At 39.0% G+C, this 144179-nt stretch overlaps 4 protein-coding genes across 12 annotated transcripts in view; 1 reads left to right on the top strand and 3 right to left on the bottom strand.

Annotated features, from left to right (window-relative positions):
• Window positions 1-49366, bottom strand: part of mgat3b (beta-1,4-mannosyl-glycoprotein 4-beta-N-acetylglucosaminyltransferase b) — a 68599-nt gene extending 19233 nt beyond the window's left edge. For 3 of the 6 annotated variants that reach the window (XM_036137352.1, XM_036137351.1, XM_012849541.3), the window contains exon 1: window positions 48632-49365. Coding sequence is in view for 2 of the 6 variants with exons in the window: in XM_036137351.1 (XP_035993244.1) it covers window positions 48632-48635 (4 nt within the window). In the remaining 4 variants the exon portion in view is untranslated. Of the gene's footprint in view, window positions 1-39697; window positions 39713-45113; window positions 45227-48631 lie in introns of those variants that run through there. The other 3 variants (XM_021308971.2, XM_036137354.1, XM_036137353.1) reach the window with 3 other exon arrangements.
• Window positions 49367-62731: 13365 nt separating this feature from the next.
• tab1 (TGF-beta activated kinase 1/MAP3K7 binding protein 1) lies at window positions 62732-88643 on the bottom strand. 2 transcript variants are annotated; one of them, XM_036137355.1, is made up of 11 exons: window positions 88549-88643; window positions 87021-87151; window positions 85051-85204; window positions 84856-84951; window positions 84468-84576; window positions 80338-80454; window positions 77076-77187; window positions 74907-75051; window positions 74496-74709; window positions 66835-66988; window positions 62732-63382 (listed from the first exon to the last, which is right to left on the bottom strand). In XM_036137355.1, the coding sequence occupies exons 1-11, from the start codon at window positions 88579-88581 to the stop codon at window positions 63157-63159; spliced, it is 1491 nt and encodes a 496-aa protein (XP_035993248.1). In that variant the 5' UTR covers window positions 88582-88643; the 3' UTR covers window positions 62732-63156. The 2 variants fall into 2 exon arrangements, with proteins under 2 accessions (XP_035993248.1, XP_035993249.1); XM_036137356.1 differs by having other exon boundaries at window positions 62732-63379.
• A 2324-nt stretch (window positions 88644-90967) lies between these two features.
• Window positions 90968-130928, bottom strand: LOC110366643 (synaptogyrin-1-like). 3 transcript variants are annotated; one of them, XM_036137357.1, is made up of 4 exons: window positions 130503-130921; window positions 105215-105452; window positions 100119-100264; window positions 90968-94777 (listed from the first exon to the last, which is right to left on the bottom strand). In XM_036137357.1, exons 1-4 carry the CDS (start codon window positions 130602-130604, stop codon window positions 94562-94564), a joined length of 702 nt encoding a protein of 233 aa, XP_035993250.1. In that variant the 5' UTR covers window positions 130605-130921; the 3' UTR covers window positions 90968-94561. The 3 variants fall into 3 exon arrangements, with proteins under 3 accessions (XP_035993250.1, XP_035993251.1, XP_035993252.1); XM_036137359.1 differs by lacking the exon at window positions 90968-94777 and adding an exon at window positions 95877-98633 and having other exon boundaries at window positions 130503-130928; XM_036137358.1 differs by lacking the exon at window positions 100119-100264 and having other exon boundaries at window positions 130503-130924.
• Window positions 130929-131599: 671 nt separating this feature from the next.
• Window positions 131600-143293, top strand: ift27 (intraflagellar transport 27 homolog (Chlamydomonas)). The gene is made up of 7 exons (XM_012849542.3): window positions 131600-131752; window positions 132701-132780; window positions 138552-138611; window positions 140527-140586; window positions 140794-140911; window positions 142764-142873; window positions 143016-143293. The coding sequence occupies exons 1-7, from the start codon at window positions 131719-131721 to the stop codon at window positions 143118-143120; spliced, it is 567 nt and encodes a 188-aa protein (XP_012704996.1). The 5' UTR covers window positions 131600-131718; the 3' UTR covers window positions 143121-143293.
• Window positions 143294-144179: the final 886 nt, after the last annotated feature.

Here is a 144179-nt window from a genome sequence, read left to right as displayed (position 1 = left end):
TTGAAATAGACCATACTATATCGAACATCACAAATGGTTGATAACAAGTAGAAGGATGGAACAAACACTCTTAGGCCTAGTCCACACATGGCAGGGTTTAAAAAAAGACAAGAAATATCTTCCCTATACCATTTAAAAAAATAATACCATACACACGGGACGTTTTTTTTGTAAAGTTTTCATCCACAGCAACCCACAGAAATAGGCCACTGAGCTTCTTTTTTTTTTCTTTTTAAATACATCAGACACATAGGGGGCAGTGTACGGCAAAACTAAAACCACGTCAGCAAATCAGAGTCCTTCAAAACAACCCACGACTTCCTTTTAGGAATAAATCATTGCGCCGGGAGGTTCGTTCTTGTGGACAGATAAAGAAGTTGAGGAACATATTAGAATATAAAGTTAATAAAACTCAAGACCATGTCAATTGGTAATCGTATCAAACTGGCGGCGTTGTGGCTCCGTAGTGGGAGGGAAAGCTGGTGCAATGCAGCTGATTCCTCTTTCTCCTCCGCCCCTCACTGTATTACAGAATTTGGGCTTGTAAAAAAAAAATGCAAACAAAAGATGTCTGAAGCAATTTAAAAATCAGCCCCTCCCTGACGAAATTCATTTTTAGCTCCACCGTACGGCCAAGTGTATAGACAATGGTCGCACGTGTGTGACGCAGAACAGCAATATTCGTCGCAGATCGTGATGTGGCGGACATTGATGAGTTTTTTTTCCATGCACACACGCAGGCTCAAAACTGGAGCGTTTATAAATCTTCACTTTGGCCGGAGTTTTTAGGATCATTCGTTTTAAGGGATGTATAACGCCATTTATGTGTGGCTGAAAGGCATAACCGCATAAAAAATGTCTTGTTTTTCCCCAGATTTCCTGCTACGTGTGGACTAGGCCTTACTTATTCAAGAGATTTTATTATGCATGAAAAGGTCCATGGGATTTGGAAAAGGAAACATAATTCTTTTTTCAATCAACTTTTTGCTCAAGGATTATGAAATAATTGGATTTTTGGCTTCAACCGAAGAAACAATCCAAGGTTAAGGGATGAGGACACGACACAGCTCATGAAGCCGTGGGTGGTGACTGTGAGCATGAGATTTTTAAGAAAAAGAATTGATTTTCATCCTTTGAATGTCCTTGATAAGTGCAAAATGTCTGCTAACGTAAATGGTGCTAGATCTGGTAATTAAATGGAATTAAATGCTGAAAGGACTTTGTCTTCCCAGTTTTTGACCCAAGAGAATAACACATTATCTATCAATATTTTGACTTTTCTCTTGTTTGGGATTTGCTTACAGTGACATTTTAGGGACCAATGGGGGAAAGATAACTTTAGACAAACTAGCTACGGGGTGTGACAGATGGTGTCATAATATTTATTATTAATATACATTATTTTAGTGCTGTTAAACTCTCAAGTAAAACAAAAACTCAGTTTATATGTGGAAAAATGAGAACTTTATCTGCATGACTCGCTAATAAAATGTATTCAGATGACAAACTAGCCAAAGAAAAATACCTACCAAAACCCATGTGCATCAAACCATGCTGTTCAGAACTGGAGCAGAAATTTTGGCTTTTTTGAATTGTTGATTTTGTCACAAGCTTTCATTTGACACTGTGGCAAATTACAGGCAGAGAGCGTATGTTCACCAAATAATGCTTTTAAATCCAAGTAGGGTGCTGGTTTGCTAGGTCACCAAGCCTGTACTTCTCAAATAAGGTTTCTCCTGACTTCTTTACTATGAGCAGACAAATCTTTTTTTATAAATCTTTCCCTCACGAACTCATTTTAAAGTTGAAGACTTTTCTATCACTACTTACTTCTTGGGCGGTCATCATGTCATGTTTTGCTCCCCGATTTCTATACCTTGCGTTAACACTCTTCTGCAGCTTCTTGACCCACGGTTCTATCCTCAATTGAGAAGGAAAAGGTCAATTAAAAATCTTGTCCTTAAGTTGTGTTTCCTTTTGCTGTTCCTGTTAAAGCTAAAGTTGGTTACTGGGTAAAACGGTCGTTCCATCCTGAAAGTAGTCAATACATTGTGTATTCAGAAAAAGGAGATTAAAAAAAATGTATCTCTGTGGGAGCTGCAGGCCTGTAAAAACTCAACCACTACCATTCGCACCGAAGGGCAAGGATTTGTCAGAGTTTTGGTCCTGCTCTCAACCCCCTCTGTCCCTCAAGGTCTGGGTGTATCGTCTTATCTATTGGTTGTCCCACATGCCAATCATTCTGACATCCTCACGTAATGCCAGTGTGCGTGCACGATGCTTTTTAGTTTCTACTTGCTGCGTGCACATGCACACTTCTAGTGTTTATGTATCCGGCTGGCTTAGCGGTTAGCTTCGGTGTTAGCCGTTTGTTGTAGCTCCCCTGCTCTCACTGTATGCTTTGAACATGGCTGATAGTTGCAAGAAGAAAACTGAGATCAAGTTTATGAGAAGAAGAGTAAGGCCTCAGTAGAAAGAAATAAGACCAGAGTCTTGCTCTCGCGCTCCCACTGAGGAGCGCAAGAGCAAGGTAAGACGGTCTTGTGCATGCGCAGTTATTCAAAATGGGACTTGGGGGGGGGGGGGAAACGCCCACTCTACCTTCAACCACCAACTCGCTGAATATTTTAGGTAAATAAATAATATAAAAACACCTTGTTTGAGAAAAAAAAAAAAAACTTTTCCAGTGCTCTGGATGCTGTCACCTTTAGGCCCTTAACAATGTTTATAAGTTCTAAACTCTAAGACCGCCTCAGGGGCCGCAAAGACTCAGCTGAACTCTACCTTTTTCCTCCGCCGAGGCTGATTCAGTCATTCTTTTTGTTCACTTCTTCTTTGCTTCCTTTTTATTTCAGCTTACTCTCACGGATTCTCAGCTGAATCACTCACACCAAAGGTTCAAACAGGCAGACGAGGCATATTCACATCCCAATCTCTCCCTCAGCTCAACAGAATATTTGCTTTTCTTGTTATCAGTTTCCTTTGCTCTGCCTCTACAGTGCCCCGTTCCTGTGGAGAGGGTGGCTCTCACTGAGATGACCCCCCCCCCCCCTCCTTCCCCGCCCCCAATTACATCCTACCACTAACTGAAGGTCACTGCAGAGATTTTATTGCTGATAGATGCTTTTCAAAAATCTGACAGGCCATGATTTATTACAGAGCCTGCTATTTTTAGAAGCAATGATGGGATGTCAGAGGATGTTGGAGTCTTTAGTTGGAGTTCATTCTGGGTTAGTAGATTTTATGATTTGGAACATGTAATTCCATCATGCTGGTGTCATTACTTAATTTTCAATAGACAATGCTGCACAAATGGATGAAGAAACGGAATTACATATCAAGAAAAAACGTCACAATTAGTATTTTTTTTATGTTTTGTTGTTATTAGGCTTTTATATTAAACCGTTGAGTCCTGTTTATGTGGTTGCTGTAACTGATGGTAAAAGTGTAATATCATTGCTGCAACACAAGATCCGATACTTTTTATTTTATTTTAACGCACACACTGACTTTGAACATTTAACAGGTACTCCATGCTATGCTAATTAAGTTTTATTTTTCTGTATTTTTCTTAATAAACTGAAAAAACATTCAAACATATTTTTTAATTGCTGGATAAAATCAGTTGCCTACCGTGTCCGCGAATAAAAGCTACTTTTAGATCATCATTTTCATGATAATTACACAACAAGCAACTGCTTCTTTACAGCTTCTTAACACTAGTCAAACCAGTGATATTTGTGCTTCAAGAACAACATGATAGGACTGCAGAATTAAAGGCGTCTGATGATCACCTGAGCAATATACACAAAATGCGTTGGCCTTTTTTCCCCACTCTATATCCAGATCAGCTCTGTTTTTGATCACCATTCTGGTCTAATTTGAAGCATTCAATACCTTCAATAGGAGCAAGGTTGCTGTGTGTTATCTTCGCCATTAGTTTACCTGCATTAGATTCAGCTGATCAACACATTTCCCAGTTAAGATGGACACCATAGGATGAAAAAGAGGTGCTGCTCCGTGTGCAGTAGGAACACTTTTTTTTCTCCCATCCCGACTAGCTCTTTCCTCCCAGGGCTGCAATAGCTCAGGGCTGAGCTGGATCAGAAGTATAAGAGGACTGCTTAGAAGTGATCAGCTATGACCCAGTAGTCCACGTTGTTACCTTTCGGCTGACTGCGAGTCGGAAAGAACACCTGCAGAACTCTTGTTGAAAATATGAAGCAGGCTTAAGATCCGATGACGAATTTCTGTAAATAATATTTAGATTTATTCACCACGGTTTCTGCACAAGAAATAGGATCATTTACACTTATATCTAGAAAATATATAAAGCCATGCAACTTTAGTAGATTTTATTCCAACTAAACCTGCAGTGTTACAAGAAATAACATGCCCCAGACCTCAAATATTCCGCTGTGTCGTCTTTCTTATAAATAACTACATTAAACAGCTCTCCAAATAATTTTTACAGCCTTCCTGTTGAGTGTGGTCATTACATCTACATTTAAAACTGGGTAACTTCTCTTCTTCTTCTGTTACCAGCTGGACACACCTCTTCCTCAAGTCCACAAAATTCCCTTAAGTGGGGTGCAAATTGGTTTCCTGTGGCACATGACTCCTTTCAGTACAAAAGATGTTATATTAGACAACCAAAACTGCAAAAGTATGAAAAAGCAAAGAAGACAAATGGCCAGCACCGACGTCTCTCACCTGGCTTCAGTTTAAAACACTTTACAGATATTTCTTTTTCCACGTTTGTCATACAGAGAACCTAATTGCCTACTTGTGTCCGAGCAGTTTTGCATCATTATCAAAAAGATTTGTCGGATGTTGGAAATCAGGCAAATGTGAATGAACAGAGACGTTTTCGCTGATAAAGATGCCTGATAACGTTTCCCCAACATCCCAATGGCAGCGGTGGTGAAACATCAAATTGCCCTCAGTTTTCTATAGCACAAAATGTTTCAGTGAAGCTCCACTTACAAGCACTTCTCTCTTCATTGCATTTTTTTTTTTTTTTGCCATAATTGATTCACTCCCACTCACTTCCCCTGTTAGAAATGTAAAGACCAAACTGCCGCACTAAAAGGTACTTCAGGTTTGCTCGCCCTCGGATTCGTCAACGTGTGGTGGACCAAGCTGCTCCTTTTTTTTACGAGGAAAATCTGAGGTAATGTCCACACTGTAATTTATCAGATCATCTTTACACCAAAGATGTGCTTGTTTGTTGCAATCTTTTCCACCAAAACTGGCTTTATTTTCAAGTTTGGGTAAAAACAACAATTGTCTGTTTGTTTGTTTTTTACTTTTTTCTTAGTTAGGTTATTAGTTTTGTTTGTATACCTAAGAGCATAGCAAATAGGTTAAATAGGCCAGACCTTTTAGAGCTTCACCTATTTGAAATATCTAGGTATTTACTGTATACAAGGGAGGAAATGATAAGGCAGCAGACATCATCAGGCTTTTCAAGGATACCCCGTGAAAACGCCGCGACAGGCTTTGTGAAATGCACACCTGATTACGAAAACACTTCGTCACAAATTGCTGACACATCAACCAAAACTGCTTTTTTTTATTTATTTTTTTTATTCAGTTGCATGGGAGACTGTACATGCAGGCAGCGGATTAACTAAAGTAGGTCAGCCCGCGCAAAAAAAAATAAAATGAAGGCTCCAATCGGCTCTCATGCTATCATTGTTATTATGAAAACAGGAAGATTGAAGTGATTAGAAATATTCCATTTTGGCCTTTGCTTGAGCTTCATGATCTTTGCATTAGTCTGCGGTCACGTTGGTAATTGCTAAACATGCTGAATCAGGCCTGACGGACCCGGAGAATGGCGCCATTGTGTCCGTTATTTACCAGCGTTGTGCATAACAGGGACCCGGGCGCTGAACGGGGGCTACGCCGGTTGAAAAAGCGTCCGTTCACAGTCATGAACTAACAAGAAAACATCCAATTTTCACAGCGGCTCACAGCCGCTCTGGCTGTGCTGTGCAACATGGTAGATAAGCATTTGTGGTGATGAGGGAAAGTTCTGCAGGAGCAGCTAAGCAGCAAATAAGCTTGGCGCCGAAGAACAGCAGCACACGTTTGCCTGAACCTAACTGCTATGCCTGGACAACAGCTTTTAATTACAGATCAAAAGCAGCGCTAAAGGAGGAACGGAGAGGTTAATGAATAAACAAAGCACTAGAGAAACAGACTTTTGAGAAGAATCATTACTGCAAAAAAAACTGCAAATATACAGTCAGAAGCGTTAAATTCAAAAGAAAAGAGCAAAGAATGCTTAAAAGGAGCGAGAAATGTGGGTGAGGGTATCAAAATTGCAGCTGAATAAAGATGGAGCCACAGGCTGTTTGCCTGAGACCACAAGGAGAAAAAGAGTGATGTACGACAGAAAATTCAGCAGCAAGATTAAAAAACTCCAGAATTTCTGTCAGCTTATTCCAGGCACTGCACCCTGCTGGGCCCGAACACCAGGGAATATCTTTCATTAAATGACAAGAGGGTGCGCTGATGTAGCCACACTGATCTTAAAAATATCTTTATAAACAAATAAATCACACACCTTTTTGTGACTGGCTGAGAATTCAATTAAATTAAATTCAATTCAATTTTATTTATATAGCGCCAAATCATGAAACATGTCATCTCAAGGCACTTTACAAAATCAAGTTCAATCATATTATACAGATTGGGTCAGATTATACAGATTGGTCAAAAATGTCCTATATAAGGAAACCAGTTGATTGCATCAAAGTCCCGACAAGCAGCATCTAATTACAGAATTACAGAATTAATCTGTAATTCAATTTGAATTTGACTACAGTAAATGCAGCGTTTTTTTTTTGTTTTTTTTTTTTAAAAAAGGACCTCATAAAAGGTGTCAATACCACAGTAACTGTGAAAGTATGGGGCATGAACTGGGCCAAGAACAATCCTGGTAGTTCATTATTAGTATTATTATTAATATTATTAATATTATTATTATTATTATTATTAGTAGTAGTAGTAGTATTAGTAGTAGTAGTGAGTGGAACTACTGCATAGTCTTCCAGTGTTTCAATCTGGACTGGCTTCCGTTTCACACATTCAACAAAGCAGTGTTTCCATGGCGAGGCACAACAACAGCCGAGGGCACCTGGCTGTAGCGTGGCTCTACGTGCAGCCTAGCGAGAGTCAAGTCTGGCTAGCCTCCATACAGGAAACAGTGGGGGAGGAGTGCAATTCCTCTAAAAATTGGGAGCGAAAAACAGGTGCCGCTATAAATCAGATACAGGATGTGTCTGAGTATCGATGACGGCGTATCAAAGCTTGATGCAGCATAACTTCTCTGAGCCCGCTGAAAGACGAGAAGGTAAGAGAAACATAAGGATGGGTAAGTGCTGTAAAATTTTGTTAATCTTGGTTCTTATTTTATTTTCTTATTTCATACTTGATTTCCAGTTTTAACCTATTTTTACACAAGAAATCTGTCAGGGAAATAAGCTTTATTTTCAAGACAGACCTGTCTTACATAACCGGTAAACTAATTGAACTAACAGTTAAAACAGATATAATGTAATGCAGAGTAGATTCCTTAGGGTTTAGTGAGCGTTATTGTCTGAGATGAGAAATTCAATTTGCAACAGATCCTCCAGAAATACAGTACAATAAAGGACTCCACTTCTTTCCAACATCCCATTAAATACATAACCGGTCTTGGATGGAGGGTGAGAAGACTTCCTAAAATAGACTGCCACATTCTTCATTTTTTTTTTTTTTTTCAGTGTCCACTTGCAGACTCATGCTTATAAAAAATAGATACAACTGAGTAACTTTACTCCAATACGTATGTTCAACGTATGTAGAATGTTAAACTTCCTGTTATCTGCTAATGTCTAATTTTTTGTTGTGGGAGCCTGAGAGAACTGTCATGAACCCATAGAAATAGAGTTTCTTATTTGACACTATTTGACAGTTCCTATTTGGACATGTTTGTGCTTCGTCTGGATTCCTTAGTAATAAAACTTTTTCTCAGTAACTACTTCCACGTCAAGGAGCGTTAACGGTCTGAACACTGAGCAAAGCGGGTCAAGTGAAAAAATAACAGATGCCGATGTCCGTTTCAGCATTTTTTTTTTATTTAATTGTTTTGAAAACTTTATTGAACTACCTGTGTCATGTTTTATAAAATATTTTATACATTTCCTTGCATATTAACAGTACTCTATATTAACTTTTTTCCTGACAGTTTTTTAAAATTGTGTTATTTGAATGTCTAATAGTTTGTTAGCTTTTTTTTGTCATAGGTTTGCTTTTATTCAGTAATTTCAGTTTAATGTGTGTTTGAAAAGTGTAATATGAATAAAGCTGAGCTAAATTCAATAGAACTGAACTAAATGTCTTCAGTGACTATATGTGCATGTATAACAATATTCTGATGTTAAACTTATAAGAAATAAGGTCCTAGTTTTACTGTGATGTTTATTTCATGTGGATATTAGGCATCCTTTCCATAATTCTGTTCCAATTTAATAAGTAGTGTCGATTTTACATCTCCTTCAACTACAGGGATATATCAAAATCTAAAATATCTCTAAAACAGCACATAGTAACTTGAGTTTTTTTAAGTTTTTTTGTGTGTGTGTTTTCTTTGCTTGCAGCCTTGCTCTTTCGGGCTGACTGACTGTTTCAGTGTTTGTTGAACTTGTGACTGGAACACTACCAAGTCTACGCAAGTAAACCCACAAGTGCCAATATATTTAAAGTTACTGGCAATACCTGGCACCTCCTGAATTAAAGATATTATTCACTAAGCAGGAGAATGTGCCAATAAAGCTCAGACAGGATGTAGTGCAAGCACTGAGTTTTCATGGAGACAGGATGCGGTTCAGATTTGCAAGCGCGGTTCGGTTACTTCATACTTATAGCATATTTCTGCTTATGTTGATCGAAAAATGCCTTTAAATAGTAAATAGATCTTAATTCTAGAGGTACCAAAGTGGAAAAAAGAAAGATGAGAAATAATAATGAGCAACAGTGTTGACAGTATCTTTGATATTTTCATTTAGGCAAACATTTACACCTGCTAATTTGATTCAATATAACTCAGAAGACAGTCCTGCTTCAGGCCACAGAAATGTAGTAAAAATTCTTCAGAACAAAAGCCTTGAGGTGGGGTACAAGCTAAGAGAAAGTAGAAAAACCCAACTAAGTTAATTGAGTTCCACTCCTGTGATTACAAATTGAATCTGAGCAAAGCAACTCTAAAGGGATTCTGGCACCGGCACTAACGTCTCCAATAAAGATTTATGTAAAAACAGCGAAGGGTGCAAGAAAGAAGAAGGAAAAAAAGTGAGGGATACGTGGCAACAGATGGCCCTTTTGTTTCAATAAGGTAAGAAAGAGATGCAGACAGAGATGTGCATAACATCTCCAATTCCCCACAGAAAAGCAGAAATTCTCTAAATTTTCACTAGCCATCAACACTTTGTGGCTCTGCAGCTTTTTGGTATTATGCAGTAAAAAGCCATTCCAACACCTGGCTCACTCACTGCCATCCTTCCTGTATCTTCAGATGTGCATCTGAATACTTAAAAATTTATTAATTTATATTCTTTAAACAATCTAGTAATCAAAATTCTTGATTTAAAAAAGTTCCCGTTTTGTGTTTCAAGGCTAAATATGTTTGAGGAAAAATGAACATGTGAGCACAATCTGCAGTCTACACTGATTTACAAACATTTCGGCTTACATTTTCAAAACGAGTAGGATTAAAGGATATAAACTTCCAAGACATGTGGGAATAGGTTATATAGCTTTAAAGTCTTCCCAATAATTTGTTGTGATACAAGAAATAGGTGAGGATACAAAAGCTATTATCAAATTTAACTTATTCTATCCTATTCTTCTATCTTATATTATAAAATTATCCTTGCAGTAGGTCAACAGCCTTTTAAACAGATTTTTCCTCCACCCCCAGCCCCAGGATAAGCATCGTTTGTTTATTTAAAATGCCTCAATGTTTGAGAGCGACATTAAAGTTCCAGCCTGGGCGAAAAACCTCCCGGTATAAAAAAGCTAACACGCTAGTTATTATTAGCTCGACACAGTGGTCTGTTGTCAGAAGACTTAAACAAAACAAAAGGTGTGCCACAGGGCTCCACTTTAGGTCCAACGCTATTTTCTATTGCTGTAAACAGTGTTGGTGAAACCGTTACTGATGCTTGTACACATTTTTATACTGATGACACTGTGGTTTACTGTCACGCAAAAACTGTTACTGCTGTGCTTCAGTGCCAGCAGTCTGCTTTTCACTATATTCCATCTGACTTGCTTTGTTTGAGAATAGTCCTAAATGCTGATAAGACAAAGCTCTTGATGTTTGCTACTTAAAAGAAAGTTCCACAAAATAAACAAAAAAAAACTCAATGAAAGGTACACCAAGTGTGCCTGTAAGAGTTGAGACTTACAATATAGTGCCATAGGAATTAAAAACAAGCTTTCATTTAACTCACACATTAAATATTTTGTAAACAAGTTAAGGGTCATACTAGCTGTTGTTGTTTTTTCTGAAATAGATCTAGCGTTTTTGTTAGTGCAAGGAAGCATCTTTCTTAATGATATTCCTGTCATTTTCTGGCCTCTGCTGTCTCTCACCCTCCTGCTGCATGGCAATTAGTTCATTCCATGCACCTGTGATCATCTGACAGCAGCTCAATCAAGTCAACATCCTGCACCTGTTTCCATGCCGTTATATACTGAGGCTCCACAGAAAAAACGATGCCAGATTTTTTTCAAAGCCTAACTGTGAGTAAATTTCTGGACACGACCCATAACTGGCTGTTCTGTCTGCACCGGGACACGATTTTTCTCCTAATAAACCTTTTAAATGAAAACATGTTTATCTGAGCATAACAGTTCCTGTCTGTTAGATAATTATGATGTTGTGTAGAACATCCATCTGCCCTCTCTCATCTCATATGCTAGATGCTGTCTATCATGGAGCATTATGGTTTATAACAGGGTATGAATCTGTCACTCATCACTGGACTTGTATTCTCAGGTCAAATGGCCATAATTTTTTTTTTTTTTTTTTTACAGATTAATAATGGCCATCATTATTAATCTGTAGATTCTTGCATTGTTATATATAGCAGGATCTAAAACTATCCACATTGATTCCTCTGGGACAATTAGAAATTTTTCCAATGAACCTTGCTCTTGTTTTACATATTGCATTATCTTATTTAACCTGAATAGAAATGTTTAATTCTTTGTATTGTTACTGCGTTTGTAATGTTTATTTTCTTCTTTTTAATCAGACCCAGTTAAATGAGATCTTGGATCTCTATGACTTGTGCATATATAAATGTTAAATTATATTTAATAAAAAATACTTAAAACTCATCAAGCTAAACTGAATAATTCCACTCTAAGCAGACCTTCTTTAAAACACAGCTTGTGAACAGTAAAACCTTTACTATCAGCGTAGAAAAAAAGTATTTTAAGTTACATTTTCTGCATCTAAAACCTTTTTTATTTCTTATTTGCAATGAAAAAAAAAACAGATACATAGATCAACACAGATTGTAAGGATGTTTTGTGCTAGACAGGAAGTTGCACACCCGTTTAATTCTATTACTGTCTATCAAATTTATAGACAACAAGGTATAAATAGCGCTGGTAAAGAGTAAAGTAACTACAAAAGTGCCATAGAAACTGGTCACCTGTTTTTATATGGGATATATTATTTTTGGCCAGGGTGGGTCTATGTGTAGGGGTGGAACTAGAGTTCAGGAAAAAATAGGTTATCTGCCAGTTGAGCCTCCAGTGAGATTTTTATTGCTTATTTGCACATGCTGCTAACAGGGAGTGGGCCCTGCCTTTTCTTTTGCACTCTACAAAATATGGCTGTATACCATGGCTACCAATGATGCTTACATATCATGCAAAATCCACTTTTTTAGCTCTTAAATACAATGCAATGGCGGAACAGGGGTGCATGGTGGGTCTTAAGACCCTCCTGAAAATATCTATGCCCCCCCCCCCCCCCCCCCCCTCCCAAGCCCACCATTGTTGATGATTATTGATTCATATTTTGTGGTTGGTTGTTCATCTGCTGCAAAGCCAGATCAAATCCCATCTTTCATGCCTGCTTTGTGTGCTCTCGTGTTTATCAAACTGGCCCTGGATCTGCGCCACATGTTTGGCAGAAAAGAAAACATTCCCATGGACCTGTGGCTTCTTTATTGCACAGTGTGATTAGTTGGATTACAAACTGTGCAATACTCTGGCTCTAGCCAGGTTCTAGCTACAAGCCACTGGTAAGAGTGAACAAAGTGGACCACTTTATTTTACCTACCCAAGAAAAAGAAGGCTGGGAAAAAATGGTTAGTTGCGCACCTGCGGCACTGCAGCTGCGCAACTTTCGCAACTGCGCACACGTGGATGGACTGGCAGCCCATGGAAGTATGTCTGCCGCATTTGTTACTTGAACAGGGCTGCATTAAAGGGCACAGTCCATTTCAGAGCAGCTGCGGAGCGATAAGCAGAGCCTGGTGCCTGTGTGCGCACATGTGGGAGAGGTGGCATAACTCAGGTTGAAGTCAGAATGGGCTGATTGTAAATTATGGCTAATGACGTAGACAAGACGGAGGCACCCTTTTGTGGTAGAGAAGGGTTGGGTTGTTTAAAGGCGCAGTGATAAAAAGAAATGAACCATAGCAATGTATCACAAAACCAAATAACTATCACAGACTAATTAATTGCTTTATTTTTCCTGAACAATATGTGTAATATTATATCAACAAATTAAACAAAGGTTTTATTCAAAATAAAACATAGATACCATTTTATTTATACAGTATTAGTAACTGAAATCTTAATACTGAAAAAACGACAAAAGATGAGGGTCCAAGGAAGGTCCAGGATTATGCTATATTTTCCACTCTGGTAAAGAGGTTTTCTGTGGTTCGTTTCAGCTTAGTTTGAGCTTCTTGTTTCATATTTGTTGAATCATTGAAAGCAGTATATTGCTATTATTTGCTGTCAAATTTCATTGCACCCTCCTGTAAAAACTCCGGACCCCCTTTGTGGTGTTGGAGAGACAGTACCAAAACCAGTTGCTCTCAGATGAGCCTCAGAACATGAGCAAAAATTGGTAATGGGGTGGGTGGGGGGGGACTAAAAAGTATGATGTCTCCTTTAAGTTGGTATCTAATTTTCTAATACTAGGACTAGCAATTCACAGTTTTTAAAGGAAATCTAGCTGAATTGTTGTTCACTAATTTCAAATTCTTTTAGAAAGATTAATCAAGAAAAAACAACAACCAACGCAGAGAGCAGAAAGCAGATGCAAAAAGGTTATCAGATGAGCAACTTATGTAGTTAAAACAAAGTAGTCCTTGGACTATGGTTAAGTTGCAAAAAGGACTATATTCTCAGTTCTCTGTGGCATAAAGTTCCTTGTCTTCCAGAATATCTAAAAAAAAATACATATAGCCTGCATGGAAGCTGCACAGTGCAGCCCCTCAGATGGAAAGATGAAATAACTTGATTTTCTTCCCTGTGTTGCTTATGTTCGATAACATTTTGCTAAACACAGTTGGCATTTACGAATGAAAACACAGACTTTCTATGATCAGTCCACCCATTTTTCTACCTCTTTCAATGGTCGCCAGCTACCTGTAATTAAGCTGCTGATGTCTTTGAAAACTTTTCAGTGGCCGAATGCAGCTCTGAAAACCCGCATAAATGGATCACATTAGAACCCACTTCAAAAGTAGACGTGTTAATTAATAGTCATGCTCAGGAGTTTGACTTTTCTTGTAGCTCCGCAATTATAAGTGTGATTGATTGACTTTCAAATGCATTTGTTTTATGTTTCTGTTATAGTTTTCGCCAACGAATGACATATAAATGCAACATGGATTGAACGAGTTCAGCTGTCGATTGGAAAAGTCATGCTGTGCAAGATTGGACTGGCCAGCTGACTCCAAAACCCCTGCTCTTTTTTTTTTTTTTTTTTTTACACACACACCACAACCATATACGTCACCTCACTTGACCCTGAAGAACACATTCTGCCCTACACTACACTGCACACACACACAGACACTTACCAAAGACCTCCTAGCTCTCCTGCTCTGTGTGTTACTCCCAGCTCTGTTCCGAGTCTTAGGGCGACTTTTCAGGCAGTATGACAGATTGATCTGCCATCGCTGCTGCTCGTGTGAGGGCGACAGAGTCCAATCAAGAGTGGCAGACTTCTCAGACCAGGGAGTTTTACACATTTGTAACAAGTCCAATTGCCAATGGCAAACACAGGGTCCCTTTTTGCACTGCAAGGCTAACTTATCTGAGTTAGGCACAGTTCAGGAAGTTCCGTGACACTGCACGTGCTTGCAAAGTGTGCAAGTGGGAGGAAAACCGTCTTACAAGCAAGTTTCAGCTGCACGTTATTACACGTTTGCTAGAAGAACCTGTAAAGTCTTTTTTTTTATATATTTGGTGTTGTGGTCCAACACAAAGCTTTTTCAACACACCCTCCCCTGCACAGAATAGACTTGCCATTTCCGCAAGGCCGTTCTAGACACAAAGAAAAGGAAGCAAAAACTTCTGCAGCCACAATAATAAAGATGCAGGAGAAAAAAACCATCATCTGAACTCCTTGCTCTCCCAGTGGAATACAATCCTTTTCTGAGACTCTTCCAAGAATAGAAATAGAGATCACTTAAACGGCATAGATGCAAGAATAAGCCAAGTACCGCAAACCTTCAAAAGATCCCATTATCTCTTCTTTTGTCCTGTTATAAACATAGGCACACAAACGGTTGATTTTAAACTGATTGGCAGGTTTGAAGAAACACAGCCTGACAGGTGACCTGCTTTGAGTAAAACTAATGAGTATTACCAGACCTTGTTCCGTGTAGACCCCGTCTACAGGTTGATCGTCTCACAAACAACCGCAAATTTGAATAAACGCACACATCTTTAAGTCTCAGAAACCTGGAAATATTTTTGAAAGCCGCTATACACATACCATGATGTCACGTCTACTCTTGACAAGCATCTAAATAGCTATAGACATCCTGGGACGTGTTTTATAATTATCAATCTTTTGAATAGAAATATTTTTGCGTTTTTGAGTTTTACTGACATGCTCTTAAAGGTTACATTTAAGGCTTTTTAGTGCGTTCCTTTCCATAATTAAATTATTCAGTTCTGGTCGATATGAAGTGGAACTTTGTACAGATTTGTCTAACTTCTCTTGTTGTGCCTCAAACGCAGGTCAAAATTTCTGATCACATAGTTGGTTGTGACTACAATGGGTGAAGAAACTATATAAAAAAACCCCCAGATAACGGTTTCAGTAAGAAAAATTAATTCTGCTGCCCTTGACCAGACTGCTGTTACAAAATATTAAAAAAAAGGAAGTTCTTGTGAAAATTTTCTCTTGTGTTTCTGCAGAAATGCGATAACAAGGAAACTAGAAATGCACAGTGTGCTGTACTCAGAATTACCTCACAGTGCAGAACTGTAATGTAATATTGAGAGACAAAGATATCACAGTCTGTTCTGTCTGCAGGTTCTCTGTTGAAGTCACATTCCTAGATTAGAGCCTCTTTTTTTCACAGAAAAAGCAAATCAGTCAGAGGACAGAGTGGGAGACATGACTGTTGAGGTTTCTTCTTTCTTGGTCAGAGTTTCAGGGGGGCTTTGACTGTCACTAACCCAGTTCCATGTCAATAGGAAAAGTTTTGTATTTCTTCCAATTTTATAGAAACTATTATATGTCTCGTTAATTCTTGGAAGCACCGTTCTGAGTTTTCTATGTGCGTTAGTCTAAGCTGATACCCCTAAAGGCTCAGTCTCATGTAGAGGAGTCTTGCACAACCCCATCAGTCCACCAGATCACTTTACGTTCAGGTATATTACTTGTTCCCAGAATTAGAAATTCAGAGAATGATGAAGTGCCATTCCCACTTTTCTGGAACCAGCTCCCCCTTTGGAAGACACAAGCTTTGCATATCAAACTAAGATCAAAGCTTATCCGGTTAAAGATTGATTCAATGACTAATTCAATCTATTTCTGTATTTATAAATTACTAGATTGGCACATGCTTCCATATGCTTTTTCTCTGGTTTACATTTTTTTTTTTTTACTAAATTGTTCTACATAAGCAAATCAACATTTTTTGGTTATTCCTAACCTTTTGTTCCCCATTTCCAATCTTACATCCTGTTTCATTTAACTTTAATGCCCACATTTTGGTCTGTGAAGCACTTAGTTTCACTTGTGTTTAAGAGCTCATAAAGTTGAGTAGAGTTAAATGATAAAGTTTTGTCAACAAAAAACAACAGCCAGTGTGTGTGATCTGCACTGCTATCAAGCCCAGCCGTTTATGCATTTACAACCTATGCTGCTGACGGATACAAGGTCCATAAAAATAAGGTGTACAAAGGTAGTAGGTGGTGAAACAAAAACTCACTTTGTGAATATTGAACACTTGTTCAGCTATGGTTATGTATAAAAGAATGTATTTTGTGGTGTTAAAACCCATCAAATTTACAAATAGCGTATTTATATTAAATAAATGAAATATCCAATTGCTCATGTTAAATTAATAAACCAGTAAGTGAGCCAGACTCCAAACTTCTTAAGCTTTATTCTGCATTCAGACCAAACACAATTTGAGTATCAGGGGCATCTGGTTTACATGCAAAGTATATGGTGAATGCGCATCTAGCGACGTTGAAAGGCCCTGCGGTGCGTTTCATCCGTCAGGTGCGGCGCGTTTTGAGATTTCAAGCATCTGAGTTTCCAAAGCAGCACATACTAGAATTGGAAAATCAAAACTTTTGCAGCTGAACGCAAAGCGTCAACCAGTCAGTGAGACCCGGGACGAACGGGCCACGAAAAGCCGGGAAGTCGACAATGGAGGACCTATTATCCTATTATCTATGATCAGTCCAGTTATCACTACAGAGACCGTAAAGGGCCATGCCTGCAGGAGGATTAGTGAGGAAGTTGGGATCTCGGGTAAGTTCTGAAAACTTTTACCACGGTTAATATTTCCCCGCATTTGAGGAAAAGAACAGGGTAGCTCCTTCCAAAGTGGGACCGATGGGTCTGTCCACACTTTGCTCAGAGCATCAAAAACGCTCTGCACAAGTGCCCAAGTGTCCAAGTTGAAGCGTTGGACGCCTTTTTGACGCTCAAGTCACGTTATGACTGCTGAAATACAGAGTGGAGCAGGTGCAGGTGTAACATATTCACCACTGTTGCAGATCAAAAGCTCTCTACAATATTTAGTCAAACCTGCTTCTGCTCTTTTTCCCTGATGTGTGCTGCGGTCTCCTCTGTCGCACTACTGTCATATTTAACGTTTATTTAGAGTCACGTATTACTGTAGCTGACTCAAGTTGACCTTTTTTCTATTCGTTCTGCCATGTTCTCGTTACCCTCTGGCGGCTTTTGTGTTCCTGCAAAAAGTTATGAGGGCAAAAAAAAGCAGAAACATACTCTTAATCAAATGAACTCAGCTATTTAATTAATCTACTTTCTACAAACCAATCTGAATAATGCAAAAAGCACTCATACGCTAACCTGACAACAGCCAGCTGCATGTATCGCTCCGCCTAGCTCCACTCACATACATCTGGGACACGGCTGATTGAAAGTGATTTCCCCAACCAAATTTTTGGTCTGGCCAATCAGGACGCAGGGCGGGTGTTTCATGGATGTGACGTAGTGGAGAAGCCACCGTGAGATTCCAACAACAATGGCGGCTCGCATCGAGGAAGCCAGCGTTAGCATTGATGCTGCTATTTCTTCCGTGTTGTCCAATCTATCTGATATTGTTTCATTAAAAGAACATCAGAGAACGCCTCTGAAGGCTTTTGTTGGTGGAAACCATGTTTTCGCCCTTCTCCCGACCGGATTTGGCAAGTTTTGTTTTCCGGGGCGCGTCCGCGTACGCGGTTAGCGCGAACCATATTGGGAGGCCTATTAGTCCTCAACGCGGTCGGCCCGGGATGGACTCCGACCCGCGGCGCTTTGCCGCCTGTCTTCCCCCCTCTTCCTGTCAGCTCACTGTCAATAAAACGCGTGCCACTACAGTGTTTCCCGCAGGAAGTTGCTTATGCGAGGCGGACCGACTCGCGGGGGGGGGTGGATGACTTTTTCTCCGCGGACCGACTCGCGGAGCGGAGGGGGGGGGGGGAGGGGGGGGGGGGTGGTGGACGACACGTTTTCCGCCTCGCCAAGATAGCGCTGCGGGAAACCCTGCACTAGAGCCGCAAACACATAAAAAAAAAAAAAAAAAAAATTTTTCCGGCGTCGGTCTCATCAGCGTCACGGGTTAGCTTCGGTGTGACTGGTTGAAATAGCACGTCGATAAAGATGACAGACAAGTGGCTTATCCAATCACATGCAAGGAGTTTTGATAAGGCCCAGCCTTCAGTAAAGGCAATGCCTATGGCGGTGTCCCAGATGTATGTGAGTGGAGCTAGGCGGAGCGATACATGCAGCTGGCTGTTGTCAGGTTACTCATACGCCACTAACTGGAGGAAAGAAGTTGCTGATTATACCCTGACAAACGTTACGTTTCTTGCAACAAAAGATGTCCCTATGTAAGAAACAACACTGCTACGTACATAGACATACATGTATTACTTTTCTCAAAAACATACATATTTTTTACAGTTTTAACTAGTGTTGCACCGATACCGATACCAGTATCGGCCAGGGCCCCGATCCAGCACTAAAATGGTGGTATCGGTATCGGTGAGTACCATCTCTCCCTTCTCTCTCCTGACACTCACTAGTTCTACTGGATTCACTTTGTATTAGTCTTTTTTCCTGCTTTAATAAGGTAGCAGCTTGACAAAGCCATGATAGCAATTATTTTACATCCAAGTAGTATGCTGTTCTTCATATATACACACACACACATAAATTTCAAAGTAAAGGTATCGGTATGGTATCGGTATCGGCGGATACTGCACAGCCAGGTATCGGGTATCGATATCGGGGCAAAAAAAATGGCATCGGCGCAACACTAGTTTTAACAACTAAAATTTTGTAAAAGCAAACTATTTAAGTCATTTATCACATCTGAAACCATCTCTTTTAACCAACAGTACTGCTGCATCCATCAAAATGAAAATAGTGTGTAAATAAAATGATAAGTAAGTAACAGCTTTGTTGTTTTTGCCAGCAACAAATTTCGTACCTTTCTCAAGAACTTGCGCTGTTGTAAGGTGTACACTAGCAACGGTGAAAGAAAGCAGTGAAAGACACGATCTGTGAACCAGGATTCACTGGTTCAAACTCATGACAATTGTAATAGATAGTTGAAATGAGAGACAGTGCATCCTTTGAGCTCGGGTTTACCCTTTACGGTCTATAAATAGATTTTTACTGACTTAAGATTATGGAACACAGTGTATGCTGAGTTTGATTTGATATAAAACGCCTCTTTTGACTTTGAAATACAGGGACAATTATGCATTTTAAGGGATGGTTGTCCAACCTAGTTGAGGTTGGGCAGCTATACACCAACATTCAGTTTTTAGTTTTGTCATCACATCTTTTTTGTCGGTCCATTATTAGTCAAAGACAGCACAAAGCAAATATCAGAATTTTCAGAAGCCCAGCATCAGTCACTAGGTTCTCTGAAGATTTACACTGAACTCTTGTTTCCCTGCTAGGGGAGTCCACCTCAACCATTTAGCAAACTCAGGAAATTCACTAAAATCTCAAGTGTCCTCATCTGGGCCAATCTGTCTTTGTTTACAGGCTAAAGCGGAGAGGCTGCGGATTCAGAAGAAAAAGAAAACTGACAGAAAAAAAGGTAGCATGCTATGAAGCACGTCTAGACATCCTGAGAATCTAAACAACCCAAAGCCATTTCCTGCACTCCACTCTATGTCTACGCTTCACAGAGGCAAACACACACTAACAAACCTGCCGACGTTTGTAACATCCCCTAGTCGTTTAATTCTCTCTTCCTGTGTCTTTACCCATGTTTTCATCCCCATCTCTTCAGCGATATTTTGAAAATACAACAAAAACGCAATCCCACTATATTATTTTGGTGTCACAAAGGACAAGAAGCAGAACATTATTATTAATGAAAACTAATTATTATTAATAAAAACTAATTTCAGTAGTGTGTTTTTACTTACTGTTATTAAGAAAGTGAAAAACAGTTTAACTCATAGAACTGCAATGGTTGATGCTGGAACAAAAGTTGCTCCCACTGTCTCATATCTGTCTTAAATATAATAATAGACCACCAAAAGGTAATGTAAGTCTACACGAATAGGCTTAAAATGTTTGCACTGTGATGACAGCGAGAAAATAGGTTAGATGGCATATATGAGTTTGCTTGAAAAGAACCAGAACATGAACCTTGTTATGCCCTCCTTTAACCGCAACCAACAGCATCGCTGGTGTTTACACTCATTTGCCCGTTCTGCCACTGGGGTCAAATGTAGGTTACACAAAGACAGATTCTGTAGTTTTCTGCAAGCAATCATAATGCCAGTTGCACTTACCTTTGCTGTTACCGAGCCAGTGGACAGATTGTTCCATATCAATGGGTACCCAAATGGTTTCCTGGTATATGTTTGCATACTGAGGCTATCAACTGAACCACAATAAAACTGAAAGCGCCCTGTTGTGTTTTGCATTACACACACACACACACACACACTCACACACACACACACACACACACACACACACACACACACACACACACACACACACACACACACACACACACAAAAAGAAACATTAAGTGTGTTTGAGACATTTGGAAAGTTTGCATCAGAACTGGAGCATTTTTAGATGGCATACTGTCAGGTAACTCAGACTGTTGCAATATTCTAGTTTTCTAATAAACCAAATTCAGGATTTTAACTAGCTGTATGCAATGACAACAAAATCTCTAATAAAAAAATCTAAATAAAGCGATAAGAGCACTTAAAATAAATAACTGTCTTGTCATTTGGCTCTGCAGCTACTGTTTTGAATAGGCGTGTCACAGCAATTTGCTGAGTCACTTCAAGTTTCCCCTGTGCTCTTGACAACAAAAGGCAAAGGCAATGATTTTAAAAGCAAATAATCAGACCTTCATGCCGTAATGTTGGAACCAAACAAATTGGTGATTGGAGGTGGTTATAAATCAAAGTACCATAAGAAAATGATTGCTGCATCTCACGTAATGTGAAAGTGGTTTAAACCCTATAACAAGAAATGTAAGACTTTCTGTCATCCATCTCACTTTGAGCTGCAGCAGTTGGATCAGCCCTCCAGAGAAGGAACTGAACGAACAATTTCACCATGGTAAAAAATACATCTAAAACAATAACTTTATAAAGTATTTTATTAGGTTATTAATTGTCTTGTGTCACTATTAATCATCTTGTTTGTTCCATGGCTGCTGCAACATGGAACAAACACACCACATATAAGGTGCTGCAGGATTTACCCATGTGCTGCTCAAATTTGCAGTAATGACCCAATAATAATGTTAGGATATTTCACGATATGCTATGCAGACACTTTGTCTGCACTGCTGAAGATTCACTCATCTGAACATGCTGCATGCTTGCAGTTACACCATCAGGAGGGCAGCCAGAGGGCTTTTGTTATTAATTCAGCAAACACGCATTGGACCACTTGGGGGACTCACAGGCTGCACAGAGCAATGTACTTTCGTCAGCATTGTTAGGTGACCATTAACATGAAGTATATGAGTCCTTCTGGTTGCTCCCTTATTCAGTGAGTTACTACAACTTGCACACAAACTTGGCAGAGTATATACACCGGACGCCCTTCCTGACGCAACCTGGATACAAACCCGCTTCCCTCATCTCAAAGATGCAGACTTAGTCCGCTACACCACAGAGTGACCATCAACATCAACTACAGGAAGAAAAAATAATAATCCAGAGACATCACAGCAAAAGTAACTTATTCTGTCCTGATCAGAGCTACACAATATGTTGAATTACAATCATCAATATCAATGTGTAATAGCGCATCGAGGAACAAATGTGCTGTTTGAAAATTTTAATGGCTCAGTTATCGATGGCAACATAATACAATAGTAAATAAAACAATCAGAGATGTAGGTTATATCATCATCGCAAGTTTCCGCAATAACATTACAATTTATATTGAAATGTTATTGTGCAGCCCGCGCTCTGACACTGAAACGCACTAATTTTTTTAAAACCTTCCTCCCAATAAACAAGTGCTTTACATATCAGGAGGCACAGCAGCAACAATCACACTTTACGGACATGGCAATGATTGCGATTTCTTAATAACTAATCAGTTTGAGTAATAATTACAGTTTTATCATTACAATAATTGAGATGCCCTTGAAGTCATCACTTACACAACTTGATTTCCTACATTTCCCTTCAACAGTGACCAAAGCCTTCAAAACAACCTTTGCTTAACTGTACTCACAATTTACAGGTTAAAATAGGCTGCACTATGATATCTAATTTAATCCAGGCAAAATATGTCTGCGGGGAACTGTTTGTAAGAGCGTATATCTTTGTATCTTGCAACACCCCCTTGCCTTCTTCAATGACAAACTGCAGAATGAAATTTTCCAAATCAACAAGTATACTTTACTACCTCAAAGACAGATCAGTATTTTTCTTAGTAAATAGATGCGTAAGTTTGTTACACAAACTAATGCATCTGTTACATCTACTACATTATATCTATTTCATTACATAAATGAAGAGTCCCTTTAACCGTTTCTACATAATCCACAAATGATTCTTGATGATATAAATAAAGCACAGGTAGCAAATTAGGTTGAAATCAGGTTGACTTATTTCGCTACAAATTTAACTTGTTTAATTTGTGTGTGTAGTGCCCTTATAGTTATTTTTTTTTTTGAAAACTTGCAAGTAGTTACAGCACTGTGTCAGTGAAACTGATGCTCTCTGCATGCCGCGCTGACACAAAACCAGGCTGACCGGGCATATGTGGAAGATTTCCTCCCCTCAAAACTGACACATTAGCAAATGAGCATTGCTCCCATCAGGCCACGGTGGCCGTCTGTGAGGGAATATGTGTGAGGAGAGATAGCCCGCAGGCAGCTAATTATATAACACAACCAGTAATGATGTGGGTAGTGGTTACATCTGGGGCCTATAACTGGAGACACTGCAGCGCTTCTATATTTACCAATAAAGACGCTTCACATTCGGGATTTTAATGTGTAGGGCAAGCCCCCCGGTGTGGGAGGGGTTTATGACAGGAGATCCTTCCCGATATTCCTTTTTATTTATCCATTTCTTTTTATTTCACAAATAAAAGTGATGTATAGTCCTTCGATGTGTTGACCCAGAACTGTTTTCTGAACTACACGTTTATATAGTTAGTTTTTCTTAGGTGAGAGTACGACGTGTCATACTCTGAGCGTGTCTGTCCAGGCCTCTCCATATGGTCAGCAGCCGCATGATGAACAGCACGGGAGAACTTGACGTCCTTGATTTTGTAAGAGAGAAACCACTTTTCTGATATGACGAGATGTTGCCTTCAATCAGCATGTTTCTGACCGCTAATGATAAAAACACCGGAAACAGGGCGTGACAAACACAAATGACAAGAGAATCAACAAATGAGGGGACCTTACTAAAGTTAGAGTTAATACTAAGAAATAATTTGCAGTCAATTCAAGTTTCACCTGTGTTTTTAACAACAAAAGGCAAAGGTGATCATTTAAAAAGCAGATAATCGGACCTTCATGCCATGTCTGATGTAATGTTGAGATTACAGAACCAAGTTGGTGATTGCAGGTGGTCATAAATCAAACTACAATAAGAAAATGATGGCTGCATCTCACATAATGTGAAAGTGGTTTAAACCGTGCAACAAGAAATCTAAGACTTTTTGTCATCCATCTGACTTGAGCTGAATTCACGCTCAATAACTACCTTGTTCAGAGGTTTCCAACATGTCAGCAGAGTAAGGTCCAGCAGATTTGACGTATGCAGTAAGTACACGGAGGAAGCACAATTGTATTTAACTGCAGTAAACCATGCAAATGTACAGGAAAAAAACAAACAAGTACCGCCACAGGTAAAGGATGCTGACGCAGATGCGGTGCAGTATGAAATTGCCTTTCAGCAGTTGGATCAGCCCTCCAGAGAAGGAACTGAATGAACAACTTGACCATGGTAAAAAATACTACTAATCTTCATTTGCTAATAGACCTATGACACTATTGCATATCTTTCTTGCTTTTCGATGATTAAATAAATGCTTAGGAAAAATTGTGTGGCATGGCTGCTGCAACGTGGAACAAACATAACACATATAAGGTGCTACAGAATTTACCCATGTGCTGCTCAAATTTGCAGTAATGACCCAATAATACTGTTAGGATATTTCAAGCTATGCTATGCAGACACTTTGTCTGCACTGCTGAAGATTGACTTCAGTTGCAGTTTCACAAATGAGGGGACCTTACTAAAGTTAGAGTTAATACTAAGAAATAAACAGAGAACCCTTTGTTGAGCCTTACAGCATATAACTACGTAGATGAAAGTTTCTACAAACTGTTCCTGTTTTCTATAAAAAAAAGAAAAAAAAAAAGACAAGAACAAGTTAACAGTTTTTGACACAAGGAGTTATGACTACAACTAAACTTGACCCTATTGTTCCAGTCTTGTGGAGCAAAGAGGCCTTGAAAATGTTTGTCCTTTTAAGGGGGCTCGGCCAGAAAAGTTTGAGAACAACTGCTTTAACCCATCACCCAGATCCATCCCAGCAGATGTTTTATGTATGGGGTGGATCCAACAAAGCAATAATGTCTATGTAAACCCCAAGGCAATTGTGTTAAATCTGTCCAATTATCGGCCATGGGTCATTTATAAATGGAAACTAACAAACACACACACACGCGACCAAAGAGGAACCACATTGGGTGACAATAGTCCTTTCTTCTTGTGAGGTGGGCTGAAAGAGTTCATCAATAACGACTGCTGTAGATTTACAGGCACTTTGAACAGCGTCGGAGTACTTTACAAACCTGATAGATTAAGCTGGCAGCCTGGAGTCAGGACTCCACATTTCAGCGCCTCTCAACCTCGCTTCTCTTTCCAATTTCCTGTTCTTAGAATTGCTTACAATGTAGGTTTTTGGCATCAGCCACAGAATAAGCTTCATTTCCTGGATCATTTCTGTTTCAGACTTTATGAAATGCGGGATAAAAAAAGGCTTAGCCCCATATCATTGAAAAGGGAACACCAAATATCTTTAACCTCAGGGAGATTTGGTAGAAAGTACTTAAAGGTGCAGCGAGGTGACCAAAGAGGAACCAAGCAGACTTTGGAGAAAAGTAAAATGGTATGAATAGAGGTGGGCACTGTAGTACAGAGTGTGTGAATCTGCAAGGCAATGTAGGGTTACTCTTTGATTAAGAAAGGTAAAAGAGTAATTCTTTTGCAGTTTTTGACTCAACTCATGAAGATGTCTTTCAGTGACCCCGTTTTAATTTAAGGAGAAGTAGATTTTCAATTAAAGGGACACGGATCGATTTGAAGCGAAGCGTCAAACTAAATTCCCGAAACAGGAAACATGGTCAAGCTATCTGTCTGGTTAAAGTGCTTATGCACAAATGCATGGTTGAATGCCGGGGGGGAAAAAAAATAAATAAATAAGATTTAGATTCACACAAAGCCTCCCTCTTCTTCGGTGAAATGCTGCATTGTGCTCCTGAAACAGTAAGGGCTTTTCTCCAAATTAAGCCGTCATCAGGGAGTAAAGGAGCAAAGTGTGGACATTCCAATACGTATGCAGGCACATTCACATGAGCAAACACAAATCCAGTTAATGTTTCACACAAGTGCTGTGTAGCCGAAATATAACTCAACAATGATTCCTTTTAAAACCAAAAAGGGCACTAAATGTCCCAGTAGCATTTTAGTAATTTTTAACTAGCTATAAAATAGTAGATTAACCATATCCTCCTGACTCAAAGCCCTTTCATTTTACAAGTCAATCTCTGTGACTGGGTACTAAACATATTCAACTGTTTAGTACCCAGTCACAAACTGACGCACCAACCGGGGGAAATGTAGGGCAATGTGTGGGAAGTTGAAATCTAATTGCTGATTCCAGACATTTGCCTTTAAAACAAGGCTTGGAATTGAATCAAACGGTCCACATGTAACATCTGGCAAAAAGAAAAACAACAAAGCGACTGAAATCAGTTTGGAGCCACACAAATGGTCTTTCACAACATTAGCAGCCTTTTTTTTTAATGAAACAGAAATATACCAGGAGTTAAAAGAGTATAGTTAAACCCAACTTTATTCTTATAGGATTTGAAGGGTTTTTTCATATATATATTTTTTATTTGACCAACATGTTTCTTTTGACTGGAAGCAACATTGACATTTTGGAGTGGCCCCACCAGGATGCAGACTTAGATCTAATAGAGAATGTGTGATGGAAAGGAGCCCATCTAACCTCAAAGACCTGGACTTGGTCTCCATCTCAAAGGGTGGATCGTCAAAATACTGACAGGAACATGCAGAACGTGTTTTAGCAACTATAAGAAGGGTTTGCTAGCTGTAATGCCAGTACAGGTTATGCCAGTAATTACTGCAAAGGGTTTAAATAATGTTTTCTCATCTTTTAAAATAGGCCTGTTTTTAATAAAATGATTTGATGAGTGAAACAAATTTTAAATCTAAATCTGTATGAATAATTTTGGGCCAGACTATAACAATTGGACTTTACAGAGGATTAATGGGTCCCATGCTGCCAAACGCCCAAGGGGTTTATTTGTGATGAAATAAAACTTTCGGCAGCCTTTCTTACACAAACCCACAACAATGAAAATCACTAATGACACGTTGGCAATAATTGCATGAGACGTACAGAGACACAGCAGGACAGTTCCCTGACAGAGACGGGGGCATAAATAGGAAAGGAAGTGGCGGGGGTGACACAGATGTGTGTGGGAATTACAATAGGTGAGCAGACTGTTGATTGGAGGCACGACCTTGTGATTACAAGAGCCCTGACAAGATACTTGTTTTACTAACACTTGCTTGTGTGAGCAAATTCTCAAAAGACAGCAAAGACAGGAAGTGAAAGCGTTCCCACGTCCAATAATCCTTCTGGTTTGAGAGTACAGGGATTGTTTTTTATTTCCTTCAGATGATCCGACTGTCAGATATTAAACTCTTGCTGTACTGCCCAAGCAGAAGAAAAGCAGCAAATAGCTGATTTGCTTTGACTGATTATCATAATCAGAGCCAAAAGACTGAGTCCTATACAGTAAGTTGCCACATACAGCGCTGTACTTCAGCCTTGCCTCCTGGGCTCGCCATAACAACGAGCCATTTGTCAAGGGAAATGAGGGCAGAATGATTTTGTATGTAATTTATTGGTTTTGACACTGTTAGAGGGGACATTTTTTTTTCCAGGCTATCTTTTCCCACAAGCTGATTTATATTCAAATGGTGTTTAGCTGTGGGCCGTATATCCACCAAGAGCGCTATACAATACCAGAGGGTAAAGAGGGGGCTTTTGTTATGTGTGTGACACTGAAATTCAATTACCAAAGAGTGTATGTGTGGCCACTGGCTGACATAATATTAATTTCTGTAGCCGAGGCTTTAGTATCTTATACAGGAAGTTCTCATGTCAGTTGAAATGAGATATGGCCAAGATATAGCCCTCAACCTAAACTGACAGGCCCAGCAAGGAGAAGGAGAAACAGCCGAGGGGCTCGTGGCAGCTCTAGAGGAGCTGTAGAGACCCTCAGCTCAGGTGGGACAATCATTGGTCATGTCCTCCACAAATCTGACCTCAGTGGCCAGAAGAAAACCTACACTGAAAGAAAACTGGAAAGAGTCCCATTTACAGTTTGCCACAAGTCTGAGTGAAGACTCGGCAAGCGAGAAATGAGGCTCTCTGGTCGGGTTAGACCAAAACTGACGTTTTTGCCTTTTAAGCAAAAAGACACAGAATTTGTTTCGTTTTTTTCTTTCTGTTTTGATTTACTAATGAATGAAACTGGGAACGCTAACAGCAACATGTTAACAATGGGCCATGTTTTCATTTGATCTTCATGCTGTTGAAGATTAAGACATCGTAACTACCAACGTGTCAGTGAAAAGGGGTCTGCTGAAGATTGTTTTCAACAGAACCATCTCAAACCGCATCGACACTGACGAGAAAACAAGACTTTCCATCAAATCTACCACAGTGCCTTCCATTATGCATGTTGCGTCTCCACATGGGTGCACTCTATGTATGAGGATTTGTCTGCAGAATTATCTCTAAAACAGTGCTGCTGCTGGAAAACAATGAGGCCCATTCAAGCCAGTGACTTGTGGGTAAAAAAAAAAAAAATGCTGTGTCACTCAGAACGAGGCAGGCTCAAGGAATTTGAGTCAGACGCAGACTCATCCTCAGTCACGCCCTCTTCTAAATAATCCTAACGTTTATATATCACTGCAGGCTATTCTAACACAGGCATGCCACAAGTAGTTGCAAAATTAAGCACTATATAAATGAACAAGTCCTAACAAATTCTATGAAAGACAAGACGGATTCACATTAACTCCAATGCATGCAAGTGGATTGGTGTAATTTGTAAATTCTGAAAGGTGAGGGTAGGTATGGTCAATAAAAAGACCCTCATGAGGTAAAGGTTCAAGGCTGAAACTTCATATAATACAGCACCCTGAACAACTATTAGCATGGATTAATAAAAAGAGCAGACTTTTTATTTTACAGGGATTGCGTGTGTGTTCTACATATATGTGTGTGTGTGTGTGTGTGTGTGTGTGTGTGTGTGTCTGTTTTTCACTGTGAAAGTAAATGTGTTCAAATTAAAAATGAAGAAGTGTTTTTCAGAACGTCACAGCGTCAGATTATGTAGCTGCAGCAAAAACAATTTTCTTTTAAGGCTTTTTGCTCATATTTACCAGGAACACTAATAAGTGCAGAATGTGCAATATTTCCCAAAGGTTGGAAGCTAAACGGCACCATGTTCAATTTAAGACCAAAGCGGTTGCGGGGAAACATTCAAAGCTGCAGGATTTCTCCCACCGTTGATTGCTCCGAAAATTGGCTCCGACAATAATGATCCACAAAAGGCTTCACTGAACTAAATGTACCTTGGCTGATTTGATTTTATTTAATTCTTGGGCCTGTAACCAAATGCCTGTAACATATCAGCTTCAACTGCGCTTCATGTTTGCCGGTAATTAACAAATGTGTATATGCTAAAAAACTGTGGCAACTTTAAACACTCCCGAACAAAAAACATTAGCGCATTAAGCCAAAAAGAAAAAAGAAAACATTGCCAGAATCAATTAAAACGTCATTTTGTGACATTTAAATTGCTTTGTAGAGCATGCATTTTTTGATAAATAATAATGACTAGATTCATGTTTTAAGAGTTTGCACATTACACACTCGTAAAACGAGAAATACACAATTTGTATGTATATATATACACACACAATTAACACATGACCATGCTGGGTGTACAATTTCATCAAACTATAAATGTCTCTGCGGTTTCTTATATCAGTCGACAATATCAGACAATGGACCCTTTCCTTTGGAAATATCTCATTTTACTTATGACACCAGTTTTAAAGGTGTACCTTTACTTAATGACCGGTTTATAAGGTAAGAAACAGCCCACTGATCTAGCTGCACCCCGTCTCTTGTGCAACCTCGTTGTTGCAGAGACACACCAAGCCCCGAACTCGCACGATCTTTATCTCTCAAGATTTCCTCACAACCTGACAGCACCTCTACGAAATGGTAGCAGCAGCTCAGTGACAGCAACTCAGATCGGCAAGTTGCCGTTAATCTACGTACATTTAAGATATCAGGCCAGCAATACTGGTGTCTTCTTACACAATCTTAGATGTAGTGAACAATGCATGAGCAGCTGGGCTGGGGCCTCAAGCAGAAACACAATATGATCATTATTTGACAATGAAGCAGGAAGAACAGGAAGCTGTGCTGCTCTTAAAAGGATGTATTGTTATGCAGGAAACGCAAGAATAAGCAGAACAATGACTGCACAATGCCTAAAGTGTCACTTTCTGGTCTATAGTGGCAGCAAAAGTCTAAAAATGTCAAAATTTCTGCAATATATTGATTAAATGATAAATTCTGACTTTAAGACTGTGCCTCTAATTTTGAATCCTAGTCTTCGTGTTGATTCTGTAATCTATGTATTTTTCTAATTGTACTTGGCTTCAAGGAGTAAAAAGAATAAAAGCCATTTACTCTTCATTTTGTTCTCCACCTGTGTCCCTTGGACATTCATCTCTTTTGCGAGAGGTATTATCTGAGCCTAAGAGTGTCACAATTGGCAACATTGTTGATTCTAATCAATCTTTATATTTTGTGTGCAGTTTGTCTAAATAAATTTGTAACCAGTTAAATGGCGGATTAGCGATCAAAAGAGTTAACGGGTTAGTGAGTTTGAGAAGTGTGAGTATTATATTTGATATATATATTATATATATATATATATATATATATATATATATCAACCACATAATAAAAACAAACTTTTCAAGGGATTTCAACATAAGTGAATGAATAAAAGAAGACAATTTTTAATGGTGGAGCATTAATGAAATGCATTTCGGATCACTGTCAATGTCACAAAAAAAGGACAGAGAACTTTCTATTTACATCAAAATACGGACTTTGAAGAAAAACAATTAAAAGAAAATGTCCCTGAAAATTAAACAGCCTTACCAAATGTTGTGCAATTTGTATAAAGACAGCCAAAACTATGCAAAGATAAACTAAATGTAAAATGTCACGGGACCCAGGAGGGTTAAGGAGTTTATGGCAAAGTTTAGAGTAAAAAAAGCCAAATATTAAAATGTTTTCTTTAGTTCATTATGAATCACTTGATAAGTTAAATACCTGGAGCATACTTTTTCTCCTTTCAAAAACCTGGTGAATGGTAGGTCTTGAGAGAAGGTCCAGGATTTGTGAAGTACAGTGATGCACTCAGAGTGGCAGCACTTCTCACTAAAGTGAGTTAGTGTAGCAGAAGCATAGACTTAAAGCACTTTAAATTGTGCAATGTCAAATCAGATCACCAAGATACTTCTTTAAACTTAAAACGGAAATAATTTACTTTCTGTTGCGGTACAGTCTGCATACCGGTTCAGTGCATGCATCAGTTCAAGTTTACAATTAAAAATTTGCTACATAGTGATTCAAAATCTCTCTATATTAACCTCCTAAGAAGCATAGGCTTTTTGATACCTAAAAAATAACCTGTTTCTCTTCATGCATATCACTTTCTTGAAAATTAATTGAGAATTACAACTAATCAAATGTATATGTCTGAAGAGGAGCAAATTTTGTCAGCCTTTTTTTTCAGGTGTCTAAAATTCTATGTTTGGACCAAAATTCTCCCGTCTTAAGAAAAAAAAAATCTGCATTTACTTAGTATTTAAGTCAAAAAAATAAAGGCAGAAAAAACAATAACCTAACAACATCACAGTGATTACATAAGTTACAAAATTAAAACTTTATTTTGCTTTAAAAATCTATAACAGCTTTAAAGAAATTTGTAGGTCCTGTCAAATTTCCATATACCCTAAGGGTGATACTAAGCAGATCAATTTAATTGCTTGGCAATAAGCTACTTTTCCACCTGACTTTAATGACATCCCTGTTGCAGAGTAAACAGAGTACTTAATAGCTGCTGTTTTACTCTCAAGAAAGGTGTGAACTGTTTAGATGACTGATTACACAATGTACCATCTGTTTTGTTTTTGTCTTGTAGCAGTAGACAAGCTGACAATGCTGTAATACCCCAGTTAACTCTTTGTTAGGACTCTTTAAGACAATGGTTCCCAACCCTGGTCCTCAGGGACCCCTGTCCTGCATATTTCAGGTGTCTCCTTGCAGCCACACATGAATTAATGGATGACTCAGAGGCTTCTGTAGCACTTTTAGACGTGCAGAAAAGGTCATCCAATCATTTGAATCAAGTTAGTTGGAACAGAGACATGTGTAAAACCTTCTGGACAGGGGTCCCTGAGGACCAGGGCTGGGAACCACTGCTTTCAGGGACTGTAAGGTATGCAAATTCAAAGCAAGACTAACACATGCTACATGCTCTGGGAAACCCGAGAGATTATTTCTTGTTCTCGGGTTGGCAAGAACAAGAAAAAAGTTTGTTTGGCTCTGTCTTTTCATACTTCACGAGAAGCTCAGCTGCCAAACTCCTAGAAAGTCCCCCCCACAGACAACAACACAACGGCACACAGAGCAGGAAAAGAGGGGGACAAAACGAACCTTGTTGTTATTTGCAACTGCTGAGAGACGGAGCCGAGCACAGGGCAGGCGAAGAGGAGCAACGTATAGATAAAAACATCTCACAATAGATAAGGGAAATGAAGTGACATGTTCAGCCGCTTAAAACCACCAGAGTTAATAAGGGCAGCAGTATTTAGATCAACAAATGCGTGAGACATTTCTGCTTTTCCTCCTTTAAACACACCTATCCAAATCATGACAAATCACACAGTAACAAAATAACGTCATTTGCTGGGGTAGTGAGGACTAATTTCTCGCTTGTCGTGCAGTATGTTGCAGCTTTAATAGCTCCTGTGGTTGCTCTCACTCACTGACACATACACATGCATTCATGTTACACAAGTGTCAATTTAAACCAAAAAGGAAACATTAATTGAAATTAACTTAGTTCCAGAATTTTTGCAAAAGTTTCCCCTCTCTACCCAGATGTTGAAATGACCAACCGTGTTGTGCATGGGAGAAGAGGAAAAGCATCTACTGCTGCGACTGCACAGCTCTTTTGTTTAGAGTTGCCATGTCTTCTGAGATAAAACATCTCTAAATATTGGAGTTAGCCGGTGTTCTCTCGCTAATGCATCAATGACGACGGAGACTCAACAAAGCAGCCAGGTGTGCGGGAGTGCACCGACTCTGATCACTCTGCCATGAACTGACTAATCAAGCCTGTACAGGCAACTGCAGTAAATGGAGGAAAACTCATTTTATATGTCAGGCATGTATGAGAAAGAACAAAAAAAAACTTTAAAACCTGTGCAAAGCTCCTTTAAAAAACACAAAACATTAACAATGGATAAGAAACAATGTAGAACATTTAAAATATAACAATAAAAAATAAATACTTAATTGTTTGTGCACTTCAATATATCGGTCGGCCTTTAGTAAAAGTAAATGTTAAATGTCTCTTTTTTCCTTGGCAAGAACAATAGTTTTATAAAACCTCAACTGTGTTTTAATGAATATATTCAGTGTTGAATTATCTAGTTTTGATTTGATCAGTCTAAGTTCAGTTTTAGTTTTGCACTGATACAAAGCTAAAGAGCATATGCTAACTTAACCGTCATTAGCAGCTACTTGCTAATGATGTTTTTTGGGGTTTTTTGGTAGCAGAAAAGGCAGTGTACAACAATTTAAAGGAGGGAGAGGCTTCTCTTTTGAAAAGCCACATGCTGGCAGCAACTGGATGGAGTTTTGAAAGACAGATTTCACTATAAATAGTGTTGTCGTACGGCAAGCTGTCGTGCCACAGGGTCCCTAAGGCACCGGCATTTTTTGCCAGTCACAATGCCACATAATTTCTTCCCATTTTTTTTTTCGGTTAACTTCTAAGGTTTGCCATTCGTATCTCAAATTCCAGAACAAGCTCTGTGCCTCCGGTCTCTCCATGTGCATAACATCGGCAGTGGAATGCAAAGCACGGAGCCGTTGTTGAGGGTTTCCTCCTGGCTCCAGCCCTGCCGGTGGGCAGGCGTTTGGGGATATGCGAAGAATAAACAGTGTAATCTAGCGGGAGGAATTCCAAGGAGATTCGGCAAAGAGACCCGGCAAACAAAACACAAACACACAATTTCAAAGCCCAATACAGTAAGATCAGGTGGCCGTGTCTTTCTGGAAGAGCCACAGCGTAGTAAGCAGCCTTAAAGAGGGGCTTTCCTGGGAAAACTGGCAGACGATTTTTTTGGGCGGATTTGCGGCCTCCCGAGGCAGCATGCTTGTGTTTGTTTGCTCAGTAAGCGCTGGGCTACTTTCCCAGATGATATTCTGTGCTGCAGGATAATCCTGATGAAAATGTCCATCCTTCCTTTCCCTCTTAAAACCCATACTTTATTACTCTATCTGTAAAACCATCCTCAAGTACGCAGTTTCTCTTCCTCGTGCACCTTTCGTTCACGCCACTTTCTTTATTCCCTTTGCAACGGTCAGTGACAGCCTACTCACTGACGTCTATCTCTCAACAGCAGATAAAAAAGATAGTCAATATGATGCTTTGTTACTCAGAATGAATCATAATCTTGTCCTCCCAACTTTACTTTGTCTCTCATCTGCAGCGTCTACTTTGGCCTTCAGAAAGTTGTTCCCTGTTTCTGTTTCTTCTGTTTTTCTTCCTTGTCTTGCACAAACAGTAGCTCAAGTCATACAGTGTTAAAAATACCAGGTTAAAAAAAGCTGGTAAATGAAATTTCTCCTCTTGACGAGAACATTTTCAGTTTAAAGCGGAAGAAGAAAAAAAAATCACATAACAATCAGTACAAAGTCAGTGTTCCTTAAAGTAAAACTGACCCAAATCTCACAATTGCCACCTTTAACAGTAACGTTTTCTTTAAAAGCAGGATCATATCCAGCTGGAATATTTGCAGACAGTGTCTAGTATTTGTTGGGTTTAAACACTTTACATTAAAGGTAAAAAGGAGCTGTGATGGTAAGGTTATGAATTCACCACGGGAGCATTTGCCAGTAAAGAGACCATGAGGATCCAAATACCTGCAACCACCTTAGTGTCTCATTGTGCAGAGGGCCAATTTGTACATTAATATTCTAACTCTCCATCATTTAAAAGTAGAATACTTAACCAAAATCTTTAATTTGCCAAATAATTAATCATTATCAAAATGTGAAGTCGTTCAGATTATTCTACATGATCCCAATATCATGAACCTTTTAAGAGTTTAACCTCTCTCGAACATGCTGGATTTGACTTTTTGCAAATCTGAAGTAAGATTACTGTCTACCTCCTCTAGAAAGTACACGGATAAAGTGAGCTTTACATTTACTAATGTTAACAGGAATAATTGCAAATAATTGTATCGAACACAATTGCTATTTGCCAGTCCCTTGAATTCATCAGTCTTTTAAAAATAAAAATGGAATCCTCCCAACTTTACTTTGTCTCTCATCTTCACTTTTCAATCCTGCTCCTAATTTAATACAACTTACAGACAAATCAAAAATTATTCAGAACCAATGCAGACTTAGCTTTAAAGTCATCATTCAATTCTACCAATGTGTCTCCTTTCACTGTAAATAATATTAATGTTTTGGTGTGACCCCAACAGTTTATCTGTAGATAGAGATTAGGGTGATGGCAAGGAGGCCTTCCAACCTCAAAGACTTTGCTCACATCTCCAAAGACACGACATGTCGAAATACCAGAGTCATTATGAGCTTAACATAAATGAATGTGTTTGACATTACAACACAATTTTATGAAACATCTAGAGCTCGCATTTGGGAACTGGATTTTTCCGTCGGGGCCTTTAGAGATTGGGTGGTGCAAACAACTAATGTTTACAAAACTGCTCCCTTTGCACACAGCCTCCAAGGCTGAGGGGTTCTGCTGAACTAACGGCTGAGACGTCAACCGGTTCTCACTGCCGGTTGGAACTTGTTTCTTACTAAACTATATCTGACTGAAAGTTTGGGAATAATCCATGAACAAAACAAAGGCCAGTGCACTGTTGACCATCCTCTGGGGTCTACCTGTCACTGTTCCACTGCCACACGAGTGTTAGTGTCACATGCTTCATACCTTTATAGGCCGTGGGCCAGAATCTGTAGGATGACTTTTCGTATGAACTGTCAGGGGGCAACTTTCTTTCACCGGGATAAGTTACTACACATAGCAGTGATCTCAAAACACCAATGTTCCCACGTTTTCACTTGCACATTAATAAGCTATTGCTGATAAAAAAATCTAAACTGTTGCGCTCCGGTCCAAGAGGTCACGTGATTCGATTTGTGCAGCTCAGCCAATCAGATCGCTGTATTATCAGCTAAGCGAGTTCAACTAGATCATCATGGCTGCGCCCGTAAAGGTATCGATCTCCAGCTGTCAATGGGCGAGAGGCGGGGTACAACCTGGACAGGTCACCAGTTCATCACGGGGCAGAAATAGTCCAGTCTTTTGCCCAATTTACTGTGATATCACCAAGACCTGCTGCACAGGTGTCGTCCTAAATTGCTCCCTGACAGTTCATACGAAAGTTGTTGAGGAGACATCCTACAGATTCTGGCCCACGGACTATTAGTGCCTAACAATGTCGGAGTACTTCATGGACGTGCCTCCTTCATTATCCGCTTAATATGTTTAAGCAAGACAGGTGGCAGCCACGTAGAAAACGGTGCCCTAATTTGTCAGCCAACGGATATATTGGACTGCCTCTAGCACTTTGATAAGACAAAGAGACTTGAAATTAGGGGATTATGGGTCTATATCTGCACATTCATCCTCGCTGAGATAAGACGACAAATTAAATTCTGGTAATACCCAGAGTATGTTTTAGTGGTTGCAGATAAGGACAGACAATCCTCCTATGCAGGGCGCACGGATGTCGCCTAAACTTTCTTCATAAGCTTTTTTATTTTTGGAAAACACAAAAACCATCTGCGACCCCTCCTTCCCCCCCACCGACAGATCTGCATATTCATCTCTGACCCTGCCGTGACTTCAGCTGCATTTCTAACTGGCTCCAGACACCTCCTATAAATTCTGCAACAGCGATGCATTCCAGCATTGCGGCCTCTATGAACACACATGCTGGGTCAGGAGCGGGTCAGAAGCATTTCCACTCGTCTTAGGGTCCCCCCAAGGTGTCCCACCAGTTCCATGATTGCAACAAGATACCGAGGAGGGGCCTGAAAACGTAAAAGGAGACGTGGATCCTGAAAGACAGGCGGCTTCTGTTTTGGCCCTTTGGTCAAGACGGTTTGGCTGTGTGACAACAGCATACGACACTGTGCGCAAGTGTTAAGGGGGAGGAGAGGAGAAGAGGTGGGGGGGTGGGCGGGGTGGAGAGAAAGAAAACCACTCTCAGTTAAGAAAACATTCTTAAAAATAGTAAGAAACATGGATGGACAAAAAAACGAGGTGGAACATAAAAAACGCTACAAAGCTCTTTGCTCCTGTGCTTTGACAGCAGCGCCGTGTCGAGTGCTCTCCATGCACACACAGACAGGCCACGCTGAGTTTTACCTACCATACTGAAAAGCCATATTTACTCATCACCAAGATAGGCTCTCACAAACCCTTCCGCAGAAAGCGTCTGTAGGCGAGAGACCGCAGGGTGGTTATGCAGTAGCCTTGTTCAACCAAACCTGCGGGCGTTATGGATCAAGGGTGGCGCTGGTGTGTGTTTTTTATTTATGCCAATCAAACAGAAAAACCGGTTAGTTTCTTTGCTCAGCTGGAAATCGTGCCTCGGAAAGATCGCACCTTCAATTTTTTTCTTGCGTAACCCGAGAGCCAGCTGGGGAACGTGTCATTTTGTCGCTTAAAGGGATAGTTCAGAATTCTGTATGGTTGCCTAGGTACTGGGTTCAAACAAACCATCCAACCACGTGACACCCCCCCCCCCCCTCCCGCCACACACACACAAGAATACGCAGGTATAGACAATGGATGGATGGATCAGTTATGCCAGTAGATAGCACTACGATCATTTAATTTGATATACATCCAGACTATTTGCTCTTCCTAGAGAGGACCATACCTGTCTTAAGTAACTCCAATCTGAAACTGTCGCCACATTTGCATTGGCCGGCTGTTTGGAAAGAAGCCGATAATTCTCTACAAAGGAAATCGATACGAGGAGGCAGCGTGCCACAAACAATTTTCCTGTGTGAAACAGCTACTAAGAATGGAACGTGTAAAGTGCTTCCAATCAGAGCAACTGCCTAACAGGAAAGTAAAGCAGAGCAAAAAAAAAAAAAAAATGTATATATATATATATATATATATATATATATATATATATATATATATATATATAAAATTGCGTTGATTTAAACTGCTATAATAGTTTTTGCCTTTCGTACCATTTTCCATTCATGACAGTTACTGCGATCGGAAATGCCTCTGTACTCTCAGAATGCTTTTCAGACAGGGAAATTATTGCTGATGCCTTGTCACTCTTTTGTTAATGAATACCAGCTTATCTGTTAATTACTATCAATTGCAAAGGCCACAACAGCTTAAAGGTGGAAAACAGTACCTGCATAAACTGCCGTGCTGTCAACGTTTTAGGAACGGGATTGTTTAAAAAAATGCTAGACGCTTGCTTTGGCCACGGCTCTCTCATCAGGCTACCTTCATCTTCCGGAAGCAACTGAGCAGGATTTTTAACACTAAACTAATACGTCTCCACAGTAAATGTTTGATGATGCCTCCTATATTCAGATTTTTCACAACTGCACAACGTAGACTTCAGGTAGGCATTTTAAACTGTTAAGATTATTACATTACCTCAATATCCCCACTTAAAGGTGCTTTAACATTACAGATCTTTGTTCTTACATTGTTTTAAACAACAGGAGGTGTTTGTAAATGCTCTCGCGGTCCCGACTACCTCTACTCGGCACTCGCCGCGCAGTGTTGCAAATAGGAAATGCATTAATACCCGGCACACAGCTTTCTAAACTGTATTTAAAAATAGATCCTGCCAATATTAAATTACAGCAATGTTTTTATGAATGAATTTGGAAACAACGTTTTCACCTGCAAACAGTGGCCTGTGTGTGAGGCTTTACACACACATAACTTAGAAACACAGCTGTGATGACATTTCAGTGTAATCTCTGACTTAATCAGGTATATCTCATTGATGTTCCAGGCCTCTTTTGCCACAGATTTTGACCAGGGGAACAGTTCAAATATAAAAATGACAATAAATTAAATAAAACTATTACTAGAAACACCCAAATTCATTCAGGAACCTCATGTTTCCCAGTGCCTATATTTTTAGTAATGTTTAACTGCTGGGGTTTTGGCCTGAATTAGGCAGACTAAAAGCCAAACTAACCACACATTTTAAAACATGACGCTTAAAATTTCTCAACTGCGTTTCCCCATCCCCTGCCAAACTGGTTCTTTTGTTTGCCGCTGCCGAGGGTCTGCTCTAGTTGCTGTTAAGAACTAGCACCATTTTAAAAAAAACCCACTGACAAGGAATTTAGCTGTTTTCAGTTCCACATGAATGGAAAAACCCCGCCTATGCTAACTAACGTTAACGTTGTCTACACAGATGTAAAGATCACGCAGGTCATGAGCCAAACTGCACACCAGGACGTCTTTGAAAACGAGATTATAAGCACGCATTGTGTGCCATTTTCCAAATATCTCATTGCCGAAGTTGCCAGCTTCAGGATTTAGGTTTGTACAATTGCTGAAAACAACAACAGCTGTGAATATTTAAAGTATATCTCACATGACACCTGTTATATTATCTCTGAATACCCCCCCCCCCCCCCGTTCAGTGACATGCCTTCCAACGAACCAAGCTCCCTCAGCCTCAGGAAGAAGTGTGCGTTTAGAGAGACAGCAGAACACACCAGTCCTACCTTTTAATGTGATATTTTTATCTCCACGGCGTGTCGGGTGACAGCAGGTAAGTGACTGGAGAACTATGAGCTCTTCACGCGTGACGTCTGTGACGCACTCTGACCGACTTAATGAGGGCTCTGAACACTCGCCGCCGAGACAGGAGATAGGCTGGAAAAAGGCTCCGTCTTCTTAGGCGCATTGCATACTTCCCGGTTCTGCATTTGAACACGACAACGGGATTTGCATAATGTGTGGGCAGAGGACGATTGTAATGCATGTATGTGAAGGAGATTCAACATGCGTTTATGTGACGTGTAGGCAGAAGAAAGAAGGAACGTAATGGGAACATTATACTGAAGTCAGACAAGAAAAACGCGTGCTTGTCAGTCTCTCACCAAGAAGGGTGCCATGAAGGAGAATAGCAGCGTGTAGTAGACCTATGAGTGTGTGCCCGCGGAGGCCTGAACAGAGGTTGAGCACCGCCTGATTCCCAAAGCAGCAGCTGCTGCATTCTCTGTATTCAGCTCAACATAACCTGTTAGCATGTATCCGTCTGAGCATCCTGAAGCCTGGGATGACCCCTCCAGAGAAAGTAAGAGATTACTCACAAATGCCGCCAATGATTTGCACCACTTCTTCTGCTGCAAGATGCAGTAAAACATCAAACACCGACGACGCACAGCAGAAAGACGAGAAGGTTTCAGCATGGATCCTCAAACTTGATTTGAAAGAGCAGGCTTCACAAAACATCTGAAGGCATTTTGCCCACATTATAAATGTTACAACCTCTCTGAAAACCGATGTTCAGAGTTTACACTAGAAAATCTGACTCAACTGTGTCAGCTATACTACAAAAAGCCACAGACAACCAATGCCGTGCCTCAGTTTCCTGCGAAAGGTGTTCATTTCCACCGCTTGTCTTAAGCTGCAATCGGCAACTTTTACATATCAGTTAAAACTGTCTGTAGCTATGTTTACATGCACAAAATTTCATGATCGCATTAAACCATATTTGGTTTAAATAATCGGATTGCACCGTTTTTATGGGCACACAATCAATTCATCTGATCATAATGTGCGTGTGTATGCACCTGGCTTTATTCAGAATAAAATCACTCTGACATGAGCAGCTATTAAATTCCCCTAAAAAGAAACCACAGAAGAAGAAATACTTCTGTCTTTGCTAAACTCCAAAAATAGTGATCAAAGCGGTATTATATGAGTTCATTTGTCTTCCGAGTGCCCCGGCTGGACTTGCACGATGTTCTGATTACGGTTTAAACTCACTTTTTAGCTCTTATTTTTTTTCAAACAGAAAGGTTTTATCGGGAGCCCTGACAGTTTTGCTTCCCGGTATATTTCGACCACTCAACAACACAGAAATACATCACGTTTACGTCGGGCACACACGGCACTCGGGTCAGTTTGCCACATTCGGAATAACTTGAGCCTGACAAGTGTTTACATGCACGTTGATCAGATTATCAATCGGCATAAACCACTCCTCTCAGTCGGATAACAATTTCATTCCGACTGACCTAATCCGATTGTCATATTCCGATTGGCTTGTTTATATGGAGCTTTTTATTCCGATCGGCTGTTGATTACGATTACTTTTGTCCGTGTAAACATAGCTAGCATGTCCTGACAGTAAAATATGAGACAGCTAATATGTGGGGCGAAAAAAAAAAAGCTTCTTGAGCTCCTCCCAGTGGTCCTACTGCCATTTGCAGATATACACTGCTCCCGGGCAAAAACATCCAATCAGAGCCAGGAGGAATGTCTGGTTCTGATTGGTTGTCACTGTCAATCGCTCTTGTGTATGAGCTGCTCACATTCCCATCCCCACACAGCACTACAGTCATTCAAGCTCAAGATTTCCTTGGACTGCAGCTGTGTGGAGAATTGGAGGAGAAACAACTTGCTTTAGAGAAAAACTGACAATTTCTGGAGTGGCACCTGCTCAGGAAACAAACAGGAGAACTTTAGCAAACAGGAGAAAGAGAACATTTATTGTTTCTCCAAGTCGGTAGATGAAGAAAAATCTGTCAAAAGGTTCGGTACCAAACTCTAAAACCTGGAAGCAGAATCAGGCGTTGTGTTGTTTCATCATAGTGTTCTGACCTGGTTAGAAAATTCAAGGTTCAATTCAAGTCGAATGTCTGGAAAGAATCAGAAAATCTGGGTCTGGAAAAGTCTGGGGGTTTAGAAATTAAAAAGATATGCAGGAGCTTCATATAACTGATCATAGATCCAAAAGAACTGGAACCAGAGGACCAATGAGGAGCAGCGCGGCAGGTTCTGCTGTGGGGGAGGAGCTGTGGAGGGAGGGCAGCAGTGCAGCAGAGGGAAGGTGCGCTTGTAAAAATGTTCACGCTAAGTCCACAGTTTTCCCAAAACTCCCTACTGAAGCGTCAATGCTTCAAGTTGTTTTTATATTACACTTTATATGTAATGAACTGAACTAATATTAATCCAAATGAAGTTGTGATGATATAGATAATATGGGTTTCATACAGTTACACAAACAGACTCTCCTGCAATTTGCCTTCATTCACTGGCGTTTCCACTACAGGATATCAGATGTCTGCCTCCATCTGCCTATAAAAACAAGCCAAGTCGTGCTCGTTTCCTGCAGACCTTCACAAAAATACAATACGCAACCTGGGAAATGATTCTATTTTGAAGACATTGACACATTCAAGCATTTTCCAATCTGAAGTTAGACGATTTTAAAGAACGGGGTAAAAAAATAAGAAGACCTTTGACTGTCCGGCCAAATCGAAGCAAATATGTGACCATGCCTTTTAATGCTTATCTTTTTTTTGTTTTTGTTGTACCAGCATAACAGAAAGCTAATCTCATCGTACCCTAGATCACCTCTGGCAATATCACCCAGAGAGCTTCTCCATGTGCCAGAAAAGCCATTTGGGTCAGAATGCAACCTGAGTCACGGGCCCTGAAAAGAAGGTCCAACATAATGCAAGAGCTGTGTGAAAGCATGAAAAGGGCAGAGAATGACTGAGTGGGAAAGGTGTGACATTACTGACACAACTAAGATTCATATAACTGATGGCTGATGAAATAACAGGGGGCTTTCAGGACTCAATCACCATTTTACGGATCGTTTACACGTTTAGTCCTAAGGCGAAATGTTCTGACATTTTGAGAAGTGAAGGTTGTCTCATTAAGAAGCAGATCTTCACCTTTCAAGACACAACGACACCGATCATCTCGCCTCTGTGGTGGGAAAAACAGACTTCAAGGCCAATGTCTTTGTTATCCGCTGGCCTGGGAATAGTGATGCAGGACGAACAAGCTGGCAGTTTGCATTTCATTGGCTTTAAGTAATAGTTTGACATTTTTCGGGACTGAACTTATTAGCTTTCTAGTCAAACTGACAAGGATTAACTGTATCAAGACAAAAACTGTCATCATATAAAGATCTGTGCTAAAAACAAGGTTTATCTGTCTGTCACAATTTAGATCTAATAGGATCTCTTGCAATGTCACTATTAGAAAGAGAGACTGACGTCATTCTGGGATCGGAGCTATTTGGAAGAGGTCACCGATTCATCCACCAATCCAGAATCTAGCCTATCCGACCCTTTGCCCAAAAATAACACAAAATCTTTAAATAAAAGCACAGTGGATTCATATATATTTAAATTCATAAATGTGGATTGGATCAGAAACCCCCAAAAAAATTGAATCAATAATCCTTAAAATCGGACTTGTATAAAATAAATCAGTGTTACATGATGAACACATTCTGCCATCAGAATTTCATTTTGTGCAATATCAGCAAATAGTTCAGTGAGGCTGACCCTTAATGTCGCAGATGTCGGCATCTGATTTAGATGTCAGTGGCGGACAAACTGAAGTACGCAGAGTCAGAAAGTGTTGCAATGGGCATTGAGAGCGGGAAAAGTAAGGAGATGGATTCTTTCTCCAATTTTTCTAGCTGTAATATGAAGTATGGTTTTCTCTCAAGTGCCTTTGTCACGCAACAATGTCTTCTTTTCATCCACTTAATGGACCCCTGTCTGCTCTGTAGATTCTTACCACGCAGGTGTATTTACCAGCTATGCCAATACATCAAAATAAAAGTGTAGCTGAATGAGTGCAAGGGACAGAGGATGAAATTCTACGAGTCTGATCTTAATCAAATGTGACAAAGAAAGCGAGCTTCAGCTATATGGCTGGGATTACCGAGTCTATACTTTTTTTTTTGTATGCAAACAGCTAAAAAGCCTCCTTCTGTCCTTCCCTTAAGGTCTCTCAGTCTCTTTTTGCATCCGATTATTCAAGCTATCCTACATATTAATTTGCATTCCATTTTCATACAAGTCCCAAATCAAATTTGTCCCTTCTTACGTGCTACACCTCAGTTCCGAGAAGCAGCATTTTTTTGTTACTACGTGGACCCACAGCTTTCCAGCCGGTCACATCTGTATCACTGTGAGGAGATAAGGCCAGCATCACTGCGAGATGAGATCTTTGTTGATGTGGGTATCTCAAACAAGAGGCTCGGCGATATCTGTCCAACTGTTTGGAGCTACAGGGAGGTGAGATTTCCACCGTGGCCATTTATTTCTTCTACCTTGTACCTTTTCTTCTGGTTTTTTTTTTTTTTTTTTTTGTTACTCGTTGTGCAATCATGGTCAGATAACCGGCCCCGTTTCAGTATCATTGCACCAAAACCACTTTTCCTTTTCATTAAATACACCACCAACAGGAATTCCCATCATATTATGTCAATGAACACATCAACCAACATGCGTTAGTGCAAGAATAGGGACTCATTTTCTATTGGATCTCAATCAAAGACATTAGGCCGAATCTGAATCAGCAGTTTGGTGTTAGTCAGCCAAAGACTCCTCTGTACTCCTCTAGTTTGCTACTATCCCTACTTTTTGACATAAAAGCAGCTAATATGCTGAAAAAGAAGCATCAAGAAGACTAAGAAGTGGAAGAACAATGACGTTTCCACATAAATTGAGTATAGATTTTGAGCAACGTCTTGCTATTTAAAAAAAACAAAAAAAAAAAAACATGGGAGCATATGGAACTTGCTCGTTAGTGAAGCCTTAAGACACACACTTATGTCTGGGAGCTGCCAAGTTTTACGGTCCCTGATACTGTCGTACAGCTCAGCCAGTTGTACAGTTATTGGCAACCAATTAGTTTTGCTGGAGAGGAGAGGAACTAATAAGAGAAAGCAGAAGTGAAACACATGCATGCTCCACAGAAACATTTGTCGAGCGTTATTCTTGCACAGCAAAAAAACCTTTCATCTGACTTCCTACAACCGCCGTTCCCCACATTTCCACATTTAGAAGCATAAGGATTCCAGCTAACTATCCAGCAGAGACCAGCTTATTCAACCTCACATATATACGTGCACTCCTCTGCAGGCCTTGAGATCAATACCTGACCCCCTTTGGCGCTGGCCGGGGAGCTGGAGCAAGCTCTCACGGGAAATTAGAAATGGATTCAGCATGGAGTGGTGGCAGTAGCGCCTGGGTTGTGTTTCAGTTGACTATCTGCAAGATGAAAATAGAATCTGTCAGCTTGGCTTGCAGCCGGCACATACAGGAGACGACCGCCAGGGGCAGAGAGTTTCAAACGTTTTGGGAGGTGATGTGTGGCGTGGTTTTCCTCTGGGAAGGAGGATTAAGCACAGAGAGATAAATAATGTTCACTCATCTGTTTTTTTTTTTTTTCAGTGTTTAAAAAACAAAACGAGAATCAAACTACAAACCCTGTTTCAATACTAATGCACCAAACCACTTACAATTGTGTTTAAGACAGGGCTGTTTCTATGATTGATACTCTATCCCCAATTTATGTGTTGCATTAGGGGTGGGCTTTAAATTCTATCTTGATATACTGCGGTAATGTTGTGATAATGATAAAAAATTATGATAAAGACTGTAACTGTCTTTCAATTATTGCTCAATAAGCACAAATACTTTCCTTAAAAACATTTCAAAATGCAACATATATTAAAACAAAATTCAAAATGTGTTTCATCAGGACTCTAGGTACTTAAAAGAAGTGCCATTTTTATTGCCAAACTGCATACAGTACCAGCATTTAACTTGATTTTTGAATTATTTGGTATCTCTTGATGCTCTCAATATACCAACAGTCGAGGAAATAGCAAACAACCCTGACAATACTGGCCGTTTTGGGGATTTTCAGACACCACTAGTTGGAATTTATCATCAAGAAAAATCCAAATTCTTATCATAAGAAAGCTTTCATGATAACGATACGATAAAGGCCCAGCCCTATGTTGTACGGATGTTTTTTTTTACGCTGTGTATGACTCTGGCGTTGTTCTCACTGTAGGTCTTTATGTTCAATTTGGATTTTTTGCTGGAATCTGACTTTTTTTCCCCGTGGTCATTCACAAACTAATTTAATGCAACCTCCATCAGACTTCTGTCTGAATGGTTCAAGACCCTAAAGCGACCTGCATGCGCAGATACCAGAAGGAGAGAACAGTCGTCACAAAGCAATGCACTGTTTACGGAAGTGACGACGGAGGTAACTGTTACTAGAAGTGTTCAATAAACCTTTGTTTAAAAAAAACACACATAATAGTGGATACTGGCGTCTCTTTGTTATTATGAAGTTGTTGAGCAATGGCAGCCAACAATGATACTATATCGTAACAAGACGAAGAAAGATAAGGAAAAAAAAAGGCACAGTGAATAACAATGGCCGTTAGTCGAGTCGGGACTGCTACTGCTATGGAGAAGTCTGTGTGGATGTGTAGTGAGAGGCAGGAGAGTTATAAAAAAAAAAGACGGACGAAATGCGACATGACCACTGCGGACGGTTTGAAAACGATTAAGACACATGTCCGATTTAGTAACATATATGGAAGTGGCACAAATTGGATTTTTTTTCTTGGGGGGTGACTGGTGAAACAATCTGAATTGAGCAAGTCACACTGAAATCAGTGTGTGGATCAGGAGAGGATGTCAAACCCATGATGAGCGTGTACTGGTTGCAACTTTGGGGGGGAGGGGGGATCACCTGGTGGCCTGGAGGACCTCACCAGTTGCTTTCTTTGTTTAAAGGTATATAGCCACGTTATATGCCAAAGACCAACATCCAGTTGATCATGATAAAATAACGCTGTATACTCCAGGAGTCCATCCTGATAATGTTTTGATTATCAGGATCACTTGAGCACTTTTCGAGCTCATAGAACCCCAGCAATGGGCGCGGTGAGCAGATATAAACAGATGTGGCGCCATCTATCGCCAGTACCGCAGAACTATCAGAAAGCCAGATGCTGACTAATAAATCAGAAATATTTATAGCCTGACCCTCTGCAATGCCTCGCAGTAAAGAGACAGCTCGGTGTGACCGAAGACCAACCATTAACTTATTAATTAAATAGACCCATCTACAGCAACTCTAAGAGCCTCACATCAGAACATCAAGGAGAAATAAAATTCCCGTTCATAAACGGAAACAAGAACGGAAGAACCAATGAATCAATCGATCTATTTATAATGTTGTTTGTACTTGAGACTGTAGACGCTAAGAAGAGCATTGCTATTACTATTATCACAGTATTCATAAGGACGTTTATTCACATCAATCAACTCTGCAGTCACATCTGAGCGATCAGCAGCTTTAGCGCTTCAGTGAACACCAACGTTCATACTGTATTCACCGTACTATTCCAGCCTTTGCACTCTTGGAATCTTTTTTTTTCCCCAAGATCTTGGACCTTTCTTCATCGTTTCCACAGTTCGCTGGGAGATGCTAATAGCCATTAGCTTCCTCCTGCACATGTGCAGTGTCGTACTTCCGTTGTTATTATAAAGAAACACGGAGGGTTTTATCTACTAACAAACTGAGCAAAAACAAAGCGTAAAACACCCAAACAACAACTAATACGCCAGCAGGATGTGATACTCTTTCATAAAAACTTTGGATGCAACCAGAGTGAGTTACTGACTTATTAATTAAAAAGTGAAATAACATGGCTATGCACCTTTAAGCCAACTCCAACCAATAATGTAGTTAAAGCATCACGCTTAGTTTTGCAAACCTTGATTATTACTTGAGTGAAAAAAACTCCATCTATGTACCCTGTTAAGCACCTGTACCCAGTCTTATGGTGCATTTGTTGGGTATCAGAAATCAGAGCACTCGTAGAGCGCTACACATTATCAACCTGGCTGGCCAGGTTAGTTGCAAGTTGGAAAACTAGAGGAATTTGGCAATTGTTCTGCTGCTAATTAACAATATTAATAGCAATGTATGCCTTCAAACGTTATAGAAACAGCTTCACAGATAGAGAATAACCGTGGCGCCACTGTTTGAATGAGCTACACTGCCGGAGGCGTTAATGAATAGTTTATGCGTGGAAGTTTTTTTTTTTTTTTTAGAAACAAAAGGCAAAACTGAACTTTGAAATGGGTTTACTTTGTGAGATGCAACTTTCTAAGTAAGAATTTCCACCTTTTATGAGTGCGGCTGGTGGGTCATTTATAAAGTTTCTGACCTCCAGAGGGCCCCCTGCTGGCCTGGAGGCCGCAAGGCAGCTGCTTAGTTCGCTTATGATTCAAACCAGCTTTGCATCTGCAATAAAAAAAAACTAAACCAAGCGGATGATGACAGATCAGAAAAATGGGCGCCGTAAACCCTGCAAGCTCAAGCCCAATGAGCAGTAAATGCTTGTTGTTGGTCAACCCCACCAGGTTAAATTTGAGCGGCCAGACCCCATCAGCGTGATAAAGGCATGTATGCACCCTGCATGTATGCGTGCAGTCTGATAGTGAAACGGCAGGGGTCTTCACGTCACAAGCAGTCCTGATCCACTTCCACACACACACCCTGTCTGTACACTCTTATAAAAAAGGAGAAAAAACACACAAAAAAAAACAAAAACAAAAAACAAGCAGAGCATCTCCTCTTACCCATCTGTGCCCCTGTCGGATGCCTTTCAGAGCTTCATGGTGGAGACGAGCAGCGCTGATCTGACTCAAGCCTTTCGGTTTTGCTGCAGGAGCCGCTTTGCCATCGCATCGGTGATGCTGCTGGAAGGCTCGGAAGTAACAACCCGGGGTTCCTGCTCAGCGGCTGCGATCCTCTTTTCCCTTTTGCTTTCCCCCCCAACCTTTCTGCTCCTCTCAGGGGTTTTATCCGCGGCTGGAGCGTCCTGAGCTGGACGGTGCTGTCGACCGCTCTCTGCTGCTGCTGGTGCACAGCCTCTTTATTTCTACCTCCGACGCTTATTCCGCCAAACCCAGAGCTATATATACATATGCATATATAACATAAAACCAGACTGCGCTCTGATGAGCAGAACCCCGCGTCAAACAGCGTAAAAAAAAAGGGGGGGATGAAGATAAGAAGTGATGGTTGGTGGTGGGGGGTCACCGCTGTCTGCCGCTCTCCGTCCGCCGTTTTCTGTCGTGTTTACGCTCCGCTGTCGCCTCCTCCCTTCTGCCGTCCTCCGCGCTGTCCCCCGCACCCGCCGTGACGCCTGTTCCGATCCCAGGAAACTAAAAGAAAGCCACCACCCCCCTACTCGCCTCTTTTTTTTTTTTTTTTACAGGTTTTTCATCACTCTTGTCACACCAGGCTGAAAGAAGGAGGAGGAGGTGGAGAAGAGTGCTTGAAGGGGTGTGCGAGAGGGGGTGGGGTGGTGGGGGACAAGTGGAAGAAAACGGAGAGAACGAGAAGGAGGAGCCCTACGATCGGAGAGCTCCTCCCTGTTTTATGCTGCTTTATCAGCGGGGAGAGGGGGGGGGGCGCAAATCATGAGACATCTACATTTTGAAATATGAGAGAGAGAGAGAGAGAGGGGGGGGGGGGGGGGGGGGGGGCTGTGTTGAAATGTCTCAATTCCTCAAAGATGCTTTGACACGGGTCAGCTGCATGCATCCAACGGCACACACATTTATTTTTTCTGCAGAAAACAAATAAAAAAAAAACAAAAAAAAAAAAACTAGTGAGATGAAAACCGCAGTGATCGATCCACACAAGAAAAAATAACAAATAATAACGAAAAAATACGCAGCGGTTTAAGACATTGCAGCTGCAGGTTTCGGTTTGTATGCGAGAGAGAGAGAGAGAGACGCACACACTCTGACCTGAGGGGGGCGCCAAGAAAATAGCTTTGACTACCAGAAAAAAAAATACATAACTTATAATACATATGTTTTTAGAAAGTAATAGGAACACCGCAAATATATTTTTATTGTTTAAAAAAAAAAAAAAAAACATTTTGTCTACCACAGAACACCAGAACCCTTTGCAATAAGAACTTGAAAAGTTCCTGTAGCTGTGAGTTATTCTTTTCATGAAGTGAAACCCATACCTTAGATTCATTACATAGTAATGTAGAAACTTGCGAGTTAAAGATTTCCCACATACAATTGCAATATCACAAAAAAATTAATACAGAAATGTCAGCCTGCTGAAAAGTATGCCCTTGATACTTATGAGCTCATTTTGTATCAATTACTGCATCAGTCCAGTGTGGCATGGCAGTGGCTTCTCATGCTGAGGCGTTGAAGAAACCCAGCTTGCTATTAGCAGTCTCCAGCTCATTGTTATGGCGTCTGTCACCTGTCATCTTCTCCTTACCAACAGGTTCTGTATAAGGGTCCCGCTTTTAAACACAGCCAGAACATTGGTGCGTCGGGTGAGGGCAGGTAGCAGGTCCTGCTGGAAAACGAAATTGGGAAGCACGAAGCGCTCTAAAATGTCATGGTAGACAACTGTGCTGCTGACGTCTGTCCTGAGAAGACGCTGTCGGCCAACACGCGCTGATATGACCCCCAGGCTCCTGGGTCAGGATTTCAAAACGTGTCGCACGTTTTCATTCATCTGAACAGAGCGCTCGGGATCACAGAGAAGCCCAGGTAGGTAGAAACCCAGGTGAGACGTCTAATGTCTTTGGTCCAGGAGGAACCATAACACCAAGAATGCAAAATTTGTAGCTCATGTCCTGGATATGTCCAAGCTGTACTCCGTTGCTTTTTGAATTTTTCAAAACAATCAAAGGAGCTTTGTTTCAAGATATTAACAATGCTGTGCTTTTATTCCTCTTTTTTTTGGGCACCTTTTAAGAACACGCTTTTTGCTCGACTCAGCCGTGGCTTCTCTCTGGGTCCTCCAGCTTCCTCCCGCAGTCCAACAACATGCCTGTCAGGTGACCTGGTTGTCCTTTGTGTGAGTGTGTGCAAGCATGGCTGTTTCACCTGCGCACCTCTGCGGTGCTCTGGGATGAGCTGGCAAACTATCCAGGTTGCACCACTGAGCTATATAATACACTGGAGTGCTGATTTTGCCGAAAAACTGAAGTCACTGGCCGCCATCTTGCTACTCCCTACTCTCCCAGAATCCCATAGGATTTGGTTGCAACAACAAGCAGTTTTCTGACTGTGTGAAAACGTTTCACAGGTAATTCTACAGTCAGTGGATGTACTAACACTATCAACTACTAGGAAATTAGGTGCTGAAATATTTTACATGTTATTCATATTAAATATATATATATATATATATATATATGAATATGTACATATGTATATATATGTATACACATATGTAAATATATGTTTTTGTATATTGTTATTTATATATTTATAAATGTTAAACATATATATTTAAATGAATAAAATGCAAAATATTTCAGCACATGACTTTCTCAGTACTTGATATTTTTAGAACATAACATAAAAGTATATGGCATTTGACATTTTTAAAGTTTTAAGCCCCTCCTGAACATGAGAAAATCCTCGTTATTCGATGCTGTAGCGCACATATTCCCTAGTTACTGGGGGGAAATAGGGAGTACCAATATGGCGGCTGGTGGCTTCAAAGCGACTCGTTCAAACAGACGGTGATTAGCACTCCAGTGTATTATATAGCTCAGTGGGTTGCACCCTACCTCTCTAGCCATATAACCTCTGGAGATAGGCACTAGCCCCCCTGTAACCCTGCAAAGATAAGTGGTTATAGATAATCATCCCATAATCATCACAATGACATAAAATCTACTTTTAAATGGAGTGATATGTAAAAAAATATTCCATCATTATTCAACTATCACTGCCCTTTTTTATAATCTTTTGCAAACTGATCTCCAGACTCTCTGGAAGCCTGTCTTTGCAGATTAGCAACCTTCTGATTCATTATTATTCCAATCTACGGATGTGAAAACACAAAGATTTTCATCTTTAGTTCTTTTGCTTTAAAGTCTATTTTCAGTATTACATGATAAAGTACCCGCAAAACAACATTCAGATGGGTAATACATCTAAATTAAAAATAAAGAGAAAATGCTTCAAGCAGCACAAATGGTTGCAACTCTAGTAGAAAACAATAGTATTAAAATGCTCAAACGCCACACATAATGAGCTGAACTTATTAGTAAACTGAATGGAAATATAAGGACTAGTAGAAGAAAGTCCCACAAAATGCTAGACATTTAAACACCCGGAGGTTTTAAATGAAAATAAGCATTTATTCATGACAGAATAAGTTAAATACTCAGTAAAACCGTGATAACTCCAAGCCCCTGGAGTTGTAATGGTTTTTTTATGTTGCTTTTATCTTGGTGGTATACTTTGTTTTTCCACAATTTTTTTTTTTTGCATTGTTTCCATTTTAGTTTAATAAATAAATGCGGTGTGTAGTTTTGTACACTTGAGGTTAAAATAATAAGATTTTAAAGACTGACTCTGACTGTATTCATTTTAAAACATTGATAAGCCTCTGGTCAAATCAGTGGATGTGAGGAACTTTGGATAGATAAAGTTTGGAGCTACTTTTAGAGCAAATAAAATGTCTTTCTGCATAATTCATACCCCTTAAATGTTTTTTTTTTTTTTTTGACATTTTGTCACATTACTATCATATATATTCAGGTCAGATGAAACTAAAATTAAACTTTTTGGGCTATACATACAAAATAGACATATCTCAAAGTATCTGCGGTAATGGTGCATTTAAAAAGTATCAACCCAGGGAGTCTGAACATAAAAGCAAGCCACCTATTTTAATTTTCTATTTTTGCTACAAAATAGGGGAAATCATGTGTTGATTTTTCTTTCTCTTTATAATTATGTGCTGCTATGTGTTGGTTTATCACATCACACTAAGCTCTGTTTTACCTAATAGTCTTTTGCGCTGCTCGGAGGAGGTTGTTATGTGAAATGAAGTGGACAAGTTGAAGTAAAGTACACTTTTGCAAGGCCCTGTACGTAAATAAAGATAATTTGAAAAGGGATCAAATATTGTCTACTTAGAAATATTAATAAAACTCAAAATTTTCATGCATGCATGAGTAACTTTCACATGTTGCTCCAGTTTCACCGTTGACCAGTTCAGGAACATTCAGCCAGATGCACAGTGAACGGCCTTCTTCCAGCTCCATGTTTATGGAAACTCGCTTTTCACGCAACATCATTTTTTTTTTTAAACACTGACCAACATTTGCCCAGAGGCAGCTGTTGGAGGAACTAACTCTTCACATTTGAAGGCCTTAATCCCAGGAAAAGCACAGTAGGGCTTTTTGTCCGGGTCACGTGTTGCCGTTCATTCTAATGACTGCAACTGTTGCGATTATAATTCACCGTGTTACGTTGGTGGAGACCGTTCGCTCGAGTGGCGAGGGTGGCCACTCGGAGGGGCTTATGACTCACTGCGTTTCAGTGAGACTCAGCAGCATCAGTGTGGCTCACGACACCTCCGCTTGTTACAGTTAATCCAGCAGGTCGCTGCGCCTCCTGGAGCGTAACATCCCTCGTATCAGTCTGGGATCCTCATCCTCAAAGCCTGCATTTGTTCTCCCTCTGAGCAACCGGTAACCATTAGAGGGAGGTGTGGCAGCCCACATCTCACGCTGCTTCTCCTCTTTATCAAATATTGATGACAGCTTGTCAGTGTCACCCACTTGGATGGTGCGTCTCACTTTTTTTTCCCTCTCCTTATTCTCTGTCAACTGGAGGCTGCAACAGCGTTGGAATACAGCCAGCCGTAACACCAATCCCAAAGTCGGTGAAACTCAGTTCATTTAAAGTCTTTACCACCCAGAGAGAGCTGTCAAGAACATATTTGTCCACTGGAAATTTGTAATTTGAAATCAAAATCAGCATATTCATAAATTCTATTAGGGGGGCGAGGAAGGAGACAGCCATCAGTTTTCATCACCCAGAAACACAAAACGCTTCTGACCTTCTTCTTCTTCTCTGTATGCGATGTTCAGAGGATTAGCCTTGTCAGTCTGCATTCAAGATACAAGTTTCTTTGATCCCAGTACAGAAATACTAAAACTAAAGAGTTTACTGAGCTACAAAGTACTAAAATACGACAAGGCTGGACAGAGCTCGTGAATTTGTGACCGAGCGTCAGGGTGTATGCGTTTGGAGAAAAAGAAAATGTAAACCCTACTTGTGCTGAAGAAAAAGGAAATACCTATCTCCAATTTGAAATATGAAAAAAAAAATAGTGTGGGATAACAAAAATCATTTTGATTCTTATTCGCCGTTTTGCTGAAACTTAGAGAGCGGTTGGTATACTATAGACAAGCGTGTAGGTGGATCTATTATGACCCTTTGGATAGATGAAGTAAGACCATTTTCATTACCAGCAGATCTGCAAGGGTACTCAAAGATTATTGCTGACTGGCATCTGCTGTTTTTAATTCAGGAAACCTGCGGCTGCTGACAATTTGAATACATGGCTACTAAAGCATATGCCGTATTCACCAAAAAGCAATCCAAAATAAATAGAATCCCTCAGATCCCTTACCAAACATTAAAGAGCTCATTGTTGGAGGCAGGGAGCTCAGTCCGTCACAATGATTTAGCTGAATTGGTCAATATGATTATATCAAACAAGATAAGCAACATTAAAACAAATATGGATACGCACACACAAACCATTAATATATCTTGCACTTTTGCGGAGTATCTTTATTTAGAAATATGCCAAAAAAAACAGAACACATACGTAATCAGTCAGAATCTGACTTCTCACTGATGAGTACACATCAACGTGCTGCTGCTACGTTTTTTTTTCCCTGTCACTGTAACTAGATTTCCTTTCAAAGCTGAAGGGGATTTGAAACACTCCAGTCCTTAGTAAGAGCAAGAAGCAAAAGAAGCCTTTAAAAGATTTCCCAACCGGAAATGGTAAAAGACACGACGCCACAACGCACGCACTCAAACATATAGAAGCATCAGCTGCAGGGTTTTAATAAATGAGTTCAGTATATTTACCACATCCTTCTATGCTTTAATCCCAGGCAAATCCCCGTCAATGGCGTCCTTATCCTTCTGTTTCCAGGAAAGGCGAACAACCATCTGATTACAGAAGTGTAAACAATAAGGCGTATGTGTCAACCGCGTGCTGAACAAATCTGGTTATACTCAAGTGCGTGAGACCTAGATCGATATTGCACTTCAGTACCTTCGTTTACAACTCGGAACACGCCCACAGAGAGGCATGTCCCCTAGGCAGCTGGTAACTTTTTACCAGGAAATAACTACAGCGATGATAATAATAATTAATAAAAAAAGTTTGAGCACATTTTTGAGTTCACTTCACTTGCAGCCGGTCCGTTTTTACAATCCATTTTAAGATTCTTTAGTTTTTCAGCCTTTAACTGGCCTTGCCCCGCTCGGCACCTCTGAGCTTTTACAGCACTGCCTGCCGCCTCGTTCACCTTAGGTCAGCTGACCTTTTGCTCTTATCAGCATCGAGAAGCGAACACACATCTAGAGGGGACCAGGTCTTCTCACTAGCTGGTCCTAGACCTAGACTCTGGATTGCATAAGGCAGGCTTCATCCCTGGCAATGCTTGAATCTCTTTTAAGACACATCTCTTCTCTCTGGGTTTTGATACTTACTGTAACTGGGTGTTGGTTTTATGTTGATCAATTGTTTTGACATTAATTACATGTTTGTGTATTTTCTCATTATATATTTTGTCTGTACAGCACTTACAAATATCACAGTTTTTAAGTGATTTATAAACTAAGGTTAGATAGGTTGTTATGCTGATCTAAAGCTTCAGCTTATGTTTGTGCTGAAATTAGGGAAGAGAGCCAGAAGTGGATGTTTGAAACTTTGTCAGGAGAAGAAAATTAAGATTATACTAACTCTTGTATTTTATGTATCTACGAAGTTTATTCAAAAGCAGCTTTCAACAACTTTTTTTTTTTTTTAAGGATAACGTAATGAAATGTTTGCATATGATAACAGGTGAAAAATCCCCTGTCTCGCTTGAATAAACACAAACATACACAGAAATGTATGTTTGCGCAGGTTTTGCATTAAGAGATTACATATATGACTGATGTTTCCCAGCACTTTGCATTTCCAGTTCCTTTCAGTGGGTGGCTGGTTGTTTATGGATAGCAGAATAACCTGTTCCCTGCACGACTACCAATGTCACACCTAAACAAACATTTTACCGGTATCCCATATTTAACTATAAATATTTCTATTATATATATATATATTATGTTCAAAAGGTTTACATTTCTAAGAAAATGGAGATAACAAATTAAGTCGGAATTAACACAGGTTTATTCCAGTCAGACATCTAGGCAGCACATTATGATCATTTATTAAATAAAGTCTGTGAAAACCTTCTCAATGTGTTTTATTTATAGATAAAAAAACAATCCTTGTAGGAATTCAGATTTTTTTCCCCCTCCAACATCCATGATATTATCTCAGTACAATTTAACATTTTTCCTTAATCCCAAAGGTAAATTGAATGTTGTAATTTAAACTATCTAGGTTTCTAAAAAAAAAAGATTACCTGCAGGTGGTGATGGCTGTGACTAAGGATATTCTGCGAAAACTGAGCTGAACATTTCCGAGAAATCTTTTTTCCTCAACAGTGAAAGAATTACACCCTTCCCCCCTTATAAACCATTGTCACATACCTGTAACTTTGAAATCGGTGCATTCCACGTGTGATTCATAGGCATTTTACAACATGGATCCCTGCTTTTGTGCATCACAGGGACTATTTTTTAAGTTCTTTTGCATTTTAAAAATGCTGAAAGGGCCGTAAGATCCTCTAGCTGTGGGCTCACTGAATCCCCTTGCTGTAATATGTATGAAATAGGGTTTAAGATTTCCTCGTTGACATATGGCCGCTAACTCAAAACATATGTTGGCAGACTTCATCAGAAAAGCCCCCTGTAGAGAGAGGGCTGCAATAAAATGTGAGAGGTACCGACCAATCTAAACATGATGCACACGACAATGATAAGGAGAAACCTGGCAAAAGCCCCCCCCCCCCACCACGCATTGCCAGCCAAACAAGAACAAATCAAATACTCAACATTTAAATAGACAGGTAACAAAAAGAGGGTATGTTTACTTTAGGGCTTCTGATAATTTCACAAATGCAAGCAAAGCATTCAAACAAAACTATAAACAGTCCCTTACAAATAGAACAGTCCCTTAGAAGTACTTCCTGTTGTATTTGGATGGAATGAACAATTATAACAGTACTTCAGTGAAATGCAACTAGTTTTCCAGTCTGATAGAGAAAGGTCAAATGTCACATAAGGTGCTGAATGACACTTTGATGGTTCTGGGAAACACCTACGTAAAAAAAAAAAAAATCTGGAAACTTTCCAGGTTTGCTTTCGAGAATCTAAATTTGCAGTTAGTCCCTAGAGACCTGTCTATGGAAACCAAAATGAGGGCTGACTGGTGGTGCAGCTTTCATCACTCTTGCCCTGCAGTAACAAAGTCCTGGGTTCTAATCCTAGCCTGGGGGACTTTCCCCAAGGAGTTTGCATGCTCTCTGTGTGAATAAGGCTTTCTCCCACTGTCCAAAATCTCAGATGTAAAGTTAATTAGCTTCTTCAAAGTGCCCTTAGGAGGTAAATGGATAGCCGATGGATGGATAGATAGAAATCCAAACTGGACTTGTGTCAAATATGGTTTGAATTTTTTTTAGTTGAGATAAAAGATATCAACTTTTAACTTTATGTTCTGTTTTTTCTCTTCATAAGTACATCTGGCCTGGGTGGCATTCTGTTTAGTTGTGACGTCATCCTGTGGGGGCCATTACCTTCTCTAACAGAAAAAATTCCTAAATCAGCGCTTCTGTGTTCTTTTTGTGTCTTTGCTCCATCTTCTCAGACCCCCATTCATTCAAGACAGCTGATCGTTTACTTAGAAAACGTTTGATCAATCTGTCTGATTTGATTGAATTGACTTTGAAAAGCGCCTTGAGATGACGCGTGTTGTGAATTGGGGTTAGATATGAAAAAAGTTTGATATAAACTAAAATTCTGTGCTGTATTCCTGACATACTAACTGTGACACCAACCCATATTTTGTTTCTGCCTAGGGCAGAAATGATTCAGAAGAACGTTTTAAGGAATTTGAACACCTCAATTACTAATAATCCTCTAGGCCATTTATCTTCCAAGGCTTAATTAAATTCTGTCCAACTTCTAACCGCAATGCATTCCAGCTAGATGGTTATTTGTGTTGCACATTGCTGGAATCTCCGCTAATGATAGCCTACGTTGGTGACATGTGGATGCCAAGTGCAATTATCAGCTATCGAGAAATGGGAGGCGATAGGGCTACGCTCCATCAAAATTGCTACAAAAAGTGTGTAGATAGTAAATATAAATCACAAAATAAAAATTATGTCATTTGTTCTCTCACACACATGTCTGACTTTTGATTTTTGAACATTCTCATTTAATATTTATTTATTTTCTGCTAATTTTATCGTTTCAATACTGTGGGACACCAGACAAATGAGTGGGTATGAATGCCATAACACTTTTGGCTTCAGTGTGAATAACTGGTCAAGACGTTAATCGGAGTGGCTCTTTCTCAGGGTACTATGTGACAGCGAGTACTTTAAGTTGTGTCCAAAAAAAATAAATAACGCCAGCAAGCAGTATTTAGTTCAAGTGGCTCACATAGTCGAAGATAAAAGCACATCAACAGATGGACACCACGAGCGAGATGGGTTTATCTGTAGCTGCGCTTCTATCTTGATTTTAATGCGACCTCCTGTGAATATTGCCAGTTTAACAGCAGTTTGTGGTTTTTTTTTTGCTGCTGTTTTTAATCATTCAATGACAGAGGGCGTGTAATTAATGCAACTTCACAAACTAATACAAATGCAAGCAGTTGGAGCTAATAATTCATTATTCAAACACAACAGGTGTAGTCATTTCACTTTGATTGCAATAGGTTCATCAGCAGAGGTAGACTACCCCTGCACAGTATAAAATACACATATTAACCAGTTTTAATATACATTTGTAACAGCTTAATAATGAATAAATAAATGCACAATCAATTGCACTGCTTTCCAGTAAATTGCAGGGTCAAACATGAACAGCTTGGTACAGAGGGCTCTACCACTTTCGATTGGCCAAGCAGCTGAGCGCACTGACAGCATTTTTAACATGATGATGATGATCACAGACATGCAGATAGGTTCCATAGGTTCCAGACGATGATCTTTACTTTAAATCCAAAATGCTACTTTCCATAACCTACTTTGGGACAAGATGGAGAATTTGAGGAAAGCAAGTTGAAAAACACCCTAAAAGAGACAGAGTATTGCTCTCTCGACATATCTGGACAAGAGTTGCCACAGAGGCATATACTGCGATGACATGCCATTTTCTTGGGGAGGATTGGAAAATGCTGTCTCACATTCTCACAACAATGCATTTTGATGAGAGGCAAACAGCTGCAAATATTTTCTGTGGCTTGAGGATGTTCCTGCAAAGTTTGATATTCCACCAGTGAAAGACAAAGCTGCCAGCCATGATAATGGTGCGAATGTTTATAGCAGCAGGGAAGATTTTGGCAGAGAAGCATCAGGGTAATGTGCAGGCCACGGCCTAAACTCGGTTGTGTAAAATGCTTTGAAGAGCAACCAGACTATCTCCAAGGGTGTGGTTGTTAAACATAAAAAAAATAAATAAAAAAAAGTGAGCTGGCTTGCACAAAGCTGAAGGATAAACAGCCGCAAAAGGGCACGTCAGACATGCTTGTACAAGATATAAGTACTTGTTGGAACAGTACTTTCCACATGCTGTTCAGGCTGCTGGTGGAAAGATGGGCAAGAACCGCTGCATTATCCAGCCGGCATTGACTCAGAGGCAAACACGTACTTAATCCTTGAAGCCTGAGCGGTAAAATGTTATTGAGCTAAGCAAGGCTCTTGAGGCCTTTAAAGAAGCAACGGTGTTTCTGAGTGGACAGGACTCTACGCTGCTCTCTCTAAACCTCCACAGCTTCTGAAAAACCTTGAAAAGTTCAGACCCAAGCATTTTAGGACTGCACCTGCCCAGTCACACGAAACTGGTGAGCCAGATCACAAGTGTCAGCCTAAAACCCTAAACACCATCTTTACTCCTGCTTTGGACCCCAGCTTTAGAAAACTGAAGTTCTTGCCCCATGATGAAAAGACAGATGAGCAATCTGTCTTTTCATCACAGCTATATATGATGGTACTTAATGTCAAAAAGGAAATGAGGCCCTTGATGCAGCACAAGACAAGCCAGTAAAACATCAGATGAGTGCTTCCTCATTTATCCACTGTTCTCTTCTGACTCCTGTACAAGTAGGAGAGGAAAAAGGGGCAGCACTTGATCCAAACTGTCCTTAAGGAGGGATTGATGTAATTTGGAGAGCATGTCTTGGAGTGAGAGTCCACTGCTATGGTGGGAAGCAAATGCAGAATGCTATTCAATGCTGTCAAACTTAGTATAGTCCTTCCTTCGTATTCTAGTGAAATTTACTCAATCAAAACGTCTGCCTTCTGCAACAGGAAACATTGCATCCAAGTGCGGGGCAAGCCTCAGTTCCGAGGAGGTTGACATGCTCACTTTGCGCCAATCCAACCTTGGACTCCTTTTAAAGACGCACACATTAAAACACACACACACACACACACACACACACACACACACACACACACACAGTAGTGTGCTGAGACATTTAGGAAGGTGAGTGGGTTGTGTCAGCTATAACAACCTTCAATACCTGTTGGCAGTAAAAAAGAAAAATATTTCGTTCTGCTATAGAAAATAGAATAAAAGTGTAATAGTTTATCATACTTGAATATTAAAAGGTGAGGGGGGGGGGGTAAAGCATGATTTATTATATCTAAGGTTGCTTTTTACCTTTATCAAAAGTTGATGTGAAATTTTAGTTTATGTTATTGCACATTAAAAAGACAAGTTTTGTCATATTGTAGACTTGAAACTGAAAAGGGGGCTTTCAAATTGAGTTCCTTTTAAAAAAAGGAACTAAATTTGTTTACTTGCATTGTTTTCTTGTATTTAAATTACTTAGAAAATAAGATTTAGTAGTAAAATAAATTATCTTATCAGATTATTGGCCATGAATACTTGATCTCTAAAAGAATCGTGAGCTGCAGCCTTAGTTCTGCCACTAAAGTAGTTTTCTCACAAATCTTACCATTCTTTAGTCCCAGATGATGCACACAGCTCTTTATGTTGTGAAGATGTATCTATTATGGCTAAGCCATTTTAGACAGAAGGTGGGAAAACTATTTAAAATCTGTCGCCGTTGTTTTGAATTTGCCATATGTGAATGTGTGAAGCTAGAAGTCCAGTGCAGCACTCTATGAAAAGCAACTGGAAGCTTTCCTCCTTGGTGGCACCAACCGTCGGGGTTTAGTAGTTATAGAGGGTCAAAAAGGCCACAGCTCTATAAATAAAATACAACCTTAAATAATTAAATGTACTGATAGAAACTGGAAAATTGAAAAGTAATTTATTACGTAAATAAATTGAGCATTTTATATTTCAACAACTAATTTTATAAAAAAGAAAAGAAAAACACAAAAAAATACTTTAAGATCCCACCGAGGACGTCAGGTTTTTTTTTTTTTTTTTTAATCAGGCATTGCCATCAAAATCAGCGTGAAGCCAACACTTACCTGGTCACATTGGTCTGAGGTGAATTTGCAGTTACGGCTAGCCAATCGGGCTTTGTTACCACTGCAGGTCTTAATGCTCAATTCCGTTTTTTTCTGAAATTTTATTTTATTGCAAGGTCTTTCCCATTACTTGTAAAATGGTGCCTACATCTGAGTCTAATAAGAACTGTATGTGACTCCAAACTGACATGCATGTGAAAAAGAACAATATTAATAACTTTGAGCAGCACGCTTTGACCAAGTAAACATAAAAGAAATATGTTTTATGCTTTAAAGTGTCCGAGAGAAGCCACTTAATTTGTCAACAGATGCTGAAGGGGAAGTACGGCGATAAAAAAAGAGCAAAACTCTGGCATTTTACAAAGATTTGGCTGCACAGTGGTCTATTGGATGCAGCCGGAATGGAGGGGCAGGTTGTACACAAATGTTACACGGCCATGCGCTACGTCCCTCATTCACACAGTTTCGATATGAGCTGCCTAATTTGACTTGAGAAGAATGTTCTTTGGATTTATTAATGAGGTCTAACATCTCACTGTGGCAGCAGGCAGCTGCCATCACTCTTGCTGATGCTAAACGCCATCACTTCCAGTCACTGCTGGCACAAATGTCGATGGCAAGTGACAAAAAAGAAGCATCAAATCCACCTTGGTGGTTCCCACTGGAGTCTCATTCAAAAAGTTCAGATACGAATTGTATCCAGGACCACATATGGAAGTGGCTCAAATGTGAAAAGACACCCTCCAAATATCAGATGTGGGCCACATTTGCCTGAACTAGGAACGGGCTTCAGTGACAGCTTAACCAGCCATGAAACAATTACAGAAGTAAATGCTATGATTTTAACATACAAGTTAAAATTTTACTTTGTACTTTTAATTATCTTTGGACTTAATAAGGTTGCATAGATGAATCAATATGGAAAAATTTATACCAATAAATACAATGTTATTTCAGTTCTTAGATTTAAAAAAAAAAATGCTTTTTTTTTTTTAAATGGAGGCACTTCTAAGCTTCCGTATTGTCAGAATAAATTGATTATGTTGAGAAAATGTGCTTAGAGAAAACCACAAACCAGTTCTTAAATTATCTGAAGATAGAATATATTTTGACAGCAAATAAAAAAAGTACTTTCATATTCATTCATTCACTCATTACAGTTTAAGGCCTTGAAGAACATTATCGCCCAGGTCCTGGATTTGCATTCACCAAAAACTTCAACAACCTGTATCACAGTTACTGAATCGTGACGGCTTGTGTTTTAAAGAAAAGCAAACATTAACTTGGTGTGGGGTGACACCACTTCCTCATAGTTTCATTGCAAAATAATAGGAAGCTCAGTCCCTTCCAAGTTATTTCCACAAACCTGCATAAGGTCATTTAGTTTCTTTTGCAGTACATCATTGGGTTATTGTTCATTATTCCACATGTAAAAACAAATAATAATAGTAAACTGTTCTCATAGTTCCTGCCCCTCTTGTAGCCAAAACCTGCAGACCTTTCTCCTCACTGCGGTCCCAGGCCTCCCAGAGGGCCTCGGCTGTCGCTGTTGTCTGCTCCCCACAGTCGGTAAAACTGACTGAAGTCCACGTAGGGGGGGACCCTGCCCGTCTCATCGGGCTGCGCTGCCTGGCTCCCCCTCTGACGAAAGAGGCTTCCATCTCCTGAGCTGGAGCTGGAGCTCTGTGTCTGGGTGTTGGTGGACTGCAGCGTGGCTGTGGGGCTCTGACTGCTGGGAACAGAGGAAGAGGAGGTGGAGGAGGGGGAGAAAGTTGGGTGGTGGGGAAGAGTGGAGGAGGTAGAGGAGGAGACAGGTATAAGGATCGGAACAGACGAGGAGAAAGTGGGAGCGCCGTCACAGGGAGAGAGGTCCGTGTCACGAGCGGAGAGACAAAACAGAGAAGTGGAGAGAGGGAGGGGAGGCGGAGGCCGGGGAGTGGTGGAGAGAGATAAGTCAGAGGTGGAGAGCGGGAGAGGAGGGGGAGGAGGAGGAGGTTGGGGGAGAGGGAGTTCAATTATGGGCTGAAGGATGTCAACAGAGGCTTGGCACGCAGTCAGGTTCAACATGCTAAAGGAGCGGACAAACCAAAGGCAAAGACGGTGAAGGAGGCAGGAAGGATAACGACAAGCCAGGGCAAGTAAAAAAAAAAAAAAAAAAAAACAGAAAGAAAGAGAAACATAGATGTGAGTCAGCAAGAGAGAGAGACTGGAAGTCAAAGAGGAGGAGGAGGACCTGCATAGCGATCTACCAAGGCAAAAAAAGACGAGGTGCCCAGACAGAAACCCAAAGGCAGTGGCGATATGGAAATGCTGGTTATTTCCAGGTTCTATCAACTATAAAAAGAGACTATCCAGTAACGAGGTTATGGTAACTTTAACGTATGTTTACTAAGGCTTTAAAACATTTGTGCTGTCAGGTAATATATGTAAAATTCTATTAAATGAAGTTACAACAGATAGTCCTATGTATAAATGATTTAATCTAGAAAAGGTCCATCAATAAAAACACTCATATGTACACACACCCTGACATAAAGCCTCGTATGTGTTCTCTACTGTATCACGAGCTCAAACGGGAACAGTCAAGCCTGAAAGAGCTGGTTGAAGTTTTTTTTTTTTTTTAAAAATTACTGTTGAGCTTTCATGACTCAAACACTTCATTTGAAGTAGAAAGTTGCGCATGTGCTCCTTGTTTATGTAGTAACTTTGCCAGACGAACCATGTGTGTGCTTGCCTGTGCCGAGGCCCCCCGATGCATAGCGGTCTGTCATGACACACAGTTTCAATTTAAACCCAAAGCAACCGCCACAGAAAGGGGAAAATGAAGCGATTATAAAACTGAAGCTTAAACGGCCATGTTGTTGGGAGTGGGGGAAAATTACTATTTGTAAGAGCCACATTATACAGGAGAAGAACAGCTGTTTGGAGAAACTGCTGATAGACTCAGTGGATGATCTACAGACTAATTTAGCATGGAGACAGCGTATTAGGACCAACATGGGCTAAAATGGCATACCACGCAAATCTTGTTTTTAATTATGGTGATTCACTAGTACAAGGGTTCTGTTAAGCAGCTGCTACCTGCTTGACTCCTCCTGAGAACCCCCTCCCTCCCTTCCCAACCCTATGGCTTCGACCACTGTTGTAAGCAGCTAACAGACACATTTCTTTCTCTAAAAACCTCAAGTTAATGGCTAAAGTTATATATGAGATATTTGCAAAATATCTCAAGCACTACATTAAATTAAATGGGGCTCTAATATGAAAAAAAAACTGTGATAAATTTGCATATCTTGCCACAGGCTTTGATTGAATTCCCTACTGGTTTTCGTCTTGGCCAAAATATATTAATCTTGACCAGATTCAAATATTTAGCTTGAAACCATTCTACAGTAACTCGGGTTGAATGTTCAGAGCTGATGTCCAGGAACAATATAGATCTATACCTCAATATTAGGCCTAGCAGGTTCTCATTCAGGTTTGCCCTCCATGTAGCTGCATCCATCTAGCCGTCCTCTCTCACCAGCCTCCCTGTCCCTGCTGAAGAACAGCTTGTCCACAGCATGATGCTTGCTGTAGAGCAGGGGTGTCAAACTCATTTTGGTTTAGGGGCCGCATACAGCTTAATCTGATTTCAAGAGGGCCACACGTGTAAACTCATTGCAAGATTAAATAGAACTAATAAAAGTGGACTTATTGTTGATTTTTATAGTAAATGAATTTCAGTTTTACACAATATATTATGAATGACCTCAGCGTTTTTAAGAAAAGTATGTACGATTTCAACAATACTTTTACTCAAGTTAAACATTTACTTAAGTGCATTATGCATAAGAACTGATCACAGTGATTGTACAATGTTGAAAAACATTTATTCACATTTTTTTGGAACTTAAAAACACTGTCCTGCATGACAAAATACATCAAACAGATAAAAATTAAGAAATAATTTAAAATCAATATTCCACATCTGAAGCTCAGTGCTACCATCTGCTGATTAAAACACAGCGTGGACAATATAGGAACTGCAGATTTTCAATTAAACAAAGTACATGTTTTTTTCAATAATTGTTTTATTATTCTTTTCCTTTTATCTCCTCTTTCTTTCACCTTTTCTTTATCCTTCTTGTTCTTCCTTTCCTCTCCTACTTTTCCATTGTAGTGTCCATATAATTTGAGATAATCCCTGCATGAATCATAATAAAACTATTCACATTAATAAATCAAGCAGAGCACTATGGCAAAAGCAGTACTGCTCCACTTGTGAACGTGAAATCTGATGATTTCACGGCCCGCGGGCCGTATGTTTGACACCCCTGCTGTAGAGCAAACCTCTATTTACTTTCAAAAGATGGATAGAGCGGTGCACTGTGAGATGTTCGCCGCTTCCATTGTGTTTATAATCCTCTTTGTAATCTTCAAAACACACAACTAAGGCCTTGAAGAATATCTGTATTTGCACTAATATTGAATTAAACAAATCTAGTCACAATTATTTGTCGCTTTCTGTTGGTTGTTCACAATAAGATCGATTAAAAACACATTGAAATGTGTGGTTGTAGGATGACAAACGTGTAAAGGTCAAGGGGTATGAATACCTTTTCAGTGCACTGCACCACTTCATTTCCCAAAAATCGACCCTCTATCAGAACTGAACAAAAAGGCCTGCGAGTGATTCAATTACATCTAAAACACAATGTGTTTGGTATATGCTGAGTGCACGAGTCTTATTAAATATTAAAATGCCCTTTTTCAGCTGTAATTGAGCAAATTCTCCCATTTAGTAAGGAGCAGTTAAATGCTACACAGAGCAACTCACACCACAACTCTGGGGAAGCGAAAACTTTGCCTGAATGTAAATAAACATAGCCATGAAGGGACGCAGGGGAGTGAAAACCAAGCGCACCTAAAAATAAATATAGCAGGGAAAGAATGAGGAAGTCTACTTCTGCTTATTCAAAATAGACTAAAAATAAACTCGGCAACATGGGAGAGGAGTGTGAAGGCAAAATAAAACACACTTTGGCTATCGAGCCAATAGTCGTAGAACAAAGAAAGGAAAATAAAGGTTGAGAACAGAAAACACAACAGTGGCGAGCCAAAAAGGAGGGAAAAAATGGTTAAGCTAAAGCAAAGCAGGAGAAAAACAGAAAGTCAGCAGGGGCAGGAAAAACCTAAGCTTACCCGGGTGTGGGGGTGCCTTCTTCTAATGTGGAGGCGGTGTTAGTCCCGTTGGTTAGGGTACCTTGAGATGGCATCACCAGCGAGAGGGTCACGCTGGTTTTACTGGTGCTCTGGCTGTTAGAATACGGTACTGAAACTGGATAGATACGACCACCTGAAAGAAGTGCAGAGGTAGGTTTTAAGCACCTAGACAGAACACCACAGTCATATTTTCACCCCTTCTAAGAGCATTGAAGGGCTATTTACACATGAAAATTGGAAAGGCGAAGCACATATTTTTATGTTTTCACAAAAACATATCGATGGACAAACGGTATTGAGCAGAGTGTAATTACGGTGTGAGAATCTGCTTCTTGGTAATGCAAAAAAAACATTATTTTGACTTTTCTTTTTATTATTCGGGGCTGCACATATCAAAGTCTGTGATTTCATGTTCTCAAAGCCCAAAGCTAAACATCTAGACCAAATGTAAGAACCAGAGCAGGCAAAGGGACACCCTACTGTCACCTCATGTCATCTGCACCCTGGGAAATGCTGCACTGAAACACCAGCCATTATGACGCCCAATCCAGGCCTCAATCAGTGGACAACTCTCAAGCACTTAATAGGGCTGCAGTGCAGGATACTCAATAACATTCTTCATACATAATGCAACACTTACCGACTTAGGTTAGGAATGTTTTGATTCATTTTACTGTAATCATTATCCTAAATGTTAGGTAGGACCCTACATTTATGAAGCGTATGTGTTCAAGTGTTAAAACAACAATCAGAAATTAAGCTTATTGGAAAAACGTGGATGGAGCCTAAAAACTCTGATGGCACCAAAACAAACAAAAAAAAAGTGTGAGTGCAATAGCTGTGTCAAAAAACAGCAGTGAATATAAGAAGCTGAAAGTCTTAACTTTTTCAGGGTTTTGATTATTAGGATGCAATTAAGTCATGTTTCCGACGCAGAGAGAAACTATTTTTCAATAACACTTGTATCACATCATTCAAACTGTAAGTTTGTCTAGGGCAAGGGTGTCCAAAGTGGGGCCCAAAGGGCCATTTGCGGCCCCTGGACTGATTTTGTGTGGCCCCTCAACTGCAATTCAAAAATGATTTGGCCCACAAGCAGGAACAGCTGATGCAGATGATCATTTTCAAATTATTACAGAAAAATTAAAATTATCTTGCAATTGAATATGTTAGGTACAAAGATTTCATCTTTTAAGTACCACACCTTTTGTATTCTATTTAATTTGATAGCACCAACTATACTGAAACGTAGGCTTTGGTGCACCAAAATCTGCTTTTTACTAATGAAATTGGCTAAATATAGCAAGTGTTTTCAAAGGAGTGGCCCAAATCCTGTTTTTAAGGCTAAGAATAGACAAAAAATAAATAAATAATAATAATTGAGATCGTCATCCAGTTAGCAAAACAACTTGCAAACTGGTTAACCATCTTTTAAATAAGGCAAACGTGCAAAATGCTTTTTAAGGTTTAGACCTACAATGATTTATGCATCCCTTTCCTACTGACTAATTAAATTTTTGCACATTCATATTTTGTGGAGCGAGTAAAAACACCCCAATACAATTTTAGAGTAATTATTTTTTTTAAATTATTATTATGTTTTTTGGCCCTCAAATACAATTTTGGGCCACATGACAAAAAGTTCAGACACCCTGGTCTAGAGGTAGTGAGCTCAAAACATTTCCTTTGGCCATTCACCAAATTAACATTAACTGCAATAGACTTAAAATGGGAGTAGAAAAAGAACAAATACGAAATCAGACAGCAGCTCAAACACTTGTTCGTTTGGCTTACAAACAGGAAAAATATAGACTTTATGCAACAGCTAATTGGGCCATTGTGGCTACCAGTAGAACTAATCTAAACAGTGGATCAGAGGCCGCCTCATGCTGCAGTGGAGCAGTCAATGCTGAGCTGAATAATGTACACAACTTATATAAAAAAAAAACATTTTAGTCAGACTTTTACAGTTCCTACAACATTACAACTGAAAGTGACTTACTCTAATATTAGAACTTTAGCTGAACATAAAAAAACATTATTGCCTAAAATAAATAAGTAATGAACATGAGAGTGGAAAAGAGGTGAAGAAATGTGTCCAAGCAGGTTGGTAACAGGTGGCGAAAAGTGTCAGGTGTGTTGTGAAAAAAAGAGCATCAGCGAGAATGAAAGGAAAGGTGTACAAGACTGTGGTGAGAGCAGCGATATAGTCTGGTTTAGAGACAGTGGCACTAAGGAAGAGAAGGGGCCATTACTGGAGGTAGCAGAGATGAAGACTTTGGGATTCTCTTTGGGAGTGACGAGAACGGATAGGATTAGGAATGACGAGATCAGAGGGACAAGCTCATGGTGTTTTGGAGATAAAGCCAGAGAAGCCAAGCTGAGATGGTTTGGACATGTAGAGGAGAGATAATGGGTAGGTTGGTAGGATATTGAGGCTGTATCTGCCTGGCAGGAGACCTAAAGGAAGACCAGAGACGTTTCCTAGATGAAGTGAAAAGCGGACATGAAGGTAGTTGGTGTGGGAGAAGAAGATGCAAACAATGGGGCTAGATGGAGACCGATGACTAACCGTGGGGACCCCAGAAAAGACTAAGACGCTGCCACCATTATGTGTCAGTGTTTAGGGTAGTGGTGTCCAGGCTCAGTCCTCAAGGGCCGCTGTCCTGCATGTTTAGGGTGTTATCCTTGTTCAACACAGCTGAACCTAATGAGTGCTTAATTAGCAGGCCTCTGCAGACCTTGATTACAGACTGGGAAGGTAAACCATTCATTTGAATCAGATGTGCTGGAGTAGGGACAGATCTAAAACATGCAAGTGACTGGCCCTCGAGGACTGGAGTTGGACATGCCCGGTTTAAGGTAATGAGCAGTGTTTAGATTTCTGCCGTACATAGCATTTTACAGGGACCATACAAAGTGTCATTTACAGTCAGATTCAGTTTCTAGTAGGGCTTGGCAATAAATAGATTTTATCAATTCAAATTAGCAATTTCTGAAGATTTATGTATGGAAAAGATGGATTTTTTTTTTTGGCCAAGGTACTCCTTGGGCTTCTATGAAACTTTGCCCTTTCCCAGTCCTGAAAGGGAAAATTATTTTGGTAATAGCATGCAATGTTAAATATTTGTTTAAGAAAATATATTGTCAAAGTAGTCAAAGGAGGAAAGTCGGTTACTCTAAGACAAGACACTTTAATTCATTAATTTACTATTTTTTTAAGTTAATTTGAAGTTACAAAAGTCCAGTTAAGTCTGTTCTTAGATGCATCCTCAAAACTAGCTCATTGTGCAAAAGGACAAGCAGCAAACATTTTGTGTCGCGTTTTCATTGTTTACAATGGCAGGGCCTGCCATCTTGTTTTACAAGCATGTTTCACTACTTGTATTTATTGCACTTTGATTTCAGGTCAACTCCAAGATAAGATGATTTAAATAAGAGTAATTGTTTCAAAATAATTTCTGTCATTTGTTTTCATGAAATGAAAGAGAAAACAAATCAATTAATCAGATTTAGTATAACAAAATTGGAGATTTTATTTTTAAGCCACATCACCCAGCCCTAGTTGTCACAGAATAACAGTGGAAAAAGGATGTGTGAAAGGGTCTTCTGTTTTATGCCTTAAGTGCTGCGGTTACACTCATAATGCCCCCTTTTCACTAGTACCAATTCAGAGCAGTACGCTCGACTCACTTTTTCGGCTTTTCCATTAGTAACGGATGCATGTAACCGTTACCTGCCCGAGTCCTGCTGAACACATGACGTCAGAAGACGTCAGTTCCTGATTGGTTAGCGGACGGCGTTGCTAGTCACATCTCTTAATAACTAATAACCTCAAGCTTTCAATTTTTTATGCTGCACATTATTATACCAAGCTAACATTAGGTAGCATTAGCTTACTTTCATGTGTCCTCTAACTCATATCCTTCAGTTTTATGTCGCATGGCTTCTCTCTCTCACTCACTCACTCACTCACACACAGGGTGCTTCATTTAGCTACCCACAGCCTTCTCTGGCACTCCTCTTTTACTCTGAGTCTGATAACAGCCATAAACGGAGCAGCCGTCTAGGCTGTTGTTGTGTTGGTGTACGACACAGCAACAAATCACATCACTTTGGAATGTGGGGCTGCCTTGCTATTAAAGATGTTCCTCAACTGTCACGGAAAATTAATCAAACCGGGCTGAACTGACCTGATCCGTCCCGACCTGAATAGATTAGGTACTAATGGAGAAGAGGCACAACATTACAAAGTCCTATTACAATGTGTTCTTCTATATAAATATTTGTTGTCAGTGGTGCAGTGTTTTTAATATCTATAATCTTAAATATATATCTTATATCTTAAATTCAACATCTTTATTAAGCAGCAAGTTGAACATTGTGCACAACGTATACTTTTTTCAAATAAAGCAATTCAGTTCATAGTGTGTAATTGCAAATGTGCAATTTAGGTTGTAAACAGTAATATATATATATATTAGGGCTGGGCAACGATTAAAATTTTTAATCGCGATTAATCGCATAATTTGCCCGATTAATCATGATTAATCGCATTGTATGCGCAAACTCCAAGAATGAATTCAAAAGTAATGTAAAGAGCACTTTTATTTTAATGTTCTGCTGCCATATGAACAAAAGTGTTATAACATTTGTAGCACTTATCTTATTTTATACTGGATATTTTCAACCCATCTATTGAATTTAGTGCACTAGTTGATCTTTTCTTCATAAGAGAACAGCAAGCACTGCAGCCAAAATATGGCCTTTTTTGACCTGCTGTATATTAGCCAGTCCCTAAGCTTGATGTATCATGAAACTGTTGACCTTTTGGGTTTTGTGGTTTTTATTTTATTATTACAATTAAATAATAATAATAATAATAATGTTATGTTCAGTGTTTTTTCCCTAATCCACCTCTTATATATTTCAATCCTTATGTAATTTTGTCTGTGTTGTGTGCACCTGCCTGTTGCTTTAATCCTATAAATTTCCCTGTCGTGGGATAAAAAAAAAGGTTAGCTAATGTTATCTTATCTTAAATAACACTTTTTAATATATGTACTGGGTTCTTTCAAGGTCTTAATTACATTTTCTGTGTGGGCTCCAGTAACATATGATAGATAATATCTACTTTGAAAGTTAACATGAACTGCTGCTGAAGATGAACACTGATCTACCTGGATGTTCCATGGAGGACTGAAACGCCTCAGTCAGAGACGTCTGTGGGTCTGTCGGGGCAATGACAGAAGTTTCGTCTCCTCTCTCCGTTTCTGTGGCTCGACGTTTTCATGTTTTTTTCACGTGCTTAGATAAATTTGTTGTGTTTCCCCTGAAATGAACCGGCTTTTTACAAAACATACAGCTTGATTTCATTTACGGTATTAAAATAAAGCCAAACGGTGCTACTTCCCCTGTTCATGTTTTTTCGCTGCTGCGGTCTCTCTCAGCTGTTTGTGTGTTAAGTTTGTGTGAGAGCTGAGTGGGCGGGCCAGGCTGAGCCTGCGTGCTGATTGGCTGGCGCCGCCGTATATATATATATATATATATATATATATATACACACCATCAACTCGTGTAGATGGTAAAAGACAGCCTAGTGGTATCGCTAGAATATTGCATATCTTAGAGATAAATAAGATAAATATATGGTTGTATGTTATTAGGAAAACCTATAATTGTGATACTATACACTGAAAATTAAAATAATATCCATTATGAATAATCCACCCTCTTTTATTTTCTCTGTTCCTTCATCATAATGTTACTTCAGATCTTTGAGCATTAGCATCTCAACTGCAAATTAATAAAACAAAAAAGCATTTTACAGGGACATTCAACAGGACAAATATATTATTGGCATGCATAATTTGGATGCCAGGCACTTCAAATATATCTACCAATAATTGCATCCATGCCGCCCTTTATGGTGGCAATACTGCACACGTTGATATTGCACACTGTCATTCAATATATTGTGCAGCATTAGATAAATATAACTGGGAGTGTTAACCTAACCAACCATTGGTTTGTAGGAAACACACCCGATCAGCAAGGGGCAGGTGTAAGTTTCTTTTTCAAGTGACATTGAAAGCACTTTGTGGGTAATCAGGCTTCCATGTAAATAACTGAAAACGGTGACATTTAAAATGAGCTGAAAGCATTTCTGAAACTGAGAGAAAACCATAGAGAAAGCACCTAAAACTCTTTCATATTGCTGATTCAAAACAAGCAGACACGTCTATAAGCTTGTATGTCCCTTCATGCCAACCATTGAAGCATTGCTTTGTGTGCAACTTTGTCTCCATTTTCTTTTGTGACAGAACACGGCTCATATTCACCAGGTTTGTACCAACAGAACAATAGCTGAAGCTTTGTGTCACATTTAGCAGTTAAATGCCTCTATAGGTGCAGAGAAAGTGCATTTACATCCAATGTTAATGGACAGAATTTGGTTTTCTGTATAAATTCTGTGGGGCCATGATAACTCACAGCACTGCAGTTAAATTAAAACCATATTTTTATTTGCAAGGCTGTGGTTTTTAAGTTTGATGTTCAAAAACTCAAAATGAATAAAGCAATATAAAATCTGCTGAATATGTAGAGTACAATAAATGCTTGCCAAGTGTCCGTTGTGGTAAGGAAAGAAATTCATGCTTTTCTTTTGGAGTTATCTTATCTTCAATGGTGCACAGATCTGCTAAAATTTAATTTTTTTATAAAGTGATTATATGACTGCAATAATAAATTATCAATAATGCTTAAGAACAGCCATGTTGGGGGTTTGTGCAAATGCACTCTTCTTCAAAGCTTGAAATAGATCTACCATAATAAAGTTCTGTGAGGATTGCATTTACACTTAAAGGATGGGGGTTGGAGGCAGGGTGGCTTGTTTTGCAGGGGAAAATCTGGGGCTGCTGAGATTTGGTTCTCAGAGTGTATCACTATGTAGAAAACATGACATCACCTGTAAGTGTCTTTTCCAGTAAAAAAGCATGGGATGCATTCTTTTGGCAAGGTAGATTTTGAAGCTGCTAATTTTTGCACCCCTTGTCTCTTCAGCTGCAGTTTTCCATTTTCTTTCTGAGGTGGGGCAAACTCTCTCACACTTTGAAAACCCCTGGACTGGACTGTCACGCCAGTAACCCAATGGTAAAAATGCATGTACACCTACCCCAATAATAATATCATAACTTTATGTGAGCTTTTTCATATAAATACTAGAATCTGAGAAGGCTAAATTATGGAAATGTTGATTTCTATCATTCATTTTTACTCATTTAAAAACAATTAGGGAAATAAATCCTGGGCATAAGTTGAAAAGACGACTAACAAAAAATATTTAGTAAGAGGGTTCTTAGCGGAGTTCTCGAGGTCAAAAAAGGCTCTGAAACCGCTCTTCACAATGTTCTTTTAATGTCGTGAGTGAATACCTCATTTTCCCATCTTATAATGGGAAATAGCTAAATAATAAAACTAAACATTGCAGCAGTGTAGCTATTATAGAAGTCTTTAACCGAGACAGGCTTTCCGAAACAAAAAAATAAATAAATGAAGAACATTGTGGTGATGGAGCTATTACAGAGCAAGTAATTTTTTTTTCTCCCTGAGACAAGCCTTCTGAGAATGAAATTTTCTACCTTGTGTGGGTGTGAGCGCTGCATCCGCCAGCGGGTAATTTATTGTGCGAATGAGCAGGGTCATGTCCTCGTGTCGAGAGCAGTAGGCTGCTCTCTGACGTCCGGACGCGAAGACGTCGTGGTGAAGCCTCTTGACCCTCTCCACCACAGACTGAGCCACTGCCTCCAAACTGGACTGCTGGGCCAGCTCTGCTGCTACCATGGCCACAATTTCCTGTGGAGGAGAGGGGGTGTGGGTTGTTTAAAAATAACAAAATACGAAAGGACAAAAGGAAAAGGCTGAACATTACAACAAACTGATAAGACAGGGACTAACAGAGCAAAGAAAACAGACTTGAACAACTACACATAAACAGAAGAAAAACATTTCATGTAAGGCTTGCACAGTAAAAGAATAAGGTTGCTGCTGACCTGATTGACCTGTTCTGGACCATGGGCAGACTCAAGGGCATTTATTAGGCCCTCTGACATCAACAGCAAGAATCCAGTAACATTGTCCAGAGAGTGGCTGCCAGGGATCTCTGGCTCAGCGATGATGGGCTTCGCAGTGGCCACACTAAAAGGAGAAAAACAGGCACAAAAGAACAGATGTCAACATGAAACAAAGACAAGAGAGGACGAGGTTTGCAAAACACGAGCTGAAAAATAGACAAAACGGCAAAAATACGGTAAAAAGAAAAATAAGTGAAAAGTCAATACAGCAACAGAACATTAGGGACTGATGTGAAACAGCACAGATGATGGAAAAGACACCAATAACCCAAGTTTATCTTATTGAGCCAAAGAATCTTACACTTTAAATGATATTGGATCTCTGGTTCTCTCCTTGATAGCATTAGAAGACGGATTCTATTTTGAGTCTGATGGGGTTAAGATCGGAATGACGCAAAGGTCTCTGGTAGGAGGGGGGCTAAAACTGTCTCGTATTACAATAATGATGACCATAGTAAAGGGAAGTATAGATGCCAGTGAAAGAAACGGCTCACTTGAGTTTATAAAAGTCTAGATACCGACTGCATTTGGTTTCAGTATCTTTCATGCAATAACAAGAATAAAAATTGGAAGTATTCACAACTGGAATGTCCTCTGGTCTGTCTGTTCGGTCCAGACCAAAAACTTACTTTATTTTTAGTTTGGTGCGGTTTGCTTTCACATTGTACTTTTTGCAAGTGAACTATAACTTGTAATGAAGCCACACGTGTGGCGATCGTTGCTCCCACTGGACATGAATGACTAGGGCGACTCAGAGCACGGATCTGGAAATGGAGGACAACTGTTGTGAAAATCTTGTGTGCAGCTGCAGTACTTCCATTCTGCATTTCTGTGCTATTTTTACAGCTAAATCATGGAGAGCCAAGCAACCCTCATTTAACGCTGTTTGAGACATTTTATTTCTAATTTTGGAAAGTCACCGGAGAAAGCCGAGAATCGGCGAGTTTTTAGCTGAGCAGAAAGGGAAATTCCCGGAGAGACTTGACTGAAATTTGCAGCTGTCCACATGGACAAAACAAATTCCTTCCGAAAAAGGGTTTATCCTAAGAGGAGACAAACGCTGACCTCTTCTGCCACATCGTCAGATGTATGCTCGTAGAAGTGAAGGCCTGGCTTTCAACGCTAAGAACTTTGTACCAGCTGAAGCACGGTGGTGGTAGCATCATGCTGAGGGGCTGTTCTGCTACCTTTGGTATTGGAGATTTGAAACAACCGCATGTAATTTTGAAGAATAGGACTACCTTCAAGTTTTGTAGCTTGGCCCCAAATTAACAGGTAACAGAGTCAAACTTAGAGAGAATCAGTTCTTGATCCCAAACACCAATCAAAATTGCATTTGGAAATGAGGAAGCAGACTAGATCTGATCAGGAAAAGCCAAGATCATTACCATGTTGAAAAAAGGTCTGGTGATTCTCTGCAACTTGCAAAAGGACATTTAACAAAACATTAGTGGGTGTCTGTAACTATTCGAGCTTGTTGTGTAACTGTTCTAGTGTGGATTAGAGAAAAATCAACAATAAATATGAACTAGTGCACATAAGCCTTGTATTTCAAGATCATTTAGGTTGTAAGTTAAATTACCAACCCACAAAAAAAAAAAAAAAATAGAATAAAAATCACAGGCATAATTAAACCCCTAAGATTATTGTGATATGAATGTCTTTGATGACTAAATCTAGATTTCTGCCAGGAAATGTGTGTAGCCTATTACTTTTCAGTGATCAAAATAGACCTGAGATGGTCAATGCCTCAGGCAGACAGTTCCAGCCCTGCTTATCTCTACAGATATTAATCAGATATTAAAAGACGTTTTTTGTGACTTTGTACCATTGTTTGTCTGGAAACTTGTTCCAAGTTTATCAATGTGTCACATATCGACATAACGTCCATGCCACAAAATGATAAAACAATAAAAAGATGGTAACAAAGAAGAGTCTATGTGACAGACGCAGATGTTTTTAAATGATTTCTCAGAAATGTTTGCTTTGTAATATCTGACAAAGCAAATATGAAAATATTGTAAAGAAAACATTTATGGAGAGTTTGAGCAGAAAAAACATTGTCAAAATTATATACACAGGCATCACCTGAGCAGATCTATTTCATTGTAGTTAATCTTTAGTCTGTAGTCTCCCAGCCTCCTGGTGCTGTTCTGTCCAGCTATTTGTCCTGCTTGTCTTATGCGGGCCGTGTCCACACCTACAAAACAGTGGAGCAAACATTAAGCGCACACACACACACACACACACGATGAACAGTACGAGAACAAACAATGAAGCACGCAAGGGAGAGGGAGAATGAGAGCAATAAAAAGAGGCAATTAATGGAGGTTGGGGACAGGAAAGCGACACGTGAGCTTACAGGTGGATGAAAGGAGAAATGTTTCTGCTGAATCATCCGGAGGAGGAGAAGAATATTCAGCAGAATATTCAGCATTCCCAACTGAGAGCAGTATGAGCAAGAGGAATATGAACGGAGAGATCCATCTTCTTTAATGGTGTGGTGTGAAATGGCCTAATATTAATGCACTCCAATTTGCCATTACGCCCATATGCTGCCTCTTCAAAACTTGCTTCCATGTCTGTATTTTCTTGTCCATTCACAGCCGTCACTACTGGGACCATCAGCTGGGCGGCCTCCCATGAATGGTGTGTAGCTAAAAGCAGTAAATGCGGCAACAGCTGCATGTATGCACAAGACAATCTCAAAAGGTAAGGCATTACAGCTACTATGCTCATGTGATTCCTGAGTGATTCACAGCGCTTCAGTTTTTCCACATTTTGTTGTGTTACAGCTCTATTGCAAAAATGGAAATAAGACAGTTTTCCTCTCAAACTTCTACACAAAACCTCCCAGAATAACTCCTTGAGAAAAGTTTATTCTATTTTTTGCAAATACATTAAAAATAAAAAAGCTAAGCCATCACAGCAGCCTTTTTTCAATACTTTGTTGATGCACCTTTGGCAGCAATTACAGCCTCAGGTCTTCTTGACAATGATACCACAAACCTGGCACACCTATCTTCATTCCTCTTTGCAAAACCTCTAAAGCTCCATCAGGTTGGATGGGAGACACCAGGGCACAGTCGTTTCCAGAAATTCAGATTTGGATTAAAGTCTGGGTTCTGGCGGAGTCCACTTGACATTCAATCCACTCCTTTCATATCTTGGCTGTATGCTCAGGGGTCACTCTCCTGCTGAAAGATGAACCGTCCCCTCAGGCTGAGCTCTAGAGCCCTCGTGAACCCTGACTAGTATCCCAGCTTCTGTCAGTGGATAAAACAGCATAACCACAACCATGCTTTACTGTAGCCACCCAACGAGGGGTCCCAGGTTAGCTCCAAACATGACAAGGGGCACCTTTCTCTACAGAGCGATGCTGGAGCTTGGACGGACCGTCGTTTTTTTTGGCCCCTGACCAGCCCCGTTTTCAAGCCCAATTGCTCAATTAGACGGCCATCCAGCTCTGGAAAAAGTCCTGGTGGTTCCAAACTACTTCTATTTACGGAGGAGGGAGGCCACTGTGCTCACCGAGACTTTCAAAACAGGATCATTTTTTTCTTTACCCTTCCCCAGATTTGTATTTTGAGACAATCTTGTCTTGGACATCTGCAGAAAATTCCTGACTTCATGCGTGGTTTGTGCTCCGCCTCCGACATGCACTGTCAACTGTGGGATCTTATCTAGACCCGCGCCTTTCTATCCTCTCCAGTCAACTGAATTAATCACAGGTTGGACTCCGGTTAAGCTGTAGAGACGTCTCAAAGATGATCAGTAGAAACAGGCAAAGGCTGTGAATAGTACATGTGATTTCTTAGCTTGTGTTTTTAGTGTATTTGCAAAAAGGAAATAAGGATAATTTTCACATTGTCATTCTAAAGTAACAAAAAACGACTAGTCTGAGCTTAGTCTCACTTATGAGATAAGATATTTAAAAATTATCTTGTGCAAAAATGATTAACAAACGTTTGAGGGTCCTAAAATTGAGAAAAGTAAAGGCTTTTAAATTTCTGTTCAATTGTTTTATGCTATACAAATCCCTACTGAAATTATTTTTATCCCAAACAGATTTAGTATTTTAATTCTAACATTTTAGTCTAATTTGAAGTAACAGGTGCACAAGTTTAGGGTGATGGCAAGGAGGACCTCCAACATCAAATACCTGGAGCTCATTGCATAAAACAATTTATCGAAATATCAGTGGACGCATGCAAAATAATCTGGCCAGCAGTTATAAAATGGACTTAGTGACTGTAACGCTGACAAAGAAGTCCGTTCATTCATTGACCATCGAAAAGGGCAGGAATTATTTTCAACATTTTAAATAACATTTAAATACATTTTATTTACATGTTTTCAAAATGTATGTTTGTTTTAACATGGTTCTGAGAGATGCCGGCCTTGATTCTCATCAGAAAAAAAACTTCTTGATTGAGTGAAAATTATTTTAATCTAAACCTGGCAGGGTTAGGAATAATTAGGATCAACTAATTATCTTACTTCAAAAGGCATTTATAAAGGTCTGTTTTTAAACATATGATTGTGCTCAGAGTTAAGGGGACGGAGTCTCAGAGTAAAGCAAGACTTAGACTTAGACAACTTTATTGTCATTTTGTATGTACAGAGTGCATATAGAAAGAAATTTCGTTGCATACAGCTTGCAAGAGTATAGTGAGATTCCAGGTGGAATAAGGCAACATTACAATATAAAGTGCAGCAGTGATCAAACGATGTAAACAATGCAGGAGAAAAACAGTGTGCAATCACAGTATGCAGGAGAATGTTCAAAACGTTTTTATGTGCAAAAGTAATGGTGCAAAAAGGCAATGTGGAAAAAAATGCATTACGTTGAGTTGTGAATAATTAAAACGGAAACTAAAAATTTGGCAGCATCGGTAATGCCAGATAGAGATGCAGTGATCTGGCGTTACCAATGCCTTCTGTAATGTTAAAATAAAAATCACAGCTCATATCTTTAGTTAATCTACAGAGCAGAAAAAAGTGTCATATGGGTTTGCTGTGATGAGGCTGGACTTGCTATGATCCGTTTATAGCCTGTCCTATGGAGGAAACTGTTACTTTAACAAAGCACAATATTAAGGTGAGAAAGTCTGTGGTGGAGTCAAAGATTTTTGCATTTTTTACTTTTAGTAACTAAATGACACATTATTGCTCTAGGCAGCTTCCTGGTACGTTTAGCACCAACTGTTTTAATGGTCATTATTAAACTTTATAAATAAATGCTTGTATACCATGTTTTATAGACGACAAAGACAAGCAGAATTATTGCATTTATTTTGAGATTTCCATCACATTTGTATACGGAGGTGAATAAATCAATGCATCTCACCCAGGGCAGCAAGCCTTTGTAGCTCCTCCTCATTGTCAGTACTATGTGGCCGTCCAATCTGAAGAACCTGGTTCTGGCCGTCGCTGCTGGACTTACAGAGCAGAACTCTGTTTGTACCTGAAGCCACAAACAGGTTTCAGAGAATTTTAACAACGGAAATAAGTGCTAACACACACCCACACACACATCTATCTTACAAATCCTTCTGTCCCCTTGTTGCTGATCGGTCATTTGTGTTTGAGGAAACAAACGGATATAAAAAAAATTAAGTTTTTAATGGAAACATTTGTTGCTATGAAAGAAGCGCTGGTCAAGCAACTGTACAGTGGTGTGAATAATTATTTTCTTACTTAGAGATTTCTTCTGGGTTGTTTCACCATCTCAAACATGTTTCAGGGTATAAACTAGCCAAACTAATTTTAACATCAAACAAAGCTGCATTGAGTTAATACAAAAAGACCCAAGTTTATTATATTATGATTTAATTTATAAAGGAAAAGGGTGGCCCTATGAGAAAATACAGTTGCTCCCTAGACCTAATAACTGATTGCATCGCCCTTGGTGGGAGCATCTACCATTAGGCATTTGAAATAAATGGCAATAAGGTTTTTTTTACATTGCTGTGGCAGGTTTTGGATCGACTCCTTTCTTTGCACAATGATTTTAATTCAACCACATTGGAGACTTTTAATGAATGAATGACCTGCGTAAGGTTTGAGTTCAAATTTTAACTACACCAGTCCACAACCTTTATTTGTGTTTCTCTGAAGCATTTAGAGGTGAAACTGCCATCATGTTTCGGATCTTTGTCCTACTGCATATCACCAGAAATGCTGTTATTTTAACAACAAGATGTAACGGGATGCACGCCTTCTCAAAAGATCAACTTCTGTCTCAGAAGTCCAAAGAATGCTTTCCCAAAAGTCTTCAAGATGTTTTTTGGCAAATGTGAGAAGCATGGATATTTTTTTTGGTCAGCTCTTATTATTGCCTTGGAAATCTCAGAAATTTTTGCCTGACCTCCGTCTCATTGCTGGATGCTAAAAAGTGACCTTAACTGAGGCAACAAAGGCCTACAGTGCTTTTGACGCTGCTCAAAGTTCTTCTGTGACCCTTTGAATGAGTCAATGTGCTCTTGGAGTAATTTTTGTATGCCACCCATGGGAAGTTTCACCAACGTTACATACCCCCCTAAACCTACAGGCTGATGGATGTCAATGCTTTTCATTCTCATATTGTTATTCAAATTCCCTAGCATTGGGAATGATGTACTGCTTTCTGAGATCTTTTAGTCTGCTTCATGTTGTTAGACAGGTCCTATTTAAAACCATTTATTGATTCTAGAGGTCTGGCGGTAATAAGGCCTGGGTTTGGCCAGTGAGACTGAACTCAGCTTTGAGGTTAATCAAAGCTGATCAACCATTTAACAAGTCGCTTATTACTTAGCACATAGGGCTGGTTTGTTTTAGATTGTTTTCCCCTTAATAAACTATAATTAGATAATTGCATTTTGCATTTACTCAAGTTTAACATAAAGTTTTATTTGACCACCTTAAAAAAAAGAAGCAAAAACAGAAGAAAACCTGGAAGGAGAAAATGCTTTTTCACAGCACTGAACCCAGCGCGTTGAAACCAGCATTTTCTTTTATACAAATTGTAACAATTCAAAATTATTAAATGAAAGCTCATGAGACTTATAGTCAATATGTTTTAGCGGATACCCACGATGTTTATTAGGCTTGCCTCTGCTGAAAACTGGTTTAATTTCCAAAACATTGCAAAAGCAGCCCTGTCAGCGCAACAAAAATTATTACAGGGTGAACAGGGGCCATAAAGAAAAACACGTATTTGTTAAAGTTGACTGAAAACTTAATCTGGAGTTGCATATAAAAGGCTAAAAAAATAAATAAATTTGTAGCTAGGGAAGCATAAGAGAGATCAATGATTAATTAACTTTTAAAATTACATTTCTGGGTCACTAAGCAGATGTTTCATGCAGTTCCAGAACAACCAAGAGATTTCATATTCCTAAACCGCCTGAGGCTGTGCGTTTGTGTTTTAATCAGCTGAACAAGGCCATTCAATGCAGCCAATTTGCTTTATGTCAATCAGGATCAAGCTATAAACTGAATCCTTATTCTTAACTAAAAACATCTACCCATTTGCTGAGCTGGGTTTTATGTTTATGTGAGCTGTTCGTGATGTTAAAAGTTAATGTACCCCATCTTCTCACTCCACACATACCAAACTCTAATAAACTCAACACCAACAGCTGGGAGTAATTTAAAAAGCACACTTGGGTCTTGGTTCAAACCTTCCAGCTAAACTTTGAACCTTTGACCCTCCCAATAGCCATTCCCATTAGTAATAAATCATTCCTAAATTTCAGCCAGCACATTTTTTTTAACTAAATGCAGAATTAGTGAAAAAGGAAGAAAAATGTATGTACTTGCTTTCACTTATGCTTTTACTTGTAAAGTGATCCAGAAAAAGACACAAAGGGGACACATTTCATCAGAGTAAGATTCAAACTGCAGTCATGCTTTTTTTTTTATGTGAAACTAACTGTGGATTCTTGCCTTCTAGCTGTGTTGACAGTACGTGAACAACTTTGCCACTCAGCACTCATTTCCCCCCCCCCCCCCAGCTACAAACCTAACATGGTCTGTGGGATTGAGCGTGTAATTATTAATAGCTGACATCTTCGACCACTGGGTTGATTCTTGCTCAAACCCTTGTGCAATCAAGCATACATAAAAACATTTCTCATGCTTCAGGCTGCTGAGTGTAGGACCTGCTTTAGGGAAATAAAAAAACTTGTAATTTAGATACTAATTTAGGCCCCCCGCTACACACGATTAAGGCTTCCCCATGGTTTCCAGAACCTACATTGAATGAAAATCATTGTATTATTAAATTTTCCCATGCAGCTTGTCCAGCTATTCCCAACAAAATGTTACTACCACAGGTATCGCCTTTGCATTCAAATGTTTCCTCACAATCTACATATTTCTCTATATAGGTCTCTGCTCCTCTGCCATCTGTTTCAGCCTTGCTGTGGGTGCAACATTGTGGGTCAATCACACCTAAATTGTGGCCTGAAATTGCGTGCTATAAATATCTGCATAACTACAGTATAAATTCTAATATTTTGTTTGCGGAGATTTCATTTTTCTTCCTCCTTACCCTCCTCGTCACTAAATACAATACCAGGGTGTCTCTTTAAGATCAAGACTAATGAATTAAAATTGGAACCGCAGCCTTCAAATCTCACAAATTTCCCTTGATACCCAAGCAATCAAGTGTCTGTGCAATTTGGAGGTGTGTCTATTTCGCTGCAGCAGGGACCCCTGTTGTACTGTATCAATTGTTGTGGAAATCATTATTTGTTTAGTTCTGTTCAGTTACAGTTAGAGTGGCAATGCGCTTCACAGAACCACCAAGATTGTTATAATAGGTTTCCAAGCGGCAACACACACACACACACACACACACACACACAGAAACAAAAAATTTAAAAAAATTCATTAACTTCCTACTTCCAAGGAAGTAAAACCACTTCAGCCTAATGTAGATAAGAAAGAAATCATTTCCTCCCACAGTAGATGATAGATTTGACTTTATCAGTAGACAGTTTAACACTTTGCTGTTTCACTTTTGACTCAAGAACATTCTCAACTAACCACAGACACACCTGGTATTCTCGCTTCTTTAGCAATGACGGCACATTTTGACTCAGCAGATTTTAAAGATAACATTTTGACTAAGACTCTAAATGTTACACTCCAGTTATTAAGTAAAAAGCAATCCTGCAACCCAGGCTTTGTTCTGATGCTTATGAGATTTTTTGCATTTCAAACACTTAAAACAAATCATTGAAAAGCCTGACCTCTGCTGGTGGAAAGCAGATAGCGTTCTGTTTTGGAATGCAGGCAGATTCTGCTTTGAACCATTTTTGTTAGTTTTACAAATAAAAATACCACTCTAAAAAATTAAATAAAGAATCCATAAACATGTATGTATGTATATATATATATATATATATATATATATATATATATATATATATATATATATATATATATATATATATATATATATATATAAATATATAAAACATGTATCCATACCAACATTGGCGATGTAGAGCTTATTGCTGAGAATCAGTGCCACCACAGTCGTAGCTCCTCCTGACACCTCCTGCTCCAACTCCTTCAGGCGCTCCTGGACCTTCTGACTCTGAGAAAAGAGAGAGAGATGGTGGAATGACACATTCTGACCAGACAGGAAGCATGCAGAGAAATAACAATAAGAGAGGGTGAAGATGATGAGAGTGAAGGTAGGATGCCAAAGAAAGGTAAAGCTTGATGCAAGAAAGCGAGAAAATCAACAGAATAACGCAACTTATGACAGGGAGGCAACCGGACCAATGAACAAACGTGAAATAAAAATATGTTCAATACCTTGACCTGCTGTTCCTATATTTAGGATTTTCAAGTTATTTCTCTGTGTGCATACCTCATTGTGTGGCATGACGTAGTTGGAAAGGTGGGCTTTCCTAGCCAAAGCCTCGTCTATTGTACTAAAGTAACTCTTCTCCACCGCATCAAAGGCCTGTAACAAAGAGCACAAGTGTCACCTAGCGGCTCTATAAAGAAAATAACTGATGTGAAGACGAGACGTGACTGCACAGATATACATTCAGACACCAACCTGAATGAGGATCCTGCGGACGTCGTTGTCCGTGTGACTTGAGTTTAGCTGCCCAAGTAGGAGTTCAGCTGTCAGGCACTGGGCTGCAAAGTCCGCCACTCTGTTGCCATCATAACCGTTAAAAACGGCATAAAGGAAACAGCCTTCCTCGCCTCTGATTGGATGACAAAACATGACAAACATTACCAAACATAAGGCCAATGCTTCCAGGGCTTCAGCAATTTTCACTTTTTAAGTATTATTTCAATTAAAGCCTTTTAGAAACTACATTAAAAGAACAGCCTTGCCTTATTTTGTGTCCAGAAATTAAAGGCCTTCTAAATCATTCTAAATGTGACAACAGCACCACCCGCTGTTCAGTCTGTACCTGCAGTCTGTAGTATAATGAATATGATTAATAAACTTCAAAAAAAGTACAAAACAATGTAACTGAAGTTTATCTCTAATATTAATGGCTTGATATTTTGCCATTTGAGGTTTGTAGGTAGTTAAAAGCTTACTGCAGGTACAAGTGAGGCTAAAAGCCTTTTATATTGTTGTTAATATTATATAAATAAATTATAAGTATATTATTGTATATTAATTAAATTCTATGTCTGGCAAGGTTGAAACATTCTAATGTTATAAATTAACCAATATATGTTACAAATTTTAAAAAGGATTCTGGGTTAACTTCAGAATGGCAGCTTTAATGCTTGTAAACAGAAAACGATAAAAGTTAAATTTTTGTCCAATTTTGTTGGGATGGAGAGGCGCAACAGAAGTCATTTGAGAACTACAGGGTTAACCCAACTTCAACTCTGTCTTCATGCAATCGCCATAACGGTTACCTGGAGGTTTGAAGCAACTTCTCAAATCCCCCTATTCCCCTAAACCAACCCAAAGCTACGACTGGATAATGTAACAAGAATGTTTTCAATCCAATTAAACATACAATAAACTAGTTACTGCTGGGGGAAAAAGAACAAACAATAGATGATAAAATTTATAAATTCAAGAAGTAAAAAAAATGAAAGAGAACATATGTTTTAGGAAAAGGCCTAAAAGTGATATTATTCATTTAAAACATTTTAACAATGTTTAACATCTAAAAACAACCAGGTTTGCCTTTAGAGAAGCAAAGGGAGAGAAAAAAAAGCTGAAAGCGTTGATGTGCAAGGTGACCCATCGCTGTAACGTTGCTAATTCACCTCAGGACCTTGACACAGGGCAAAACAGCCTTGAAACAAAGGGTAAGGTAGGATTATGGGACAGGAGTGACCTGTCCCATAATCCCATAATATTTTCATTACAGTGGTTACATACTGTTCGTGTCTTATCCATCATTCTGTCGCCATTTATCATTTCTGCAGGAAACCCAAAAAGCTGCCAGATAAAGAATTTAGTAGTTGGAAGATCTTCTACTACACCCTCAACAGGCGAAGCCATGCTGAGCGCAAATTGCTAAATGTGCTCGCGAGATAGCTGTCCCCCTCAACGAGAAATATTGTGATGTTTAATACGGTGAGATCTTGCATGATGAGAACCTGATACTTCCCTGATAATTAGACAAGCAAGGTTAAAGTTTAAAGCAAAGTTTATACACAAATCCTCTAGTTTCCTGAAATGGAAACTAAAAGCAGATGTAAAAGTAATTCAAAAGGAACATAGGATTTAGTTAGGAATATTTTCAAGTAGGAGTGAAGTTGCAGCAAGTTATGAAAAAAACAAAAACAACAAAAAAAAAAAAAAATGTTTAGCGTAGGGCTGTTTGGTCTAACAGTAATAATTTGGTACCAGGGTACTGCGGCATTTAAAACAGTAGTATACTGCATTTGGATGGAACCAGTACTTTGTCATTTTTTGACTCAGCAATGATGTTTTGTGTTTTTTTTTATTTGAAAAAGTATCGAAATACAGGTTGGTGCCGGTACCATCATGTTGAGCGAAGAGCAGCAAGCATGACCTTCCTGTCGCTCCGTCTTACTTACCTCAGCCTGAGATGTCTATCTTCCATGGGGTGGCTCTGAGTTCCTTTCCCATCGGGGCTGTACACACAGTTGGGCGCTGTGCCGACCCCACACATCTGACACAGAGGCAGGTCATCTGTCCAGCTCTGCTGCTGCAATGAGAAGAATAGGATTGAAGAAGACCTTTTAAACCCAAAAAACAATGATGAACGATATTGGAGGGAGGTTAGATGAACAAATGGGTAAATATTTAGCTCAACTTTGCATCCAGAAAGCTTTTCCCTTTTCTTTGTGCTACTGACTGTCGGACATTCAACAAGTTGTAATGAGATCATAAGAGTTATGATGCCCCAAAACATTACATTATGATTTCACAAAATAACAATTTTACATTGTACAGCTCCAACAGCTTTTATTTAAATGACAGTCTCATTGTCCGCTAAGATGAGAATAGAAGCCATGGGCTGTCGAAAGGACAGGGCAGGATGGCAAATGACATTTTGGACGATGTAGACAGATGACACGCTGCGAAAGATGGAAAAAAAAAAAAAACAGAAAGGACCTTGTGGACCCGAAATGACTTTCTTTGTCCAAAACGGACTATTTTTGTCTACAAAGATACAGCAACAGTGCGTTAGGATACATAGCTGGCGTTCTAATAAGGTTAAACTGTCAGATGGGTTAAAACGTATACGATACTGAAGATAGTTTCTTATCCTCAGCCTCTGATTGGGCACTTCAGTGGGGAGAAATTTCATTTATCTAGTGCAGAATTAAAAACATGACAGGTGAGTAAAAAGGGGGTGAGTAAAAATGTTTTTTAAACACCAAAATAAAAATAAAAAAATGCTACGAGGTGCCATGTAGGATGAAAAGACAAACAAGTGTCACTTGGAATAAATATTTAAAGTGTACATCCAAGGAGATTTAAAGGTCAATCCCATTCTCTAACACACCTGGATGAAGGCTATTTTTTTTATTTCAAATAGGAGTCTAAATGATAATGATAATAACATTTGTGCTTTGAAAACTAAAATAAAAAGCGTGGGGTTATTCAAATAAGGGGGTCCCCGGCCATGCTCCTCGGGGAGCCCCCCACCTGCGTGTCTTTCACATTTAAGCAAAACGTGGTGGCAAACTCAGGAAATCATGTACCCCTCCTAGAACAGGCAATGAGACAAGAGAAACCGGCTCGTTTAACAACCGATTTAGAGTAATGAAACGTTACCAAATTCTATTTAGCTAAACTAGCTGTAAAGAAATGGCAAAGAGCGACAGCGAGAGCTCGTTCCCGACCTTTATTCTATTCTTCCGCCACTTGTTGACTCAATTGTGTTATTTGTTTTTTCCCCCAGTAGTTTTTAAGTCTCGTTTGTTAGCGCGCTGTTAGCAAAGCCCCTAATGAGCTCAACTAAAAATAACTCCAACTGCCATTATTGCCTTCCAACAATGGCAGTAACGATACATTAACGATGACCGAGAGAGACAAGCGGGGTCAAAGTCATGTCCATTAGCAGCCAGTGAGAGCAATAAACAAATTTTCACTTACGCTTTGCATCAAAGCCTTCGGCTCCGCCGCCATGTTGGATGCTATAGCTTTTTTCTTCTTCTTCTTCTTCTGTTACTGGTACTTCTTCTTCTTGAGTTTATTGGCGGTTGACAAACATGTTTTCGGTGTGCAATACCGCCACTAACTGGTGAGGAGTGTGAGTCAGAATGGCACTATGTATTTCAAAATATGCTTGTATTTACAAATCGGTATATACAATATCTATTTATAAACACTAAATACCCCTACTTAGTCCTGTTATTATTAGATATTCCAATAAATATTGATAACATTCTTTTTTTTTTTATTCTTCTGCAGAATGTCCACCCCCAGGACAAATTAAATTTTCTCCTGAGTAAGATTTATAACCAAGTTTCTTCTTTCTTCTCCATACTTCTTGTGACAAATCACTACATGTTCTATCAATTCTTCTTGTCCACAATATTCACATCTACTTGAAATATGTTTTTCTATTTTGAATAATGTGTCATTTAATCCAGTATGCCCTAATCTAAATCCTGAAACAACGGTTCCCTCTCTTCTGTTCCTTTCTGCTATCCTCATTTCTCCGAATTTCTATTGAATCCTATAAAACCCATCTTCCTTTCCTCTCTTCTTCCCATTGCTTTTGCCACCTTTCCTCCAGTCTTTGTTTTAATGATACTTTTAATTTCTGTCTTACTTAAGTTAATCATCATATCAATGGTTCTATTTTTTGATGCCTCCTTAGCATTCTTATCTGCAATTTGATTTCCATTAATTCCTATAAGTGATGGTACCCACACAAATCTAACAATAATGCCCATAATTTCAATTTGATATAATACTCGCTTTATTTGAATCAAGATGTCTAATCTACTTCCGGAAAAATTACCTCTGCTTTTTATTAAATGCATTTGGAAAAAAAAAAAAAAAAAAAAAAAACATTTAGCAGGACGGAGCCATTTCATTGGTTAATTTGACAACACTGCCAGCGTGTGGACAGCGATAAACGATTCATTATTGAACCAGCGGACATGTTCACTCCACTGCTTTAAAGCGGCAGTTGATCAAAAACAAAGAAGTCTGTATATTTACAAAATGAGCATATTGAATCAAGTACACATTACAGTCTGTTAATCATGTGTAACAGCGGGTGCAAAGAATGGGCTTTTCAAATGTTAACAATTTCTAAACATAAACTTTGGCTAACCGCACCCTCTCACATACTGTCCCTTGTAAATGTATTCATACCCCTTTAAACATGACCACCTTTTGTCACACTGCAATCACAAACATTTGTGTGTAATTAAGATTTTATGTAATAGAGCAACACAACTACATAAGTAGAAACTTGTAAAGCGAAAGGGGAATCACATGTTTTTTTATTGTATTTTTTTGCCAATGAAATTCCTAAAGGTGTGTTGTGCATTACCATTTAGTCCCCCTCACTCTGAAGCCCCTAATAAATCCAGTTTACCTTAAATTACCTTTAGAAGTCACCTAATTAGTAAACAGTTTACCTGTCAGTGATATAAGCTTACCATAATTACAGCTGATCTGGGAAGGCCTCCGGTTTTTGTTACAGTAGTAAACAAAGGTCTTTACAAAGGCTGAGGAACGCACCAGCCACCTCATGATAGGGTAGTGTAGAGTTGTTTAAATCAGCATTAGGTTATAAAACAATTACTAAACCCATAGAGCACTTTTACATTCATCATTAGAAAATGGAAGTATATATACATATGAAAACTTTGATCTAATATGCTGCCATCCACCTAAACAGAAGGCTGGGCAAACAGACCATTATAGAGGCAAGACAAGAAGCCCATGCAGAGATCCACACCACAGCACAACTATTCATTTTTCAATCTACAAATCTGGCCTTTTTGAAGGAGTAGGAATAAGAAAACCTCTGTTTAAAAGAAAAGGTGGGGCGGAGAAGTCCTGTCTGCGGTCTGCCACAAGTCATCTGGTCGATACAACAAACACATGAGAGCAGGAGCCCACATGAGACCATATTATAACGTCTTGGTCTGCAAAATATTACACATGGTGGGAATGTTCACTGCACATTGCCTTGAACATGGCCATTGTTAAAACGTGGTCAGATTTGCTGGGAAAATGCAAACTAAGGCAAATCCAGGAGGAAAACTTGCAAAAGGCTCCTAAATACTTGATACTGTGTAATTACATGGAAAGCTTAGCTCTACTTTGACTCAAGGGGCTAAAAAGAATGCACACCACACTATTCAGATTTCTAGACGTAAGAAATGTAGCAAACCATTCATTACTGTCCTTCCATTTCACAATTGCAGTCCTCTTTGTGTTGGTCGATCTCATAAATCACATTGAAGTTCATGGTTGCAATGTGAGAAAATGTGAAAATGCTTAGAAAAATGTACAGCCAAAAAAAAGAAACCTCTCTCATGCCTTTACACATATTTATCAGTATTTTATTTATCTTTATGACAGAAATCAGATACATCAAAAAACAGACATTTGTACCCAGTGTTGTTCTTAATTCTTACCTTGCTTTGTTTTAACAGATTTCACAGAGAAACATCACACATTTCTACAACTACACAGAGGTATAAAGTACATACGGGTAAATATACTTCAGTAGTTTTGCATTTTTTTTTGGTTCGTTTTAATAGTTATTGTATTGTTATCCCAAAATAAAAACATCTTCCTATCTTGAAAGCAACATAAAAGATGTGGCATAGACGGCCTCATCATTTATCTTATAACAATAACACTCAACAGACCATAGAACGTCTTTTTTCTGTCTTCTCGGTTTATTTTTAAACATAACTAGCATAATGCCCTAAAATAAAGCAGAATCTCTCAGTCAAACACTGAAATATAGTGAATTATCAATTTACATATATGTATATATTTATAAGGAGTTAGGTATACATTATTGTTGAATAAAATAGAGCAATGCATGTTCATAAATACCCAGGAGGTTCATGGTTGAATCTTTTATAGATGTGTTCAAATAAAACCGAAAGGGTGGCAGATAAACCAACACAACCTCTTTGTGGAACTTGACAACATTGGCGAAGACCTGTGTGGTGTTGAAAATGCAGCACAATGTTTAAAAAAAACAAAAACCGCTGTGTTTTGTTCAGTTGTTTTATGCCCTCCAAGATCAAACCAGCACAAAATGTGATAATCTGAACTTTAATGGAAAAAGACCAGGAAAGAAAAGTGTAGTGTGGGATGTTGGGTGTAACGTGTGTCGCCTTTGATGGTTGCATTTTGCCTGGCAGTCCAAACTAAGGCAACAACTGAACAAAAGAAAAACAAAGCAGAAAAAAAAAAATCTATCTCACTTATAAGCATTTGCACCAAACCATTTCTCTTTTCAAAAACCAATCTACTCTATGACCTGCAATGCTTATGCAGATTTTATAGCTAACGTTTACTGTTCTTATTGACAGCAATGTGGTCAGAACTAATAACTACTCAATCTGTTTATAGTTTCCTAAACTCCCTCCATTTTATGACAAATGTTATCCATCTCATTTTACGTGTGTCCCCAAATCTTCCTTAACCCCCAATTCAGAACTCATCCAAACATAATATGTCTGCAAGCTACAAGTCATAACTACAGCACCCTCCACACATATTGGTACCCCTGGCAAAAATGTTAAAAAGCCCTTAAATAAAGGCATCTTTTACTGCAATAGCATAGTCTCAGACAAAAATAAATAAAAATTGCAACCTATTACGTGTATACTTATACATAAGGGGGAAGTAAATCCAAATCTTTAAGATAAATAGTGGGGTTTTTTTTGTTTTACAATTACCATGGCCACTTATTGACCCCTTAACAATTCACAAACGATAAAAGTACATTAAGATTTTTTCAAATATTTTTTTTTCCCCATCAATAATACCTATGAGATCTTTTAAGTTAGGAATCTATTATTTCCTGTTTTCCCGAGACTTGACCAAGCTAATACTGCTTAAGGTCTCCAGCCAGCAGGGGGCCCCCAAGAGCCACTTCAGAACTTGGTTTGTTGTTTGTGGTTTAGTTTATTAAAAATGACCCAGCCTTTGAATCTACCACCGTGGTTTTTAAATAGTAGTTTTTGGATTAATTTTAGATCTCTAATCAATCAAAATTAACCGACATTTCATTTAAACAATTTTAAAAGCAATTACAAGTGTAGGCCCAAGCCCCAAAACGGAAAAAAAGTAAACTTTTCATAGTTTCACAGTCATACATGAATGCTGTTATTGTAGTTTAATCATTTATGCTGCCTACATCTGAGTTAGGTTAAGATATATTCCACACTGTCACTGTATGCAAATACATTTTGACATGTACTAGCAGTTTTTTGAATGTGCTTTTAAGAAAACCAAATTAAACTTGCCTCCACCTTTCTTATTTTTGTATAACTGTGTATTGAAACAACATAGACTGGACCTGATGGCAAGCACAACTTGTTTACAGTTGTCACCTTCTAAAACAATTTGTTCAAAGTGCATTTTGTTACACCAATAATGTTAACTGATGAACGTGATTGTTGAATTTAATTTAGGGAAATAGCCCCCTTATTAATCCTAAAACCTGTTCATTATATGCACAATATGCTACAAAAGAAGGAGCTGGGTTATGTTGGCTGGTGCAACAATGTTCTTATCTGTAAATCCTAAATCTGATTAGAGTCTCAATCAACCTTGGGTCGTTCCTGCCCTTTAGGTGGAAACACGAGGTGACACAAACGTCAGTTTTCTCTTATCCACTTGTCCAAATGGGAAAGAAAAATAACTTACAGAAATAAATTTCATTTGTAAACAGTTAAGGCCAGTGTTATCCCTTCCCCTGCCAGATTTACATTTAAAACTATTTTCAGTCAACCAAAACTCTGCTCCTGATAGGAAAGGAAACAGGAGAGTTTCTGGTTGAACACAATAAACTTCATAAAGGGAGAGTGAATTTTAAAAAAAGATATTCATGTGTTTTTGTTTACATTGTATTTAAACAATTGCGTGTCAAAAACATATTTGTGCTCTCTTCCATAATCAGTGAATCTTCATTGGCTTTACTGAGTCGTACCCTTCTTACAATTGCCAGTCCAATTTTCTCACTTTTTTACTGGTAACATTGACGATATATCTTTGCTTTAAGTCTGCAGTCATCCTAATCTTACACTTATGGCTAACATTCCTATCAGACTCTAGTTTGGACCCTGGCTGAGCCTTTCCAAACTGTAATTTCTTCTTTTTTTTTTTTACCTCCGAATAGAATAAACATGTTCATAAAATTAAAAGATTATTTTCAATAATTCTAAATCTGATAGAAGTATGAAAAATCTGGAGCTTTATTGCAGCATAAAGAAACACGCTTCTAGCCTAGCTCACCCATGTCTACAGTCAGAGTAATAAATAAAAAGCTGAAAATAGGAACTATGAAATAAAAAGGGTTTATTCCAAGTTTATCTTACCCCATACAAAGAGACCAAGGTAGTAAGAGAAGCAAACCAAAAAAATAAATAAAAATAAATAAACCCTCTGGGACTCACTGATAGAAAAATGCAGCAAAAAGTTGCATCTTGGGCTCATCAAGTCTCCAAATCAATGCTTTCTTTTAAACATCTTGACCAGGGGTGTGAACGTATGCTGGAGATAAATCCAGGATTTCCATCTTGGAGACAATTAGTTTTAATAAACAGATTAAAAGCAGAAAGAATAACTTAACTGGTAGCAACCGCTTCTGTGATTGATGTGTCATATTTGCTACCAATGGTGTCCCCTCAAACATTTAATTATGAGAGAATTTGTTACTGATCATAACCAATAAGTCTGAGTTGCCATGTCAGGAGGAAACTTTCAACGGTTGTGTGATGGGCTGCTTTAAAACAGCCCACCAGAACTGCGTAAAGTTGAATTACTAGAGACCACAACTGGGGTCGGTTTGAGGCAGTGGCTTTCAGCGTGACAGAAACAACAAAAGTATTACTTCAAATGATCTTTTTGGGGCAACGACATATCTCCCAAAGCGTATCTGCACTCCGACATCTCAGTAGTCTTGACGCTGGTAGCCTCCAGTGCCGTCGAAGGCCCCTTCGCTGTTGGCCTGGCCCCCTCCGCCGCTCGGGCTTTCCAAGTCGTCCCCTCCGAAGGACGTGTAGGGCGCTCCGGCTGCATCCTGGCTGGGATCGGTGTAGTCCTGGGAGAAGAGGGCGGAGTCGGCCCCCAGCTTGTATCTCTGGAAGGCGAGGAACGACTGGCCCGCCTTTGGGCACGGACGATCAGAGGTGGGGATGGATGGAGGAGCAAGAAAAGGTGCGAAGGGTGCATTTGAACGGTGAGGAGACAGAATTTGAAGCAGCGTTGTTACAGCGAAGGTTTTGGGAGAGAAGAGAAAAGAGCAGGGAGAAAATATTGATTAGTTTGCCAGAAATCTGGTGAGGCTTATTAGATGTTTGATAGAGCAATTTAGTCAATTACAGCCGGTTACAGCTAAAGGCAGCAAGGCAAAAAAAAAAAAAAGCTACTTTTGCATTGGTGAACTCTTTAATGAGACATGCAGCCTTAACTCGACTTCAGTCTACTTTCCCAAAACAAACAAGCAGAAACTCCGTGTTGCTAAGTAGCTGCGGAGATCCACTATGATGTAAACCAATCCAAAAATATCTCAGAAATATGAAATGAAATCTTTATTACTACCTAAATCAAACTCCTCTTGCAATCAGCATTTCAAAAACCAGTAAAGCAAAACAGTTTACAAGTGAACCCAAATGAAACAGTAAAACAAAGCAAGGCAGGCTTTGCACGCCGCGTCTAAGACTTCTTCATTTTCTCTGTAAGCAGTGTTTGCAAAAGTATTTAGTCAAGGCCAGAACATTTTCACATGAAAACCACATACTTAGATGTATGTTATTGGGATTTTACAGAGCAGTGCATCATAAGTAGGAGGAAATAGATACATGGTTTTGAAATAATCTTAGAAATAAAGACTTAAATGTACCATATAATTTAATTTGAATTAATTTATTGATTGACATGGCAGGGACAACATCCATTAATTAACATCGCTGCAAACTTTCAGCCTCCAGTTACATCTGCAAGCCTTTTAGAGTGTATTTTTGTCAGCTGTGTGTAAACGCTGTTATCTTAATGTTTTGTTGTAACAACACAAAATGTGCTCTGTGATCTAAATGGTTCACACATCTCACAGCAAATACCCTGAACACCACTAGTCGGTTCAGAACGTGTTTCAACCTCTTCTCGGAAAAAATACATCCAGAGGATCCCTACAATTTCTAAGTATATATATATATATATATATATATATATATATATTTTTTTTTTTTTTTTTGTTTGTATTTTTGTTTCATTACAGTAAAAATATTTTACCCTGTGACATGGATATTCGGTTATTTTTATGGTTTTAAGATTGTATTTCTGAACTAAAGCGCAACTAGCTTGAAAGAAACGTGGAGTCACACTGATTTTACTTTCACTTTTGTTTTTCTATTCACTGCTATTGTCAGGTACCGTATTTTTCGGACTATAAGTTGCTCCCGGATAAAAAGTCACATCAGCCAAAAAAAAATAAAAATATCATAAAGAGGGAATTATAAATTATAAGTGATAAATCGCACCGGACTGTCCGCATTTATTTCGAAATTTATTTCACACAATCCAAGACTAAATAATGACATTTAACCTGGTAAGCAAACTTATTCAATTACACAGCTGCATTCACGACCAGGGGAATAATATGGAACGTACCTGGGAGGATGAATGGGGTAAATTAGCATAACAAGCCAGCAACTTCGACCCAGAAGGTTCTTTCCAGCGCATTTCAGTGTAATGGTCCAATACACTAAAAGTTATCATAATTATGCTGAAATTAGATCGTGAGCGTGGTACAACAGCAGCGTATAGTTTTCACAAGCCTAGAGTGCCCTCTTGCAGCTCTAGACAGTAACGTTTACTCCTTGGATCACGTTGGTCAAAATTAATTATCATTTAAAATTGATATATAAGTCGCACCTGACTATAAGTCGCAGGATCGGCCAAATTATGAAAAAAAGTGTGACTTATAATCCGCAAAATACGGTATGTCAAAATGTATAAATGTTCATCTCACATTAATTGTAAGAGCCATGGCTGCTCCTGTCCTTTTATAATGTTCTACTGAGGGAGAGGGTTTATTCCTGGCAGTGTTCTTATTTGTTTGTTTTACTCGCATATATTGTCAGTATCAGTGGGGAACATCCCTCTCCAAAGGAGGATGTCGAGTCACATCAAATGCTTCAGCCTAAATCAGCTCAGTTTAAACAAGTTCAGGTTCCACAGATTCTTAACAGGGTTTAGGTTTGGGCTTTGACTAGGCCACTCTACTGAATTAATATTATTTGTTCTGAACCATTGTACTGTAGCTCTGGCTCTACTGTATGTTTCAGGTTTTTCTGCTCGAAGGTGAAGGTCCATCCCAGCATACGTGTTTGTCTCCAGCCATCTTCCTGGCAACTCTAACCAGATTCCCTGTCGCTGCTGAAAAAAGAAAAGCCTTCTCACAGCACGATGCAGCCACCACTGTGTTTAAACATGGAGATCTTGTTTCAGGCAGATGTGGTGCAGTGAATTTTTTCTGTCATCCACAGTGCTTTGCATGCATGTACGAACATTCAAACATCCTGGTCTTATCTGACCAGAGCTGCCTCTTCTATGTTTGCTTACTGGAGACTTTAAATGTGCTCCTCTCAAACCTGTCAGTTTAGATGGATTGAGTTCTGGGATATTTTTTTTAATAACCGAATGCTGTTTTAAACTTCTTAACAGCTTGATCCCTGACCGTTCTACTGTGTTCCTTGCTGTTTGTTTGCCAATGTTGTCTAATAAAGCTCAGAGGCTTTCACAGGAAAATTGGATTATACTGAAATTATACAACACCCAGGCGGACACTGTTTACTAACAGCTAGTAGCTCTTTCATCTGGATTTTATTTACTGGTCTCAGGGGCCTGAGTACAAATCCATGCTCTACTTCACAAATGTCTATTTCTAAGAAAAATTGAAAACCATGCATCGTTTTCCTTACACTTCACAATTATGCACTACCTCTAGATCCGTCAAAATGTTTAAAAATGTTGAGTTTAAGAAGTACAAATAACTCTGCGAGGCACTGTAAGCAAAGAGAGATGCGTATGGCACTTCAATACCTCTAAACTCTATTTGAAAGAGAAGGGTCAGGGAAAGATGGCTTTATTTTCCTAAAAATCCTAAAAAAAATAGAGATCTGTAGATTTGCTTGAGGGAAGCGCAACATGCCAAAGGCTCTTTGATCAATAAATCATGTCCTATTGCTTATTCAACCCTGAAGTCCTGCAGCTGAAAGCTTAACCACCAACCCTGCAATGCACTTCCTAAACCTCTTAACTCTTCTATGCAAGAGTGGAGAGAAGCAGCTGAATATCAGTCTTTGATTAAAAGGAAACAAAAAGATGAAACTAGCTCCTGCAAAGGTTTAATAACATTTAGAACATTGTCGCCTTTGTAAACTGGACCAATTTCTTCCTGTAACATGCAGGTTTATCATGCTAACGACTAGAGGAAGTGGATGCCTATAAGTTGTGACAGCACTTGTTTAAGGGCTCCGGGTTTGGGGGGCAGCTGCAGCTTTTGCAACCTTAGCAGCAAACAGCTACCTGAGAAAAAAAAAAAAAAAGCACGGAACATTGGAAAAGGGTCTGACGTGGCTTTCGGTATCTTTTTCTTTCAGGGATCTCAGGTCTGATTGGAAACTGCTTAAATACCAGTGGTTTTTTTGAAGTGAGACTCTGAAATGGGTGATATAACAGCTTTGAAACAACTTTATCATGTTGTAATTCAAACAGTTTTCAGCATTTGATGCTGCAAGAATACAGTTTTGTTCACTTCCAGCTGTACGCAATTAACCAGGTGCCCCTAAAGAAGTTCGGCCACTGAGAAATAACAGGAGTGGGTGTGAGCGGCTGCAGGGAGGGAAGACAGAACGGATTCAGACAAAAGGTTGATGTGGCTGAGGAGGGAACAGTTTGGTGTACTCCTCTTCAAATGATACATTCTTTAATTTCTCCATAGAGAAGAGAGTCTGAGCACCCTGTTGGAAAGACAGCCACTCATGAGCTCACGCGTACACAAATACAATTAACGTCCAAATTATATACATTAAAAAAGAAGCTTATGGCAACATAAAATCTGGTAAAGATGTCCAAAAAGTCTTAAAATATGTATTTTTTCCCCTTTTATTTCACTATTTTGATTTGGAAAAAAAATCCAGCTTTTAATTTGAGAACATTTATTAAGTAAGGAAAGAAATAACAATGGTTTTCAACCAAATCAGCTTCACAATTGCTGGTATCTTTCACAACCTCCCTAAAATAAAAGTAACTGAATATTTTTTACTTCTGTCCATCCGTTTCCTTGCAGAGTTCAGAGCTTCTAAGAACTTCTAATTAGTAATAGACTACTTTCTCTTTCCTGCAGGATATAACTAAGACGTGCTTTACGTCCACCAGGCTCGCATGGGGGATGCAACACAAGGGGAGATCTTTGCTTTAGCAAAAATAATGTTTATAAAGGACTGTGGTGCAAGTTTTTGCAGAAGTTTGCCCCCTCTGGTGACAAGTTGAAATAACACCAGTGTTGTGCACGGCATGGGAAAAGAAGAAAAGCATCTGCTGCTGCAACTGCACAGGTGTTTGTCTTGTCAGTTTTGTCTTATAAATATAAGATTTCTGTCACAGCATATCACCTTTTTCACAAACCAACTGCGGGTCCCTTTTCATTCCCAGGGGACATCTGAGCTCCCTCAATTTGCTGAACGATGTCCCAATATTTACTCTCAATATACTGATGCCGATCAGACTCCAATTGTTTATTTATTTATTCTGAAGGCCTCAGAAAGACTTTTGGATCTAATCAAGGTTTCATCCTCATGTCAGGAGCAAACCAAGCAACAGTCTGAGGTACGAAGAGGCCAAACCTCCTTCTACAGTACATGCTGAGTAGTGATGTTCTCATGAGCACCTGGGCGTCATTTTATTCATTTTAAGTGGGAATAAATTTGAGGGTATCTTACTTTATTCCTTACCAGAAACTGCATTTTCTTTACAACTAAGTTTTACGGAGGGTATTTTCATCTTTTTTGTAACACCACTTTTTTGTGTTTTAGTTATATTACTTGCATCTCTTTGTGTTTCTAAATTTTATTTACATATCAAAATGTCCACATACATCAGAAAAACACACAGGCTCTCAGAGTGACTGGATTTTTTTTTTCTTTTTTGTGTGTTCTTAAAGTGGGATTATTTTCCACACTGACTAAATAATGTCAGATTAAAGGTTATATATATATATTTTTTTATATATATATTATGCTCCACCAATTAAACATCAGTTTATTTTCAGACTTTTCTCACATCTTAACCATGGATGCCAACAAATGTGTTTAGCCTGTAGGTACTCTGTTGCTGTACATGCCTCAGCACCCTATACGCTTTAAACAAACAGATACTCCTCACCTACTTTGGGGTTAAGATGTGTTTTATGTTGTGGACTACAGAGAGCAATAAGACACCCTTACCCAGGTGAAGATTGAGAAAAAGGAGAAGGTGATGGCTGCACGGGCAGCGTCGCCTCCCTCTCTCAAGGGATTATCTTCTTGCTTGGTCACCTGCCACTGGTTGGCCAGAAAGCAGAAACCCACAAACCACATGAATGACCAAAACGCTGTAAGAAAGAGGCAAAATACAGCCAGAGTTTAAATACCGATCAAACTGCAACAGGATTTCTCCAATCCCCTTTAACTTGTTTAGTTCATACACCAATACTCCAAACAGGACAAATTTACTTTTAAACCCTTGCTATATAAATCTCTCACACTGAATCAATGTGGAAAATTTCCAGTGATGTCCAAGCTTTTTGACACTCAGGGCCAAGATTGTAAAGTTGAAAGAACTTAATACACAATAATTTGATTCCTTCTGGTGTTTTTTCTGAAATAAAACAATTGTGATTATTTTTACCTGCTCCACAGTAAACTAAATGTAAGAATGTATTGAACAAAGCTATGTAGTCAGATTTTTGTCGAAAAAGGATCTGTAACACAGATCTGTTATTTTGTTGTGTGGACCCAAAACATCAAAGTTTTTTGCCTGTGTGTCTTGTTTAAAGAAAGGCATAAACTTTTTGTGGTTTATTGTTTTCTATTTTCCTGGCTTAGAAAAAATAACTCTAAGTCTATTCTCAGCAACAAGTACAGAATATAGGTAATTCTTTCTTCAAAGATCCTTGCTCTGTTTAGCGCTATATGTTTTAATAAATGGTTGCGCTCAAGTCTGCTCTTGAGTAAAATCACTGGATGTCCCTGTGGTCCTGTTTCATGTGAAACTAAAATAAACTAAAATAAAAAATACAATTGAAAATTAAAGACAAATGCCTACCATTTTCCATTTCATAAAGATTTTATTTCGTCTCAGTCTTGTCCTAAAGAAATTTAAATTGTCTCCATCTGGGACAAGTTTGGGCCTTTCGGGAATGGTTGGGAAATAAGTTCAGGGGCTGTAAATTTGGTAAATGACTTTGCTAAAATATATCTATTTAGAGTTGTTTTAATGATTTAAAAATTGACTGAGCAGTTCAATAAGCTAAATGTAAAGCAACAAAATTGAATTGTCAAAAATAAACAGATAATAATGTATTTTGTATAAATGATGAGCAGGATTAAATTAAACCACGTTTAGATCTGATTCCTTCCTTCCTTCCTTCCTTCCTTCCTTCCTTCCTTCCTTCCTTCCTTCCTTCCTTCCTTCCTTCCTTCCTTCCTTATTTTAATGCCTTTATACTTCTACAAGCATTGAGACTGCAGCCTTTTTGTGTTTTCACAAATAGGTTAAAGGTTTTACAAGTGTCAAACTGTGTTTTCATAAATCTCTGGCTCTGACATGGATGAACTTGCCCAATGAACCCCACATACAAAAAAGAAAGGAGACGCATATATCGTATCCACATCTGATCAGACTCCCAGCTGTTGTGTCTAATTTGCCAACTTTCTTGGAAACATATGGTGACAGAGAGGGTGTGTGTGCACACTGAAAAAAAAAAAAAAAGGAAAGGTAATAACGTCTGTGACAGGAACTACCTCATTAAAAGCCTCTATGCTTGACAATCTTGTCGTGCTCACCGGAGTAGCAGTGCAGCAGAGAAGTAGACTGTCTGACACACTAAAGCACATCTCGGAGGCTTGTTAGCGCCAGAGGAGTAGCTGTCTCCTTAACAACCCCTTTCACACCTCGTCCCCCTTTTATGTGATCATAGTTTTAAAACGAAAGCTGAATAAAAGCTGATCACAGGTTTTAAATAATGTGTTACTATGAGGAGAAACAAAAATGAACCAACAAAGGCAGTTTTTCAAAGATATACATAAGTGCACAATGTAATAAAAACTAGCCAAATTCTTTTTATTTCTACTTTTGTAGAGATTTAATCATGAGGTTAAAAAGAAAAAAAAATACAGCCATTAAAAACATAATATAAAGACCAGGTTTAAACAAAAAATAAGAATTTCCATACACTTTGATTTTTTTTTTTTTTCACATTTTGTCACATCCTTAATAAATTGCACTGGGACTTTGGTGATATACAGATACAAGACATTGCATAGCTGAGAAGTAGAATTAAAGATTACATTTGCTTTCACATTTTTGTACAAAAAAGTGAAAAGTGTGGCATGCATTTGTATTTAGCCTACCTGCATCTGAACCGCTTTCAAGTCTTATGGGGATGGGGTTTGGGGGTGGGATATGTCTGCGGCAGCTTTGCAAATCGGGAGACTCAAATATTTGACAATTATTCTTTATGTAATAGAGGTCCGTCTCTCTTTGGTTTACTGGAGAGAGGTTGTGAAGATACATTTTCAGGCTTTTCCACGGACTCTAAAGGCCCGTTTACACTACACCTAAAAACCGAGCCATGCCGAGACCGGTCCTAGCTTGGTCCAGTTAACTGAGATAAATGCAGCCGTTTACACACACAGGAGTTATCTCGGTTATGGTTCCTTGGTTGCTCCTCGCCTCCTAGTGGCGATCTGCGTTACTACCGCTCTCTGGGATTGAAGGCGGGACCGAGCAAATCAAAATGGCGGCACCCGTCACATTCAGGATGTTATTGTTGTTGCTGGGCCTTTCAGACAGGCTGCGACGACTGCACTGCTGCGCTGTGAAACCCATTCTTTTCAATGGCTTGCGCCGCGCCAGGGCGGTTTATCGCTGCGTCGAGCAAAGCGCAAGCACAGCGCAAGCACAGCGCAGCGCACCGCTTCGCGCGCCGCGCTCAAAGTTGAACATAGTTGAACTTTGAGCACGGCGAGCGCGGCGCGCCGTGACGAATGTACGCGTTGCCATAGAAACCGCAAATGCGCTGCGCTGAACCCCGCGGCCAGCGCAGCGCAAATCGCTTCCTGTCTGAAAGGCCCTTAGACAGATTCGGCTTTTGGGACGTGGATAAGACAAATGAACGTCTAATAAGGATTTACAGACGCGGGAAACAACAACAGACGCTGAGGTTCATAAGCAGAGTCATCACTGGAAACCGTGTGGCACGGTAAGGAAGCTAGTATTATTATGAATGTCTGAAATTTGTCTGAATGGAGCGTGAATCGGGACGTGCAGCCAGACACGCTGGAAAACCCGCTGACAGTCAGCTGACTGTAAGGGCATGACGCGGTCTGCTCATGCGCTCCTCGTTATCAGGGAACCGGGCTAAAAAAAACCAGTCCGAGACCTGGTGATGAACTGGTCTGCAGTTAGCGCGGTCCGGTTATCGTTAGCGCGGTCTGGTTCAGTCTGCTGACCATTTACACACAAGAGTTATCTCGGCTACCGAGCTCGGACTGGTCTCGGCTCGGTTAAAAAAGTGTAGTGTAAACGGGCCTTATGTTGTCCTTAGGTCTGGACTTTGGGCCATTTTAACAAAGAAATATACTTTGATCTACAGAATTTCTTTTGTACCTATGGCAGCTTTCATTTTCCTGGTGAAGGAACGTATGTTGTTTGCATGTTGGCCAAAAGATAATATTTTTGTAACATCTGGGCCTTTCACTTATTTTTTTGTGACAAACTTTGAACAGGACTTAAGATCATCCAGTCAACAGAAAAACCTGATCCATAAATCTCTGGAATTCCTCCTAAATTGCAATGACTTTCTTGGCTGCTTCGCTGTTGCTTATCTTTTAAAGTCTGTTTTTTTAGGTGGATGGCCAAGTCTAGGTAGATTTGCTGTTGTGCTTCAGTCTTTCCATTTTCACGGTAATAGATTGAACAAGGCATCGTGAGATGTTCAAAGCTTGGTATACAGCTTTAAAACATTAAAGAACGTTATTTCTGACCTGTCTGCTGCCTGGTCTTCATAATGTTTTCTGTTTTTAATGCTCTCTAACAAACCTCTGAGGCCTTCACCGAACAGCTGAATTTATATTGAGATTAAACAACACACCTGAACTTTATTTACAAATTTGATGACTTGAAAAATCTATATTTTATTTTGGGGTGTCCGTGAGGGCCCACGTGGGTGGCACTGGCTAGCGGCTACCCCTGGAATCTGATTGCAAAGAGGTTTGCAGTGTGGCCAAATAAGAGCTTTCACTGCTAGATTAAATGCCTTTTCAGACCCCCTAATCGATTTTCATTCCAAAAAGCGCCTAGCGCCAAATCTAGCGTACTTTTGATGAACTAAGAGCAGCTTTCCGATGAAGTAAGTTGCTGTGTGAAGGGGCTGCAACAGGCTGAGTCACAAATGGCAAAAAAGCCACGTATGTGCAGACAGAGGCTCGCTCCAATGCACTTTAATGCTTATGCTTATAAAAACATTTGAGAGCAACTATGAGTGATGACTGGCTAAGCAATACTGGGGAGCTTAGTATTGAGACAAGGGGGGCAAGGTTGTTGAACTTAGGTGAATTTGTTGATGGCTTTACCCAGAAACACCAAAACATAAACCTTACTCTCTAATTGATATACTGAAATTGTATTTTAACCTTTCACTTTAGTGTAATTTGTGCATTAAAGGAACATGCACAGGCATATAGGTGTATAGACGAGGATTTATTCAAATGCACATTTATGTTCAGTGTGGCAGTGTGGTTTGTCCACCACCAACTTGTCTTACATGCTGTGAAACCTGGAATAAACTAATTCCTTACACAAACGCAGTGGTTTGTTTCTGCCTCTTTGCAAAGAGGTAAGCTTAGATTCCCACAAAACACAAGCTTTTACCTTGCTAAATCTACCAGTAGCACTAGGTTACGCATGCTAGATGCAAATATGTACACTTGCAGAGCACAGCTCAACGTGAAACCAACAAAAACCTCTTTCACTCAGTCAGACTGAATTTCCAAACACAGGATGATACACTGTTCAGTGTTATATTAGGGTGAATGAATTACTCTCCTAGCTTACACTTCAGATCTTACACTACAGTTTTGCTGTGCCACCCTAAAAGGTCTGAATACAAATGTACATATTTCATTTTTATGTTCCTTCTACTTTGTGATGGCCTATTACATAAAGTCCCAATAAAATACACTGAACCTTTTGATTGTAACAAGATGTGATAAAAGTTAAAAGGATATAACTCCTCTGGTGAGGTGCTGTAGTACAAGAGAAATAAGAGGAGGAGATTTACCTGAAACGGCAACATCAGCCAGGACAGCCTTCTTTCGGTCTTTAACGCTGCTGATCTGAGGAAAGTAGACATCCAGAGCCAGAAACACAACACAGCAGAGAAAGGCCATGGAGCCCATGAACACACCATAATTACAGGCATTCTGGTTGCGATTAAAGATGCAGTACTCCTCCACTTCATCGGGACGGTTGATGTAGCCCTCGTTGGCTATGCATCCAAATATCACAATGGAGAAGAGCTAAAAAAAAGAGAATAAAAGACAAATTTTCAGGAAAATACATATAAAAACAGAAACTTACAGGACAACATTTCAAGTCATGAGTAAAAAACCCTTAAGTCAGGGGTCTGCAACATGTGGATTCCACTGCCACAGGTTCATTAAGTCCTCCAATGTGGGCCAAAAATGCTTAAAAACAGTGCACAAAGACCCTAGCTGGGTTTATTAGTTTTTCTATTTGTTTTTATGCAATTTCTGCATTATATTTCCTCAACAGAAGGATACATAAGGATGCAAAACCTTTTTTTAGTTGTCTCTTATTGTGTCTTATTTATAATTGGGGTTACAGACTATGAGCAATTTTTTCCTAATCATTCATAAATATGGAACCAATTTTATTCTAAAACATCAATTAAAAATAATGATGAGCTTTTTATATAAACATAAAATAAACATTTTCTAGAGTTGGATCTTATAAAATTGTTATGCTTCTGGCTATAAAAAAACATGTACATTTCAAAATTCTGGTCATATTTTATTTAACAGGGGAGAGAGGAAAAGATGTCTCCCTGGATTGTAAGGGTCGCTGGCCCCAGGAGGACGAGGCAGTTCTCCTGGTTCTGCTGGAGGTTTCTCTGTGTTTAAAGGGTGTTTTTCCTCTTCGCTGTCATGCCTTGATTGCTCAGGAGTACATTAAATATATTATTTAGCAAGTAAAAAAATGTGTTTTGTTCATATAGATAAAATATATATTATTATTAAAAGGAAAATTATGGAATATGTTGTTTTCCATAGATAAACATTATCTCAAAGATTGGTTATTTATGATCAACAAAATCATGTCTCCCTGGGGTAAAGAGGCCTATTTCTCTTATTGCTTGGTAATAGCTTTTTTACTTGCAACCATGAACATTTTAAGAAGATATTTATCTGCTTTAGACAGGTGTGGATCCAAATTACTTAAGTAAAACGAAATACATGTAAATGTTAAATCAAAGCCTAGTATTTCCTTCACCCTTTGATGAATGTCTTCCCCATATGAGTCCAATGCAGTGCAGGCCCAAAAAAATACTGGTGTGGTTTGCAGGGCATTGTCCAAGCTCTCGCCAGCATTCAGGTGGTTGTCCGTTCTGTCTATGTTTTTGATTTGGTATAATGAAATATATAATGCTATTTTTCAAGGAGAAATCTTTCCACATATGTGAATACGTAGTGCTGATTTGTGTGTCAATTATGGCTTCCCAGTCACCAGGTGATATTGTGACTCCCAGTTCCTGTTCCCATTTCTCCTTAATATAACATGTAGAGTGGCGACTTAGTTATGTACGTTACTATTATAATTCACAAATGATTTTCGAGTGTATTTTTGCTTCGTATGCTTTTATAAGCATTTGTTTATAAGCCTTAAACTTCTCCACAACTTGAAGTCTTTATGATGCTGTTTGTTCTCTAACAAACCTCCAAAGCCTTCGCATATCAGAAGTATTTATACTGAGATTAAATGACACACATATGGATTCTATTTACTAACTAGGTGACTTCTGAAGGTCAGACTTATTAAACTGGATTTGAATTACTGGCATCAAAGTAAAGGCTGCTGACACAAATACATGCCTCACCTTTAAGATGTTTATTAGAAAATATTTTGAAAAGGATCCATCATTTTTCTTCCACTTGACAATTATGTTCTAATTTGTATTGTTCTATCACCAGGGTTGCTACATACTTGTCTTTGTAAATGTAATGCTTTCCCAACCTTTTTCCAGCATATTTATACCATTCTGAATATTTGTAATAATAATAATAATATTAATACATCAATTTATGTAGCGCTTTTTGGACACTGAAAGACGCTTTACAATTTTTTTTTTTTAAAAATACAGAAATATAAGAAAAATCATACTACAGAAAAATAAGTTTAAATAAGTGGGTTTTGAGATGTGATTTGAAGTTCTGTAGTGAGTCTGAGTGCCTGATAATTTGGGGCAGTGTTGTATTGCAACAACTCCCATGTTGCAACACAACATGGGAGTTGCCAAAAAATGCATTGGTTTCCACTGTTTCTTTGGCACCTGGACTAAAGCAGATCAGTGTTATTTCAAAATTTGTAACACTTTCAAAACTGGACCAGATCAACCTACACTAACTAAAGATTATTTAAGCAGAAACTGTGAATGGGATATTTTTATGCTATTTGTAATCAGAATCAGAATCAGAATTACTTTAATAATGCCAGAGGGAAATTACTTTTGTCACACGCTCCAGATATATAAACAACATAATTATATATATAAAACATTCTCCACAAAAGAAATATAAATATATATACATATGCAGCCCCAACGCTTTGTTTGATAGAATTGGATTTGACTCATATACAGTTGAGTAACAATAGATGTAGTTTGCAGGTGTTGCGGGAAGTTGGCCCTTTAATGATTTTTTTTAAACAGAGTGAATTTATTTGATGGTGTTTATTAAGTGATTTAAAAAAGAAAAACGATAAATGAGTAAGACAAAACATCAGGTTATGCTAAAGAAAAAGGTTGATTTTAAATATCAAAAGAAAAAAGCACTTAATTTGATGATATTTTTTTATGTGTATCTTAAGAAACAGGGGAACAAAGATTAAAGTCTAGAAACTCCAGAAGCTCAAAAATGATAAAAGCAAACTTTTTCAGAGTTTTGAAGAGTGTACATGTAAACTCTAGCATCTAAATCCCGTTCAAAACCCATTGAGGGTTGTGATCAGTGACGGACTGGATGGTCTGGCATTTGGGCAGATGCCAGAAGGGCCGCGGGCCCTCGTGGGCCGTTTGGGTCGGCCAATCACGAGGCGGCATGATCGTCGGGTGTGCGCGGCCCCTTTCACCCTGTTCATTGTAGGCCTACATTATCTCTCGGCCCACTAATAAGCCAAATGCCTCTTGGTTCAGTTTTTATGCATATTAAAGTTAGAGTTCAACACCATGTAGGCCGCTGGTTGGTGAAAATGCCAGGGCCGTTTTTTAATCCCAGTCTGTCACTGGTTCTGGTTGTATCATTACAAAAGGGGAAAAACTTCCATAAATGAAATAAATTATATCTATCAACGCTCTGTTTGACTTTTGAATGCTTAGAGAGGTATACAGTCCGTTCCCGTTCATACTCCTGCAAAAAGTGGTAAACAGATATTGCATCAAATAAACAGTACTCTGCTCCCTTTTCTTACAGCTGAAGTTATTCGCAGAAATTTCAACAATTTGATAGTTATTTTTTTATACTTGCATAAAAACATGAAGCTATACAAACAAAGCACAAACACCTTCGTCTGTAATATTGCCAATGCATTTCCAACAATACCTGTTATCCCCCTTTGTGTCTGTAGCTGCAGTATGGGATTAAGTGTATTAAAATGTGCAATCATAGGCTTACTCATTTTCTGTTATGATGATCATGCTGATGATTTAATTTTTGTTCCTGAAAAGCAAACGAAAGGAGTTTTCTCAGCGTCGCCCCTCTCTCTCTGCTCTTTATCTATTTAATGCCATTATCTCTCTGGCTTTTTTTTTTTTCTTCTCTCCCTTTGCCTCTGTTTCCCAAAAGGACTGACAATACAACAGGCTACAAAATGGAGTCAATACCAAGAGCAGGTTACTAAGATACCATCGAATCCCGCTCTCCTCGCTTCCACAGTGCGCCGTCACAGAAACGTCTCTTGTCAAGACTGTAAATATGAGACCACACATAGACCCCCCTCACAGGGATAGGATCCCACAACCCAGTGCTTTTTAGCAGCCACCCTTAAACTTCTGTTGATAAAAACAGATCGGACAACTCCATGCAGCTGACAAATCCTCAGAACAAATCCCGGAGGAGCTCTATCTGTCTGGGTGAGAGCCCGTTTGTGGACGTTCCTGCGATGAGTGATGGATTCGGAGTATGCCTGTGTATGTGACTGGGAGTGTAAAACAGAGACAGAAGGTTAGAAGTGAACCTTGAATGTGGGCCAGTTTACTCAGCTGTTGTACAGTGTTTGTGTACCAAATGACAGCAATAACAAAAGAGCAAAAAATGCTCTTACTGACAGCCTCCACCATGAAGGCCAACTAGCTATCTGTGAGACGTCTTTTTTTGTTGTTGCAATTACAGATACTTTGGATTATGGTTCGACTCGCTTTGGTTTCAATGTCCTCAGTCTCTCTACAGTCAGATCTGTGGTTTGGGAAACACCCGTCTCAACACAGTATACTAAGACCTCAACATCTGAAGCGCTAGATCAAAGAGATCCTTCTGTCACAGCTGAAACATATGTTTGATAAGCCCCAAAAAGAAGCAATCTAACCACATGGGTTGGGATTCTGAATTCGTATACAGAGGATTCTGTTGCACTAGTGGCCTTTGTTTACGGTTATTAGACAGTCCTCGGGGAGATAGAGACATGCAGCAAGGTTCCTGAAAAAGGAAATATAAATTTAGATGCAAATATCAAAGTAGCTTCTAGATGGGGTGACATCAGGGTAGCACATTTTAACGTTTCACACCTACTTCTCAGAGTTTGACAATGAACTGCGAAATAAACTGAGGCAACTTGAAGGGCAAATGTCATCCCATTTCCAAGGCGTCTACAAGACGTTGTCTCAAATTTGCTACAGCTCAAAATTGTTTTATCTGTTAAAGGATCTATATCATGCAAAATAAACTTTTTTTTGAGCTTATAACTATGTTATAATGGCATTTCTTCATCAAAACCATGGATGAAATAGTGTTTTGCTTGATTCAAGCATGTCTGAGTAATCCTGGGGAATTCAGCTCTCTGAGCAGCAGCCCTTCCCTGTCCGGGAATACAATTGGTTCATTACTGGTCTACGCAGGGCGGTCTCTAGCCGCCCCCTCCAAGAAGGGGGCCGCTGACCAATAAACAACACACCCGGGAGCGGTGATGTGAGGCAGAGCCCGATAATTTCTGCTCAAAGTTGAGACGACGTGAACAATGACTTTTTTAATTTTAAGCCTATCTAAAATGGACCTTGTTAGTAGCCTTGGAAGGAGGAACAGCTTATCTGGCTCTCTCTTTTCCTCATTTGATAATTTTACCGGATAGAGTTATTTAATATACCCAGTTTTTATAGTTACTCTTACACTGTCTACCCTCATAACTGGATTACTTCAGAAGTAACGACTATGGGGTTTTATACTTTATCTTTTGTCCCATTTTTACTTCCAAGATGAACAAAAGCAAGCTCAACACTGAGGTCATTAGCAGTATTATACAAAGACTTCAATCAACAGAACAGAAGGTCTCTTGGCTGGAGCTAAATATTGAGATCAACACAGGCTCTGGAAATCTCAACTCTACCGATCGAGCGCCTCAACAAGCAGTTCACCCACCTGGAACTGCCTTGGAGCCGAGCCGAAAAATTAATCTCATCCTTTGGATCTGTCTAGACGTCTAACGGGGAGGACCCCTCACCTAGATGATACAGTGAGGCCTGCATTGAGCCGAGACATCCCCTCGTCAACACCAGCAGCATAGAAAAAACAACAAGCAGCTGGAGCCGACATGATTCCATCTGCCTTAACTCCGGTACCAAGGACTAATCAGCCAGCTCGAGCCATAACACTTCCTGTCAGGTCTCCCACTGGAAACCCACTAAACTTCACTGGAATTCCTCTGAAAAACAGGTTTGCTGCTCTTCAGCAGGAGCCTACAATGGACACCTCTCCTCCAAACATCAACAGGAAGCATGAGACGAGATCAACACAACCACCCCATAAAGTGACCCAGAAACCAAAATGTGTGCCCAAAGTTCTTATTGTTGGGGATGCAGCAGTTAATGGGATCGATCAAAGAGATTAAAGGTAATCTGCTTCCCAAATGACACAGTGTCTGATATAACACAGAAAATACCCTCATTAACTACTGATCAGCCGAACATTGAGAATCCCATCATACTTACTGGAACTGATGATCTGGCCAAGCAAAAATCTGAAAATCTGAAAAATGACTTTATTCATCTTCTAAGCACAGTCAGAATCTGGAAAATTAGTGGACCAATACCACATGCTGGATGTGGTGATGAGAGTTACAACACACGGCTTATGATTAATAAATGGCTTGTTAAAGAATGCTCTGCCAGCTCCATGAACTTCATTGAAAATCAGAAGATTTTCTGGGAGCGCTATCATCTTTTCAGACACAATGTAGTTGGCCTAGATCAAGATAGGAAAAAAAACAATATTTTAAGGGCTGTTAACAACAGGTAATTTCTCCAAACACAGGATGACGTGAACAATGACATCACTGTCCCAGCAAAGATCGTAGAAGGACAAGCGCAAAGCCAGCAGATGCACACTGTTACAAAGCAAACTTATAAGCGGCCATTTCCCAGATCTCCAGCTGGAAATGCAGCTGAGAAGGGAGGTTGCTCCCTCTCCCACCCTCCTCGGCTCCCCCCTCCACCCCATCAACACCGACAGGGAACCAACAGTGCTTGTCAGAGGACAAGTCTCCTCAAGGCCAGGACAGTTCAGGAGATTTGTCGCCTGGGATGATGTTTCTTAACTTAAGCGAGAAAATGGACCACCATGTACTGCGAGGTACTTCTCTTCTGAGTGCCCAAAAGGAACCACCTGGGTCGGATTTCTCACTTCACTTCAGCTTTGCATATCTGAAGTCTGAAACAGGGTACCAGACATTTACTTTACACACATGTTCCTCCAGAATGCGTCTGGACCCTCCAAACTACGATACAGGAGAAATACCTCTTTGGATCACTAAGAGAAAAATAACAGGAACCAGCAACATTAAATCCAATGGCCTATATTCAAACCTTAGGATAATCCCCTGTCTAAAGCAACCTCACACTGAAGAACTGTCTTCAACCAAGTCACTAAGACTGGCTCTGCTTAATATAAGGTAATTATCAGCAAAAGGACTTGTGATTCATGACTTAATCATTGAACATAATATTGATATTATGTTTTTCACTGAAACATGGTTGGATGGCAATAACGAATCACCTGTACTAACTGAATCAACACCTCCTAACTACACTTTCTTAAGCGAAAACAGAAAGCATAAGAAGGGCGGAGGGGTTGCTACAATATTTAATGATTCACTAAACTGTAAGTAAGCTTTCCTTGGGCAATTTGACTCTTTTGAATATTTTGAAATTGCGATAACAGGCCACAAACAATCTCTGACACTAACTATTTACAAAACCCCAAAATATGAAAACAAATTCTTCAATGACTTTAACGAGATTTTATCTGTTATATGCATTGATTATGACTGTTTAATAATTGTGGGAGATTTCAACACCCATGCTGACAAGCCGAAAGACAGAGACGCTAAAACGCTGCGTGATATACTTGTCAAGTTGTAACTACTTGACAACTTTGGTTTGACTCAACATATCAAACAAACAACGCACAATCGAGAACACACTCTGGATTTGATTATCAGCCATAGTGTAAATATCGCCAACGTCTCTGTAACTGATGTCGCCCTGTCGGATAATTTCTCTGTTATCTTTGAAAGTACAGTCTCCATCGACTCACTTAGCAAAACAGATATTAAAACGAAATGTTCTTTTACAGACAACACAGCTGAAACCTTTAATCAAATATCTTCCTCCACCTCATATCAATGCTATAACACAATAGATGAGTTAGTAGATAATTTCATTCTAAGCTTTCTGACATTATTGATTCCATTGTGAAGGTTGTCTCTGGGAGGAAGAAATCTGCATGGAAAAATGCCTTATCAGTGAGAAGTGAAAGAAAACTTTGTCGAAGAGTGTAAAACTGTTTATTATAAAAATCTACAAAGAGAGGCTGCAAAGCTCTCACTCATCACTAAAACATTCTTTGCAGAAATCAAAAACACAAACTTTAACAATGCTTGCGCTTTATTCACCACAGTTGAAATACTCACAAATCCTCCTGTTATAGTACGACTGAAGCTCCACTCCACTAGGGCACTGCAATGAATTTACCAACTTTTTACAGAGACAATTTAAAAGAATTAGAGGTTTAATCTGCACATCCATGTCAAATTTGAGTGTTATACTCAAACACAAATGCATAGAAAACTACTACATTTCAACTACCCAACTGTAAAAGCGTAGAAGAAATTATAAATCAGTTAAGCTCTTCCTCCTGCTGTCTTGATATCAAACCTACAACCTTCCTTAATAAGTGCAGCCTGTCAATCCATCTGACCTGATCCAAATTGTAAATTCATCCCTCCCATCAGGTGTTTTTCCGCAGGCTTTAAAAACAGCAGTTATTGAACTACTGATAAAAAAAGAGCAATCTGGACAAATTACACCTGCAGAATTACAGGCCAACCACCAACCTGCCATTTATCAGTAAAATTATTGAAAAAGCTGTTTCAACACTTAAATAGCTTCTTTACAAAGACCAACAGCTTTGATGTTTTTCAGTCCAGTTTCAATGCTCACCACAGTACTGAGAACGCCCTCGTCAAAGTGTTCAATGACAGCCACATAAATACAGACTGTGGTAGTTCTGCTGGACCTGAGTGCAGCATTTGACACTGTTGACCATGATATATTATTAAAGCAGCTGCAGAGCTGGGTCGGACCCCCTGGCACAGCACTCAATTGGTTTAAATCCTACCTAAAAAAACAGGGACTCATTTGTGTCAATAGGTAACTTCTCATCAGAGCGGACAAAAGTCACATGTTGGGTACCCCGAGGTTCAATCCTCCTAGGACCTCTTCTATTCAATATCTATATGCTCCCACTAGCTGAGGTTATAACAAGAATCAAGATTAGTTACCATAAATACGCAGATGATACACAGATCACATTACGATGTCGCCAGGTGACTCTGAACCAGCAGTGCGCTTCCCAACCACCCCCACGCCCACACCGGTCCATATGCAGAATTCTCGTATGAGTACACATACCTGGCAAATATAGCTGATTCTGATTTAAGGAATATGGGGACTACAGAGAAAAGGACATACTTTACATAACTGGGAAATTAGTGAAACAGTAAAGGTTAATCTTTCACTGACATCGGTTAGTAAAGTCACAATTGTATCTAGCCATTTTGTACTCTTGTTTTATCATGCATTCCCACTTGTTAGAACAAAGAGGGAATGTGTTTACGACAACGTCCAGCGGGAATGTAGGAAGCACAATCTGACACTGGAAGAGTTAGTCAGTGAGTATGCACAATCCTCCATGTTTCCCTCCATTCCTCCTTCGCTCTTTCCGGACCCCAGCGTTTGCTGTTTGGAAAATGAAAATGACACATCTACATAGAAGTCTTTTTCATTAAGGACAGAGAGGATGAAGAGATTGCGGAAAGAATGCAGGGATTGTGGAGGAAGAAGGGATACGGAGGTGGTGCTATTTTTAGCATGCCTGCATCATGGCTCCCTTCCTCCCTCCCCCCCTTCATTTTCTCCCATCGCCCCTTTATGCTGGCCTTGCCTGTGCCCACAAGCATTCTTGTGAAGAATGAGTGTGCTTCGTCACACAGATAAACGCAGCTACATCGCATGCTCACTATACCCACAGCTTCACATGGCTGGCTTAGATATTCAAGTCAGAAAGCACAAAGTCAAAAGCAAAAATCTAATTTCATTCCATTTTACTCAGAATGCCGCGTGACGTCAGAGGGATCTGAGAAAACAGTCGAATTAGTCACGTTGCAAAGAGAATTTGTGCATTTATCTCATAAAATAACCCTTTCGGTTTTCGATTCAAGATTTCAACCTCAAACATTACTAAATGTTCAACTGATGGTCTCAAATGCTTGCTTGATACACTACTTTACATCAAAGTATGCAGATGCGTAATGGGCCTAATATTAAGAGCTAACTAATATAACTAACTCACAAACTATATTTTTGCTGATAAGAAACTTAAAAATGGACAAAGAGTTGAAATAGCTTGGACTTACATCAACTGCTCCAATGGTAACATCCAAGTTTACTCAACCCCCTCCTGCTCCAAAAACACTGCTTTTTATTTTATTTAGCTTTTTGCTTATGATGAAGATAATGAAGATAAGGAGAACCTTTAATGAAGTATGGAAGGTAATAAGGGGCTTGTTATGAAGGGGGGACTGCTTGACCAACTACTGAGGGGAAGCTCAAAGAGTAACTAAGCACAAAACGGGAGGGCTTGAAGGCAGAGGATGCGCCACAGAAGTAATAGCCAAGCTTAGCCTAAAGCTGACCTGTATAAAGCAATTAAACTCCATCTTTCTTCCTGCTAAGATTTGTCCCCTGAAAAACAGGAAAGATTATATACAGCTCTAAGTAAACATGCCGTTTGAATATCTCTTTAAACCTGTTGGTGTTGCTGCAGGAATGCTTACGTGCACAGCCAACCCTTGAAATAGTGGAAGCAGCAGTAAAAACGTTATCTTGATGGATTATTGTGTGTGAGGAGCAGCAGTTTTGACGTTACTGATTTGTAGTTTAAAAAAAGTGTATTTTTTTTATTTTGTCCGGTGTAATATTCATGCACTCACACATGTCAATCGAAAGGCCAAACATGTTGTGCTGTTTCCGGTGGCACCGCCGATCATACAAAGCTTAACCTTACTCTAATGCGGCACTGGAAGTAGAGGAGACTACGGCCCTGTGCACATCAACGTTTCTTGGTTAAAACAGAAACGGTAAGTTGTGTTTCTACTGTTGTAGTACACCACAACAGCAAGCATTTTGCACAGTATGATTTAAAAGCAGTTTCCATAGCAGAGGGATTTAAGTTTCCATTGTTGTGTGTACAGGAAAAACAGACTCTTACTGTGAGAGGAAGCCATGGCACATATGCAGTATGATAGAAATCTGTATAAATCAGTAGAAATTCACACGCGCTCAGCATAGTAGTGTCAAGATCCCCATGTACTCGATTTAGTATTAGTTTTCCTCTGTGTTTCACCTCCTTATTTATTAGTTTCTTGTAATCATGTTCCCTTTAGGTCTCTGTGTTCTGCATGTCACTTTCCTTGCACCTGTCAGTTTGTGTCCTGTTCGTTATGTATTTTATTCAATTATTCCTGTTTCTGTTAGAGTCTTATTTTTCCACCAGTCATCCGCGTTTACTTAAGAAGAGTCTGTTTATAATCCCTTCGGGGATTATTAAAGTATATCTGATTCTGATTTTTTTTTTCTGAGATTTTGTATTCTTATGTCCTGCGTTTCCTCCTTGCCTCCGTCATTTCATTGCACTCTCCCTCTTTCGGCCAATTTCCTATTGTCTCCCTAATGGCTTCCATCTGCTTTGCTGATTTCTCCTTTGTTCTTCCTCTATTTAATGCCACCTGTTTCCCTTACCTAGTTGTCAGGTCTTCAGTCAAGCTCCCCGTTTCTTTTGGTTCTTGTCTTCGTCTGGCCTGCCTGTAGATCTTTGTTAATCTCATTAAATCCTCCCGTTTTTATTTCAAGATGAGTCTCCCGAGCTCTTGTCTACACACACTATTTACACACCTTTTAGCTTCTCAAAAAAGTGCTGTTTGGTACGTTCAACTTTAACATTTCATTTCTATCTGAATATGCCTTCTTATCTTCTAAGAATTTCACAGTATTTTTTTCCATTTTGATAAGCCTTTCTCTTCTGCTGCACAACTTAACTTTTAATTTAGCGTTTTCTCTTCATATTGTGTGTTTGTATTTCTCTTCTCTATGAATGCTCATTGCTCATTTTCCCATGAATGTCTATGATTTGTGTCTGTGTTCTAAGTGAATTCTGAGCCAGTGTCTCAACAAAACTTAATTATGGTTGCATAATGACAATAAAGACTCTTGGTTCTTGATATCAACAATAACCATGGCGGTTTGCAAAGTACTGCTTGTGCTGCTCACTCTTTTGACTATAACAAATCTCCAACGGAGTGCTGATTTTCTACCCCGTTACCTCAATCATCTGAGACGCATTTTATACAGGCCCAATCTGGTCTTAAATGGTCATGTACAACGAAGAAACACAACAAATATACCACCTACTAGTGGTGTAACAGAGTAATAACAATGTTTTTAACCTATCTACTAAGGCATTGTGCAAGGAGAAAAGGTTCTCATGTAGATTTGTAAATGGAAATGGAAAAACAATCCAGTTTTTAATGGATTGTCATGTGCAAAGGGTCCACCGCTGCCCATCAGGCCAGTGTAGCTGTTGGTTACCATGAAAAATGAACGTGGGCTTGTCGACAGACACTGTTGACCAACACAGTCTTCCTTGAAAGTTTCCCTACAACATATTAATTAAGTTGACAGGCTCTCTTAATCATTAAAGGAACCTTCAATACCAATAAAAGAAATCAAATTGCTTCATATTTGTTTTCATTCACACAGTATATGAAATGGGAAATTGTGTTGTTTAAAACCTGACTGCAGATTTTAAAGCTCCCTTTCATACGAAAAAGCTTGATTAGATCACATGAATAAATAAAACAATTACTTTGTGCCCCTTCTCATTTCCTGCTTCACATAATGTCCTTGGTTGACTGAACTGAATCAGTTTTTAGTCACAAGGCTCAAACAACAATGCACAAAATAATTATTTAGAAATAAATAATACTTATGATCTCAGATTATTACATCATTGTTTTAGTTTACATGATGACAATGGCTACCTTATGTGTCCTAAGTAAGGTTAGAAAGTTGGTCAAGAGGCATAAGCAAAGTTTTGTTCAAGATCTCACAATTTGGTACAATTCAGACATGCATATTTTTCTCATCTGTCACACTTTACACAAACGCCCGACAACATTTGACAGATGATGACTGGATTGTTTCCAATTGCAAACTGCCTTCCACAATATTTTAAAAAAAATGGGACATGTTCGGATATGCCCCTCATGGTTTGGGATTCAGACGCTAAAGAAATAAGTCAGTTCCAATATTGAGGACAGTCAGGCCTGCAGGGTAACTAGTGTGGTAACACACTTGGGTTTTCTGGTTATTTCCTTGAGATATTCCTGTGGGAGATAGACTCACTAACAGGGACACATTGCTCTCTAGATTTTTCCAATTTCATTATTCAGATTTTTTTCTACCAGGTCCAATAACAAATGCACAAAACACACAAATGCTTTTTTATCAAATACAGATTGGTTTACGCATGGTCTAGAATCTAGTTTGCATAAACTAAAAGCATATACTATATTTCCAGTAGCAAAAACTCATTAAACCTGTACAAAAAGTCAAGAAGTGACACATGAGGCCAAGTAAAGAGCAGGGTCATTACATGCTCTGGCCCAGAGTGCACAGAGATCACCAAATTTCTGCAAAAACCTACGCACTTTCAAACTTCCTGTGGCCTTCAGAGCAGTTCAAAGACCAGTACCTACAGAACCCCATGAAATAGGCTTTCATGGCTGGGCCCTTGCATCCCTGCCTTACATCTCCAAGATAAATTTAAAATGTTCAAGGAAGTGGCATAAAGGATTTTGTCACATAACTTCTGAGCAGTGGAGATGTGTTCCCTGGATCATTCCTCTCTGTCTGGCAGTCCAAAAATGAGTCTGGGTTTGCCAGTTGCCAGGGAATAGTCTAAAACTTGGTGAAAGGGGGATTATGATTTGGGGTGGTTTTCAGGAGTTGGTCTTGACACTTCAGTCCATTGAAAGGAACTCTTAATGTTTAAGGTATGTGAGGCTTAGACCAGGGGTGTCAAATTCGAGGGTCGGTGTTCTACAACCTTTCTATGTGCCCTGGTCCAACACACCTTTATCAAACAATCAAGTCATTAGCAGGACTCGACTGAGAACTTGACTGCAATCTGAGTAGCTAATTCAGCCATTTGCTTCAGGTGTGTTGGAACAGGGGGGCATCTAAAAGCTGCAGGACACTGGCCCTCGAGGACTGGAGTTTAACACCCCTGGCTTAGACCATATTGACTAAGCCAATCACCCCTAGCTTAGACAATATCATGTTACCAACTTTGCCGGAGTAGTTTTGGAATTGCCTGTTCCTGTTCTAATATGAGTGTTCATTAGTCCACAAAGTAAAGTCTCTAAAGACATGGAAGAGGGAGTTTTGTCTGTACAGAGTCCTGACCTGAACCAAATAGAGCATAATTGGCATGAAGTATCATGGAGACTATGTTACAGGCATTGTTGCCCAACAGCAGTGTTTGACCTTACAAATAATAAGATGAATGAATGTTCAAAACTTCTCATTACCACATTATAAACTATACACTGCCTTCTCAGAAGAATGACAGCTCTGGTAGCTGCAAAGGCTATGCTATTTACTATTAAGACGTGATACCATCCAACTTCATGTGTGTGTAAAGACAATACTTTTGGCAATATAGTGTGCCTACTCCTCAGGGTAAAAATTACGTTCATAGTCACATGGCAATTAAATTAGTGCTCTTTTTCTGATGCTAAAATCGAGCTGGTTGTGTAACGAATGGAGATGCACAAACATAACCAAAACAGAGAATTTAGTGAGGTGTAATGTCAAAACTTTCACTTCTACTTTTCAGTTCAGTCTGAGTTAGTTTGCAGTTCAGCAGGCGTGTATAAAAAAAAAAAAATCGCCTGGCACCCTCACATTCTACACTTGGTTAGACATTGTGAAAGTGGAGTATGTCTCTGAGTGTCTGACTGTCTTTTTTGTGTTTGGAAAGTGGTTTTTCAGCTCCTAATCTGTAGACAGATCACAAGGCTTCGGGAGGTGATAAAAGCAGGCACTGTGAGGAGAATACCACGAGGGCCTCTGATCTTGTGACCACCAGAGGGTCACATACAAAATCCACTTAAAGGATACTGACTGCCACAACTGTGCATCCATCTATGTGTGGACATGCTTGTGGAACTGTGTGCATTCATGCCTGAGTGCGTACATGCAGTCTTCCTTTTCTACGATTCTCCTTTTTTAGACTACATTGCTCTGTCATTAAGTACATTTCTGAACATATACTATACATTTTTACATGTTGACCGATTGGCAATTGTGAAACGCATGTTCATGAACAATACCAAAAATCTGAGCTGATGCTGTAATGTCTGAAAGGGATCTGAGATATTTTGCAGTGTTGTGGGTCAGTTTTTGTCAAGACAGTTGACAAAGAAATAGGATGATCTATCCATGACACTGTGACAGCAACAGTTTATCACATGGTTTCAGAATGATTATAATATAAAATATTATTCTTATTTATGTAGACAAATATGCATGCTTCCAATACATGCAAAACAAATACAATCTAAATAAATGGAAACATCATTTAAGGCCTACATGAATTATTTAAAAAAATGTCCGGTAAATTCAGACCAATTGACCACCTAAGATTATTATTATTTGTTTTGTTACTGGTGTGTGTATGTTTTTATTATTATTATTTGGTATGAGGAACATACTGTTTAATACAAAGAAAGACCTGAAACTTAAGGTCAAATAACATTACTTTTGTCAAAGTAATAAAGCAAAAAGCAGGGTACAAATGATGCTACATTTATCTGACCTTGCTTTCACAAAAAGGGATAAAACATCATGGGGTGGCCATGCATTCATTTGCCATTTTGTAATTTTGTAGTTTTCTCACTTTGTAACCTTTTTTTTTGGTATGAAATGCGGCCATGTGTGGGATGCCTTGAGGTAATTTTGTACCCTTTTTGACAACTGATGATTTGATGTAATTTTTCCAATATGAATGAGAATCATGAGCTATATGTGTTTATTACGTGACTCTAGTAAAGGGTATCTACCAACAGTAAGTAATTAGTGGGTTTGTTAACAATAACTGCAGGATCAAGTGGTAACAAATTCACAATGTATAATATAAACTATGAAAATGATATGTACTTATAAAAAAAAAAATATAGGAGATTCCAGAAGTCTTGTGATTGTTAATCTCAGTAATATTGTTATCTAGCTCAATTATTTATTAAAAACCTAGCAAGTTACATGAATTAATTTACAATGGTTGAAGTAGGTAACTTTTGTATAAATGTAATTTTTCCCATATTTGTTCAAACTGTCACTCTGTCCTGACAGTGAAATATGTGACAGTTAATGATAATCTGTGAATAAAAGCTCCATTGGCTCCTTCCAGTAGCCCTACAACCATTTACAAAAACACACCGCTCCCAGTAAGAAACAACCAATCAGTGCCAGGAGGAATGTCTGCGTGTGATTGGTTGTCAGCAGTGAATTCATTTCTGTGTGCACGCTGCTCCCCTCCCCCGCAAAGCGCTACCATAATTCAAGCTCAAGATTGCTGGTGGGCTGCGGCTGTGTGGAGATACAACATGCTTTACAGGAAAACTGCCAATTTCTTGAGAGCCACCTGCTCAGAAAACAAAGACAGGTAAACATTGGAGCATAACGGCAGGTTTTGCTGTGGTGAGAGGGCTGTAGCACCGCAGAGAGCAATTGGGAAGAACCTGCAAGGTGTGCTTCTTCAAATTTTCAGGCTAAGTCCACAGTTTTCTCAAAACTCCCTACTGCAGCTTTAAATACAGAGGCACAAAATGATATATTTACCTGTAGAAAATATATGTAGCAAGGGACATAATGGCAACGCAAATGTACAAAACGGGAGTGCAAACTGGCAAAGCTGCAAACTGTCCAAGAACCAACATGACATATTTTTGTATATTTTATTTTAAGAAAGTTAAAAAAAATCAAATATTTCCCACAATTCAACGCCCTAGGTTATTCATGTTTTAAGGAAAGAGTTAAGATCTAAAAGGGGGAAACATTTATTGCACTTAAGGAATAAAAAAAAAGAGAAATAATGTTCATCTTAAGTTGGCAGTGAGTTGGCCAACATGTTTTAAGTTTTTTGTATGTGGGTTAGCATGTTTGTGCCACTTATACCTTATTTGATGCTGCAGAGCGTTGTCCTAGGCTGGGGATACCTGCTGTCACCATGGCAGCAGCTGCTCGTGTAATGAGAGTGAGAGTCAGAGAGACAGGAGGCCTTGTCAAGGTATAATTCAAGGAGAGCCGCCGCAGTATCAAGGGGACACAATGAGACAGGCAGACATAATGACAAGTCCAGGATCCACCAGCTCGCGTGAGCTCACATCTACCCTTCCACCACGTTGTCACTTTTTACGCCACACAACGTGTCACGTAGCCTACCCATTTTGTTTTGTTTTATTAAGTACTTTTAATTGAAATTTGTTGCGTTTTAATGAAAGTGTAATCTCTTTCTGCTAAGAAATAAAATCTGCATTCTGTTCCAGAGTTATTTTCCCCCAAGTCAAAGTCCTATGGCAGTTTTGGTTAAATTAGACATTTTAAACAAAGCAGCAACTGCATGTTTTCTAGTGCAGGACTTGATCCTATCACAAATGTAATTAAAGCCAATTGTGGGATGGGATTTCCAGATTCTTACAAACATGTAACAGACGTGTTTTCCCAAGGAATTTATATATCGCTTCTTATTCATCTTTGGATCTTTTTCTTAACTTTCTCATAAGTCAAGGCCAGTTTTTCACATAAAAAACTGGTGATAAACTAAGAATAGGTTTTACGAACTGGCCTAAAAAGTGTCCCCCAGTATTACTCTAGAATGTTACAAAAATGTTTAAAAGAGTCTATTGAGTTCTCTCTAATTCGTTGAATGAATGAATAAATGAACAAAATACTTATTGTCAATGTACAGTAAAACCGTACAATGAAATTAGGAGTACCTCTCATATAAGGTGCAATCATTAAAAGTAATACAACTACATCACACACACGCTACTATCTACATGATAATTATCAAATGAGTACCAGGCATACACCAACTGATCAGTAAATGTGATCAAAAAATTTAAAAACCAAGAGGAAAAGTCAAATTGTTCCGACCAATTACACAAACAGGTAAAACCAATTTAAATCAAGTTTAACTAGTAAAATAAATGAAGTAGAACAACTGAAATGTGTTAATTCACATTAAATCATATGCGATAAGGACATATTAATGTTTGTTAAGGAGCCTTATGTTTGAGGGATTTTGAAGGATTATGTCTTAACCTAATTTCAGGAACTTTTCAAGTTCGTGGTAGCTCTTTATTTTCTGTAAAATGCTAAGACTCAGTTTGTTTTAGTACAAATCAAACATTTACTACAGCAGACATTGGATCAATGCATCGGCGAGTTCCATTACATTATGTAAGGCTCATCACAAAGTCTTTAATGTGTTTATGCTGTTTAATCTACCGATTACTCACACTGACAGCTGTAAAACACAGTTTAATCAATCTACATTTGTTGAAAAGCACCCTGTCCTTTGTTGTGTTTAATCGTCACTGACCAAATGTTACATGGTAAATACTCAAGTGAGATAATGAAATATTATCTGCGAACGACATCCTTCCTTGTCTCCTTTTAGCTTCCTGATTTAATCATTATGTGTTGTCCCAGGTATATAAGCTTATCTTAAATCAGCCTAAATAACCAGTTACTGATGCGTTGCATAGCACTGTCATGTAATTGGGCGACCTAATCATTGCACATTATCAGATCTAAATGTATCAGTTCAGTACCTCTTCACAAAGAGGTTAAAGATCCTTTGTGATTAATAACAACAAGTGATATGATCATTTTGTGTAATGCAATGATCAAATTCTTTGTGCACATTCACCTGAACTGTATGGGCTGCCTGTAAGGAAATCAAACATGTTGCTATCCAGAATACTGCAAGTGACAAATGGATAGCCGCTAACAAGCTAGAATCTGCTTCAGAACTAAATATGTGCAGAAATGGTGCGGCTATTTCAATTACTTACTCTGTAAGGACTGCACTTATCATTTCTAATTCAAAATCTAAATGACTGATATTTCTAGACTGAAGAGACATAAAGCCATTTTCTTTTTTTTTTTTTGCTTCTTGTGAAAACACAAATGGGAGATGTTAAAGTGTGGTTTTTGGCATTGGGACTACCACAGAGTTAGAATAGGAGAAATACTACAAAATATGTATTATTTAAACAGGGATTGAAATATTTTATGCAATTACATTACTTACAACATATTTTATTATTTTATTCAAATTGAAATTATTGTGAAAATAAAAACAGCGATTAGACTTTGTTTATTAAAAAACTTATATCAGACCTTGTCTCTTTTCAAGGAACCCGTTAACATGTAAAGCTATTCTTATGAACTGGATGTACCTTTACAACCAAACAATAATTATAAAATGATTAATGAGATTCAGATTTATTGCTTTGCTGCCACGGGCAAACACAGAACTATGACAACCCTTTTCACTGGACATCAACAAACTGAAAATAGCTGGTTGTTATGTATCTTGTTGGCAAATTATGCATTTAAGTGAACCACATTAGATGGTAATAACTGGCTCTAATCCATATCACCCTAAACTCCTCAGATCCAATCTGAAGAGTGTGGGTGTTCTTAACACCAAACTGTTAAATTCCAAAATGTTCAGTGGCCCTAGATTCACACCAAGCTGATTGCTGCTGTGTTCTCAGTATTCATGACCAAAATCAGCTTAGATTATTTGGATGCATGACTAATAAAAGCAGATTTAAGAGGACATGTATTCAAGAAACACTCAGGCAACTGAGAACTTCTAAATTCTGTCATGCAGACACTATAAAATGGTGTGTGTATGAGGGTGTTCCTGCCAACACGCTCCTGAAAAAATGTTCTGCACTGTCCTGTTAGTGTCTGCGTTGCTGTGGATGGGGACGACTCTTAAAATGCTAATCACAGCTGAATTTTAATCTTAGCTCATGTTATTTAAGACCTGGAAACTAACCATGAGGGTTTTGTTCAGCAGCTAAGAGTTTTGAGTTCCCATTTACCAGCAAATAATACAGTTTCATGTGCAGTTTACATATTCGCTGAAAATGTGTTATTGGAGTTCGTTATCAGGTCATAAATCATGCTGGTAAAAATAAGAAGATTTGAAACTCTAAATGGGGAAGGAACGTGTTTGCTCTAGGAAGATGAAGAATTAGGAAGAATAGGAAAAATTATTTATGGAGCATACCCGGTTTAATAAGGAGACTTGCACAAGTGCAATGCTCAAAACACATAAGGTAAAAGAAATCGTCTCATAAACAAATTTTCATGGCTGCATGGAGACTACAGGAACACAGCGACAGGGACGACAGTGGCGCATGAGTTCGCCCTGTGACCATTGGGTTGTCGGTTCAAATCCTCGCTCTGACCGTCCTTGGGCAAGACGCTTTGCGCACTTTGCCTGCTGTTGCTACAATGTAGCTTACTACCTTTAGTGTGTGAACGGCTGATGGTAGTATAAATCGCTTTGGGGGAACTCGGACGTCGGCCTTGATAAAGCGCAATACACGTACAGGCCATTGACCATTTACAGTGCTGGCCCTTCCCCACCTGTTGCTGCATGCTACCTGTCAACAAGCTGAAATGTGGTTTCTTATACTTACAGAAAAACTTCAATTTCGAAGCTTATGAACATTTCCAGTCCCAAAAATGCGCGGCTAGTTGTGATGCAGAAAGAAAAGGAGCCCCACCTATCATTCTTATAAAAGTGCAAGTGGGTCAGCAGCCTGTTCTACAGTAGTTCATACAATTGGTTTTAAATCTTTATGTTATAACTGCGAGAACTAGATTCAAGGCCCATATGTTAGCGTTTGCTTACTTTGAATAAAAATACTGTGTTTCATTGTATTCTGATATTCATAGTAAAAACAAAAAGGGCTAAGGAGGATCTAACCGCTCTCATTTCTATAATTCATAAATTGTATTTTGATTTGATACATAGGCTCAAAGAGAATTATGACTATAATAAGACTAAACACCTGCTAATTTTTGGAGTAGGGTTTCCAAGAGCTATTTTGTTGCTCTGTTCTTTTTTTTATTAAAATAACTAACTATAAAACTTTTAAACTGTACGACTGAAAACTGTAGGCATTTTGAAAGAATACTCTTTAAAAACCTTGGTATACCATAACAAAGGTATATTTGCTAGAGACGCTAAATTATTTAAAACTACCTTTTGCTTTTGTTGTCAAAAGCCTACCTCTGATTTTTAATCTTCAGCTTTTCAAAAGGACTACAACATATTCAAAGTGATTTATGTACACTTTGTTTTACTGACAAATTGTTTTGACTTCCTCAAAAAAAAGGAAGGGATTTTTCACTTTTTGATCTGCACATCACCAGTCAGAGTCGATGAACAAACTATTTTTCAGTGTCATCGTAAGTCAACTGAGTGGTCATGACCTCATAAAGTTAAAAACACATTTGAAACTCTCTGACTTAAGCACTGACAAGCAGGGATGTGTTGCATGTGTGCTGCACTGGGTATTATTCATTTTCAATATAAAACCACTTAAAGTAGAAGCTAAACTAAACATCCCTCTTACATGCATAATGATTTGTCCTGACAGTAACCCAAATCCTTGCATGGAAGCAAAATTTTAGGAACTCTGCTCAAACCGAGAAAAGGAATATTCCCAGAGATAAAAGTGGAGCTCTTCCAAACACGGATCAAAGCAGAATCAGAGGCATAATATGTTATCTTTGCTTGGTGAGCCAGGTTGACACTGCTTGGTTTGATCTCAATAATTCCTTCATTTAGGCTGTGATCTTACACGGGGCACAGTCTTTTTATCTGTCACTGTTGTTGTCCCTGTTCCTTTGCTCCACCATGCATCATAACATGCATGCACATACCCCCACACTCATTAGAACCGCCACAGCCAGCTCTCATATGCCCAACAAGAGGGACAGTGACAGCCCTCGACCATCGTTCATAAAGTACTCTGTTCGTCCCTGTTTGACGTCTTCGTTCCAGGAACATTCAAACAGCAGACAGTTTCCTCCCCCACACGCTGCAGCAGACTGAGTATTAACTCCATCACACAAAACATCACAGCTCCGCCCGTGGCTGTTACTATGGAGACGTGCTGTTGCTCTGGTGACATTTTGGGGCGGTGGATTTAATGATGGGTCATAGAAGCTGCATACCTGTATACGAGCGTTATTAAAAATATTTCATCAACCCTCCTAAATGCTTTATAATAATAATAAAAAAAAGAAGTGTTAGGCTGAAGTGGTAAAACACACAAAGCTGATCAGCTTCTTATGTTTGAATAATTAGTTGGATAAGTCTAAGAGGATTTGGAAAAAGTTTTAATCTGCAAAAACTATATAATTATTTTGAAACCTTTTCATCAACGTTAAATCCAAAAAATTATAATCAAATTATTAAAAGATTTTGAAAAAAGGTTTTTACTGCAACTTTGGGTCCTTTTTAGATATAGAAAACTATTTAGGTTTCCTAATGAGATGCAAATTTAAAAGGCTGTTAAATCATTCGTAGCAAATATATTTCATCTCATTTGTTATTGTTTTTATTGTAGATTTCCAGATTAGAATTACTTAACATGACAAATTATTGATTTTGACACACCAGTTGTTTTCTAATATATATCACATTCCTCATGTACCAATGCTTTCTAACTCTTTAATAGTCAGTACAGTTAGAAGACATACTAGAAAATACCGTTATAGTAGGTTTTGACTCCACAATATAACGTGGCACCAAATCCTCTTTCTTACTGCATTTGCAGCACAGTGGTTGGAAGAAAATTTTATAAACAGTATTTGATCAATTAAAATGTTCTATTATATTAAGTAGGGATAAAGTTAAATTCCATCACCACAGTTCTATGCAAAGGCATTCCCAAAATGTCAGTTTTTAAATTAATAAAAAATAATTTTCAGCAATTAACAATCTATAAAGTGTGCAGTTTAATTCAGGCACTGATTTGGAGAGTCACATTTTGCTGCAATTATATTTAGAAGTCACTGCCAGCTTTGCCCATGCAGAGACTAAAAAAATAGGCCCATTCTTTTTTTGCACTGTAGATCAAAACTGTAGTTTTGAGATTTTAATGGAGATGGTTTTATGAGCAATGACTTCCAAGTCTCGCCACAGATTGGATGTAGGTCCGGACTTTGACTGGGTCAAACACACACACAAGCAACCTTGTTTAAAATACAAAGTGAGCTCGGTGCCTTGACTTCAATACACTTTCATTTATTTTCAAGCCTTTCTATGGCCTAACCATAATCACAACCTTAACCCTAACCTTCACCAGTACTGTATATACCTAACCCTAACCTAAACCTAAAATACACCTTAATACGAAACCTAACCTCTATCCTGGAAAAAAAGCAAGGACCAAAAAAAAAGAAGAAGCACAAAACAAATAAAGGTTCTATACATCACAGTCCTCACTTTACTAGTAAAACGAGCAAAAAAAAAGTCTTGCTCATCTGCAACTGCAAGAACACACACTCTTATTTCTGCAGCCTTATTTTCCAGTATTACCCTGTGTTTAGCTCCATCCATCTTCCCAACAACTTTGACCAACTTCGCTGTACCTATACTGAAGAAACGTATTCCCATAGTATAATTCTGCTTCCACCATGTTTCATTGTGGGGATGTGCATTCAGGATGATGTCCAAAAAGAGTTCAATTATGGTCTCATCTGACCAGAGCACATGTTTCCCCATGTGTCCTGTGTCCTCCTACATGGCTTGTGGCTAACTGTAAATGGGACTTTTATGATCTTTCAAAAATAGCTTATTTTTCTTGTCCTACTTTCATTAAGGCCAGATTTGAAAAGTTCACTGTTAATCCCTGTTCTTTCAACAGATTTTTTTAAATGTGTATCAGATTAAAAGTGCAAAAATGCACTACACCTTTAAGTGTTTTTGTAAACATTTTAGATGATTATGTCACATTTGTCTTATGTATTAGGGTTGATAATACACTGAAAATACACGGGCATTTGACTGTGAAATAAAGTGTGGAATAGTTCAGTGGATATGAATCATTTTGCAAGGCACTGTAAAGTAGTACGTTAACAATTTTTCTTAGGAGTGAGTAAAATGCTCATAATAGGGTGAATAGTCCCTATTCAAATATGTGATATTTAAAATAATACTTCCCCGTCAGAGGGAAGCAAAAAGCTTCCCTCTGTGACGACTCTGATAATGATATGGTTCAGTGGAGAACCTCATGACTTGCCCTCACATGACATGTATGGCTAATAAGTTAACAGGCTTACAGTAAAAAGAATGCAAAGCTGAAAGATTTACAAAACTATGTTCTAACTAATAAAAAAAAAAAAAACATCTTCAGCTTATATTTCTCTCTACCTTAAATAAAACTTGAATCCATCAACTGCACAAATGCATAGACAGTCACAAATAAATGTGACTTTTAAATAGTCACAACAAAGGATTTTGTTGTTATGCTTTCTACAACATTATACTCTTCTGTTTTGCTTCAAGTTGTTTCTTAACTTTGTCTCAAGGTGGATCAGACCTTGTGATCTCCCATTTCTAAAACGTCCACTTACGAAAAGTGCATCCAATACACATTGTAAATCTTTCTTTCCCCCCATTTACTAAACATAGTCTTAACACCGATTTGACCTAATGAAATAAATGTTATTTAAATTGTGGGTTTCTACATTAAAGTTAAAACAGTGCACACATTGGGCATGCTTAATCACATAGCTTGTTAATATATTTTTTATTTAGTAGGGTGGCAGTTTACAGGTAAAAAAAAAAAATCCTTGTCCTGCATATTTAGCAAATTGGATTTAAACTTAACAGTAGCTTAACGATAAATTACAATTAAGACATTGGGCGAATAATAAGGATGACTCTAACTTTCAGGTTGTATGGCTGTTTCCCTAAAAGCATCTTGTGAAGTTTATCAACTGTTGCCATCCCTATGGTTAGTGCTACTCCTCAGTGGTCTGAAGCGTGCGCAGCTATTAGAAAAACGAAAAACTCCGGTTTCAAAAACAATGAAAGCGGTGTGACCTTCTTATGTCTAAATGCAATCATATTAAATGTTAATAGTAAATGTTGAGCCAACAATACTATAAATAAGGAAATGATATAAATTATATAGCCAAATATCCAAATATATATATATTTGTTGACAAGGATATGATTTTTTAACTTTGCGTGAAATATTTTTAAGATGTATCTGAACAGCGTGAGGGGCTTTACCCAATGAAGGCCTTACACAGGACTTACTGCTTACCAGAGATCGTGAAATCAGAACCACAACAAATCCACTTCTCGCATCTGTCATCTGTGTGATTAGTTCCTTACCCAAGACACTATGCGGAGAACGGTCTGAGGCTGCTGGAGGAAGGTGACAGGGTCGAAGGCTCCCCCGGCTTTCCCGGCTCCATATGCCTGCATCCCCTCCATTGTCCTCCACCTCTCTGGACAGCCGCCTCTCAGATGGTCCCCGTTTCCTTCCCCGCTGCTTTTTCAAAGGCACAAGGTGTGTAGAGCACCGTGGAAAAGACACGAAAAAAAAATCTCCCAATTCTACTCCGGATGGATGCTAAAAACAAAAAGCTTCCCGGTGCACAATAATTCTAATCCTCTGTTTCGTTTGCCTTTATTTTGTCTTTATATTTAATCTGAATGTTCTGCTAGGCTCTGAAATGTCTGGATGGAGGTGTGTTCCAGTGTTGTGATGATGATGCTGTAGTGCTCCACCACGTGAACGCGCTTCTGTTGTCACGCCTTGCGTGGATCATGTCTTTTTTTTTTTTTTTTTTTTTTTTTTACAGAAGCGTGCGCGCCACCACGACCACCCCCCACTTACGCCCGCACGCACACCCACCCCAGTGAGCAAGCATAAATGTCCATAGGACACGCGCCTCAGGAGTCACGCGGTCGAATCAAAGCGCCCTTTCCCTAGCGGTGATGTCACACCAAGTTTATTTAAAAAAAATATTCATACCAATTGCATTTATATATGTTTAAAGCACACAGTTAGACTCATTGACTACATTCAAAATCAAAAGACAGAAAATAAATGTATGCGACTCAGTGTAATCGAGTATTTTGTTTCTGATTTTGGTGCATTTTCCACCCTCTAGTGGTCGTTTTACACTTTGCCTCATCGTGGACTGTTCCCCCCAACTTTCTTTACCGCTTGTCTCCACACGATACGCTCAATTTAAAAAAAGCCTTAGTTGTGAACACTTTGCTTTTAGTCTGATAAGCATATGTAAACGGTAGAAATTAAAGCGCGCACACCAGATAAGGTTGTGTTTGTGCGTTCCTTTTCTGTTTACAAAAAAACTGCCTTACCGGAACATCTTATCACCAACAGCCAATGAGAACACGGGCTAGCAAGTTACGTACTCGCTAAGTAGACCAATGAGCGTAGCGCGAATGGTTGCTAGGAAACGAGTTTTGTCCATGTTGCCGAGGCGAAGGGAAGATAAAGCAGTTAGCAGTAATGCTATTCGACACATTACAGGGAACTTAGCATCTTTCGTACGGGGTTCCGAATGCACACATTATAATGGTGAAGTTAAGGGCAAGATGTCTGCTTGTCGGTAAGGTTTGTGTAAGTTTAGCTGCCAGTTTACGCTGTTGTAATTCCCCATGTACAGGGCCTAAAGCTAATGAATCAGACAAACAACTGCTTCATCTATATTAAATACTTCCTAAAGCCCCGTTGATTTATCTACGTGTTCTTGGACGTTATTAGCTATAGTGGGCGGTCCCTGCTTATGCAACTAAAAGCATTACAGGAAATGTTTTTTTTTTTTTTTGTACAGTGCCAGCTAGATGTAATGTTTATTGATGGCCTGTATCCACCATTCCGTCTTTACAGAGCGTTTGATATACACAGCGAGTCACGAGATGAATGCCTTGCCACGAGTTTTTACGCTTATCTGTTTTCAGAAGACTTCAGGGGTCTGTTTAGCTGTTAAGGATTTTACTGGACAATGTAGTCCAGTTTGAGACGTAAAGCTAATCAAGGCAGAAGCTTTGAAAAACTGAAGATTATTGTGTATTGCGTTCATTTGTATTAACTGCACTCAGATCAGCATCTACAAGTGATAATGCAATAGTGTGAATTAGTTGAGCTGTGCCAAGGCTATTCAGGTCATAACATTTGTTTTTTTTATACGTTGTAATATGTGGTATAAAAGCTAAAAGAAAAATTACACATGACGTCAAGTTTTTTTTTTTTTTTACATTTAAGCTGAAGGATATGTTCTCAACGTTCTGAGTTTTACTGTAAATTCATCTATGAGGATCATTGGCAACTAATATTTATAACTTCTGTCTTGTCCTGATTTAGCTGAGAATAACTGCTTGCCACCCTTGTACGAACATCTAAAAAAGTGTATCTGTTATAATAGTGTAATGTATAAAACACACCTTGATTACTCATTGAATATTTATATAGATATATTTAACATAAAAACGTTCGGATTGAAATAATAATAATAAAAAAAATCCACCTGTTCATGTTTTTATTCCTGTGTGCGCAGGGGATGCTGCAGTGGGGAAAAGTTCTCTTTCTCATATCTTCTACAGCGATGGATCTCTGTTCCAGAAGAACTATAGCCTGGTGAGAGCAATTGCACCATGTCAACAAATCTTGTAATGTCACCTAAACTAGACCAGGGAGCTCTCTTTAACAATAATATTGTTGTGATTGTTGTTGTTCATGTACTACATAATGTGATGGTTTCTATTAACTCACTCTGATAATGCAGAGGAATTTGTTGTAGATAAAAACATTAAAGTAGATGAAAGAATAGGCTTTGTTGCTGTTTACTTGCAAAGGCTTTTATGCATGCAGAATAAATTAAATTTAAAAAGTTCAGATGAGAAATCAGTTTCAGTCTCAGAATATTCAATGCTTATTTTGATTACGTATTTAATATAGATATAATGGCATTGGTCTTTGAGAGAGTGAGACAGGTGTCCAGCTTTCTGACAGCCTACACCAATCTGCTGGGAATCACTGATGTGCAAAACAGCATAGCATATTTATGCTAATCATCATAAAGGAAGGATTCTAGCTAATATGACTCTGTAAATCACAGATTTAATTGTTGCATGCTGCTTCCTACACAGAGTGATTTAGAGGCAATGGACGAGTGTGCCACAAATTAGAGTTCTGCATCCATTTCAATTTCAGCTCCAAGTGATCACAACAACAATGTGGTCCATGAACATAAATCATTTTTGAAATTATTTAGCCACATTAGGCCTTATGAATATCATATATTTTTTTTTACAAATAAGATTGGTGATAGAAAATACCTGAACAAGATAGAGAACAAAATGAAATAAAACCAGTATAAAACCCAATATTTGTCAGACTTACAGCTTTTATGTTACGTTGTCTCAGAATGTTGTGCAGTAAGTAGTTTGTAAACCACTGCAAATCTGCAACTAAAATTAAGCTATATATATAGCTTAATTTTAGTTGCAGATTACAGACTTCTATATATATATACATATATACACATAATTAAGATTTCATTATTGTCCAGAATAATTGATTACAGTTTTTTCCATTAGCCAAGCAGTCCTACTGTAAATGCAAGTACAGTTATGGTAATAAAAAAGTACCCCTATTTTAAATTCTTAGATTTTGACATTTAGTACAAATTTATGGTTTTTCGAGTGTACTTATTTTTTTTCTCTAACTTTAAAATAAAATTTATCTTCATGTTTTTGATCTGTTTGATATTAGATTACAGGAAAATTTATACCATTGGAATGAGACAGTGATGGAGGTCTATGTGTTGGAGATTAGATTCAGCAAATCTTTGAAGTTGGTAAAGACCAGATAAAACAATAGAATTGATTTGTTATTTTAATAATGCATTTATGGAGTGACTTCAGAGTAGAAACTATTGGAGAGCAAGAAACTTTGCTCTCATTTATTGCTTTCAAAAATAAATAAGTGGTTGCTCAGTGTACCATCAAGTGTTGTGGCTCATTACAATACTGAACAGGTTGGAAAAATCCTGGAAAAAAGCCAAGAGTTTGTGATTGTGTGTGTTTGTGTTTGTGTGTGTTTGTTTTGGCCGTGCTGCTTCAGCAGTATTGGTGTTCTGAGGTGACGAGAATGTCGATAATTAACACTGCAGGATTCTGGAAAGCCACTATAGCAGGTAAAACACCTGATACATCGACTTTGCTCGACGTCTTGATGTTGCAACCACACGTTTGTGATGCGCCTTAATTCCATAAAATGGTTTATTACCAAAATAAAAAGGCAACAACAAAAAGGGATGTACCAGTGATTCTAAGCTTTTGGGAGCAGTGATGAGTAATGTAGAGGCTGGAGAAGTCAAACATAAGGCTTATAGAAATGAGAATAAGACCAGCACTGCTACAATGTTTAGTTTCACATAAAATCTCAAAGTCTTGTAAGGCTGTATCATTAGTTTACGTAAGGCTCTATTTAGACACCTGAACATAATGAAAGGCTAAATTGTAAAGGGATGCCTTTTAAAGCAAATGGTGCCCAAGGTTACACTAAATATTTTAGTGTAGCCGCCTGGCTGGCCGAGTACTTGAACTAACTTACCTGATGAAAAATAGTTAATGCTAACAGACAGTCTGATTATCCGCAAGTAGACACCAGAAAGGTATTCGTGACAAATCAATGCAAGGAACTTGTCGCAGAGCTGTGGTCTGCTATACTGCTGCAGAGTGAGAAAAGGCTCCTTTATCCCATCAATAATTAGAGGCACATGATTCAAAAGTGATGCCTGACAGCTTAAAATGAGCATACGTCAATGATTGTCAAACGGACACACGTATCAAGATTTTACGGTGATTATATATTATTATTACTTGTAATGACAGTACTTCAGTAAAATCATAGTCAACATATTTTTATACATTTTATTGCACTTGAAAATGCACTTGAAATCAAAGACCTTCAGTCATCTGTTGTTACATAATTAAATATAAATATGCATCAAGAAATTGGGGGCTCTCTAGAATCAGATGTTTTCAACTTGATGAGTCCTGACCAGTGATTGGGTTGTCGGAAACACATAAACCTCATCTGCTTCTGATCAGCACATAAACACCCTGACAATAATACTCTTCGGCGTGAAGGCTGTTGCTGAGTCTCAGTAAGACTGAAAGTTTGCGATTTTAAGTCTCCGGGAGAGGTTTAAAAATTAAATCAGAGGATCCACAAACAGGTAAAAAACCTTTTTAGGGTAAGCAGTGTTTCCTAGAATATGTTAAGACATGAAATTAAGATGCAACAGAGTGGGGGAGAGACTTAAAGCAGAGAGGTTTGACAAAGTGCAGCAGTGTTGCTCTGGTTTATCCTTTTGAGTTTTGTCTGTTATGGGACATACTGGATCTGGAAATGTTTTCTGTTATTTTAGAAAAAATTGCTTTGCGAATCTCGCTAACGGCTTATATATGTTTTGAAATAACAGTGTCCAATGTGAACTAATTGTCGTTGCTTTACAATTTTAGTAAAGCCTTTTTACTGTATGACAGGAAAGCAAAATATTTTGAATAGTTTTCTTATATGCTCTTATGTTTACTTTCAAGAGTAACTGGCATCGGACAAAACTGGTGCTAAAAGATCAGAAAACTGATTACATACTTTTGTTTTGTTAATCCTGTTATTTTCTGTACTAGTATATTCCCACAACTACCTCCAAACAAAAACATTCGAAAATGGAGCTTCCATCAGCTAATGTTAGCCAAGGGCATACAGTAGATTTGCTAAATAAACAACGGAGGGCAGTGGACCATCCACAAGGTTTGCAGAAAGCTTATTTATCTAAAAATACAGTTTTAACAGGTCAGTTCTCTTCAGATCAGGTCAGTAATTTTCAGTGGATATGCATAGTTTTAACAGCAGCCAGCAGCTATCAAGCACCACCTACGCGCAGCACATTTATTGGATGCTTGGAAAAACAAGCACTTTACCACTAGAATCAACGCTGAACCAGGGTGACCCGTCACTGACTCTGTGGTACTGTAATTCAATTAAGACTCACTGATAGATATAATCAAAAGTGTGTTTCTTTTATTAAAACTTATGTAACAAAAAGGGAGGCCAGCAATGCAAAACGTCACTCCTTGTTTACCTAAATCATCCTTCACACTGTTCAACTTTTTGATGTTGAAGGGTAGCTACTGTTGTCTGCCATTCTGCTCACGTCCTCCTTTGAAAATGTCAGACAGCCTGGTAGCAATATTCCAAGCTTATTTGTTGCTAATAGGCCCTCATTGACATTCCAGCGAGAAGCTTCCTATGCATCACACCAGCTCATTAGACCGGTCTCTGGTGGGACTGCACCATGTTCTTGCTTGTGTATGTGTATCAGCAGAACCTTGTTATGAACTGTGACTGTGTATAAATCAGGTAAATGTTGATCTGAAAACCGTGTGTGTTTGTATTTCACTGAAGCGCTGACTGTGAAAGGTATGCGTGGGTGTTTGCAGATTTCAGTCTCTTGCATTTGACATGCTTCGTTAACTACAAGGTGCAGAGATCGGATCAATTTAGAGTTAGATGCTGATGTGAGGAAACCTAGAAATGTACTTCTTCAAGGTCGACTCTAATTGCTAATCAGCAAATTTGCAGAAAGGCGAACCCCTGGAACCGTTCTACGCAGGGCTTCTGCGCACTCTGGAAAAGTCTGGAGGAGGATGGGGTTTAAGTCTTTTTCAAGTCTGCGTGAGTTTGGAGATGAAAAAAGAATTATTGAAACCTAATTTTACTTCCATCCATCCATCCATCCATCCATCCATCCATCCATCCATCCATATATCCATCCATCCATCCATCCATCCATCCATGGCTTATCGGATAAATTATAGCATTGGTAGCTGGTCAAGGAGGGGCAAAACACAGGTGTTCCTCTCCCCTGTGAAGCTCTCCAGCTCGGTCTAGGAGATTCTACAGGCATTCCTAGTGAAGAGGTAAACATTGGATCTCCCCGCATGGAACATGACTGGAAAACCCCTAAATTCAGCAGCTTCTATCCAGGATCTCGTTGTTTCGGTTAAGATCCATATCTCATGACCATAAGTGAGGACAGGAACTTAGACAGGCCATGGAATCGCAAGAACTTTACTTTTCAACACAGCTCTTTATTCACTAAAATTAAACTTCAATCCATCTCCTTCCTTATATCTTTTGATTCTGGCTGTTTCGTATATAAGGCCTGACCACTGTAGAAACACCTGCCATTAGAGTTGTTGTGAACTTATTTACTTATTTACCTATTTATTGGCTATAAAGGACATCGCAGTCGGGAATTTTGAGGCTGGAAATGTTTGGAATTTTGATTTGAAAAATGTGTAAAAAACCCAAATGTCCTCATAAGACTTTGTCCTGACCTCTGGTTGTTAAAGGCATTTAGTTCATTTGTGACCAGCCTGTATTCTATTCTACAGCTGTCTAAACCTACGTTGCCTGCATTGTATCTCTTTATACAACCTTTGTGAAACCAAATCGAATCAGTTTACTTATATAGCGTCAATTCACAACACACTTTACGAAGTTAATTCAATCAAATCATACATACAAACTGGTCAAAAGTTTTCTACCTAGGGAAACCCAGCAGATTGCATCGGTCCATTGACTACCCCTTACTTAACTTATATTTCTTGCTTTTTGTCTTCCTAGTGGAAATGAGATGAAGTCTGTCTGTCTTGCTTGTTTATGGAAACTTTAGATGAACTGCTGCTTATGTCTGCTGATTGGTTTTCACTGTGTAGACTATGAGCAACATATTGAGTTCATGGGAGGGAAAAGTTATATAATTTAAAGTTCAAACCACCATGTTATATGCACATTGGTGCAGAAAAACACCCTTAAAAGTTTACAGTTGCCTTATTTCCCATGTTGTACATGCAGTGCTGCTGGTGTAAGAGAATGGATCTTTCTGGTATGATAAACCCTCGCTCTTGGATTTAACAGCGAACAGTGGGATCTTCACCGCGTCATAGCGCTCACTGCTACAGTGCTGTTTAGAGCGTGTACTCCTCTTTCTTCTGCATTTATCTTTATTGAGACATTATTGGGAATTGGATATAAAGTAAATGAGACATAGTACCAGAGGTTTGGCAAGGATTTGAACATCAAGGTAGGAAATTTGCATTCAGGCCAAGTCGAGCGGCAAATTAGTGATGTGTCTGTGTTGGCGTGAACCATAAATCACCCCAGGCAGTTTGCTGTGATGCTGTGTGCAAAGACGACTCATTTACCTCTGTGTTTTGCTCCTTTCTTCTCTCTCTTCTCTGTTTCTCAACATTAGGTATTTGATACTGCTAAAAGCATTTCAACAAACCCGCCTACAATTTGACAGAATGTTTTTTATGTTTGTGTGTCAGACAACAGGAGTGGAGCTGCTGACGAAATGTATCAACATCCCAGAAACCAACGACTCTGTGGTAAGCCAATATAAGTTTGTGAGACCATATGAATAAAACTGAAATATAATTAAATTCAAGATAGTCTAGGTTACCTTGTGAGCCAAACTGTTAATAATACAACAGAAATAGAAGCTTGACATTGTTTTTACTTCTAATAGAAATATTGAATGACGGCAGGACGGCTACAAAAGATGTCCTGAATTCCTGAATTGAAACAAAGGGGATTAAACACCCAAATTACCCTTCTCAGGTGTTGCCAAACAAACAATGGCAATGGGTCTTTTCAACCAGGTGGTGGTGTGGGACAGACAATAGAACTACTCGGTCTGAATACATTTTAAAATGTTCTGAGAACTAGTTACATTATCTATAGCCAAAGAACAAAGCAAAACTCTGTCAGGAATAAAACTAAATCTCTGATTAAACCACTCTCTGAAATGTTCAATTCAATTCAATTTTATTTATATAGCACCAATTCATGAAACATGTCATCACAGGGCACTTTCCAGACTCAAATTCAATCAGATTATACAGATTGGTCAAAAACTTCCTATATAAGGGAACCCAGTTGATTGCTTCAAAGTCCCGACAAGCAGCATTCACTCCTGGAGAAGCGTAGAGCTACAGAGAGAGTCGTCTGCATTGTCCATGGCTTTGCAGCAATCCCTCATACTGAGCAAGCATGAAGCGACAGTGGAAAGAAAAACTACCCATTAACGGGAAGGCAATACTTCCAGCACAACCAGGACCAACCAGCAGAACCAACTAGTGTTGAAGATCTAAAGGAGATCAAAGACCATCTGCTGGACCCCCTGCAGTTTGCTTACCAGGCAGATGGGTCGGCATATGATGCCGTCTTCTTGGGACTAGAATTCATTGAAAACAGGACATGTCCAAACTGCAATAAACAATTAGGTCTACAGAGAGGATCATCAGGGCTGACCTATAGCTCCATCTAGAACTTGTAGGAGTTTCGGGTCAGAAAAGGGGCAGCTTACATCTTCGGAGACCGCCTACGTCCTGCACACAAACTATTTTGACTTTTACCCTCATGACAGCGCTGCAGAGCGCTATGTGCTAAAACCAACCGCCACACAGACAGTTTCTTCTGCCAGGTTGTTAATCTGATGAACACTTAGCAGTCAGAGTACCCAGATCAATACCATGCTTTTTTGCACCAATCCAACCTTTCTATTTACTTTTTTGTTTATTGTATCTAAAATGACTTCATTGACAGCAAACTGGAACTGAATTTCTTGTTGTATGAAGCATCTCTGTGATTAAACTTGATTAACTTGACTTGTGCCATTTAGAGGCAAAAACTAGCAGTAAATCCTAAATCCACATGTTTAGCTAAATTTGTGATTGAATGTTAGCGGTTCTCCTAAAACGAATGTATTTTGCTCTAACATAGAAAAGTGAACAAACAAACCAACAAAAAAAAAAGTCTACAGCAAATTTTTTTAACATCAATGAAAATATTAAATATGCAGCTTTAGTTATGAAATCAACCACTATACCAAAAGCCCAATAAGAGGGCCTGAATAAGAGAAAAGGAATTGGCTACAACTCATTTAGGCTTAATCTGCTTGAAAAGTTAAGTTGCAGTTATTGTAGCTTAGGCTTGTCTGCAGAAAATGCATTAGGTACGAAGGCATTGTGCAGGGCTCTTATCTGTTCTTAAAGTCTCTAAATCACACGGTGTTGAAGACTGGGAACTGGAAACCATCACTCACAGAGAAAAAGTTTCCCCAGACCTGTAACAATGTTAGTTCCTTATCAGTATTCACTAAGCAATGTAGCAGAAGCGTAGGGGAAGATGAATCTCCTTGCCGTAGAGAAAAGCAACGTTAAACCATGTAATTTGACTAAATCTCTGTGGGTAACACCTGTGCCGTCCTTTTCCCCCCCCCCGCTTGTCTTTTGTTTCCAGGAGCTCTATATCTTAGACTCTGCAGGGAAGGAGACGCTAGTGGAGGGCTGCGAGAAAATGGTCAGAAGCTGTTCTGGATTTCTCTGTTTTCATTTGCATGAATCTAATGAAGTTCTCCATCCAGACCTACGTGTCTCTATAGACAGCAGGAGAGCTACTTTGCTGTTATTAATTGTGTCGCAGACTTAGAATAAATGAAGCAGATGTGATATCTCTGCAATCTCCTGCTGTACGACTCACAGCCACTCATCACCTTGCCTTCTACAGTGGGGCGAGCCTTCTTTGCTGTGTCTGGTGTTTGATCTGACCAGTGAGCAGTCTTTTGCTAACTGCAGCCATTGGATGGAGAGAGTCCATGCACACTGCAAAGGTCTCCATGTACCAGGTAAAAATCACTTCAGGACAAAAAAAAAAAGAGGGGTTCTTAGACACATTTACTCATATTGAGCTCATTTATGATAAACCTAGTGTTTGATATTAAAATACAGGGGCATCTTATTTGCTTAAAACAAACCTAAATTAACTCGTAAAGTATAAAATTTGGTTTAGAATACGGTTAGCAAATCACAACTGAGACCCTGGTAAGCTCTTTAAAAGGTCTAATGGAGAATGTTGCCAACCTCTCAGCAAATTGGATGGTGCTTCACATCCTTTAGATGCTCATTTATTCTTTAAATTGATATTGACAGAATTGTTCAAAATCTGTTTGTCAATTATGCATTATTAAAAACATTTTAATTAATCCTAAAAACTTTGCAGTGGCATCACAGTTTCAATAGGTCACTGGGCAATTTTTTTTTCTTAGTTTGTTAAAAAAAAATGCTCCTTATCGTTTGATCCAAGGGTAGGGACGGTGTCATTCTATCAATGCAAAAATCTCTTCTCATTCCGACAGATAAAGCTAATCGAGCCTTTTCTTCCCAGTGGGAGGAGTTGAAACTAGTTCAGGTCCGCCTATCTCCGGCTAATGTTTCTGCAGCGTGCACCAGTTGGAGAGGGTCACTCAAAAGATTTGGTAGACGAAAGAAGACTTTTTTTGAATGCTTAGTTATACCCATAGGGAATCTGAAACTGTGAGCAGTAAATTAAGGTTTTTGACACACGCAGCCGTCTGAGGTTGTGAACCCATACAAAGCTACAAAGTGTTCCCTATCGCTCTACTTGGATCGTTAACAGGAAAGCAGTGTAAAACGCATGGGCAACGTTTAACTTTCTTACTTACTTCGTCCAACCTAAAAAAAAAAGAAACGGAAGTTTAAAATGAAAATATGGAGGTCATTTTGGTTTTGTTAGGTACTGAAGTTATCTGAGGGTGACAAAAGTGAGCATAAATACTCCATAAATTAGATTATCACTGAAAAGTTCATGTATTTTAGTAACACAATTCTCCACATGATATAGATTAATTACACACAGACTGGTGTTTTCAAGCTCTTATTTCTGTTGATGATTTTCTACTTTCAGCTAATGAAAACATTTAACATTAGAATATTACGGTATACATTAAATTGGACAAACAAGCCTCATTGCATTACATATTTAATTTTTTTGAACACGACTGCATTTATCTTTACTGTATGTAAACAGCTAATATGTGCCATGATGAAAATATTATCAATCTCATTCACTTCACCAGTCAGTAGTGCCCGATTGCTGTATAATACATACAACACAGCCTTGTTTAGTATATCTGTGCATCAAATCTGATCTTCACTCCCATGTGACACTACACCCTGGGCATGATCATTTTGCACTGTGTGAAATGTTCATGGTCTGGATGACCATGTCGGCTTAGATCAAGGTCTGTTGCGTTGCTGACTCCGATGTTATTCCATACTTTGGTGCCAAGACAGCTTCTCCACAAATTAACTTAAGATATAGAAAATGTCTTCTGCACATTTTCGGAGGATATTTCCTGCTACAAATAATGCCAGACATGAGGATTGTTATATTGTAATTCTCAGTTTTTTGGTTTATTCTGTTTGTCCAACTAAAAGGTGCTTGTAGGACTTGGCTGCCAATAAACTAAATTAGTGTTATTTTTGTCCTATATTAGGCAATATTAATACAGTATATTGTTCAACTTTAAAGTGATCAACTTCATTTCCTCGCAGCTAACTGCAAAAACGTCCAAACTACAGAAACATTTCAATATTTCTTTAGTTAGCGTGGCTCCGAACTCAAGTCAGAGCTGGATGTTCTAAACGCTACAGTCAAATTTATTTTCTACTTCTCAGGTGTGCTTGTGGGCAACAAGTCAGACCTGTCAGCTAGAAGGGAAGTGCAAGCATCTGTGGCCAGAGAGTGGGCCCAAAGCCAGGGGCTGGAGTACCATGAGACATCAGCCGTGAGTTCAGCTGAAAAGACATTCTGCTGTTAATATCCTGCAAAGGAATCGTTCCTGTATTTCATAGCGAACTGTAAATGACAAATACTTGTAAGATTCATAAAACGCATGATCTCATTGTGATCATGTGGATTTCTTGCAGAAAGAGATGGAGAACTGTGACGCACCGCTCCTCAGTTTAGCACAAGCGTTCTACTCTCTTTACCAGGAGCGACGTGAGACCATCCAGAACCTGAGCCCGGGCTAGACTCTTGGTTCGCCACAGTCGCGCAGACCTGGAAGCAGCTGAGAATCACTGAGACATGAACCTAATGGACAAATTGCATTCAGAGAAAAGGACTTTCTGACAAGGATCCAGAAAAAGCTTTCTGGATATTTTGATGTAAATAACGGCCTAATAAAGGAGCTAGCGGTGTTTTCTCTCATCTTTGTGTTCCCTCAATGGCCAGATAAAAAAGGTCTGCTTTTACAACAGTAATCATTTCCAAAACTACAACGAGACTGCAGAGTTAAAAGAAAGGGCTTACAGCACCTCTCCACATCTATATATACAAAGGTGGGAATGTATTTGACACACCGCCGATTTTGCAGGTTTTCTCTCATACTTAAAAATCAGAGATGATCTGTATTTTTGTTTTAGATTGCGTCACTAACAGTGGAAGGCTACCTATGATGAAAAATAAAGACTTCTACATGCTTTGGAAGTGGGAAATCCTCCAAAATCAGCAGTGTATCAAATACTCAGACTCAGATTCAGCCATACTTTAATGATCCCAGGGGGAAATTACTTTTGTTACATGCTCCAGAATACACACATTGTTATATATATATTTACAACATTCCATACTTTCATTGTAGCTGTTCCAAATTTTAGGCAATACAAATGTTTTTTGTTGTATTTTTTATATTTCGATTGGATTAATATAAAGAGAGAAAAAAAACATTATTTTCTTGCTTTTTTAAATTCATTTTCTTTCTTTTTCACGATAAAACCTCTATACCTGCTTTCACCTTTATCTCCTGCCCTTAATATTTCTCCCTCTTGCTGTCTGTCTTGCTCGCTCTTTTATTGTGCTGTTAAGTCCTCATCTCCAGGCCTTCTTATGTTTTTTTGGTCCTGTCCCCAGTGTGGCGCTAGCAACCAGTAATCACCATTCTAATTAGCACCCTCCCATTCAAACCAGGTCACAGCCATGTCCTTGTTGTCTCTGCCTCTCAGAACAGCTGCCACCTCTCAAATGAGGCCAGTTCAAGTCGGGCCCATTGTTCTTTTTTCTCACATTCACAATGATGGAACTGGTAGGAT

Source organism: Fundulus heteroclitus, chromosome 5, assembly GCF_011125445.2.
Source record: "Fundulus heteroclitus isolate FHET01 chromosome 5, MU-UCD_Fhet_4.1, whole genome shotgun sequence".
Classification (NCBI taxonomy): domain Eukaryota; kingdom Metazoa; phylum Chordata; class Actinopteri; order Cyprinodontiformes; family Fundulidae; genus Fundulus; species Fundulus heteroclitus.
Note: the sequence above shows the minus strand (reverse complement) of the source record. Positions and strands in the feature narration are given on the sequence as shown.

Excerpts from the sequence above, each read along its gene's own strand:
- tab1 (XM_036137355.1), bottom strand. The coding sequence starts at position 88,581 with ATGGCGGCGGAGCCGAAGGCTTTGATGCAAAGC. Across the intron at positions 87,152-88,548 it reads CGAAGGCTTTGATGCAAAGC|CAGCAGAGCTGGACAGATGA; the intron begins GTAAGTGAAAAT and ends TTCTCATTGCAG. Across the intron at positions 84,577-84,855 it reads ACGTCATGCCACACAATGAG|AGTCAGAAGGTCCAGGAGCG; the intron begins GTATGCACACAG and ends CTCTTTTCTCAG.
- LOC110366643 (XM_036137357.1), bottom strand. The coding sequence starts at position 130,604 with ATGGAGGGGATGCAGGCATATGGAGCCGGGAAAGCCGGGGGAGCCTTC. Across the intron at positions 105,453-130,502 it reads TTCTCCGCATAGTGTCTTGG|CTCTTCTCCATTGTGATATT; the intron begins GTAAGGAACTAA and ends TCTTTTTTTTAG. Across the intron at positions 100,265-105,214 it reads GGCTGATGTTGCCGTTTCAG|CGTTTTGGTCATTCATGTGG; the intron begins GTAAATCTCCTC and ends TCTTTCTTACAG.
- ift27 (XM_012849542.3), top strand. The coding sequence starts at position 131,719 with ATGGTGAAGTTAAGGGCAAGATGTCTGCTTGTCG. Across the intron at positions 140,587-140,793 it reads TGGAGGGCTGCGAGAAAATG|TGGGGCGAGCCTTCTTTGCT; the intron begins GTCAGAAGCTGT and ends TGCCTTCTACAG. Across the intron at positions 140,912-142,763 it reads CAAAGGTCTCCATGTACCAG|GTGTGCTTGTGGGCAACAAG; the intron begins GTAAAAATCACT and ends TCTACTTCTCAG.